The 120,394-nt window shown below is 39.6% G+C and overlaps 2 protein-coding genes across 2 annotated transcripts in view; both read left to right on the top strand.

Annotated features, from left to right (window-relative positions):
- MTDH (metadherin) overlaps positions 1-32,240 on the top strand; it is a 99,249-nt gene extending 67,009 nt beyond the window's left edge. The window contains exons 2-13 of the mRNA XM_029959285.1: positions 5,759-5,863; positions 8,731-8,812; positions 9,263-9,442; positions 10,855-10,923; positions 13,370-13,618; positions 16,263-16,349; positions 18,210-18,308; positions 20,395-20,519; positions 21,070-21,189; positions 23,686-23,805; positions 27,626-27,782; positions 29,372-32,240. Of these exons, the coding sequence (XP_029815145.1) occupies positions 5,759-5,863; positions 8,731-8,812; positions 9,263-9,442; positions 10,855-10,923; positions 13,370-13,618; positions 16,263-16,349; positions 18,210-18,308; positions 20,395-20,519; positions 21,070-21,189; positions 23,686-23,805; positions 27,626-27,782; positions 29,372-29,442 (1,464 nt within the window). The 3' untranslated portion in view covers positions 29,443-32,240. The remainder of the gene's footprint in view (positions 1-5,758; positions 5,864-8,730; positions 8,813-9,262; positions 9,443-10,854; positions 10,924-13,369; positions 13,619-16,262; positions 16,350-18,209; positions 18,309-20,394; positions 20,520-21,069; positions 21,190-23,685; positions 23,806-27,625; positions 27,783-29,371) is intronic.
- Positions 32,241-47,218: 14,978 nt separating this feature from the next.
- On the top strand, positions 47,219-106,451 carry LAPTM4B (lysosomal protein transmembrane 4 beta). Its single transcript, XM_008924048.3, has 7 exons — positions 47,219-47,374; positions 64,071-64,182; positions 70,888-70,961; positions 71,552-71,674; positions 79,606-79,704; positions 87,197-87,292; positions 105,457-106,451. The coding sequence occupies exons 1-7, from the start codon at positions 47,279-47,281 to the stop codon at positions 105,529-105,531; spliced, it is 675 nt and encodes a 224-aa protein (XP_008922296.2). The 5' UTR covers positions 47,219-47,278; the 3' UTR covers positions 105,532-106,451.
- Positions 106,452-120,394: the final 13,943 nt, after the last annotated feature.

Raw genomic sequence — 120,394 nt, 5'->3', positions numbered from 1 at the left:
GTCTGGGTGCCACAGACCTCCCGCCGAGCAATATTTGCCTGTGGAAGGGATGGTGGGGGGTCCTGACTGCTCTGAAGTCGTCTCGTGTAGTCTGGATTACTTGGTTCCGCTGAAAACCTGGAGGAGAAGCGCGCACGCACGGAAATTGCATGTTAATAGTTCTGGGTGATGAGGAAAAGGCTCACTTCTTTTTAGAAGCTTTATATGGGCAACAAAAATTATATGAAAGCGTTATTTATTATTATTATTATGCAGTAAATGCTTGCAGGATTAGGACCCAGTAGTGGAGACCTTAGTATGGCTTACAGTTTCAAGACAGGAGTTGTAGTCTAGGCAGGTAAAGACTAGTGGAAGCAGCATTCGAAGCCTCGTAAATGCTGTGATGATTCAAACTTGAGTAAGCTTATTGCTGTGTATTTTCAATGGAACAAGTTAATGTCAATCATGTGGTGAGCTTGCCTCAGTAGGAATATGTCTGATTTAGTTGTTACAGTAAGGATCATCTCCTTTAATAAGGAAATCTGTGTCTTAGCAGCACCTTAAAAACAGATCATTCCTGTAATTTTTTTTTTAAATCCTCAGTATGTGGTGTGGGAACCTCCCATCTTTGACAGTATGCGTCCACTTCTGAAAAAATTAGTAGAATGCAGAAACTTTCAACAGTCCTTTCAAAGCTTCCAGTTGTCACAGTTTTGGGGCTTGAAGGGATTGCTTCTATAGCTTTTATATTGTTAGGATGTTTGTAATCCTATTTATGTCCAAATGGATTATAGGAATGAAAGTGTAGCAGATGTCCCCTGCCTGTTACAACTGTGTCATATCTTGCTCTATAAAATCTGAATTGTTTCCCTAATGGCCAGAAAAAGGAGAGACAATAGGTTTGTATCTTCATTTGAGTCTGTGGCAGTGTTAAGATTTGAGAAGTTTGGGGATTTTTTTAATGAGAAGCTAAGGCTAAAACATCTTAAAAAAAAAAAAAAAAGAGCCTGCATAGGCCACCAACCTGTCTTTGAACATTGAACTACTGAAGTTGTTTCTGGAAGTTGTAAGAGTCTGAATCTTGAGCATGAAGAGGAAACTCTGTGATTCAGAATCTTTCCAGTGTACTTGGGTCTCCATTTTGGAGAAGGCATGCTAAAGTTGTAATTTTTTTGCCATCTTGAACAGCAGATTTTTCAAGATTTAGTAGATCCATTATACCTTCTTGAAAACAAAGACTAGTCTTAGAAATTATTTAAGTTTTGCTTGTTTTATTTTTTTTAAACTCCACAGCATGAGCTCTTGCAAGTCATCATTGAAGGCACTAATAAGTGCCTCAATAGAAGACAGAGTGAACATGCAGATATTTACTGTTGACTTGACAATGCATTGTAGTGTAGGGCTTCATAAAAGCTAGCTTGTATTAATTTCATATAAAACTTAACTAACTGACTTTTTGGTGAATACAAATAATTGTACTGTTTCAAGCTTGGTTTATACAGGCACAGAATAAAGTTAAGGCAATGTAAAGCAGATCTTTTCATAATCAGAAGAGTAAAGTAGTTTTTGAGCTGTCATTCTATATTGTTAAGATTTTAAAAGTTATTTTTATAGTACTTTTTACTCATTATTTTCATTCAAAGATGAAAAAAATCTCACCTTTCCCCAAAAGAAAATGCACAAACTAAATCATTAACTAAAGTGCAAATAAGTTTATACCAGTGGCAAAGTTTATTAGGCCTGCCTTATTCTCATTTTCCAAGATAAGTTCAGAGGGACCAGTATTAACATGTCGCAATGTTTTCTGATTTTCATGTGAAAAATTCTCAAAATAACATTGGAAATTTAAAGATGCAGCAAAAATTATTACTGATTGTTGCCTGGTCATTTTGATCTTGTGGTTTCGTGGATGCTAATACTGAGGTCTGGGAGGGGAAAAGAGTAAGCCTATTACAAGTAGATTTGCTACAGGACTTGCTATGCAAGGGTCTAGATTTCCATTGCAGGCGTTTCAGAAAGCTTAGAGCAACTGGTCTGTAGCATTAAGAACACACTGCAGATGTCTAATTAAAAGCTGTAGGGTTACTTTAATACAGCATTACTGAGCTCACTGGCAGGTGATGCGTAACACTCATCAGTCAGGTTCAGAAGTGTTCTTCACTGTACCTTTTCTGAGGAAGAGTATTAATAGCTTTCTTTCTTGCATGTGGCTTCATTGAGTTCCAGTATAAGTAGGGTACAACTTACCTCATGTTTTCAATAAAGTAAGTTTAGTTGAATAGCACTGTGTTGACTGGATACAGTAGCAGCTATGAGATTATGTTTATTTACTTGCTATGAGCATGCTGAGAAAAAAATGGAGCTGAAACTGTTAAGCATTCATTATTATAGTTTATGGAGCCAGTTCTAGCTTTCTCCAGCTGCTTGGAGCAAGGTAATATGGTGTCCTTACTTCAGATAGTGCAGTAAAACTGGAGCTGCTTTTTTTTTCCCTTTTTTTTTCTTTTTGTTTTTGTTTTTTTTAAACTCCTGGAAGAGTTTAAGACTCTTTTTCTCCTGTCACGGAGTTCCTTGGTCCCATTAAGATTTTTTTTTTCTTCCTTCCAAAAATCTCTTGAGATTATATTTTGATTCCCTTCTCTTCTGAATAATTTCTGTGCCTCTCTTTCCTGCTTTTTAAACTTTCAGCAGAAAAACGCGAAGCTATTCTTACATGGTTTCTGTACCATCTGCAAAACACCACAGAAACTTGAGAGTAGCCATCTTCTGTGCTCTGCTACAGCTTTAGAAAGCCATTCACACCATCTATTTGTAGATGTGGAAAATACTGAATTGACTATGTACTTCCTACTGTTTGAAGTACACCTGGAGAGTAAATGCTACACGATCTAGTAAAAGCATTTGCATTCATTTGAAAGAATTTCATACTTGGTCTTCTTGAAAGAACTTTCTGGGCTATGACCATTTAATGCTTGTTGCAGTCAGAGATTGTATAAAGACTTATACTTTCAGCTGATACACCCCCTTTGGTTTGTCTGTATGTTAATGATCAAAGGGCACAAGTTGAGCTGTAGGATTCTACAGGGCTCAAAGAGAAAACTGCTTAGTTTCTTTCTGAAGAGAAACTTACAGAAAATATTGGTAATCAGATTCTTTCGTTGGCCAAAGGTATTCTAAGCAGAGATATCTTTATAGTGTGTAACTAAGGGCTTTGGCTGATGCAGCCGTGTAATGCTCAGGCTAAAGCAGTTTCATTGACTGCTATTTGAAGTGTGCAACTGAGTTATCCTTTGCACTGTGCCACGTTTAAAGAATATTTTTCATTTTGACAGTCTCAGCAAAACCTTTTCTACTTTTGGTGTATCTTAACACCCTCAAATGAATTGTGTGAAAAAAGGTTTGTTTAAATATTGGAATTTTAGGGTCATCAGGCAAGAAAAGCATTCAGTAATCAGTGCTGTTGTTGACAGCACTATTTCTGCCTTGTTGCATCATACCTGGAGGCCTTAGGATGAGGGGAAAAAAAGATGGCACAATAAATTGCACAATTTGAATTAATTAATTTTGTCAGTGGATGTTTAATATATTACCCATAAAGTTTTAAATTTTGGGCTGTGGTTGTCTTTTTAAAACAAAACATTTCTGAGTACTATAGAAAAGCTTTTTTCTTTCCCGCTTCTGTTGCTGTCTTTGGTATATCCAAAAATGGTCACATGGATTTTGGTTAAAATTCTATGATTCATCTGTGGGCAGAAAATAAATGTGGAAAGCTTCCACTGAAAAGGAGACTATTCAGGGATACATTTCTCCCTTAGTGTATTGAAGTGCAAGTTTTTAAACATCTTTCTAAAGGTTGTTGTTTATATGATCAGATGATCAGACAGCATTTTGAACAGTCATGGGGATGAATTTTCCAGAGGGTTCTTAAGGGATATGAATTAGTTTATTACTTCAGAGAAACAGCTGAAGCTTTTTTAAATTATTTAAAACTTTTAGCTGTTGAATATTTGGAAGCGATTAAGAAAGTGTTTGGGGTTTTTTTAATTTAAGGTATATATGTAATAGCAAAGAAGCAAAGCAAGGGACAGAATTTAAGAAGTTAGTTGGCTGTAAACTTTCTTGACAAAAGTCCGATACCAGATGCATCAAATCCAATACTTTACCGCTAAACAGAATCTGAAGAAAATAGAGGGGCACAAGAACTGATTTTTGGCAATGAGTTATTTTCAAGATTGAGTATCAGGTCTTTGGTATCCCTCTGAAACTCAGTATTGTGAGCTTTGTTGAGAAGAACTTTTAGGGAGAGTTCTGAGACACAGATTTGTAAAATATGCTTAATTTTCAGAATGCTGAGGGAAATGTACTGCATCTTAGATATGAGAACTCTAGTTTAAAGCTGGTTGTTGCAGGAGAAGAGGGGTTAGGTGACCTGATCTTTCAGTTTCTATTAATAGTTACTTTTAAGAAGTTGGCATGCTTGCTAACTACGGTAAGCAATACTATGTTATGCACTGGTGAAATCATGCCAGTGGTAGTTTGTAAGTGTAATATAACATGGCAAGACTTAAATACCTGTAACAGTTAAACTGAGGATCAGATCTAATATTTGAAGGAATAGGCCACACTAAGTTGTGATATGGCTTTTGTTTTACTTAAATGCAATTACATTTGTGTGATGCAGAGTTAAAATAGCTTTTGTTTTTTTAATTACAAAAAAACCCCTAAAGGTAATATAGCTTGAACTTTATTTTAAAAGAATTGCCAGAATTAAAGTAACTTTGAATTAGTTAGTTATGATTATTTAATTTTCAACCATTAATTTATCTGAGTCATTCTGAATGTGAATCAGTGACATTTGTGTGGACTTTATCAAATACTATTCTTGACAATTGTTTTTTACTCAGTGAACTTAATGGCTGACAGTAGTATAATGTATGCTTATTCTCATCTTTTCTGTGGTTAAGCACAGTAATTTCAGTCATAGCTTTTTGTTAACAGTGAACAACTTTAAAATTATTACGTTTTTGTATGGAGAATATATAGGCTAAGGTGTATGACTCTGCTGCCAAAGGTAGTGGTAAAGACTAATTTAATGATTGTCCAGAGTTTTAACTTTGGATGTTGAATAATACATGCTGATTTTCTTTCCTTTATTATGTGAGGGGAAAATGGTAGACTAATGTAACGCCTATAATCAAATCTGTCTGGAAAGAACAATGGGATGTCGTGCTTAGTCATGCTTCATGTTTGACTTCTAATTTCTGTTCTACTGTGAAGTTTAACTTGTGAAGGAAGTGAGCTGTGAGGGATGTACACAGAAATTGCAGATGTTTGGTTAAAGTAGAAATTACTTTTAAAAATTCAGCCTGCTGCTGAACTGCTACAAAGTGGTAATTGTGTTAATTAGATAATTTATGGCACGTACAACTGTAGCTGTTCTGAATCAGATTTTGGAACAGCTGCAGAGAACTTAAAAAACTGGTAACTTTCAGAAATTTACCTTTTGATATGCAATTCCTGGGTTGAGTAGGAGTGAGATGAAATGAGGAGACCTGTTTCCTTTCTTTTTTCATTTCTGTGTTTGGTAAATATAGAATTGCAGTAAGTATTTTGAGCACCACTCCACATTTCAGACTGCTTTATTCAATAATCTTTATTCAATAATCATACAAGCATTTTCCAGTCAACAAGTAATTGCGTTTCAGTCGTAGTGTAATTTGAGCTTTACATCATCTGCTTTCTTCAGTTTTTTTATTATTTACACTTACTATTTACACAGCCTAATGGACGGTCTTTCCTTGATGTATCTGAAGATGAAGTAACACAAACTGTCCGTAAAGACAATGTAAAGCAACCTGTGGAGGCAGAAAAGAAGAATGAAAAGGTCAGTTCTGGATACAAAATGACAATGTCAAAGTTTAGTGTATGTTATTTCAGTATCTATTAACTCTATTTGTAATTTAAAATCCTGTTAGTTACATGAATGAAGAGGCATATTTCTTACTATGAATAGTGCTAATCCGATTTGGTGTTGAAAAGAGCTAAAGTAGTATTTTCTTAACTTCTGAGATCATATCTTATCATGGAATGTTTGTGAAGCAAAACCCCCTCCTGCCCCCAACTAAACACTGATATCTCTGTTCATCATGTGACAATGATAAGCCTACAGAAATTAAATTTGTGTTTCTTCAATGGCTTCTATGGAGATGCAGCATAATGATAGTATTGTTAAGTGCCTTGTAAATGGTCTACCAATTGGGGGACTACTGTTCAGAGGATTGAGACCATGTGCCTGCTTGTTTCTTTTGCCAGATGTATCCATTAGAGTTCTTAATTTTTGATGACAAATATGGGCTTTGAAGTCTCGTGTGAGCTTTTTATTATGCATATTGAACAGCTACATTAAAAACATCTTTTTAAACATTGATCTGCAGTGTTATCTAGAAGGTAACCATACTAATGACAGTGTTATTTTTTGCACTGTGAGGACTAATATCTTCTTGCCTTATCATGTATGCTATTATTTGTAGGCAACATGGATATACTTGATAGGCCTTTGATGATAATTTTTTTTACTTGGTTCTTTTGATAACATTTTCCATAAAATTTTCCCACTCTCACGGATTTCTGACTTATTTTCTTCAACAACATGCATTTGTTGTAACTCTGCTGAGGTGTATTGGAAAAATAAATGATTGTGCATAAACAGTCAGAAATTAGTGTACTGTGAGGGTGGTGAGGCACTGGGACAGGTTACCCAGAGAAGTTGTGGGTGCCCCATCCCTGGCTCTGTTCAAGGCCAGGTTGGATGGGGCACTGAGCAACCTGGTCTAGTGGAAGGTGTCCCTGTCTATGGCAGGGAGGTTGTAACTGGATGATCTTTGAGGTCCCGTCCAAACCAAGCCTTTCTATGATTATTGTCATTTCTTTAGCTCATTCAGGCTTTAATAAGCGTCCTTGACTGCCCTCTAATAACTTCTTTTGCAGTTAGTATATTGGCTAAAAGACTGTACTCTTTTAGTTTGCTGTGGGACTCAAAGTCTTTTTGGCATTGGCAAATAAAGGACTTTCTGTGAAGTAGGTTTGCCATAAAATTTCATACTGAGTGCCTCTTTCTCTTCCCCATGTTTTGCATATCAGATTGACTTTGTTGGTTTTTTTCCCAAGAATATAACTCAATTTGAACCTGAATGAATAACTGTTTGCAGGTTTTCAAGTCGGCAAGGTGTTTAAATGCTAAACTCAATCTTTGCCTTAAAATTGCAAACATAGTTGTCTGAATTTTAAAATGCAAAGTTGAAGCTGCAACTGCACTAAATCAGTGCCAGTATATGAATGATTTTTCAACCTAATTATGTTTTCACATCACTTTGGGGGACCCTGGGCAAAGCATGATTTACTCAGGAGTAGATTGTTACCCTTCAGTCAAAAGCATACTCAAGAACATTCCTTTAACTACAGGTGACTGTACAGGCATCTAATTATTTGGTAAGGCTTCTCAGGGCATCTGCTACATTTGTAACGTTATAAACCTGCTAAGGTTTTAAGGGGTCCTCTGTATGTGTCTTTGTGTAGTTTGGGATGGATGGTATAAGTCAATGGGTGGGATTAACAATTTATGTACATGTATGTAGATTTATGAATACATATAATCTGTGGCCTGAAGGGCATGGTTGTTTTTTTGTGCCTTGATATATGCTTTCAATGAAAATCACACATCCTTTTTGCTTCTCTGTTTCTTACCTGCTTTGGGGTTGTGAATTTCAGGCACATTTTTTCAGGATAGTCATTTAAGTTGTTCTGCTTTGTGCAGAAAGCTTTGGGTAATGTCTGATCTGTGGCTGTTCATAGAGTTTATAAATCCCTTGACACTCTGAATAGTTTCTTCCCTGCTTTCCATTTAAGTGACTTGCCACATTACAGAGAGGTTTTTTTAGTGTTTAGTGTAAGGGACTGTTATCTGAAAAGTGACTCTGTGCATGAGACTGTAGAATGTTAAAATACCATCTTCCATTCTGTTTGCAAACAGACAACTTTGCTTTGTCTTGAATACTAGAAATAATTAGACCATTAGGAATCAAGAAGAAAAGTTTATTTTTCTATCGTTCTTGCATGGGGTATGGTGCATCTTCAGGACTCAAAAATTTTGGCTGGCCTGCTGAGTTCCTCATGTGCTTTTTGGCTATTGGCCAACACTGTATATTGCTACCTGTTGCACTAAAACTGTTTGCAGAAGTAGTCATATCTGTTCCTATTTGTTTAGCTTAGCTCTTGTATTCAAGAAACCATAATAGATGAAACCTTGGGGCGGGGGGGGGAGAAGTCTTTCATGTATGGGCTCTAAGCACAGCTTATGTTTTGAAATAATTTCCAAGCTGGAATTTTCTTACCTTTTTTTTAAAGGAGTCAATGGCATTATTTATTTCTCCATATGTGACTTTATACTTGCTTCTGCACAAAACAAATTTTGCCAGACTAGGATCTGCCTGCTACACAGCTCATTACTCCTCTGTGATTGTGATGCCACCAGCACAACTTCTTCCACCAGGCTTTGTGCTCTGTAGCATAAGTAATGTTCCACCCACTTGCCATTTCTGTGCTGTGTAAGTCTTTCACAGAGGGTTGTTCCAGAAAATCTGTTTCAAATTTATTCCTGCTTTTTTTGACTGGGGGTGGAGGGGGAGAATTCTCAATCACTATGAAAAGTGACCACTAAATAACTATTAAGATAATGTTTTATTTTTATTCTAGTCAAAGAAAAAAAAGAAATCAAAGGGAGATGCTAAAACGGTTCAGGATACATCTCGTCTAGATGGAAAGGAAGTTGATGAAGGTACTGAACACAAACATACACAACATGCAAACATTTTGGCTTAAATGCTGTTTAAGATTTACTTGTGTTTGATTCGTAAAAAAACATAAGAAACTTTTTTTGTCATAACTCCATAGTCACATACTATATCTGGAAATCTGATCTTTGAATCAACAGAATTTAGTAACTTAAACTGATTTTTTTAAGTTAAACTTATGAAAACTGAGAAGTTGTGAATAATAGGGCCCTCATGTTGCTTATGTTTTGCTCTGTGAAGCAAAGTATTATCACATTGCATCCAGAAAAACTTACCTTTAGCCATTTGTTTGCGTTTTCAAACTAATGTTGAAGCTGACTGCCATGTCTGATTGTTAAACCACCCTCAGACTTCAGCTTGATATGAGACAAGCTAAAGCTCTTCCCTTGCTCTCTCACTTAGTTTTTGATGTTTTCATTTGGATGATGTTTTAGGAGCCTGGGAAACAAAAATCAGTAACAGAGAGAAGCGTCAGCAGCGTAAGCGAGACAAGGTGCTGACCGAGGGTGGCTCAGGAGAATCAAATCTCCAGGGGCTGGAAAATACGGTTAGTGTATCCATTGAACAGCTGATGCCTACACCATCCCTGCCGGTTGGTCTCAGAAAAAATAAAGGTATGATGGTCGATAGGTCTGTGAATCTGTCCTAGAAAGATAACTTTACTTGCATGCTTAAATAGTGACGCTGTTTTAGACATATGATAGGTATATTTGGAGGTGAAGCGCTTGAGGAAGTTTGTCACGCTGTGTAAAAGTACTTTCTTATTGTGCAAAATTTGCCCCTTTTTAGCCGTATTTTTGGGGAGGCTCAAGAGAGAATGTTCCAGATTAAGTGGCTAAGACACTGACCTCCATCCGCACTGGTGCTCTGTCCGTAGCCGCACAGCTGTGCGGGCATATATCCCTGTTCCTTCACTTGTACTCTGCTGACTCTGCCCTTTATGTTTCCTGGAACTTCAAAGGCATCCTCAGCACTGCTGCAGGCAGCACCAGCTCCTTAACTTTTTGAGTGCTTCCTTTCAGAAGAGTTATGCCCATGAAATTCTCTTTAAAGACCATTCACTGCTTAACACGTAGGCGTTTTTTCCAATGTAGATTTAGTAGTACCCTATCCTAAAGCTGTTTATAATGATGAGGCACATCTGGCTGAGATTTAGTAATCAATTGTTATAGCTAAGAATTCAATAGATGTGGCTTCTGCTGTTACAGAAGGTTGCATGGGCTGGTTTAAATCGTGTAGGCACAGGAATTCATATTTGGCTGCAACTGAGAAATTGGTGTTTTAATTAGATGAAACTTGATGTTCTAGCACAATGACAAAAAGACTGAACCTAGCAACTGTCTAGTACCTTGTAACAATTTATTGAAATTTGTATGCCTCACCCTGGTGTTTTATTGACACTTGTTTGCATCTTGACTGAGTGCATAATTCTTGCCCTGAGGACTAGATCAATTGTTTCCTGTTACGTTTGTTTTTTCCCTGTCCATTTACAGAGTTTTAAGAAATGGTAGTTCTAACTGTGTCTCTGCACTGTGGTGAAACATAACTGCTACTTTAACCTCTCTAGCCAGAGTCCTTTATGTATCATGTTCTTATGTATCACCTTGTACCAAACTAATCTGCAAAGAATTCAGCTGTATCTAGTGTTTTCATGGTGAGGTAGAAAGAAATAGTTACAGGTCAGAAATACTTAGAGCCACCCTTATCTTAAAAATTACAGCCTCTGTTTTAGATTTTTGCTCTTCATTCATGAGGAAATTAGCTAAGGTTCTTTGAAATCTGCAGTTACTTGGTTTATGGGCACTAAGTCAGTTTGAGTTCGTTCTATCTGCAAAATAAACACAAATAATAAATTATAATAGAGCATTTTAATTTTATTCTTAAATTTTCTGGAAATGTCTTAATTTACTTGGAGATTAATATGTTTCTTTTCTTAAAATAGTGGATGCTCTTTAAGAAGATTTTTACAGGTGTTGTTGTTTGAAAAATCTTCGTCTAACTTTGTTTCCTCTTACTTCTTAATCAGGTGATGCACTTTCTAATGCACAAATTAGCAGCTCTAAACCTGCAAAGGGGGAGTCATCAATTCCACAAGGTAAAAAGTTTTCATTATTGGGCATCACAAGTAACTAGAGAAGTGTTTTACAGAAGTAGAAAACACCAATTGTTGGTGCAGGACCTTGTGCAGTTACTGACATGGAACTTTATTATACAACTGGCTCTTTTGGCTATGCAAATGTTGTAATAAATGTTATATCTCAAAGTTGCAGTTACTTTTTAATAGGTTGAAAACAGTCTCTGTTACATGTGGAAATAGGATTCGGTATCTAGAATTTTCAGATGGATTACCTATTATACAAATAGTTACTTACAGAACACTAAAGCTCATTTTCAAGCTCCACTGAAAAATTCTCTATGCTAGCTTTTCAAACTTTCTTTTTCATGTTAATGAATTATTTGCTCAAAGAAAAACTTAGTTTAGATAACTGCCAAGAGCTCACAAGTCATGATTATTGCAAAGTTTTCGCTTGTTTCAGATTGTATACACTGGTTACTCAGTTCTTTACCTACTCCTTTGAGATGCATAAATTCATTCATTTTTAAAATTCTTAAATATAAGTATATGTTTATAAATTTACATGACATATGTCATACTCAAAATATTTGGTTATTTTTAGACTGTCATTGACTAGTGAATCTTAGCAGTTTTCTAATAAGAGATACTGCTATACTAATACTTGAAGTGAGTTAGTTTGGCATAATGAAATTAACATAGTTGTTTCTTACACATAGCCAACATTAGCAGTGTTGTTTTAATGAAAAGTAGTTAGTGTAATTAAGAAAGTCAAATGAGTTATTAAAAGCACTCAGATCCAGAAAGTGAATCCCTTTCTGCTCGTTTTTGAGAGCTTTACTTCACATGCAAACTCCCTGTACCATCACACAGAAGGAGCTGGATTCTTCAGAGATACATAATGAGAGGACAGGAGGCAATAATCAAGTTTCAGTAAGAGGAAATTCTGACAGGCCATGGGGAAAACAGCTCTTCATGAGATTTCCCAGAGATGCTTTGAACTATCAGCCTTTATGGTTTCCAGAACTTGAATAATGTGGTATAATTTAGAAGTCAGCTGTGCTTTGAGCAGAAGGTGGAACTAGGTGACTTGGAGAGATCCCTTTCAATCTTAAGTTTTCTGTGATTCTGTAAAAACATGCTGATCATATAGAAGGTAAAGAGTAGTATAATAAACACAGAATAATTAAGCTCCTCCTTCAGGAGCTCAGGTACCCTTTTGCAAGGTTGCAGAAGGGTTTTTCTACCAGCTACAGTTTGGTTTCTGTCTCTTGGTATTTTTGTTGTTGCCTTTCCCCAGGACTTCATATTACCCTCTGATAAAGTTGACTGACAGGAGCAGTGCTAGTGCTATGGAGCAAGGGCAGTGTTTTGGTGTAATTCCAGTGTTTGAAATTAATTTATCTGGGAAAATCTAGGCGTATTTCACCTAATCAATACTTTGTCAGTGAGGCTGCCTTGAATTTGGCATGTTCATGCTGCCTGAGCTATGCTTTCATTTGAGGAATAAAATGTTTGGTCTGTAGTTTTTGTTGGTGGGTGATACTGACTTGTGCATGAGGTATTGGCTGACTGTTTAAGTGTTACACTTGCAATATGCAGGTATTTTTTAACTGTTTGTAAAAGAGTTTTTCTGTTGTTTACACTGCATATATAAAGAGAGAGGGGTTTTGATATACAAAGCCCTTTGAGAAAGGTTTGTGATATATAGGAGGTGAGGCTGTGCGCACTAACCCTTATATTTTATAGGGACATAAATTTAAAAATGTTCTATAATGATCTTTGTCTCATTGTACTGCTGACTTCTCTCAAAGTATACATTAAACTTGCTATGGCTGGTAATTTCTCATCAGGGTAGACAGTTGGAGTCTTGTGGTCTTTTGTCTTAGTGTAACATAAAATATGTTACTTATAAATTATTTTGAGAGTGTTACCATGATTTTTAACTCTAACTGTGGTGGACAGTTATCGACAATATGATAACTATGCTTTTTGTAAATCCTGTGCAGTGTTTGGTAAGTATTTTCTAATACTTGGTAATTTCTTCTACTTCCTGCTTGGAAAACTGCTCTATGCAGTTATGAAACCAAAAATATTCTCCATTTAGTGAATAGGATTTTTCACAAATCATCATCATACTCTAAGAGAAATTACCTGGCCTTTTTTATAATCTAGAGGCACTGATTCACCAATATGCCAGCCCTATAAAGAAAGGGATGAGGAAAGAGAGTGCAGTTGGTGCTGTTTGTTCCTTACTCTTCAAGTTAGTAGACAGATGGTGCATATCATCTGAACTGGAAAATCAACTGAGACAGAGCAGCAGCTCGTCTGTATCCCACTGGTGTAGCAAAGCTGCCGTTCATTTGTCTTTTGTTTTTTTTATCAAGTGAGTGTGCACGTAAGTGATATTTTAATTCTTCATCCATTTCTTATTTTAAATAATGCTTTCATTATTCTTGTATCTAAGTTTCTCCTGGATTGAGTGAAAGCCATACAGTAAATGGAGGAAGCTGGAATGAGAAGTCTGTAAAAATCTCACAGATTGGTGTAGGAGAGGAGAAATGGACATCTGTTCCTTCAACTGCAGCTGGGAAGAGGAAGACTGAGACGTTGGCTTGGGGCCAGGACACTGGAGATGCTAATGGAAATGGAAAGGACTGGGGTGTAGGCCTGGTGGGCAGGCCCTGGAAAGAGCGTTCTTTGTTCACTCCCATTGGTAAGCTGTTCTGAAGAAACTTACTTCCCTTAAGCGTTTTTACATAAATATATTTTTAGTAGTGGATCTCTGAAATATCTTTATGTTTATATATTAAAAAAAATCTTGACATGGTCTAGTGAAATGTAAACTGAACAATTTCTGTTTACTGTAAGTTCTGATGGCTTAGCATCTATGGCTCTGTGTACAGTTAAACTGGGTTTTTTGAGTTTATCTGAGATAAAATTGTTTCTGAGATAAAATTGTGCCATTTTGAAGTGTAAGTTCTTTTAAAGAACGTCTTAAAACCCAGGTCATAAGTCTATTCTGTTGACCCAACATGATCAAATCAACTGTGTTTGGTTTTGACAGGTGTTTGTTTGGGCTTCAGGCATGAAGATTGTTCAACTTCTGTGACATTTAGTATTACACTGTTTTTCTCATTAGAAACTGTTTTCTAGTGTTCAGTACAATTTTCTGCCTTTATCATTTGTGCTGTCCATAGTAATAATGAAGAGATTTTTTGATTTCTCTCTGGGCAGCAATCTCCAACTTATTGGTAAATGCTGTAATATGCCTTCCCACTGTTCAGTCTAAGTAATTCTCATCTCTTCTGGAAAGCAGTGTTCCTTTGAATTCAGCAGTGTTACTTTAGTCTTGTCATGGCTTAATCCCAGCCAACAGCAAAGCCCCACACAGGTGCTTGCTCACTCCCCCACCAGTGGGATGGGGGAGAGAATCAGAAGGGTAAAAGCTGGAAAACTCATGGGTTGAGATAAAGACAATTTAATAGGGAAAGCAAAAGCTTTGCATGCAAGCAAAGCAAGGAAATAATTCTCTACTTCCCATGGGCAGGTGTTCATCCATCTCCAAAATAGCAGGGCCCCATCACACATCACGGGTAGCTGGGAAGACAAATGGCATCAATCCAAATGTCCCTCTCTTCCTCCTTCTGCCCTCTACTTTATATACTGAGCTTGATGCCATATGGTATGGAATATCCCTTTGGCCAGTTGAGGTCAGCTGTCCCAGCTGTGTCTCTTCCCAACTTCTTGTTGGGAAGACAACGCTCAGCCTCTTTGCTGCCAGTGGTACAAGAAGCAGAAAAGGCCTTGGCTCTGTGTAAGCACTTCTCAGCAATGACAAAAACATTACTGTGTTATCAACCCTGTTTTCAGCACAAATCCAAAACTTAGCCCTACCCCAGCCATAACTAGCACAAGATGAGATGTTTTTTTATTTCTCTGGCATATCTTGAAATGGGGTTCCTGAGGCTGGGCCTGATATACCATTGGAAGCTTTACTGTTGCCAAGTGGAAGCAAAGGGCTTTTTTTCATCTTCTAGTTAGTTGTATTCTGCTGTATTTTCTAATAAGGCAGTTCTTGGTTACTGTGAACATCTTTTTGTTGGTTTTGTTACATCATGTTTGACCAGGCTGATTTACTTCTGGTAAAATGACTGATTTTGTGGGTGAGGGGAGAGCAGTGGAAATCTTTCATGGCAACTTGACTAATGCTTTCAACACTGTCTCGCAGCATTGTATCCAAGTTAGGGTGGTTGAAAAACTGGTCAGGCTCAAAGGTAATGGTTATAAGTCCTACTCTCCCTTGAGGCTGTTAACAAGGGGGATATCACAGGGCTGTACTTAAACTTTCCTGTTTATTGTCTTTATGAGTGACCTGGAAGAGGCAACAGAGTGCCATTTATATCAGATTTCCAATTTACACCAAACTTGAGTGGGAACAGGGGAATCAGTTGATACAGTCCAGATCAGGGGTGCCATCCAGAAGGACCTAAACCCAATGGAGTAATGGAACCCAAGGAAGCTCACTGAGGACAAATGTGAAGTGCTGAACCTTGGGTTGGAAGCAATCCTGGCTGGAGACTGACTGTCTGGAGAGAAGCTCTGTGGATAAGGGGTCCTGCAGGACACCAAGCTGGACATGAGTCAGCCATAGGTCCTAGCAGCAAAGGACACCAACAGTATTCTGGAATGTCTTAACACAGGAGTCAGTAGATTAGGGATAGTGATTGTCGACCCTTTGGGCCTGGAATACCTGTCCAGTTTTTAGTGCATCCCCCTCCAGTTAAATAAATGTGATTCAAAATAAAAAAACCACTGGTAGTTTTTATTTAGAATCACGTTATAACCAGGTGTTCCTTTTGACACATTAGTGCCACTGATCATTTCTGCTTATTTTCTGCCTTACATTTAACAGTCAAATATGTGTTAATTTTTAAGCAGTATCTCCTATTTGTCAAAAATTATTCTAAATTTGGTTCTATTCTTTAACATATATATATATATATGTTTTCTCCAAGCTGTGTTTCATCTACATGTGCTTTTCGATAACTTAGTGGTTGTGATAATGGGAAGAATAATAGAATGGCGTTCAAAACACAATCTACTTTTCCTCTGTGAGAAGTTTATATATAGGCTGAAAGGGAAGATGATCTTGAAAAGCTTGAAAATTATTTCAAGCTGTGTGTTCCTGAAGTCCCATCTCTATCAGCACTGATTAATATCCTCAATTGTGTGAAATGTTATCACAGCTGGAATGTCCACTGTTTTTCTGACTTGATTCATAATAAAATAACTAACTTTTTCAACATTGCCAGCAGTGTGTGAAGTTCTTTTAATTTTTTTCTCCCCTTCCTCCACAGCTGCTTGGAATGTGGATGCAAGGATTAATACCTCTGAACAGAATTCTACTTCTTTTTCCTCATTTGGATTAACTCCTGCAGTTTCTGGTATGTATGCCTTTCCAAAGATTTTTCCACTCTTCTACTCCACCGGGTGGATTGTAGTTTGCCAAGTGTTATTAATACACATTTTTCTCATTGTTCTTTGAAAATAGTACTATAAAGAGTAGAAGACGTGTTTTATGAAAGCCTAGAAAGCTTTTTTGTTATGCTGAAATTATGCAATGAAGTAACTGTTTTAAATTGATAATCAGAAGCTAGATCATTAAGAAGGTTGGTACCTAGAGGGGCTTGGAATGAGGTGATCTTTAAGGTCCCTTCCAACACAAATCATTCTGTGATTCTGTGATTTCTTATTTAGCCTTCCTGTTTGTATATTAAGTCTAAATAATGGGCATAAGAGGTTGCGCAGTTTTGCTGTCTCAAGTTAGAGATCTGAAGATTGCTTTCCAGGAAAGCCCATTTACCTCTGATCTCTTAGGACGTTTGTTATTTGATGGTTTTTTGCCCTTCAAGGAACTGAATCAAGGAACAAAATATGTTCCATAGGCAGGATTGTAAGTCTTGAGTCTTTTCTCTGTATGACAGATGGAAAAGCTGAGCTCTAGGGTTTTCTTTTTTGAAGGGTGAAATTGCTGTAGAGTGCAAACCTGCCTTCATAATAAATCTTGTATGTTAAACTACTGACATAAGTGCTACAATGATTTATTGTACAAAAGAGGGATCATATGTCAGGTTTTCTGCTCTTGCCTGCTTACTGCATGAGCTTGGCATGGCTATTTTCTGTTTGGAAGTAGCTGGCCAAGTGCTTATGAACTTAGGCTATGTTTGCTTGTATTCCATGTTAGAGGCTTTTAACTGTTGAACTCAAGCTCAGTGTCCTGAGTCTTAATTGTACAGAGAGTTTTAATTAAAAAAAAATATTTCCAAGCAGCCACTTGAATTCAAGTCGTCTTTAAACTAAAACTTAAAGTTTATTAAATAAAGTAGGATGACAGACTGAGTTGAGATTCATCTGCAATGCCATCATGAAAACTTTGAGAGAAGTGTGAAAACAGCTAATGCTATTCATTGCTATTAAGCAGCAACACTGTAATGTAAAGTGACCACATGGACATATATTTACTTCTTAATTGTGACTGGCTGGCAAAAACAATGAGAACACGTCAATATTTCTGTCATCTGAGGTATCTTTTGCAGAGGTGTGTATAAGAGACCCAGGTCATATTTGAACTGCATTTAAACTTCAGAAGTCTCAGTATACAATATACTAATTTCTCTCATTCTTACAATTAAGGGGTTTTTTTTGGTTTTTTTACTTTTTTATGTAACGGTTTCTGTTTCTTGTTTATTTTTCTTAATAATGTTAGGTGTGTAACACTTTCTGTTATGATGACTGATACTGGCCTTACTGTTGTTTGTCATGCCGCTTTTACATTCCTGAAATCCTTTACTTTAAATGAGAATTGGAATCTTTGTAATGTATAATTTAATTGGTCGACCTGCAGTGTAATTAATGAGGTTTCTTTCTAGTAATCTTTTAAGCTTCTCTCTGTAAGAGTTCCTACTAATACAGGGTAATAATTTTACTACCCACAAAATTTCATTGTGTTTTTCAGTTTGAGGAGACTGCTGAAAGCCTCATAGACTGCTGTCACTCACTCTTCTTATCTCTTTTTCCATATTCTTTTCATGACTTAGTTTTGTCTTCCTTCAGTTTCCTTATTTTCTGAATATACCTCATGTACAAGAGCCTTCTAGTTTTCCTGTCCTGTGCAGTCCTTAGAATCAGAGTGTTTTCTTTGAGGCTTTTGTCTTCCTTTTCTACTTTGATTGGAATTTCGTTCCCCAAGAAAACTTCAAGAAACTTGTTAACTTACAAGTACAATTCTGTTTATTCCCTTTCAGGATCCAACAGTGAATCAGTTTCTCAGACTGGTACTTCTGATTTTCAGTGGGATTTAAGTCATGCTCAACCCCCTGTTGATGATGAATGGTCTGGGTTAAGTATGTTCCTCTAAAATGTTCATTAATAAAATGTTAATTACTGTTAGTTACTTATATTAGCTACTGGTATTGGACAGTTGTGGGTATCTGAGGAAAAACCTGGAATGTTTCACTTTTGTAAAGCTAATTGGCAGTTTGAAGAAAGTAGGAAGAAGTATTTTCACAAATTATGATAGAAAATGGTTAATTTTTAGAAAAATACTTGGCTATTCAAACTCAGAAGTGGGAGAGCTCATGCATTTTAAGGCAGTTCTGGCTTTTGCTAGAAAAATCAGAGGAATAAATTAAAAAAGTCTTACTGCAAATGATGAGAAAAATCTATTGCAAATCTGCAAAACACATATTTAGCAGATTGTATTTGAGTCAGTTTGTTTCTATATATTTGTACCTTACTGAAAAGATTCCTGTATTTAATCTAACTTACTTTCACATTTACCAAACATTAGGAAGTTCTTATGTGTATAGAAAGCATATATAGGATAGAAATCACTGAAATGACTTGGGAATTGTGGTCAAATGGGTGTTAACTCCCTGCTTTCCCTTCCCTCCTTAAGAAAATGTTTACTACATCTCATGAGGGCATTGAGCTGGACAGTTGTTCCAGAAATTTACTACCAGAGCAGCCTTGCATGTTACCTTCTCTCTAAGAACAACTTCCTGTTTAATGACTTCCAAAGTGGAATAGATTGATGCAGTCCTGCATTACACCACTTTTGGCATGATTGCTCTGATACCAGATCATTTTGAAACTTATCTTTTGTGGTTTATCTGGTTTAAGGATAAGGGAAGCACATATCAGTTAATCATTTGAAAGTAATCAGATTTACATTTTATCAAAAGCATAATTCACTCACATTTCTGAGCATGGAGTGTTTAAGGCTATAGCTTCTGTTAATGGAGTAATTTTATCATAGATGTCAACTAATTGAAAGGTACAGTGATAGAAGTGGGTAAATGCAAATTTAGGCCAATGTGATACACAGATACACCTTACTGCTTGATCAGGATCAGGATGAGGAAATTAACTGTTTATAGAAATACTACTTACTTTTATTATTAATCAGAATGGATGTTTTCCTTAAGCAAGTAGTGAGATTGCAGTAGATAAACTGTGAAGTGTTATGTTGGGCAGTAATTGTGTTTTCAAATCAGTAAATTTTAGCATCCAAAGTAGGCATAATTAACATAATATTTTTCTATGAAGGCAAGAGGCACTAACTAATCTTAAGATCTCTTAGTGCATTTTTAGCTTTGTATGTTTTCCAGTAAATTTAATTAGGTTTATTATTGCTTTTCATTTTGACTTGATTTTTAAATGATTAAACTGAATCCTACTGTAGTTGGCAGACTAAGTTTGCCTCTTCTTCAATTTGGTGTAGATGGGGAGTGAGAAATATTTGTGATGTTAATACAAATGTGAAATGAAAATGCAATCTTTTACAAGGTGTTCTGTTTTAAAATTGGCTTGCAGTAACTTTCTACTAAACAGACAGTCTAAGGCTTAGTTCTTCCCTTCAGATATTTCTAATTTTTATATAACTGACCCTTTAAACCTGTCATTCCTGTGTGACAACATAAATATGTTCCATCATAAATGAACAATAACAAAATGGAGTAGGGATGAAAGAGTCTTAGAAAAAATAAGGTTATTAATAAATGTCAGTGCTTCAAGATGACTTGACTAAGATTTACACTTTCAGATATATCACTTGTAAAATAATCTTACCTAGGTAAGATTGATCAGTGTTACAGTTCATCCTAATTTTTTCACAAACTAGGAAGAAGGTTTAACATAGAGAACAACTCTTAAATTTGTTCCTCATCATGTAATTTAGAAAAATATCTCAAAGCAATTGCATCTGGCTAGCTGCTGTGATTAGTCTGTAATCAGACTGCGCTGTAAAATCAGTCGTACTCATTACTTAAAAATGTCCTGCACCTATGTCCTACTTTTTTCAGAAATACAGGAAATTACTATTATATCTTGATTTCAGGAAGTGGGTTTATGCTTAGTTTTGGGTTTGGTTTTTTTTTTCATTTTTAAACTGGAAAAGAGCACCTGTAAAGTAACTTTTAATCTTTATAGATGGACTTTCTTCAGCTGATCCCAGCTCTGATTGGAATGCACCAGCAGAGGAGTGGGGAAATTGGGTAGATGAAGAAAAAGTTGCTTCTGTTCCTCAGCGTGAAGAGAGATCTGATATTCAGAAGGTAAAAGGTGGTATTTTCTCCTTAGCACCAAGACTTTGCCCTTACCACTGCCATTTCTTAAAGTAACTTAGAGGGTGGTGATAAAGGTAATCTCTCATCTCTTTTACACTGATAAGAATAGCACGATTGTGTTTGTTGTGTACACAGAGAAGGAAAATGCTCTATGTTGTTATTAAGAAAAGAGAAGCTGCTCAGCTCCATGTTAAATTTTACTGTCTCATTGTAATTAGAGGGATTACCTTATCAGTATAGACTGAGAGGATTTAGATCTGTTTTCATAAGTACTTCTTAACAGTATTTAATTCTCAATATGAAAAACAGCATTTCCATGCCACCAGTACATGGTGCTCTGTTGCCTTTTCCCTTCCCAACTCCTCTACCTGTATTACCAGATAGCATGTAAAGAATGTGGTCTTCCTAAAATGAACTGAACAGATAAGGCTATTTACACTCGTATATGCAACTAAATTCCTTTAATTTGTGTTTAGTCTATAGAAGGCATGTTTCATTGTCATTTTAAATGCTAAATACCTTCTGTTCCCATACAAAGATTTCAGATAATGAAAGAGAAAAAGCAGAGCCAATTCTTCAGAGTTCTACAAGTGGCAAATCCAAGAAAAAGAAGAAGAAAAAGAAGAAGCAGGGGGAAGAAGCTAACTCTCCTGCACAGGTAAAATCTGGATGGTTTGAAAGGCAGTTGTGAGGAATTCACAGAATTGCCTTGTCTTTGTATATTAGCAAAATATACAAAAATTATTTTGGGGAAATTAATTTCCTTATGGTATTGGATTGTCTACTATTGTTTCTCAAGAATTAAAGTAATTCTTCTTTTACTAGTATTTCCTTAATTTGTTGTATTCGCAGGTCAAATGTGGAATAATTCGTAATTTTGCTAGGTTTAAGAAAAGCGTGAAATGTGGCATCTATTTATCCTGAATTATTTATTTCCTATCAAATCTGGATTCTGTACTGGATGCTTCCAGGAGGAACTACCCTCTGCATGGGAAGCCTTCTCTTCATGTCCTTTCAAAGACAGCTGCCTTGGTGAACATAGCTAGCTAGCAGAATGAAAGAAATTTAAGTTCTCTCTTAAACTTTCAATTCTGTGAGAATATAGTGGTTTTTGTAAGTACTGTTGTAACTTGATTTATCTGAAAGTCTCAATGCCTCAAACTCAATGGGCGGAGCTACTCTGAGTCAGAGTTTAACAAGGAAGAGAATATTTTCAAACTGAGGATGGTTGGAGTTTTCTGTGTTACTTAAATAGCTTTTGAAGATTGCATTGAAACACATTTGTAAAAATAGCGAAAGCAGATTGCACTTCACTTGGCAATTGAATCATGTTTGAATAGATGAAAACAAGTACTTTCCTAATAGGAAAAAGCTTTTAATAGCTCATTATCAGATTACATCCTGCATCTGCTTGTAGTGACAGCCATTCATAGTTTACATTCTTTACAAAATGATCAGTGTTCAGTGAAATCTGACTAGGTGGATTGGAGAGGGGAGAAAGCAAAACTTCAGTCATACTTGCTTTGGATTTGCTTTTATGGTTGTCACGTTTTTCAGTCTGAGATTGTTTTAAAACAATTTTAAAATATTACATTCCTGCTACATAAAATTCTCTTTTCAAGTTGTCTGTTTGGAGGTGGAGCTTGTGTCAGTTTGCAGTGTTTCTTTTGAGGCAAATGTGAGGCAATTTGCAGTGTTTCTTTTGAGACAGATTCAATCTGGGGGAACTAGGACTGCAGCTTTTTTGTAATTGAAATCTGTTCTGGGCTCTACAATGACTCTGAATGTAAGTCAAGATTAATAGGTTATGGTTAACAGGTGTTTGTGGGTATCCTGAATGGATCTTATAGTCAGTGAGGGCATTCTGATTTTGTTTTTTTTTCCATTGCTTGTGAGCTGTCTTTTAAGTGGTATATGTCAAATGGAGTTCTACTGTCCATATTAACATAATCAGATTCACTTGTTCTACGTATTAGTCTCCAACCACTCAATTTTGTTACTTTTTCTTTCAGTCCATCAGTCTATGAAGCCATAAGTTTACAGATGAGAATTTATCTGTACTAAATTTTTATGTAAAATTGAGGGTGTTGCTTGATAGGAGCTGACAGAACTCCCAATACATCACTGAAGTTATCCTTTTTATAAGAGTTTAGTAATTTAACTTGCCAGTCCTACTTCAAACTCACTTAAAATCTGTATATTTATTCTCTGAAAATGGAACACCTTCATTTAAACAGCCTCATCTTTCTCATTGATTTTACTTAAATGTTCACACTCTTTTTTTGACTTCACTGTTTGTCAAAGCAGTGGAAGCTAACTTAGAGCTAGGTATAAGGCAATGTGTTCTTTCCTGTCAAGAAACAACAGACTTAGACTGTGACTGCATTTTTATAAGGTTCCAGTGGAAGTAAGTGAAGGAACAGTGTTTCAAGAGGTACTTCCAGTTTAAAATCAGAGACCTGTGTACTATTTACTTTTTACCACCATGGGATTCTTCTAGTCCTATAAAGAAGTGTAACTACTCTAATTCCACACGTTAAAATGAAAACTTTCCACCATTAGAGTGTTTAAGGAGTAAAAGTCTTGGATACTTTGAACATATTTTCAGTTTTTGTACTGAAGTTTGTTTTACAGGCATCATGGCAAACTAAATTGAGTTGCAAAAATATTAAAGCTTAATAATAGACAACTATGCAGGTTAATATGCAACGTTTACATTTTAAAACTTTCTGTTTGTAACAAAGCACAGAATTGAGAGCAGTCAAGTGTCATTGTGATACTTTTGCAAAGTTTTTAGAGTAAATTCAGTTTAATTTCACATCCTTATAATTTAACAGGAGTGTGAAGTGTAGTTCATTCTCAGATTGGGATTTTTGTTAGTAAACTGTATGAAGAATACTGCTTTCTGGGCTTTATTGAATTCTATGGGTATTTTTTTATTATGTTGTTCTGTAAATTTTGAGTGTTAGCCTAGGCTAATTTTAGCCCACTACTTTAATTTTTGTAATAGATTTTCTTAGTTATGGAAGTTAGTATAGAAGTTATAGAAGCTATAATAAAATTATGGCAACAAAACTCATGCAGGGAAGAAGAGTCAGAACTTGACTGCAAACACAGGCTCTTCTTTTTTCCCCTCCCACACCCCTTTTTGTAGGACACTGAAGAACTGGATAGAGAAGCTGGAGAGGAATTTCAGGAGGATACCTCAAAAGTTCAACCACAGCAGGAAAGAGCTTTTTCTCTGAAGACCATAAGTACTAGTGAACCAGCTAAGGTAGGGATGCAAAATTTGGTTTATGTTACAATTGGATTTGGAAGTGCTGAAGTCCTTTCAAAGATTAATTTGTATGGATAAGGTTACACTAAAAATACTGTTTCAGGCTAAATGCTTACGAATGTAAAGGTAATCGAGAAATTGAATTTCAGATAGATATAATTTATAAGTTTTAAAAAATATATCTGCTCTGAAAAGCAGTATCTTCCAAATCAGTAGTCACTTTCTTGACTGGCAAGTTTTTTTCTTGTTTGAATTATTCAGGCAATAGTTGAAAACTTTGAAATCTGGAAACATAAGAACTAAAAGTTCTGAGCACAAGACTAGTAGGATATTCTACTGTTTTGTTGCAAAAGAATGAAGTGTTATTGACTTGCTATATTCTGACTTAAATGCTATCTAAAACTGATTTTTTGTAGCTGTACTGAGCTTAGTCTTAATGACTGAATAAGAAAAGGTTTTATGTGAACCAATTCACAAACTGTTTGCTTCATCTCACAATTGAAACATAGTCTAGTGAATACAAGTTCTCTTTCAATCTTTCTTCAAATAGCAGCTTTCTCAGATACTGCTACACTACAAACTGTCACATTGTAGGAGATGTAAAGTATTTAATATTTCTAGTGACATTGATTTTGTGTTCCATAAAAAGTGAACAATACTAGTGAGGCAGCAGTTCAGTACCAGAGAGTATATGTCAGAATACTGAGTTTAAGTGCTAAGCATTAGTTTTGTAAGGATAACAAAGTGTTAAGATTCAAATGAAAGTGCTAGAATGAAATCTTTTACGAGAGGATGCAGGTCAACAAAGAAGAAGTACAGAAGTGTGTTGAAAATGTGTCCTGAAAAGTACATTCATTCAGACATACTTAAGGCTCATTAAAAATACCCTACATCCAAGTGGAGTTTTACTACAATTATTTAGTTTAGATCAGTTCAACCTTTATTCAAGGTTAACAACTAGCTACCTATTCTATCTGAGAGTGCATAGCTAGTTTTAGAGGTGGTTTTTTGAAGCTGTATTTGAAAAGATATCTGCCTGTGTGCGCAGGTGCCTTTACTCCTGTTAGTGTCTGTTTTTTTAAAAAAAAACTTAAAAAAAGCAAATACATTGCTTCATTTTAGAAACTTTAGTTGAAAATGTGTAGACAGAAAGCTTGGATTGTGACATCACGGTGGGTTTTTCTGGCATCTAGAGAGAGGCGTACTGGTGCATCCCAAAAGACTATAGCTTTTGCTGTTCGGAAATCTAAACTGATTTGAAATGTATCAGCAGTTAGATTTTATTTTTTCTCACAAGCTGTTGACACTGTCAAAATACAAGCCCAGTTTCAGCAGACTTTCCTCAATTCTTTAGTGTTTATAATCATACCGAAATTCCTAGGTGATTTGGTGATGTAGACCCACACTGTGCTATTTTTGAGGGGCTCGAGAGCTTCTGTTACTCTTGAATCTTAAATTCCATGTGTTCATATATGTGCCTATGTATGTCTGTGCAAGTGGTGACTGAATTAAACTTGGTATGGGGGAAGAGGATAAATGAAACTATTACTAGCATTCTCTGGAACTGGAGTTGATAAAGGACAGCTTGTGAATTGTTGTATCTGACAATGCAGATGGTCTGTCAGTCTTTATCAAATCTCCTTGCCGTCAGATTTGGCTTCATTGTAATTTCACACAGGCAGAGATGCCTTCCAATATTGTTTGACTCAGCTGTTCCAAAATGTTTTAGAAACAATCTGTGATTGATGTGTGAAATGGATGACTTGAGTTTCCAAGGTAGGTAATTTAGTCTTGCTTCAGCAAATGCTCCAAAACATGAGAACCAAATATAAGGGAAAATAAACTGAGTACAAATAAGTTATTATTTAGGATATCCTCATAGACACCAGAAACACCTGAGTGTTGAACATTTCTGTTTCACATCACACTATTTTTCCCATATTATACATTGGGCTTCATTGAAACTTTGCGTTTTATCAGCAGGCATGTTTTAGTTTTAAATGAAGAGATATCTTCGGAAATCCTTCATTTGTAATGCTTCGACAAGTTACTACTTCATTACTAAATCATATTTTTATGCATATAACTATTTATATCTTCAAGTAGACTTCATTCATTGTTACAGGTCTACTTTCTGAACGGATTTGTTAACAGAGAACATCCTAGAAAAGAGTAGTACCCAATTTTTAATGTTTGGTATCACTACCCACTTTTCTGTATCCAAAATTTAGATAGAAATATTTGGAAAAATGTCCAGATAGTGCTGTATGTACCTATATCATTACATTGTCAGTAATACTGCGTGCTGTAATATTCAAGCTGCAACATGTTTGTTAGTCAACCTAGGAGAGCTGAGCCATTAAAATCTTAATTGAGTTTCTTTACCTGCTGGTGGAGTGTGGCTGTCCTAACAAAACTTTGATACCAGTTACCTGAATTGATTACCTTGCATTAGAAACTTTATGTCCTCCTTTTGTTTTAGAATCCACATTTCATTGTGCTAAAGCTCCCTTATTTATGTAGCTGATGATTGCTAACCATTGGGCAACATAAGAATTAGCTAAGCTTGGAACTCCTGTAGGATGGGAGTTCATTTTATCAGCATGGTTGATATATTAAAAAACATTTGAGATTACTAATTTTTCAGTAGATTAAGAGAAATACTGCAATTATAGTTATTAAAAAAACTTGTTTCAGTCTGTGTAAGGGTACAGCAGACTATTCATAAAAGATTAGAGAACTGCTATCCTCTAAATTCATGTGTATGTTTTTTTCAATTAAAGTTGTTTAATTTCTTGCTTAGTGTGATTTGATTAAAAGAAAATTATATCTTTTTGCTCTTTTCTATATTCTGACTGAATTTTTGAGATGCTTGCATTATAGTGATGGAAACAGTACAAACTGGTGACTGTAACATAGGATCTGTGTACATCTGCATCGAGGGCTGGGTGTAGACTTCACTGTTTTGTTGTCAGAGTTCCAGGTCTTGGCCGTTGTGGCACAACTACAGCCATGGCTTCTTAATAACATCCTAAAGTTTGGGGTTTATTGCTTGGCTAAGACACAATTCTAATATGTTCTTTTTTGAAGCCTTTTGCCATTTGTTGACTTGCTGTGGGATCGTACTTTTTATATTCTGACTTTCCTATTGGAATATAAATTTTTTTTTCTGTTTTGCTGTAATTTTAATTACAATAAGTGCTACACACTAAGTTACAGTTATGTCTTGTCTCTGTAGTGGGAACCTTCAAAACCAACTAGATAACTGGAAAATACTGCGAGTATCTTGGCAGTTATTTCTCCAGTAGTTTCCACTGAAATACTTGCAAATATTTGTTATTCTAAAGAAGCATACAGAGTGTTTTGAGCAGCTGATAGGAGTGGCTGCAAATCCTTTTTAAAGTTTGATTTGAGTTTTGAGTTGTGTATTTGGGCCTGTGTAACTTGCCTGTTTGCCTTGCAACCAAATGCATATATGTCACTGTCTTACATCTCTCTTGAATAACTATTCAAGAATCTTTTTTAGGGTCTTGGTGATTTCTAGATTGTTTTCCCTTTTTTTGCATGTGATATATTTTAAGAATTTATTTGTGTGGTTTATCTTTACTTCTATGCAACTAAAAATTTTGGCACTAGATGGCAGTCCTAGTATTATAGCCTCAATTTAAAATTTTGTAGGATTTTAATATTGGCTTAATTTTTCAATGCCATCTTCTCAGCAGCTGCTAAGTATACTGCTAAAATAACACCATGTAAGAGTAATTATTTTATATGACTTAAAAAACTTTTGGAAACTTTTTTTCTGTTTTTCAAATAGTCTGAGGAGGCTCCTTCACTTGCTGTTTCTACTGAGCCATCTGTAATTGTATCAGAGAGCAATTCTGACAAGATCGTTTCCCAAGTGCCACAGATGCTGCAAGAGACAGATGTTTCTAGTCCTAATATTAAGCAAAACAGTGTGCCTCCTCCACAGAGTAAGTATCTCTTGGTGCAATTCCTTTGTCTGAATTCAGGGTGTGCTTTTTCTCCATAGAGCGTGTACAGTCAGAATGCCTTATCCTGGGCTTTGAGTTTTAGAGTGCCATATCGGGTACTTGTGTATCTCATTTATACATCTTACCATGTTTTTAACTTCCTCTGAAGCACCTTGATATATTTGTTTTCATTGTGAGGAAAAACTGGCTTCATATGCTTGAATGACTGAAAATGTCTGTTGGGCTTGTCCAGTCCTTAACAGACATTTGGAGGTACTCATGTACACCATGAGGACTTGAGCTCCATGCTCCGACTGAGGAGTTCTGCCAACACTGTTTCAAAGGCCTGCTTGTGAGCCTTCAGTGGAGAACAGATGGCTGCTGACATAGCAGTTGACAGGATATTTAGCTACCAAAAATTTTGAAAAAATACTAACAATTCAATTTTCAGCCTACTGGGGTTTTTTGACTTCTCAACTTAGCTCATTAGCATCTTTTTCTGTATGCTCCCATGTAATCATATAGGAAAACAGTTGCTTATATTGTAATAGAAAGGTATTGGGTGATGGACTTATTTTTTTGTTGTAGCTTAACAGCACATAGATCAGGCTGAATTGCTGCAGGTATATTGTTTTTTGAAAATATGCTGTGCCCAAAAATGTCAAATGTACCTTCTTGTTGTACGCTGCAAAAGTGCTTCTACCGAAGTACTCACACAGTAATATGGGAAAATTGGAAAGGAAGTCAGGATGTCAAAGGCATTGCTTAAAAAAAAAAAAAGTTGTTTTGAATCAGACTTTTTAATGAAATTAATAAATACTGACAATCCATAATAAGTTCCTGGCTAAGTGTTAAAGTACTAAATGAGTTTTTAATGATTGCAGAATTATGACTTCATAATAATGGTCTCCTTCAACTGCAGTAATTGGCTTCTTGGTTTTCAATACGTGAAACAATGGAATCTTTCAAGTCAATGTGTCAACTGATGCCTTTCTGTTCTGGCTCTAAAATATGAAATCTTTTGTACTGATTCACATCTCAGCAATTGAAAGCACATCTCTTATGTTCAGTATATACACTATTTTACTTGTTTTACCACTCTTGGCAGCCAGCACGTTTTAAGGCAGTCTGTTTTATGAAAAGAATATAGTTTCTTATTGGAACTGCATCTTTGCATAGTTCATTATTTTTAAAAAAACTCTTCTGACATGTCACATATATAGTGACTAAAACCAGTGTAATCTGGTAAAAGTGAGCATTTAATGTCAATTGTGTACATGTACATTATTTTTTAGTTAACCAGAAAATAACAGTGACTCTTTTGTAAATAATACATGTGCAAAATGAATGACTTTTGTTGTGTATCACTCTATGTGTTTGTGGGGTTAAAAAGTAGGTTGAAATTGGCAAATGTTGGTTTAGATGTACTTCAAATTAAACTATTTGGAAGAAGCAGGTGAATAGAACTGCTAGTTGATTGTTCTGAATTACTTCATAATAATATCGTGTGTACTATCCAGGATTATAAAAGTTACAATTCTGTGTAAACATTCCCAGTCCTAACACTATAGTTATGTTTTGTTTTTTAGCGAAGTCTGAAGAAAGCTGGGAATCCCCCAAACAAGTTAAAAAGAAGAAAAAAGCAAGAAGGGAAACGTGAGGTTCCTGAGATGGACATGTGTTGCTGAATATTGTCATGAAGATTATGCTGTTTATGCAATAATTTGTGAACATGTACAGAATTTTATAAAAATTTCAAACACTTTTTAAAAACAGAACTGCTGTGAACACAAACATCTTTAAAAGGAATCAAATGAAAGTAACTTTATGATATAGCAAACAGAACATGCTACATTTGAAAGACATTCTGAAGAGTCTGTTTTTCCAACTTTTGGAGAGAGATCTTAATTAAAAAAAAACTGGTTTTACAACACAGTGCCCTGTTTACAACAGATTATACTCTCATCTACAGCTGCGGATAAAAGATTAATTTCAAGGAAGGGTTTTCTGTAAAAATAATTGTCTGTACAGTAGTGGGTGTTTCTTGCCTCTCTTATGAGTGATGCATTAGAAGCACAGAATGTCAACCATCTGAATTTGTTTCATGCCTAAATCAAAGTGCTTTGATTAAATACATAATCTGCCATATCTTTACAGTAAGTTGGTTAGCAAGTCTGCTAGCTGTTACAGGAATCACAAGTGCAAATCATTAACCATTTGTACAGTGAGACCTTCATGGTTTATTATATGAAGTTAACACAATAAAACTGCTTTGGGTTAAAAGTTTGAGAATGTGATTTGAAACTTGAGTATGGTTCATGAAGTTATTTTTTATAATGTCTACTACCTTACTTGAATTATTGAAGATAACAGTATATTTTTAAGAATGCAGTAATGTGCATAAAATTGGTTTTCTCCTTCATTCCTTACAGTTCTTGGTTGATTCAGAGTCCTATCTAAAACTGTATTCTTTCCACTTTTAAACTCATGGAATGAACTGAAATGAAATGTTTCTTTCCCTTAACACTTGTTAACTTAGCATACCAAATTCTGTTATGTCTCTATTACTAAAAGAAAGCAAAGTTAATTTTTCACTCTCAAATTATTTGGGATTTCAAAGATCTGTTGGAGAACTGGAGTAGCTTCAGACAGCTTTAATTGACATTGTCAAGACCAGTTATCAGGAACACATTTTTTTACTGCCTTAACTTGTAGTACGTAGAATGTGTCTAGACTTCTGGACAGGAGTTAGTGTTTTTATATAAAAAAAAATAAAAAATGATGCAAGTATAGCAGTTGTAAAATAAAGACCATTTCCCGCTTGAAACTGTTAATTGAAATGGCATTTAAGATGTGTTGTCATTTTCAGGTACTGTGTAATGACATGGTATCCAACTGGCAGATGTGTTTGTGTCTGTAGGGCACATGCTCAGCCATGTGCACTGTAAATAGCCTTTACAAATATCTGTTTGATGAGGATGGTAGTTAACATCACCTGGTAAATTCAGTTGAAGAAGAGCCAAGATTTCTTTTCAAATGTTGGCTTCTGATTTTGCGGCACAAACAGAATTATTAACAGCTGTAATGAATGGTACTGATCAACAATCTTGTACTCTTACTGTACTCAACTGCAGTTTGACAGTGTTTCAGGGCAAGAACAGGTAATGCAGCAAGCTGGGTTTGATTGTACTGAAAATGCACCTTGCTAATTGAGAGCTTTCCTGATAAATGGATACTCACTTGCACAGGTATTAACCCCTGTATATCAGGAACATATGACACTCTAAATTCATTTGTTAAAATAAATTGAGCATATTGACAGTATTGATTTATTTACTGGGAGGGAGTAATGCTTGAGAGTGATATCTGTCAAGATTCATGTAAAATAAATTTAGAACTGATACAACTTTTCAAGGAGTATCTTAAGGCAAACATGAAAAATAGGATATTATGAAATCATGCAGCGTCCTTTGCATGTAAATATGATAATTTTACGTGTGGTCTTCATAGTAAAGGTTAAAAGAATACCCTTTGAATTCAGGTTTTTAATGTATGTCTGAAATGTCTGTTTCCAATCTGTATGTTGTGCTACGAGCCTCTTTTGTAGAAAATACAAAGATTTTATGTAATGAAAGAAACTGCCCCCAAGGGCTTTCACTGCATAAATTCTTTTTTCCTCTTGAAGATAAAATTGGTGATATTTCTGGGTTAGTAAGTGCTAGCTCTTGAATAGCTTGTCATTCTGGAAAAAGAAACAAATTAGCTAAAACATAGGAACCCTGCTAATTAACTGCTACTGCTAAGCGGGATCATATAAATACATAGCCTTCCTTCCAAAATATTGTTACCTATTTAGCAGCACCTCTTACTGTTTTCTTAATGTGCAGTTTCAATGTCTTAGAAAGCGAAACTTGCTTTATTTGACATTCATTAAAGAGGTAGTAACTGTATATCATATTGTCTATAAATAGAAACTTGGTTATCTGTGTACTGTCATGTTTCTATGACTAAAGCAGTGGTTAGTCTTAATGATACACTGAATCCAGACTTTGGTACTTGGACAGAGCGAAAAACACCATTTAAAGAAACTTAAAAACTTAAAATTTTTTTTTCTTCTTTTTTTCTTTTTTTTTTTTGAATGCATGGAATGGTTCCATAAATCCAGTATGTTGTTTTTTTCTAAATACTCTGGAATTATTTGTATGTGTAATTTAAACTTGTGATGATGTGTAATTGGATAGTCATGGCATATTTTTATTTCTTTTGTGGGGAGGGAAAGGTGTACAGAATTCATATGTGCTTGTTACAAAGGTAACTGCATTGGTTTGGAGGGGGATGAAAACTGTATTTCTGATGCCCTTTTAGAAGTCTAAAGAAAAAAGTGCAGGAAAAGAGCACTACTTTAATATTTACTAAGAAAGAATGTACATATTAAAAACATTTCAAAATTTATAGAAATACTTCTAGTACTGTTGTGTTGTAACTGAATTGTATCTCATTTGAAGCTGCCCTATTAATAGTTCCTAGCCATGGGATCGTCCTGTGAACAAGGCTTTTGAAAAGTGCAGACAGCAGAGTACATGATTTAAGCAGACTTTCATCTGTTATTAATCATAGTTGTTTTGCTTTTAACTCAACTTGGTTGCCAGTCAAGATTTCAGCTGTTAAAGAAACACAAGTCTCTTGCAGCCACTTGTACATGTAAGTCTCCTTCTGGTGACCATTGAGTACCAGTGAAGAGCAGTTCCAGTTTTTCAAGCCAGTACTGAAAGTTTTCTTCATTGTTCTGCTGTGAATGGAAGGGGGGAAAAAAAACCTAAAACATTAAATTACTTTTTAAAATATTCTGCTAAAAATATTTTACTGTTAAAATTCTGAGTGAATTGCTTCATTTAAGAACATCAGCCAAGTGAATTGGGGGGGCGGGGAAGGACCAGGAAAGGCTGCATGACCGATAGTTCTTAACGTGTAAGTCATGTGGTAACACAATAGATTTTATTTACCACAGGACTAACAGAACTGCTGTTAATTGGGATGGACACTGGGAGCAAAGTGGGACAACTTCTATTTTTTCATGGGTGGAGGGTGGGAGTTATTGTTATCTGTATTTTATATCACGTTATTAATGGTTCACGGGTTGTTCTGTTGAAACTTGGTTGAATTACTAAAATTATCTAGTCTCCATAGTGGGTCCCTTCAGTTGAGGAAACTGTTGAACTTCTGCTGTTTTAAATTTCTGGCTAGTTGTACCAAAGTGAAGGTCTCTGGTGCACTGAAAATCAGTTTCTTTACTGAAACTGTGATGTCTTTAATGTTAGTGTATTTCTGGAAAAGAAAAATGCATTTAAAACTCTTAACATGAAAGTCATGGCTTCAGGGTTTCATACAATTCTCTTAAAGAAAAATGCCTAGGAACATCAGCTCAAAGATGTACATTTTCTGTGTTAATTGTAGCATCAAGTAATCTCTTAACTTGCCTCAGTGTTTTTAATTCAGTCCATGGTAGAAGGTAAGTCATGGATCACTCAGAACCGGATCACCACAATGAACTCAGAAAACGGACTAGTTTGAGATGATTCCTTGTCTTCTACACACACGGTAGTTCCCCTCTTCAACAGGCTCTGACTTATTTCAAATATCTGGTGAAGTATAAACTAAATATGTTGTTACTGGGAGCTGCTCTTTTTTGTTTTTTCAGAGGCCATTCTGACAAAGGCTGCCACAGCTTGTTTTTCATTACTACTATTTCCTTGGCCATCCTTGCCTATGTAGCTAACGAATGAAGTTGTGCCTTGAACTATGTCTGCAAGCAAAGCTCTGAATGGGAGATAACTCCTCTCTGATGTGATTCTGTAACTTGGTTTTGCTCTCAGTCAGCCAGGCTTTAATGTAGCTTTTGAAGAGGCATGTGACTCTGGAGACCAGTGCCTTTCTGACTTGCAGCCAGTTAGCCAAAAGAGTAGGAGCTGTATCAACTGATGGTCTGTCTGCAGATGAGTGGCTGGGTGTATATCCAAGGAGATGTGCAAGGTTTGCTTCTGCTCTGTCTCCAAAGGCAGTGTGAAAGATTGGTAACCTCCCATTTTCACCTGTATGCAGAGGCAGTTACTGAGTGGGGGAAATACCTGCAGCCATGTCTGAAATTCCTGCAGTGAGTTTTCTCAAGAAGGAAGGGATTCCATGAGAAGCTTCCACAGAAGCGAGTGCTAGCAGTTTTTAAGAACACACTTCTGAAAGCACAAAAACAGTTCATCCCCTTTAAAGATAAGGGAAGTAGGTGGAGCAAGAGACCCCCTTGGCTTAACTGAGAGCTTCTGAGTCTGCTCAAAAGCAAAGCATACCAGAGGTGAAGAAGTGGATAAATACCTGTTGAAAACTACATGGACATTGCTAGGGCATGCAGAGATGCAATTAGGAAAGAAAAAGCTCAGCCGATGATGCAGTTAGAAAAGAATAAGCTGAGCTCAAATTGAATTTGGCCAGAGATGTCAAAAACTACAAGAAAGGGTTCTTCAGGTACAGAAGTGACAGGCAGAAGGAAAATACCATCCTGCTGATGAACAAGAGAGGTGAATTAGTCACTAACGATGCAGAAAAGGCAGAGGTTCTCAACGCTTCCTTCACTTCTGTCTTCACCAGCACTGCTGGGCCACTGGCCTTGGGAAGAAAAATCCGAACTGAGGCAAACACAGATCCACTACTGTCAGTGAAGAAGGAGAGAGTATGTGAGCTATTTCAGGATCTTGACCCCTATGAATCAATGGGACACCTGCCTGAAGGTGTCAAGAGAACTGGCTGATACCATTGCAAGGCTGCTCTCCAAAGGCTTTGAGAAGTTGTGGAGTTGGAGGGATGTCCCAGAGAACTGGAAGAAGAAGAATAATGTTACTGCCATCTCCAAGAAGGATTTAAATGAGGATTCAGGAAATTACAGGCCCATCAGTCTTGCTTCGATCCCTGGGAAAATTGTGGAATAAATCCTCCTGAGGGCTATCATATGAAGCATGGGACTGGGAAAAGCCAGCACAGATTCATCAAGGGCAAATCATGCTTGACAAACCTGATGATCCTTTGCAACAAAGTAATTGGCTTGCTTGATGTGGGGTGAGTGGTGGGCATTGTCTACCTGGATTTCTCCAAGGCTTTCAGTACAGTTTCCCACAGCTTGCTCCTGGAGAAAGGGATGGGCTACGGTCTGGACAAGTGGCCTGTTGTGTGGTGGTGGGGAACTGGCTGACAGGCAGCACCCAGAGGTTGTTGGTAAAGAGCTTATTTTCAAACCAGCAACTTGTCATGAGTGGGGTCCCCCGGGGATTGATGTTGGACCCAGCGCTGTTTGATATCATCATAAGTGATCTGGAAGATGGGCTCAAGCGTACCTCGATAAGTTTCCCAATGATACCACCTGAGTGGGAAGGGAGAGCCACCCTGCAAGAAGACCTGGATAGACTGGAAAAATGGGCTAACAAGAACCTAGTGAAGTTCAACAAGTGTAAGGTCTTGCACCTGGGAAAACATAACCCAGGCGTGCAGCACAGGCTGCACTCTACCCAGTTGGGAGCAGCTCTGTGGAAAGGGACCTGAGAATCCAGGTGGACAATAAGATCAATATCAGTGAACAGTGTGCTGCTGTGGCAAAGAAAGCCAACAGGATGCTGGGCTGCATCCACAAGGGCATCACCAGTAGAGATCAAAAAGTCATTATCCCACACTGCTCAGGCCACACCTGGAATACCATGTTCAGTTTTGGTGCCCACTACGCAGAAGAGATATGGACAGGCTGGAGAAAGTCTAGAGAAGAGCAACAAAGATGAAACAGGACTGGGAAGCCTGTCACTGGAGGAAAGTCTGAGAGAACTGAGTTTGTTCAGCATTAAGAAGGTTTAGGGGAGACCTTATCACCACAATCCAGTATTAAAAGGGTGGATGTGGAGAAGATGAAAAGTCCCTATTTACAAGGAGTTATGTGGAAAAGACAAGGGATAATGGATACAAGTTAATCCTGGGGAGGTTCTAATTGGACACATAAGGAGAAGTTTTCACAATGAGAACAATCAATCATTGGAATAATCTCCTCAGGGAAGTTATGGATTCCCCAACATTGGACACTTTAGAGATTTTGTTGAACAGGGTACTTGACCATCTTGTCTAGACAGTGCTTTTTCCAAGAAAGGTTGGATCAGATGATCCTTGAAGTCCCTTCCAATCTGGTATTCTATGATCTCTGGTTACTAGAAAGGAGGCGACATCTTTCCAAATGGGATAGAGAGAATGTTACGATTTATGAAAAGCTACAGATTCTAGGTTAAGAGTTAAATCACCCTGATTTAAAGTTATCTTATTTATAGCTTCAACTAACTAAATAATATGAAGTGGAAAATTAGTAAGTTTGCTAATGAAAAGCTATTCCCTATAGGAATTTCTTATTTGTATACATTGTGATTAGGTATTTCCTCAAACTTTTTTCATTTAAAAAATACTCAGAGGTGCTCAGGCTGTCTAGTTCACTGTCCCTTCTTCTGAGCCTCCTTACCTTTTCTGTCGTTTGATCTGCACACATACAACTCCTGAAAAGCTCCCAAATGTGGCTGCACCAATGTCAACTGCTCTTTCCTTCTGCTTCCCTAGGAAGAGAAGGGCTGCCTGAAATAGGTGGTACTTCCTGTATCCATAATAATCCATACCTTGGGAGCTGAGGTATTTCAGTTGTCTAGCACATGCCAGAACTCTTGTTTTCTCTGTTCTTAGTTCACTTTAGTTACTCATCTTGCTCATTCAAAGCTGACTGGCAAGGTAACCTCTTCCTGACTGTAAGCTTGAAGTATCCCAACATGAGATTGTAATTGGCAAAACTGTTTTTGCAGCCAGGAGGTTTTCCTTGGAGCTTCCCTTCCAGATCTTTATTCAATCTTAGGTAACTCTGTGGAACTCTCATCCAGAAAGCTGGAAGATTGTATGTGTTCCTCATATAGACACACCTGTTTTACCAGGTAACCTAGTGATGAGTCCTCCTCTGTGCCCAGTGAGTTTGGAGCTGTAGGTTGTGCATTAACTGAGGGACTGTGAAATCTCTAGAAGATCTCAGACTAAGCATAAAAAACTGGGTTTGCATTTGAATGAGGTGGGATTTTGTTTTTAAGAAAAAAAAAAATGGAATCACCAAATAACATGAAGCTGGCCAGTTGTGCTTCCGTATTGTCTGAGTGCAGAAAAATTGTGAACAGAAACAGACTACTGTAAAATTCTACATGACTGCTATCTGTCTCTCCATAAGTGGGAAAGTCTATGGCCTGTGTAGAGTAGTTAATATTGGTGTTACATTAAGTATGAGACTCTCACAGTTGTCTTTAACAGGTGAGAGTCCACCTTCATGGTTACCATCTGTCAGCATCACGCCTAGCTGATTATTTTTAAAACACTTAAAAATCTTAATCATAGTGGAAATTTTAAATATTTTCTTTCATTTTGCTGAACTTTTCTGCAGTTTTCATGGACAGAGGCTCAAATAGCTGTCTTCTCTGAACACGTAATTATTTAATTAAAAAAAAAAAGAGAAACCTGTCTTTTTAATAAAAAAAAGTGATGTTACTCAGATTTGACCTGGGTATTGAACACTTTTGAACAGTAATACTAGTACTAAAAAGTATTTAAGTGCTTTTCTGGAGTGCGCTCAGCACTTGATAGAATTGAGCGGGCAAATCAATACTGTGCTATTTTATATTCATATGCTACAGAGAGGCAGTTCAAAGTCATCCAAGTCATGCTGTTAACCGTGGAACTCCTTTGTGATGTCTTAGGAACATTTCTTTTTCTGCAAGTCCTTAGTAGGCATGCAGAACAGCAGGTTTAGTGATTGGTTTTGTAATTATTAAAACACTTTAACTTGTACTGCCTTGAATATAAAAAATACTTTGTAGAGATGCATGATTGAAGGTTCCAAAGCCTGGTGACTGAGAGGGGCAGGTTTTACATACCCAAAGATTGCCATGTGTTTTGGATTTCTGCAATCACATCATGCAAATACTAGACTATGGTCAAACTTGGTCAGAAGTCATGTGTTTCACATCAGAAAATAACTTTTGCCTGATCACTTTGAGGCAGAACATGTTGTGCAGCAAAAGGTCAACATGTGGAAGCAGGATCACAAGTCCTTCACTTTCCCAGCCTGGTTGATTCTGTGATCATGCTGGAACACATTTTCTTATGTGAAGATTTAATGTAGTGTAAATGTCTCTTGAGAGGACCACACAGTGGTGCACCACACATCTTTCAGAGTGTTTTACTTCTGCTTTGTGTTGCTGCTGCATGGAGGACATAATAGTTTGAGGCTTTAAACTCTTTAGACTTAATAATTCCAAATATTTCTTGAGCAGTCCACCTCACAGGAGGTGTTTTGACAAGTTTAACTGAGGGAAGAATTCCTGACTGCAAATTTTGTTCTTTTTTTTTAAATTGTAAATCAGTGGCTCAGCCCCGCTCCAAATGAAGTGAGCTATCATCAGGGTATTCTGTCAGGGCTTTAAGGATGTCTCCATCAGCATGGTAAAACTCTCAGTGAGGGGTGCTATCTTATGAATATGAAGCTATCCCGAGTGGCAGTTCAGTGGTTTAAAGGCTCATATATAGCAAATAGCAAAGGGGAAGGGGAAAAATACACAGATTTGCATTTTCAAAGTATGCTTGGGTTTGGAGAATGTCATGTTGGTGATTTTTATGTTAAAAATGAAAAGGAAGTAGATACTGAGAAGCCGAGCAAACAGTGATAGGTACTTCACTACAGGAATGTGCAACAAGGAAGCTGCAGGATGCACAGGAATGGCATTGAACTGTTACACACCTACCAGCTTGCCCCACTGAGTTTGACTTAATTTCAGAGCACTGTCAGAATCACTTTAAACATTGCTGAATGAGATGCTGAGTTAGAAGAAGATAGAAGGTACTGCTCTCCAAAGTGACAAATTTGTGTCATTCTGGTCTGCAGAGATGGGGTTTCCAAATGCTAAGACTAAGCCACTTGTGTTCCAAAGGTTTGTAAATAGGTTTTTGACACTAAATGAGTTGCAATGGAGATGAGGAGTTAGAATTGTGTCGTATTGCAATCATAGTTTCTCTGTGCCTTTACTAGTCCATTGCTGAATACCAGTGTGAGCTGGGACATCTCTGCAATGTTGGCTCAGTCAGGATTTCCCAAAGTTGCTTCAGGCTATAATCAAACATGTTCAGATGTGCATGCCTATAAAATGCTTTACAGCAATATACATTGATAACCTATATGGGGACACACAGCAGAAAGCAGTGTGATTGTGGGACATGCTTTTGAAGTGATGTATATATTGCACTTGGGGATCAGTTGTCAAATAATGCTATTTCAGTAGAATTATACTGGTATTTATTATGTGATTTGCTATACAAAGCAGAGGATGAAAAATTAGATATATGACTTAAATTATCAATGTTACTTCTGTCATGAGGGATCTTAGGAGGACATTTTGGAGAAGACTGTGATGAAGAGAAGCTGAGCATATCGTTGGTTTCTACAATGAGAAGAATGTTAGCAGCCTTGATCTTTTTTTCTTTAGAAGAGACAATATAAAATATGCAATATTAGAAAGCTTCAGTCTCACTACCCTGCACATACACCTGGCACTGGTGGCTACATCTTACGTAGCTTTAAATCTAAATTTCCTAGCTACGTTTCCTAATACATACAGAAGATTTATAAACTGGAATGAACAATCCAATTAAACTTTCTGCACCATCAGCACTGTACAGAAGTGTTTCCCTTGCTCTTGAAGTAGCAAAAAACCAATATGTGCTGTATCTCTGCACTTCATGAAGGACACACCATGGACCTGTAATTACATATAGTGTATATAAAAGGTGTTATATTGCATGTACAGTACTTGCATTTTGCCTCTGCGTGGGCTGCAGAAAAAGGCAGGTATTGGCTAACTGTGTTTGAATTGCTATTGTGTGCTCAGCAAATCAATCATCAAGGGAATTCAGGACAGACAGCTGAAGGGGACAAACAGTTGACATTTTCACAGTGTAAAGCCACCATCTCCTATGGCACATTCTGCAGGCTTGGCTAGCAGCAAGTGATCTCCATTGGGAACTCCATAATAAGTAGTAGACAGATAAATGAGCAGAGGATGTGACATTATGAGAAAGTTAAGTGCTTTTTTTAGCATAGAAAAAAATACATGTGAGACTGGAAGTTTCTGTAAAGTTCCATGGCAAGCCTCTGCCTGTGGTGAACACTGGTGAGAAGAACTGGATGGCATGCCCTGGAGTTTGCTAAAGAGTCCAGCAGACTTGGAAGAGAGCAGGAAAAGAGGGATAACTCCACAGATATTCAAAGCAATGAGGATGATACTATTCAGTTGCTTTAAAGGTGGTGACAGTTCAGTGCTCAGTTTTTTGGTGCATTTGGCTTAAAGTGCAACTGGGGGAAAGTCTAAGCAGGCCCACAGGTAAAGTGTGAGTTACTGCTTGAAACCTGACTGGCACCTAAAAATACAAAACTGGGAAGTGTTTCTTGTGTAAGTTACAGACAATAAAAAATTAGTTATGGAAGATGTGTTGTTTTAATTCTTATTTACTTAAAATAGTATGGGTTCTCTATAGAACAGAAGAAGATGATTTATTACTGGACTGAGATTGTCAATAGAAGACAACGATGCCTAAAAGAAAATTCAGGGAGAAAAAACTCTGAGGCAAATTAGTTTTGAAGGTGAGATAAGGAAAGGGTTTTTAATTTGTGCCTAGGCATAAGATTACAAGATGTGCACGTGCCCCCCGTGTCTCAGAGGTTACAATTTATAATACTGCCTGTCCAATCCGAGGTTTTCCCACCCTGTGGCTTTTGCCCTGATCCACACCCCATCCCACCCCCTGGGAATTGGGGCTGGGGGTTTTTTGGGATGCTCTCTTCATCGACCATCATCTTCTTCAGAGCACAAAGGGTATACGGTTACCCATAGTTTGACTGTACACTGCGGTTTAGGCCAAGGTACAAGTGTTCTCTAAACAAAATAGAGACAAGAGACTAAACATTTTCTAAGGGAATTCAGGGGATAATTGATATGGGGAGCATGGAATGGGGTAATAGGGTTGGGGAATGTGTATAGTTACTATGCTAAGGGTAAGGGAATAAAGGCTGCTGCTTCTAAATCTACTTCTACTATATAACTACTTCTAAAGCTCATAAAAATTAGGAAAATCAAAAAAATAGATGGACCTTAAGGCATCAACAAAATGATCATGACTTCTACTAGGTATAAGCAAAAAAATAATCCAAACAAATTTGTAAACAGAACATGCTTGATGATCAAAACTATCTCCTTTACCAAAAGAAAAAACAGTAAGCTTTTACAAGAAGGGGAAAAAAACCATAATCACATAGTGAAAAAGGGGATAAAATCTGGCAACTTTCCCAGTGTTGAGCCATAGTCAATTGAATCCATAAATTAAACATTAACTAATCTAACTAATGGAACTAAAAGGAAATAAATGTTATTTGATGTATATTAGCTTTTCTTAGAAGGTTTGCCTTTCCTATCAATCAAAGACCTGTGACCTCTCTGACCGCAAACTCAACAGAATACTAAAACCTGTTACTGAAATTTCCTTTGCTCAAGCAACCTGGCAGGCAGAGAGACTGCTGGCAACATAACAACCAATTTATCCAACAACCCTGTCTCATCCTCATATGCTGTAATTTATGTTCTATAATTGGCTACAGATTATGGATAAAATGTCCCAGTCAGTTTAATACTGTATCCAGCATAAGCATTCAGGCCAAAAGACAAAAAAAACCTTCAAGCATGACCTTCCACTGGGTTGGCATAGTAAAAGGTCAAGTGTAAATCTCGGGATGTTTTAATTTGCGTAGTGAAGAGGAATGGGGGGTACAATCCCAATACTGTGTCCCTTGACTGAATAAATGCTGTTATGCCTGCAGTTTTAAAGGCTTTTACAAAACTGTCTAGATCCCTACGTTACTGAGAGAAACAGTAAACATACTTAAAGGACTGGAAGCATTGTCAGTTGAGCAGAGAATTAATTTATCAAAAAGACTTGGAGAAGAGTTTGTGTAGAGTAGAAATTACTAGGATATGAGGTGCTAAAGGGCTCATTAGCCTGATGGAGGAAGAGATGATGAATTTTACTCTGATAGAGGACACCTGCACTTATCAGTTTGGTTGATAACAGTTTCAATCAGTGGTGGTGTCTCCACTTAGTATCTTCAGGTACTCTGAGCCAGCAGGGTGCAGGAAGCCAGAGTTCTTCTATCCCCCTTGGTGTAAATTGGGGTACAAGGTTTAGCTGGGAGAACTAAAGTGATTACAAAAATTCGCAGAGTTCTCAAGGCAAAAGGAGACAAAATTGCTGTTCTTTATTACTGGGTACTGGCACAGCAAGGCTCTACCTACAGTGTTACATATGTTCTGCAAGGCAAAACCTGAGCCTCTGGCAACTCTGTGCCAAAGTGCCTAAGAAAGAACAGCATGGGCAAGGGAGAGGAGAAAGGCAGTGTACACAGAAGACCCAGATAGTTTTGGAAGCAGGCATTCTGTGCTGCAGAAGATAAGCCTCTGAGGAGACTGCAGCCTGTGGAAAGCACACTGGATCTCAAGATGGGCTTCCAGTACATATTACCAAACTGCAAATCTACTGCCAAGCAAATAATTAGATAATTGCCTAACCTATTTTTGAGGTTTCTAATTAATGTAGCACAGATCATTTCTTCTCACCCAAAACGTTAAAATTAATCTGTGAGGCTGGCGTGAATGAGAAGGCCAGGAGAAAAAAGAGCTGGATCTCAGTGTACTGCAGAACTCACCAGGCTTCTTGAGTCCTATAACTTCACAGCAAAATTGAGAGGCTTTCAAGTCAGAAAAGGGGAAAGGAAGGATGCACTAAAGCAAGGTTTTCCTTGGAGAACATTTAAGCTCTTGGCAGGGCAACATATCATAATTTTAATGATAGGGTTTTTATAACCTGCAACTTTAAAACAGAATTAAGAAGCTGTGGCCCAAGGAAGCTAGAGTTGCAAACGCACTTTACCATCAGGAAAGAAAATGTGTAAGTATATCAGTTTTCTAAGATATTAGAATCACTATCTTCTATGAGGCAAATTGTGACAAAATATCCCAGTAATGAGCTAAAAGGTCCAGGCATTTCTCTCAACAATTTTTAGAAGCAAAAAAATAAAAGAAAGACAAAACAAAACCAACAACCAACTAACTGTTTGTTGTCCATTATTTGGTATTGAAACATGAGAATTTGACTAGCTCTGTGCAAGCGGTTGCACACCAAACTCTGTCATTGTGATGGCTTTCTTACAGGCTTCTGAAACGTATTCTGAGTTGTAACATGCTGGAGAGAAAATACTATTCTCACTCTGATCTTTTTTATACAAACCAGTAGAATGAATGGCCTCTTGAACCCAAACTGAATTGTGCCAGCAGTCCTATTTGATTGTATGTTGGCCAGTCTTTGTGGCAGAGAGATAGTGTCAGACTTTTATTTGGAGGCTTATGTTTTTTAGAAAGCACAGGTGTTTTTTAAACTTAGTCGTATTAAAGATTTCATACCTGAATCATTTGCAGCCATCATGAAACACAAGCTCTGGAGCAAGCTGAACAAAAGCTTAGACTTTTAAAATGACTCCTTACTACAATCACAGTCAGTTTCCCAGTGCTGTCACCTCCCTGTGCCCAAGGACAATATCCAGACCTTGTTTTCTGGACAATGTTTTACCCTTTTCTTATCTTGTCTTATCCTGGCCAAATACAAAACGAGTAACGTCTCTGCTCCCTCTGGAGCACGTGGCTAATCCCACAAGCAGAAGATGGGATTCCCTTGAGCTGCCTTTTTGTTTATGTGCTGTAGGCAATGCTGGGCAACAGTGTAATTGAATTATTCAAGGCCAGTTGAACTATGCTGCACCATTTCTGTGGACTGTGAGTACAGACAGAAGGTGGGAACGAGAGGCAAATTCTAAGCCAACTGTTCTCTTCCAGCAATCTTGTTCAGATGAGTATTAAAAAAGTTGGGAAGAACCAGTAACCAATTTTAGTGAGCACTAGAAAGCACAAGAAACTGCCAAATGTATCAGAGCATCCTCTGGCAGGAGGAAGAAGTTGTCCCTGGAGTGAGAAGGTTACGGGGAACACATGGAGGAGTACAGAGCAGAAACAGGACATATGCTGGACATATAAAAATATAGAATATTTTTAACAGCTCGAAGCACAGAGAATGAAGAAAATGAAGAATGGCAATGAAGAAAAGTTGGGTTGGGTCCCTCCCCAGTTAGCTAGTGTAGCTCTCAGTGTGTGCTATGGGGAACCAGTGGCTGTCTGAAATGAGTTTAGTGATTACAGCTCTTCTGTGGTAAGGAGGGGCAGGTGGGAGCCATGAGTCTGCATTTCTCTTCTGGATACATCCTACAGCCTTCACGCTGATCAGTGGCTAAGCAAGGGTGTGTGCAGTGTTTAATTTCAGAGTTGAATGTTCCCTTGGAAAAATTTCTTACCATACCATGGATTCCACTGGAAAGATTATCTACTTTTAGCACAACTAAAACAAGTGCTTGTAAGTAGGCTGTTGATTCACTTGATTTTATATCATTTTTCCAAGCAAGGCAATGATACTGGTCCTGTTCAAGTTTTGATGTATAAAGCTGACAATCTGGAGTGCCTCTTGTACCTCTAGGAACCTTGACAAAACTCAGGTGTCATCCAGTTCAGAAGTCCCCATTGCATCTTGAATGATCTTTCACCATCTGGGTGTAAGATCAGGTATGCTGGACTCACAGCCATCTCAGTAAGAAGTGTTTGTCATTTCTCGTTTTATAAGGCAAAGTGAATGGCATGGTGGCTTTACCTATGGAGACTGTGGTTATGGGTCAGTAAGTGTGGCAATACTCAGCCTCTGAAGCCTCCCCGCAACCAAAACCTCACCAAGTAAACCAAGTGCAGTTGGTTATAAATCAAGAGTGTGATGTGAAGCCTAATGTTTCCTGATTTTTCTCATCAGGCTTTTTGAATGGAAATTAATAATTATACAGGAAACTGCTCTGAAGTGATTAGTGTTCATCTGCTCATTCTTCATTCCTTTTTCTTCTGAGAATAAGGAGATCAAAGCCACTGATGGGAAACCATGAGCAAAAGCAGACATGAAGTTCATTTCTCCTTACAGAGATGAGCATTGTGGTGCGAGATGTTACAACCAGTGACTGTCTCCAGGGCCTGGAGTTTCTGCTGCCTGTCTGCTAAAGGCCAGATTGTTGTGCCCATCCCAGTCTGAGGGATGCAGCTGCTGCTTTCCCTTTTGCAGGCACAGGACCTCAACAGGAACAGTTGCACAGATGGCCAGAGACAAGGTGCTGCCTTCATCCCTGCCTCCTACATGTAGGACTCGCAGAAGACCCAAGTACAGACCAGCTGGTAGAGCTTGGTGCTTACAAGCGAATAACCCACCTCCCCAGCAGCCAGCCCCGGGCATCAGGCTGTGACCCATGGTCCGCTCCAGCTGCTGGCACTGAGCCCCTCATTCACCGTCAGGAGCCGGCACTTGCTCCTTACAGGCCCCACACATGCTGTGTGGAGAGTGGAGACTACACAGAGAGACACTTAAAGCTTCCATAAGAAGACAGGGTGAGCAAGCAGAGGGCTCTGTCAGACTTTACACATGACTGAACTCCGTTATACGTCTTTCTGTCTGATCTTCCTCCTTCCTGATCCCCTTCCTCTAATTATTCCTTTCAAAGTTTTGTCTACTTGTCTGGCCCTTATCAGTTACAAACTCCAGGTGACCCCATCCAAAGTTTCTTATGGAGCTCTTCAGTGGCCCATCAATCAGTAACCCGAGACTTTTGGGTTTTGGCATTTTCTCCCCTGTCCCTTGTCCACCAGCTTTGCAACTGTGGGTCCTTGTTTATCACATCCCTCTTTATTTATTGCCCCCTTTGTTTTGAAAAGGTCAGGTCCTCAGTCAGATAACTTTCACAAAGCAGATGCTCTTACCTTCCATGCACACTTAAAAGGCATACATACAAGAGTTTCGTCTCTAACTTGCCTACTTTCTGGTATTAAAGGCCAAGGTCTCTCAAGGTTACCAGAGACACAGTCCAGACCTCATTGTTTAGGATTTTCCTTTGGTCCCTCTGTTTTGTCAATATAAATGATTCATTTTACTACAACTTTAGTTTTATTTTTGAATATGAATCTTGCAAATACAATATTTGGCTTATACATATAATCCAGTCAAAATTATAAATTCAATGTCTTCATGCAAAATAAATCCCTGCCAAACTCCTGAAAGTTTTCTAAGGACAAACTAAGAACAGAGGCTGTGTAAAGTTCCTACTTAAAACATTTTTAATTTAATTTACTATAGTGGCTTTACAAGTAGGGATAAGGCATAGTTAGAAACATTCCTCCTTGCCAAGTTAGCTTTTATCTTGAAGTTCCTGTTCTGTGCAGATGTATGTATGATATAATGAAAAGCCCCAAAGCAACCATATAGAGAAGCATTGGAGTACTTTCCAGTGTTATATTTTGATGATAAATTGTGGGATTTGGTAGAAAGCCAAGTCGGATGGCAGTAAATAAATTATGCTGAGGGTCAGGGTAGACATACAGACCTCCTGGTAGAAAATTCTTTGTTATTTCCTCCAGAGGATGATACAAGTCTCAAATAATAAAATACGAAAAAGTCAGCTGCTTGGTAGGAAGTTTAGCTCAAACCTGCATCAGTCCTCAAATACACAGCAGTGGGTCCTTCCAGTGCTGCTTTCCCCACGCCCCGTCAGGGCATTAACTAGAGGTAGCGGCAATGAGGTTGTGTTACCTCGTGTGTCAGTTAAACGAGGCAATTCCAGCCTTCTTAATAGCAGCTTTGGGAGTGGATTAGGAGCGCACTGTGAAGAAACTGAATGTTCATTGCTCCCAGATTTGGGGAAAATTCAAAGCATTCCATGATCTCCTCCGATATGGCCTTTCTTTAGAAAGTGAAACGGAGTTTATTTCTGCAGCTGTGCCAGTCAAGAATTGCGAGACGAGCTTAAGGACCGAGACGAGCCTTTGCCAAGGAAGCGGCGACCCGAGTTCGCCCTCACCGGGCTCATTCCAAAGGAGGTGCGCCCGGGAGGGGAGAGGAGCGGCGGGAGGGCCCCCAGGAGGGTGGCACCTGCCCAACACCCGGCGCAGGCCGCGGCCAGGCTGCCAGCTCGCGGAATTCCCTGGACTTCGTGTTCTGAAAGCCCCCCGTGCTTCGGATTCTCCAGCGGGAAGACGGGGATTTTCCAGCGGGGGCCTTGTCCAGGTCCCCACCGGGTGTCCGAACACTCCGCCGCGGCCTGCCGGGGCCGTGCCGCGTTCTGGTCCCGCCCGCCGGGAGGGGCGGCCCCGGCTCGGCCCGGCCCGGCGCCTCCGCGGAGCGCGCGGCCCAGAGGCGCGGAGCGGCGCGGACTCCGAGGAGCTGCGGAGATGCTGAGCTCGCCCTGGGCGCGCTTCTACTCCAACAGCTGCTGCCTCTGCTGCCATGTCCGCACCGGCACCATCATCCTCGGCGTCTGGTACCTGGTAAGCGCCCCCGGCTCTCCCCGTCCCGCAGGGGTGGCCCCCACTCCGGGCGCTCGGCACCGGCTGCAGGGGCGGTCTGAGCGGGTACTCCGTGAAGGGCGATGCCCATCGCAGCAGCCCAGGCGGTTTTTGGAGGGAGTCATGTTGTTACAGCAGCGAAATGCGCAGGCAGCTCCGGCGCTTCCCGCCGCTGAGCCCCGGCTCGTCCTTCCGCGGGGCACAGCCTGGGATCTCGGCTCCGCCTAAACTGGGACATGAAGCATGTGCGTGTTTAGGGGTCAGCGGAGCGGGGGCAGGAGATACAGTGCACGGGCAGGCTCGACTGGATCTCAAGGAGAAAGCTGTTTAGGGGATGAAAATGTGGTGACTGAAGACCTCTGGAGGGAGGGGTGCTCCCCAGACTTCGGGGCGGTGTGTCTCATGCCGGGCAGGCTGCAGCACAGAGGCCCAGCCGGTGCGTGAGCTCCAGCAGGGCTGCACGGACCGCACCTCACAGAAAATCCTGTGTTTTCATCTCTGGTCGCTGCTTCGTGAGGCAGTCAGGTGTTCTCGTCAGTGCTGTCCCTTGTTTGGCAGGTAATCATTTATCAGTGGTGGTTTTGGTCTGCCTGGCAGAGACCTGAAACCTTCCAGGCAGCTGTTCTCAGGTACTAGAAAGACATCTTTCCTCTGCCAGGGTTATAGGACATGAGTGAGGAATTGACCCTGGAGGCTCCAGGGTTACCATCGGTAACCAGAGGCTGTTTGACACCCCGTTGCTCAGTCGGGGAAAAGACTCAGTGGGTTGGAGGCAAATTAAGCCCTCAATTCCTCCTCCCCTGTGTTTGACAGTTGTTTCTCCATCCCTTGGGTAGCAGTGCAGGAAAAGCAGCTTTCCCAGAGCTGGCCCTGCCGTAGTTACAGGATTTGCAGAATAAAAAGAGCTGGCTCGTCGCTGTAGATAACGTAGATGCACTTCTCAGCCTGCTCAGTCTCTTGGTGTGAGGAACTGGTCTCTGTCAGATGGCAAGGCTGTGCAGAGCTGTTTGCCAAGCATCATTTTCCAAATGATTGCAGACAGAAGCAGATTAGACCCAGGCTTATTTGCTCACTACAGAAATTCCCTGCAGAAGCAAATGAAAAACGCAGGGCTGGCCTCCCTTGTAGGACAGCTCATTACATAAATTCAACCAGTGTAATAAAAAAGCTGGGTTGACATTTATGTCCTAGAAGTCATATAAAATGGTCTGTGTCCTGTAAAATACATATTTCACCACTGAGAAAATGATGCATTAGTTGAATATTCCTTGTTCCTGGTTTAATAAAATATAATTAATTGCAATGTCCACAGCCTGTAGTATCTGCAATACTGACAGTATTATAAAAGATGCCTCTCTTTGACTGGCTGCAGTGAAGTTTCAGTAAGTTTTAGTATGACCTGAAAGCTTCTGAACGTTTCTTTGAAGTGGCTTGTTATTTCTTTCTGCCTTCAGCTGAATGAAGCCTTTTCATGTTGGCTCCACAAAGATAGGGATATAGGTATTTTAGCTGTTCAGACCTAAAGATATTTGAGGAAGAGGGAAGTGCATCACCTCTGATACAAAGAAAAACCTGACAGCCATTTAGACTCTGTTACCTAATGTGTTATTAACATTTAAATAGTAGTGCCCCAACTTCACATAGATTTTGCAGTAAAATATTGTTTTTAAATTTTCTTTTCTGATGGGTAGCATTTCCTGATTTACACGTCTTCTTGCTTTGCTTCTTTTGCTTTCATAAATTTTTCAGGGCAGATTTCTGAATTACTTCAAAACGATAATGTGTCAAGGTGCACATTTCTGTGCTTTCTCCCCTACTGCAAATATTTAGATTTCTAAATGTAACCATTAAGAATAGAGATTTAGATGCATGTTTATAATAAATACTAAACCTTTTGATAGCTTACAAAGTTAGGAAACAATAAGGAAGGGGTAGCTCCTTGAATAAATGGACTCGGTTGAAAGGTCTGGTTGATAAAGTCATACTCAAAAAAAATAGTTTTGTCTCAGAAGAACAATTATGATTTGGCACTATGTGCTATTGAGGGTTTACACAAAAATAGATGTCCTGGTGGCATTTTTTTCTCTGCATGCGTTTTGGATGGTTTCATTACTTCAAACTGTTGCCCGTAACAAAGACACAAACCAACAGAGTGCCGGTTTATGCCGTGCTTTATTCGGGGCCCCGGGAACCTGAGGACTAGCGTCCCAAGTCAGGATTCCAAAGACTTCCATTCTCAGTTCAGCTTTTATACACAAACAAGTTTACGTGCAGTTTCCACAGGAAAACAGTTACATTCAGTTACAAACAAGCTCATAGCAGTTTCTACAACAAAACAGTTACATTCAGTTACAAACAAGCTCATGCTTCATACTGATAACAATTGATAATCATCTACTCTAATCATAAATCTGCTTAAGTTGTCTTACCCCTAGAAACTGATTACCAGACCCTTACCACATCCAAGGTAACAAATCATTATATACATGCTTGACTAAATCCTTTGATTATTGTTGCCACTCTTCAGCACAGTCCATGCTCACAAACAAGGTTGCTAACTTACTACTTTGGAGTATTGCTTTCTGGGCCTACTCTCCTACTAAGCCTTAGCCATTCTACTACTAAATTCGAATTATTCTGCAACAAAACCACACATGAGCTATGAGCATTACCTCAACTTAAGTTCAAACAAAAATACTTCTGATTTTTTGCCACATCAGCCTGTATTCTGTATATGGTTTGCCATTATGCTTTACAGAAAATTACTTTAGGAGAAAACATTCCTCTAGAGATGGAATAATTTTCTTGTTGCTTTTCCAAATCTCACTACCTGTGAAGTGTAAGTTTCATTAATTCTATGACCATGAATGCAATGATTCAGTAGTAGAGGCACCTGAAAGAGGAAAAAACAGTAGCTTAAAAGTTTTGGCAGGCTTTTAAAATAGCATTTTCACATATTGAGCTGGTTTTGTGTTAGAATAATTTCAGAAGGCAGAATGTCATACCTGAAAAATGTGGAAAAAATAGTGAATTTCTCTAAGATGATGCTTTAGGTCTTTAGTTTTGATGTTTTAATTGAATGCTTCGGATCCTACAAATAGTGGAGAGAGTGGGAGCTGAGTGCAGGTGGAGTCATCAGTGCTACTGTTGAGAGCTCTTTCCACATAGGTAGGAACACTGCTTTTCCAACACAGGCAGAGCAGACATGGGCACTTACAGTGGTCTCATAAAGTATCAATAGCTGGGAAATAAATATTTAACTTTGCTCTATTTAGAACATAATAGATCTCAGAATGCTAATGTTTCTGTAGCTATTGTGTTTCAGTAGTGTCTTCCTGGTAGCGCCATCGGTACTGCATCTAGAGCAATATAACACAGCATTGAGTGGTATTGCAGTATAGCATACAGAATGCAATATACAGTCTGTCACAGAGCACTGAGATACTTCAGTGTAAAAAGTAACTTGTAAAGTTTGGAGCAGCCAGGGAAAATTTCCTGAAAAGAATATCTAATCGGGTTGCAGAAAAAACTGCGCCTCAGGAACTAGTGTGCTGCCTTGGGGAGAAAAGCTTAACAGGAGGTGCTGCAATGTTAAATACAAACGTTATGATGAAGATTTAAATGGCAGTAATATGACTGGCTGGGGGCTGATATTTATTTCAAACCTGAGGACCAGTTTGGTTCAGCTGGTTATTAATCTTTGGGGTTTCATCCCACTGTAATGGACTTTACACTTCTCTGTATCGTAACATAAAACCAGAGGTCACAATAATAACACAGAAATGTTTTGGGGTGCAGAAGTCTTAAAACTGTCGTATTTAAAAAAAAAAAAAGGAAATGAGAAAGTCGCTTCTGACAGCTTACTTTTGTCCCAGACAGCTGTATCACCGTGCTGATCAGGGCAGTGACAGTGCTGAAATGAGTTCTGATCTCCCCTGGAATCCAGGGGAAATCTGGCATTTCAGTCTGTTCCAAGTGGCCCAGTAAGTGCTGGTGACTCAGAGTAACACCCCATTCGGTGACAGCGTTTATAAACATTGCATGTCTTCTTCCTGAGGAAATGGATTCCACTTCCCTTGTCTAAAACACAAAGAAGAAGCAATGTCAGATGTGCCGACAGAGTCATGGAAGGATTTCCCACTCTCCTGGCAGTGGGGTTTCTGCAAACCCCAAGGATCCACCAACATCATCTGGGATAACAGGAATTATTTCTGATTGACTTGGGTGGGGAGAAGATGACATTGTAAGGTATCAGTCCAAGAAAATAAACATTTAAAAGAAGGAGCTTTCATTTTTGAGCTCAGTGTGCCCAGTGCCTCCTGCTACCTGCCTCCCTGCAGCAGTGCCCTGGACACAGGCTGCTCCTCCCGGTGGTCCCACAGTCCCCCTGGGAACCCCAGGTGCCATTGCCACGCCTGGGGAGCTGAGCCCTCCCTCTGCACTCCCTGAGGCCCTGACAGTGAGAGGCTAAAAATAAAAGCTGGCGGAAGCCTGAGAACCTTTTATAACCACAAGTTATCGAGCTGTGTGTCTCTCACTGAAGGATGTGCACTAAGAACATAAATAGAGTGAGCTGAAGTTTTTAGCCAGGGTGGCTTCAATATTTGAGCTGCTACTTGTGGAAAGCTCAGCATGAATTGCTGGTTGTGACATTTCAGTTCTGTATTTTTCTGAATATACTGTTGTATATTCAGCGTGTGTAATTTCTGTCTGTATCCCAGTCATTTTTTAATAAAAGGATTGAATTCTAATGGATGAAAAAATGTACTGGTAGTGGCTTCCTTATATTGTAAAGCAAAAGAGCACAGCTTGCTATGGTCTCATTGATCTACAGGTTGAACATCCTGCCAAGATCAGTAGTGTGCACTTGATCTGATGTCAAAAGGAGAATGAAGGTATATATTTTGTGACTGGGCCACATTTATTTCCTGGCCCTTTTAAAGCCTCATGAAAACAGCATGTATGGCAGCGTGCTTAAATACCAGTTAGAAGATTTCAGTAATCTTGGCTTACTTGGCAGGGGGTAGAGATCAGCAGTGGCTGCTCATGTAAACAAAATATACCTACACTGGGATCCTTGCAAGCTGCTTTGTCTGCACTCCTGCAACCTTTACACTGTAGGAGACTACTCACTCAGCAAGGAGTTTTAAGTAAGGGTCCCTTGAACAGAGTGTAAGGCCCTTCCAGGCAAAATAAAGGAATTCTACGAAAAGATGAAGTTCTTAATTATTTTCAAACCTATGAGAATCGGGGGATTGTAAGAACTGAAAAAAGAACTGAAGTTGTGAAAAGGGCAAAATTGCACCATTAGAAAGCCTGGTATGTTATCCCAACGCCTGGTTGTGGGAATTTTCATGAATACAAGTAAGAGGCCTTGTGTTTTACTTAGAAAATTAGCTTGCTTTGTTTTTATATGGAAGGAAATGGGCTAAAAATAAAGGATTTCCAGCTTTATCTCTGTATGAAGGGTCACAGTAGCCAGCTCACTGAAGGCTCAGTTCCTTCATGTCAGCCCGGGATGTCGCTTCCCTTGTCCCAGTGTGATATAGCTGGAGTGTTGGGTCAGATTATCCTGCAGGCAGCGCTGCCTTTACTGCTTCCAGGAACAGTCCAGTACTGGTGACACTGGGAAAGAAGCCTAGCGGAATAGGACCTGTTGTGGGTTCACCAGGTAATTGCCCCTCCATGGCCCAGTCCTGGGCTGTACATTGAGAGGGAAGACCTGGATGGTACCAAGGACATGGCTAATTCTCAACCCTTGGTAGGAGATGTAGCATCAGCAGCATGTGAGATTTCTCCACTGGCGGGTGAAGGGGTCATGATATAATCTGAAATGACATGAGATTCCCCATTCTTCTAGTAGAAATTATTTAAGTGACTAAATATTTGTGCCCCGAGTACCATGTCTATAAAATGATCATTAGTTTTTCTGTTGTCTGTACTTCCCTTCATAAGATGAAAGCTGAAATAATGAAAAAAATAATAACATTCCCAGGTAACTCATTAGTCTTCCTGTGCACATGCTTGCTCTTGAGGAGAATGGGAACTTGGAATTCATTATGAATAAAGAAAAATATGAATGTTACTTTCAAAAGCTTCCCTGATGATTGATGTATATGTTGAATATTCAACTGAGACTGGAGGCAGAGGAGATTCAGGGTATATGCTCTTGGACTGGATTGCATCCATTTCATTTTCTTCTTCAAGACCAGTGGGAAATAAATGACTGATTCTGCACACAAATATCTGTCAGGCCTTGTATGGTATTTTCTTAAGAAACAGAAACCACATGTATGCATTTAAGGTGTGTTAGAGCAAAGAATAAAGACCAATACTGCTCATTAGCATGAACAAAATGATCTTATCTGAAAGACCTTCTCAATAACCACGTTCTAATTGTAACTTTTCTAGAGAGGCAGTATTAAATAATGTAACAGTTAATAGCTTCAGGAATGGCATCCTTAAAGAACTCCCTGCTATGCACAAACCCACCTTGGTTTCTCTGGTGCAGGACCTTTCTCCAAATCCTGCTTCAGGCCCTCTTCAGATGAATTACAATAAAAGAACATATGGGAGGAATTTAAATTGCACAATCAATAAGATAGCTTGTGAACAGCCTAATCACTTGTCTCTGAGTGACAGAACCCATCCATGAACAGGCCAGAAAGATTATCTGAAAAAAGGATGGATTAATTGGTACATTATATCCCAAGTTACCTGTGTTTTCTGTTCTGAGTGAAAATAGCCAGGTTTATGTGTTTGCTGTGTTGCAGAGAGGAGTAGAAGCAGCATTTTATTAGTCCTCCCCAGGATCTATCATACATCAGTATGTTTATTAGTGGTTTTGTGGTAAAAACTTTTTAAGTCACCGAAGGCGTAAAATTTCTTGGAAGTGTCTTTTGGGCAGTCCATGCATTTACTGAACATTAGTCTGTAACACAACACAAGGATTTATGAAAACGTCTTTAAACTCTAATCCCCTAACACTGGCAGTTTTTCTTGTATCCCCAAATACCACAGTAGGATATTTCACAGAGTATGTGAATCATTGCAATGATGGCTGATAATCTGCATCAGTTGTCACAAGATGACACAATTGTCTCATCTAATCAATACAGTTATCAATTCAGAAATTGCAAGCCCTTGTAAAATACCCCTTTTTTCTTATTAAGACCTTCAATTGGATAATATATTCACTGGGATTACAAGTAACAGTTGTCTCCCTCCAGTGAGAAAACAGATGGCTGGTTGTAAGAGGAGCAAAGTTTACATAAATGCTTGTTGAAGGAAAGAATCCTATTAGGAGTCTGGCATGCTATAATTACATTTGGGCTTTTATACAAAAATCATGAATATATTTATAGAAAGGAGAGGAGTTTTTACGTTAATCAAGTAAAATGTGTTTAGAAGTTCTGTTGAAGGTTAATATGTATCTCCTAGTGAGCCAGAGGAGAACACATTAAGCTTCATAAACTGATCGCTGATTAGACTGACGTCAGTGAAAATGCAATTAGTCTTATATATTTCTGGACGTACGGAATGGATTTTGCAAAATAGCCAGGAACTAATTTCCTTGGCTGTTTTCTTTTTCTGTGGTATTATTGTGAGGTTTATGCTTTGACTGGAAGTTTGAAGTGGTCAAGACTTGAAAACGTGCGGGGGAGTTTCTGTCCTGTTCTCCAGCAGGGCTGGAGGTTTAAAGCTCCAAATTTCCACATGGCAGAATAAGATTCTAAAACCCACACTTGTTGCTCAAGGCATACGAGAATGCTCCTGGTCAATCTGAGGTGATTCTGCCAGGGAGGCATTATTGAAGGAATAATATGGATTTGAGCCTAGTGCACTGTTCCTGGACCTCCTGTGGGTCAGCTCTCTTTCAGATGTCTGCAATCAGCTCTGACTACTGTCATCCTAGTACCTAGCCTTGGAAGAGCTTTTTAGAGTGCAGTGACTGTTTTTCTTTTCAGTGTTGGCATGTGCTGAGCAAGATCTTGTTCTATCTGGAGATATATTAAGCTACTTAAAAAAGACAGGACAAATGCTTTTGGCAGAAACACAGGCTTGTGGGAGATTTTCGCCTTGCAGAGGTGCATTTCTCAACAGTGAAACAGCTGTGCCCAGACAGACTGGATGCATGTGATCATGTTCTTTACTATTTCAATAATTGTCTGTACTGTATCATCCTTCGAATTCTTCCTTGCATAACTAAATCCCTGCCTTGGGTTGCAGAGTGATTCAAGGATGCAGTCAGTCACTTGCATGGCTTTTGTAGATATTGCCTGTGGTGGATACACAGGAATGATTGATTGAAGATTCATTGTGTTTTGGTGCTTTGTTTGGTTTTTTTTCAATTAATTGGGCATGTGGGACTTGCTGTCAGAAGCTGAGGCACAGTCCTCCTACCAGTGCAGTGACACGTGCAAAGAGGCTAGAGGTGGGTCTGAGCACAGACTGTTGTGAGCACAGTGTTGTGAATCTGAGCACAGTGTTGTGGGCTGCTGTGGGTGAGACACACCAGCCACTGGCCAGGGCCAGGTGCCTTGAGCTGTGTGTCCTGGCCTGTCCTCTGCCACAAGTTCACACAAAGGTCTAAGTCCGTGGGAGCTGCCACAGCTCACATCACAGCCACACTTTAGCAGATCTGCCCTCAACCTTTCACAGTCACCTGCAAGACTCAAACATGTGTTTTTGGAAGTCAAGTACAAATGCAGAAACCAAACAAATCCCAACTGGCCAGTTGAACAACCTTTTTTCTAGCAAGGTATTATTGCATACCACCTATTTGCCAGCTCTCCACCACATCCTGAACCAAGTGACCTTTAGGAGAAATGGTGAGTTGGTCTGGCAATGATATAATTTGAACATGGGTATATGATTATATTTCCCCATAAATATTTCCCTGGAGGTCTTGCTGGGCAGAAGACCTCAGCAATAATTTTCAGGACTTTGCTGAGATAGAGGTTCAACTTTCTTTAAATACAATGTAAAAGTAACACTGAATCCACTAATTAATTTGCATAAAAATATCCTATTTCCTTAAACCAAGAAAGGACTAAGATTAAGTACATAACAAATTAAACTCTATCTCTAGGAAGGCAGAAACCAGTAGTGTCCATTCTGCACAATCTGTCCATCTATTTTTTTTAAATAAATTTAAGCATTACCATATTTCATCAATAACAGACAGCTTGTGCTTTGGGATTTAAGACTGTTGAAAGGCTGGCAGTAGGCAATACTTGAGTTCTTTGTATGGAAGACTGCTGGTAAGTTATGCTGGACTTCCTATATCAATTAAATCAGCATAGCCTTTAAAGTTCAGTGTTTAGTGTTCAAGCAATCGAAGTAGAAATTATGAATAAAGTCTGATTGAAATATTTTATGCAGCTCTCTATTATATGCTCTCTATAATATGCACTTTGTAATATGCTAGTCTGAGCCTGCATGGATGATTCTTTGATTTCTCATGCGTAATATAGAAAAACAGCAACAAGAATTGCAGACTCTACCCTGTCTTCTCCAGACTAAACAACATAAAAACCTTATCACTACTTCTGACCTGACTAATGCTCTCCCTATTGCAGTGCAGTTGGGAAGGGAGAAAGAACAACTTGTGCAGGGACAACATTTTCTTTTATTCTCCTATTATTTTAAGGTTGGGCAATGACCTGAAGCAGGAAGGTTTGTATTTTGTTTTTAAAATGTTTTGTAAGCACTTGCATTTCCTGAATAAATAGCTCATCTTTTTCTGTATTCCTGCAACCTTTTGCCTTCAGTAATAATGTCTGATAATGAATTTCACTGGTTAAAGGGGTCAAGGATCCCCTGTTAACCCAAGTTTAAGTAGCCATCTTTCGATTTCTCTTCAGGCTGTTTTGTTTCATTAGATGACTGTGGCTGGGTTTCCTACCTTGGACCACATATTAACTTTTGCATCGCTAAGATACCAGTAGCTTGTCCCCCAGCACTGGGAAGTTGAAACATTTTCATATAGCATGAGGTAGGTTTACACAGCACAAAAAAGAGAGAGGTGTCTACTCTGACAGCCAGGGTTCTCCTGCTGCTCCATTCCTGGAGTTCAGGCTGGTGACTGAGGTGTGCTCTGATGTAGCTCCTGTGCCCTGAGGGGGAAAGTGAGTGCCATGACACTTGTAAAGAAACTTGTGCATATGGAGGGACCCCATTCCTTTGTTCATTGTTTGCCTGCTCTCCACAGTGGTCAGCTCTAAAACCTTTATTGCTAAAATTTCTTCCTTGTTTCTTCTTTAGTCAGAATTCAGGAAAAAAAAAAACCACCAACAAAAAACCCAGCAAACACAAAACTTTGCTTAGTGAGCAGAGAGAGAAATCACATAGCAAAATCTGCCTATACAGGGCAATGGTTCATAAACCTTAACTCATCATCATTGCTAACAGAAGTTCGGGAAAGGCACCCCAGATAGTGCAAATATACCTTGAGGTATGGAGTTAAACCCTAAACTTGATATTTTTTTTTAACCTTTGTAGAGTTCTTGTGTGCTCTTGATGAACAAAAGTGTTCTTGCTTTTATTAGTATCTTTTATGCTAAAAGAAAAAAAAAATCAAGAACAATGCAAAGAACATGCCATGTGAGAAGGAAAAGGTAGGTGGGGAGAAATAAAGATGTTGAGGTACTTAAATAGACATTTTACATACATTCTTACTTTTTCTAATAGTAATACTGACTTCAAATATCCAAATACTAGAAAATATTCTTCTGTTAAGTTTCAAAGAGCAAAAATAGTTTAAGACTGGTTTTGTTTCTATAGGTTCTATAGAAAACAAGTACCTAGAATCATAAAATTGCCTTCAGTTTTTTGAAGAAAGATAGAGGGTATGGGAGTTCTGCTTGAGATTTTCTTCAGTTTTATTAAAAACAATTGGGATTTCTTACTAGTAGAATTAGTGTCCTTGGTGATTTGCTTCAATAGTATCTCCGTAGAGGACAACAAAGTAAACCCTGCCAGTTTTGTGGGTATTAAAAATATGCTAGAATTGTGTGTGCCAATTCAAAACCTGGCCAAGGTTTAGGAACCTTGGTCAGTGACATCCAGAGGTGGCTCACTGTTCAAAGACATTGGAGAAAGCTACTGTTATTTGCTGCTCAGTCACAACCATTTTTGTCAGAAACATCATCTCCTCTTTCATCTGGTAGCTCATATTGTGTCAGGCATGGGTCTACAGAGGAAACTACAGTGATGTTTTCCGTAACTAGCTGCCCCTATCAATCACACTATTACAATTCACTAATACAGGTTACAGGAAGTTGAAGGATAGCTCAGAATTTTTTCCTTAAATCTATTTTTTTTTAGTATTTCTAGATCATAAAAATTTATCTTAATTTATCATAAAAGTTTATCTTTGCAGTTTTCTATTTTTCTCCTCTTTTCTAAAAGTATAATATTTTTTATACCTACATATTACTAGGGTGCTCACTGTCTGTAAACCAGCTCTCTGGAACCATAGAGGGATGCAGGCAGGGAGTTAGTTCTCCACCAGTACAGAGATTTAAGAGATATGCTTAAGTGGATCTCTCTTGAGTTCAGTGAAGCTGAAAACAGACACAGAATTACAACAGTATTTACATCTTGCACCACATAGAGAACATTCAGACTGCTACATGCATGGATTCAGTTATAAATTGAACCCTCATAGAAGTAAAGCTAGAGGATTTTCCTTCCTTTTTCCCATAAATATGGGGTCTCTCTTCATTGCATTAGGAAGTCTTAGGACGACTGTAGTAGAATATTTGTAGAGGGGACTCTGTGAACTTGAATAGAAACATGGCTGTATTTTTAATGCAGTTTAATATTTCCTCTTCTAAACTCCTTTACCAGAGCAATTTTATTTCCACTCTTGACTGTAAGCTGGAGAAAGACAGGGAGAAATTAAGCTGTTGTAACTCCAGGCAATTCTTTTGGTGATTACAGGCATCCATGTACGTTGCACTTCTCTGTCTGCTTGAGTTAGGAATCGAGTAGTTCTATGTCAATGGCATGCTCTTAGAAGCTGCTGGAACTAATTTCATTTCACATAAGCTGGGATAGATACCATGCAGCTGCACTTCTGTGAAGGTTCTAAAATTATAGTGATACTCATTTTCTCATCACTTTTTGATGCAGTGGTTCCAGACACCTTCCAGGTCCTCACAATTCCCTGCTGTCTCTGGAACAAATTGCATGGAGAAGAAGGCCTCTCACTGGTTTGTGGTAGAGGTCTGAAATTTTAGTGCATTATATAGTTTCTGAATGCTAGATGCTGTCTGTGGAAGACATGAGGTTGCTTGCTTGCATCTTAAACACTGCACATTCTTTCCAGCAGAACTGCCTCACATCGTGCATAAGCTGCTGGTTCTTTATCACAGTGCAGATGGAAGCAGCAGCAGTGGCTGGCAGTGCTGGTCCCAGCCTCTGCATGTGCTGCCTTTCTCCCTCATGTCTGAATGCACCGTTTCTCACACAATTGGTGCTGTCTAAAATATCTTCTGCTCAAGTCTGAAATTATGTTTTGTAAGCCCAGAGCAGGAAATCCAATTAATGTTCCAATATTTGGACTACCTATCTCCTACTTAATATTTCCTCTTTCCCCATTTATGTTATACATTTTGGGATCTCTACAAAGCAGAGTTGGTTTCTTCCTCTTCCTCAATGAGAAGGTGGATGTATTTCTGACTACCAGAGAAGTAGGATCTTGGGATTTTTTTTAATTATTATTTTATTTCTATATCAGGATAAGAGTATTTCTTGGGTATTTCTAGGACGTTCCATGAGATCTCTGTCCAGTCTTGTTACAGCAGTCTGAGCACCATCCTGCAGGGACAGAGCCCAGGAGCAGAACTGGGGGCTGAGGCTGATCAAGGGGTCCACCAATAGCCCCAATAGGGAAGGTGATGAACCAGGGAGGCCAACCCGGAGCAAAAGGGGCTGAGACCAGGAACACAGCTGGAGACAAGCTGCAATATGCATTTACAGGGTCCGTCCAGGAAGTGTGGCTGGAGACTGGCACTCCTGTGGTGTCACTGGGACAGGGACTGATGACCCAAGGCTGAGCTGGATGGGGTTTTGGGTCATCAGCAGGGGTGTGGGGAGGCCCAAAGTAGGGCTGTGTAGGGCCAGTAAGGCCTGTTAGTGCCCCTGGGGCTCCTCTTCTGTAACCCTGGGTAGCACTATGGCCACAACCAGCCATAGGACATAGTGGTCACAGTTCTGACTTGATAGTGCAAAGTCTTGTATTTCATTCTTAGCACTGAACACCACCCTCTTGCATGTTCATGAACGTGTTTCTGTTTCTCCATCCATAAAAGGAGGTCAATGTGGCTCTTTGGGAAGGTATAGGGCTTAGCTCCTTACTGAAAATTTGCATAATGAAAATGCTTTCTAGGCATTACTAATTGATTGTTACACTATTTGTTGCTGAAGGAATGTAAAACATCTTGAAGGAAATCTTGGCCCCACAGAGAGAGCAGAAAAATCTTCTTTGCTTTTCCTAGAATGGAGATTTCAGCTTGCATACCAACTGCATTTATCAACAGGGAATCATTCTTTATGCTCTTGTCCTTGATTATGTGTCCTTGGAAAATGTTACATCAGTAAGTTTTTAGGCACGCTGAATTTATGCGCTAAAGCATTTTTCAAAATTCAACGGTCACATCACTTTCAAAACAAAAGGAAAACCCTAATGAACACAATACACCCAACTGTGCACACATTTCTGGGAGAAAGAGGGTGAGCAAACAAACACATGGTGTATTTCGCTTGCACTGCTGATAGCACAGCTGGATGATGCTCAGAGACCATTATGAGGATCTCAGGAGAACAACCTGATAGAACAGAAAAGTGATGCACTAAAGAGCATTAGAGAGATTCCTACTGACTGCAGCAGACTTCAGATCAGGCAAACACAATCTGTCTTATACAGGGATTTAAAGGCAGTGCTGACAAACACATAATCTGAATATGGACATATGCATAAGGAGAAAGTAGAGTGCCTAGGTCAGTATTTTATGACTCTTCCTGACTATATCTCTATGAAAAAACCTATATGCCTTTAATATAGCAACATTCTATACATTTTATAGTCTTGATTGCTTGGTTGAGTACTCTTCTTAGGTAGTATTTTTGTTACCGGCCTACGTCCTCTAGGCTTTCACAAAGGAGTATAAAGCAAGAACTGGATTGCAATGTAGAGTTATACGTAATGTTAAAAACTAGTAGGATTTATAGAATGTAACTTTGGATGTTGATAGCCATCTGATGTCTTCAAAGCCAAGACGAGACTGTCCATGGCTACAGCATTCCCAACACAAAACTATTAAGCTGTTCTATGTAAAAATGCAGAAATGAAGATCTCAAACCCCCTTCAGACACTCTCTTCTGCTGTCTGATTGTTCTTGTTGTTCAGCAAGATGCTGAACTTAATTTCCTAACTGAAATTCCCATTTGCTGTCATTTAAGTCGGTTACTTTACTTATCTCCCACTGGATCTGGAGGAATGTCTATTGCCTCCTTCTTTTCTCCACCTTTCTGCACATATAAAAGACTGAGAGCATCTCTCTCTACCTTTTCCTTGCTAAGCAACCCAAGTTTTTTCCCTGTCAGTCTGACTTTCCAGATGCCTGATTGCCCTCTGTTCTGTTGCAGGATCCTCCCCAGGGTTTTTCTTTGTGTGTTTTAAAGGGCTTTGAATTGGACCCTTTCTGCAGGAGGGCGAGTTGGAGGTGGCTTGTGCATCTACTACTCAGGTTTCTGCAGTACTGCCCACCACCATGTAACCACAAGATGAGCTTGTGGGATGCCACTGAGTCACGCTCGGTTCATTCACTGTCATTCCCAGACTCAGACAGTTCCTTTCTGAGGAACTGTCACCTACTCGATTATTTTCAGTGACAAATGTGATGCTCTCTGCTTGTTGGTATGGAATTGGGCTCTGTTGTCTGAATTCTGCTCTAGTTGGTCAAAATCGTTTTAATCTTATCTCCTGAAGTGCTTACAGTTTGGCATTGTCTGCAAATTAGAGAAAAGTACAAGTCACAAGTGACTTGAAATACCAAGTTTTTCGATGATACTGGAAAATCCTAATCAATATATCTTCTGTGCTGGCTATGCCTCCTTGACAACTGTTCTTTCAGTACAGCTGTCCAGCTGGATGTGCACTCATCTTCCTGCGTGTTCAACCAAACCAGGTTTTCCATGCTCCTTTATGAGAATCTCATAATGTCAAAAGGTGTGGTAAGATGCAAAGAGATGATATCCTAGTGCTTTTGCCCTGTCCATGAGGCCCTCTTAGGCTGTCAGAGAAGGAAAATAAGATTAATTACTTACAGTTTGTCCTTGACAAGCCCATTGTGATTGTTGCTTATGACTGTACAAATTTGAAGTGCTAATGGGGAGACTGTTTGATTGTCTGTTCTTGGGTTTATTTTGTTTTTAAGTCTCACAGTCTAGCTAGAAATTCATTATGTAGCCTTCCTGCTTTAAAAAGGCATAAACAGTGCTTGCTCTTTCCTTGTCTTGGAACTCAGTCTATTCTCAACAGTTTTTCAAAGACTGCTAACAGATCCAGTATCAGCTAAACTTGATGGAATTTCCCTACCGAAAAGCTTTTATCTTACCCAAGAAATTCTCTAGCCTGTTATGTCTTACAATAGCCTCTGTTCCTACACCTTTTTGTTGCTGTTAATAATCTGTGATCAGGTAGGGATGACTTCAAAGTGAGAACCAAAGCAACAAAAATCCACCTTTTCCAGCATATTTCATTATGAGCTTTCTTCTCGCCATTTTCTTGTTCACCAGTTATCTTCCTAGTTCTTTAGTATAAGCTTTTAGCCTGACTGTATTATGTCATGCTGAACAATCTTCTTTTCTGCAATTAGCCCTCTTTACTTCGAAGTGATATGAGCATTTTGTTCAGATTTGTTTTAAAATACGGCTCTTGGCTACCTCTCCGATCTGCTCATAACTGATACTTGACAATCCGCTTCTACTGAATCACTTGGTACTTATTCTTGGTGTTTAATTCACTAATTTCATGTCATAACCAAGGCCTTGGTGGATGTGAATATCTCTCTGTGCCATATGACACAGGAATATGAGCATCAGACACTGGGCTCCCATTGCCACGTCCTTCTGTCCCCCCAGGCCTCCTCATTTAACAGCTCACATAAATCAGCTCATCACTCATGGACTCTTAAAATACAGTCTTTTCCAGAATTCAGCTCCTCTTTGATCATCTAACAATTTAACAGGGCCTGTCCCCAATTCCAGCTCTGCCATGCTAATACTCCTTAACTACAGCACCCATTTGTAATATTCTGAAAATGACTAGTTTCAATTGATTTTAGTTTTTGCAGGAGAGCAAAATGGTGGTGCTAACATGTTTTATAGTCTGAGAGAACAGCAGAAACTTTTCTGATGGGATAGAGTTGGAATGAAAAGAGGTAATGCACATTTTGTTTCATTTTCATGCTTCCACTTGGGGAGGAAATAGGTCCTGCTTACACCAATCTAGAGAAACTAATTGTAGTGTTAATTAAATACTACAATTGTACAGTTGGAAAACATTCTCTGTCATAGTTGGCATGGACTATGGTGGATAAGTACTGACCAGAGGTGTTTCATGGATTACTTTCACAGCCTGACCCTTTTCTGTTTTTCGTCTCTGTAGATTATCAATTCGGTGGTCTTGTTGATTCTGCTGAGTGCCCTGACTGATCCTGACCAGTACCACCTAACCAGTGCTGAATTAGGGGGTGAATTTGAATTTATGGATGATGCCAGTAAGTACAAACTGCCTGAATACTCCAGCACTTATATAATTGTCCTATTGTTTCAATAATTACTGTCATTTTAATTATTGCTTCACCTCGGTATCTTACAGATGCAGTTTTATTGTGAAGGGTGTGTTCATGGCACAGTTCAAACTGGTTTCCTAGCTGTAACTTTATCTGCCACCTGTTAGTAATCAATCCCTCTGCTCTGCTGTGTCCTGGCTTGTCAGGGGCAGAGCCAGCTCTTGGCATGGAAATGTATCCCTGAGCATGATGCTGAAAACCCAAGAGGGATTTTACAAAACATGAGGAGATATGGAGTCTCTGCACCTCTCAGCACCGTGTCCCATTGTGCCTGACATGCATCAGAACCAATACTGCTATTTATAGAATTGTCTGAGTGCGTTCATTCATGTTGTATGTATATATGCACCCCCCCGTAGGCACATGGCATGACTTGCACAAACCTGTTCTAATAGATACAAGCATAAATGCCAACTGTATAGTCATAGCCATATTAGCAATAACACAGGGCACCTCATTCTCTCACCAAAAGGCATCACAGAAAATCTCCAATACACTTTCAGGAAAGGGTGAGACAGGCCATTTGTCTCCTGCAAAACCTCCTGTCCTTTGCAAATGTTTCTTTCTTCCATGACTGTTTCAAATTATTTGGTAATGTTTGTTGATTTAACTGTTTAATTTATATCTAGAAAAGTTTTCCCTCAAAGTGATTTTGATAAAAATGTCTGTTTATTTTTGTTTCTGCTAACAAAATGATTACATTCAACATTTCTCCTGGTAATCTGGAACAAAGTCTATTGCTAGTCATACTGGTGTCTTTGTGCTCTGAATCCCACTCATCCACAGCAAAAGGCTCTAAGTCCTTTCCTCATTCCTAATAAAAATGCCAGTAGGAGAAACAATAGCCCCACATGTAAGAAAAATATTGCCCTATGGTGTCAGAGCTGCTGGGTATCATTTAAGGAATGCTTATTTCCACAAGGTCTTTAATGCAAATATACCCTGAGGGTCTACATTAAATTAATGATAAGGGGTGATTGCTCTTTTATTGTGTCTTCAATGAAAAACCACCTACAACTTCTGACTAAAAATCTTTTTATATAACTGGATTTAAGAAAGTAAGGACCACAGTAGATACAGATGGGCTCCTAGCTGATTCTGACATATTAAAACTGACTGCCTTGTCCTAATTCTCAGAGATTAACCTTGGTAATGACTGTCTGTCAGTGTGGTTTTATATAGCCGACATCAGAGGCCTGCCAGTGCCCAAGGCTTTAAAATTGTAATTCTGTTTTGTAATGCAGTAGCTGTCAGATCAAGTACATTGGGGATTTCCATCTACACTTGAAAATTGTATTTTCTGTATATTTTTATCAAGGCTTCTGAAGTGAACACAGCAAGTCTGTAAAAGGATGGCTTGTGGGCCAAGCGACCTCATTTCCATTTGGTAAAAGGAACATTTCACAGGCAGTTAAATTACGAATGAACATTTGAATTAATGTCTCCTTTTATTCTTTGACTCCCTCCAGTTTAATGCCTTACTGAGTAAAGGCAGCTGAATCAAGCTACTGGCTTTTATAGTTACTGGAAATAGCTGGCAGGAGATAATTTCTTTCTTCTTTTCTTTAAGTATGACTATATTTGTTCAAATATGAAGAAATGTTTTATTATGAGATAAATCATTAGACAAACTTCCACGTACTTCTCTTTTCCTACTTTTATTTGCCTTTTTTTGAAGAAATGTTTGTCAGGTTAACTGCATGTGCTGAAACCATGTGTATGAAATACAAAAAGATGCATAATTTTTTTATCCCAAAGAAGGTCCCAAAGTTGTTGTCTTCTGTTGACAAGTATTTTTGTTTGTGTCTGGTTTATGGAGAATTTTCAATTTTCTGTGCCAGCAGTGGGAAAAATTCCTGCCACCTGCAAAGCCACAGCCAGCCTTCTGCAAACTGCTTGAAAATGCCAGTGCATCATCAGTTCTGCAAAGGACTGCTCAGCCTTGATTTCAGGATAAAGTGTGGTTCCCAGGGCGTTACCAGAGGCTCCAAGATGCCTTTTTGATTAGACAGAGAAAGGATTTACCTGAACACTTAGAAAAAGCTCTAGGCTATTGCTTTTCCCTTGTATTCTAGAAAAGGAAACAAAAGAGAAAAAAGTCTGCCAAGACTTACCATGTGGCAGATGGAGGTACTGGAAAGACACCAGTGTGTGTGGTTTGGCTGGCTCTCCAAGATGTACATCTGGGAGCTGGGCAAAATGCTGGGCTTCCTTGTGTACTGGATATTCAGCTGGGCCCATTTAGACTCATCTTTCTTATTATTATTTCCTTAGGCCTGAGGGAGTCTATGAACTAGAAGCTGGACTAGAAAAAATTAGAAACATGTGAGCTGCTCAGTGTAATACTGCTGCTGTTAAAGACTAATAATCTCTGAGCAGGAGATGGAAAAGCCCTATAATTAATTTTGACTTCCCAGGAGGATTCACCTGAGCCTTCTGCTCAGCTTCTTCAGACACACAGACCATCATCCTGAAATGTCAACAGCCCAAGCCAGCAGTGGGTGTTGCTTGGTTTTACTTACTGCCTTCATAGTGTCAGAGATGTGTGTGATACTTCATAAGCCATGTGACAACAAGGACTGAAATCCTCTGTGTGCCCTACAGAAACTGAGAGGAACTTTGATACAAGTGTCAGCAACTCAGGCCAAAATCTACCTGTGTCCCTGCCCTTGGGCAGGCAGATGAGACAAGCAGAGATCTCAGGGCAGGACAGGATAATATGATGATCTCTCTGCCTAATATGACATGCACCCAGGACTTAAAAAGATTAATTCAAATAGAAAAATTTTAATAAACCTACAGACAACAGCCTTAGACTTCTGCTGGGGAGATAAATGGAAGTAGTAGAGTAGGTACGTTCCTGCCCCGGTCCATCAACATCACCCATGTAGTATGAGCCCCATGTTACAGGGAAGGGGGGAAGAAAACTAGATTCCCTCCCAGCTTAGCATATTTGGAGCAGTATCTTCCCCCCAGACATATCCTCTGGAGGAAAAATGTGCTGGGCTCAAAGGTGCAGAAAACTCTTTCCTTCTCATTGGCCTTCTTCCGTTACCGGAGAGAAAATGCCACTGCTGCGTGGGTTGTGACCCAGGAGGCTGCACAGCAGCTGGCAGCAGTGGCACCCAGCTTGCACAAGCAGCCTGGAGGAGAGAGCAAGGCAGTAATCCTTAGCTGGCAGCAAGGAGGCTGTTGGATAAATAAGGCTGGGAGAGTGGGTGAAACTGCCTGAGGATCACAGGCTGCTGGTCAGCAGCTTTCTGGCCCCTGCTGTCAGAGCTGTGAGCCAGTGATTAACTTCAGGGCTGGGGCAGGTGATGAGCTGAAGTATTTGAGGTCTTTAACACACCACACAAGTCCTGGCTCGGGAACTGGCCTCACTGGCTGTCCTCCCTGTCCCTGCAGCACCCGCCATCAGCCTCCTTTGCAAGAGGAGAGGGGAAGGCAAGGATATAATTTTGAGATGGATTTGAGGGAGCTCCAGATGCAGCTTGCCATGCAAATGAGCACCCCATGACAGAAGCTCTCCCTAGCCCCCACAGCATCTTCTCCCCAAAGCGACGGGAAGGTAGAATCTCACTGCTCTGTATAAGAAAAAAAATTACAATCAACTGATTTCTTTAAACTCAAGGAGAAAACTCAAAAAGCCATCTAAGGCAATAGGCTGTATAACCCCTTCAGTGGTCCAAGTACAGCCCTTCTAGCCATGAATGTCATGGAAAGCACAGCATGGCTGGGGAAAAAAATCACACACCCTTGTTAGTTTCTCATTTAATGTGCTACATATCTAGTTTCATTCTGATTAATTGAAGCTGACACAGCTCAAAAAAACCAATGAAGCCTTAAATGAGAAAGAACTAGCTTGAGCCAACTAGGACTTGGCATGGTGGAGCACAGCTAGGGAGACACTGCAGACAGGGAGCATGAGTGTGTCAGACAAGCTTCAATGTCAAGTTCATCACAGTTTGCTAGGCTCTGGCTCTGAACCAGTTCTGCCGTGGTCACCAGCAAAGTGAAGCCTGTGACTGCTGCATCTGCTGCAAGTGACAATGACAGCAGCTTCCCCTTGGATACAGGTGGTTGGGATTAAGAGCAGACAGAATAAATACGTAAGCAGTGCCTCCAAACTGATGGTCAGAATAAAAGTATTGAGTCCAAGAGACTCTTTTACAAGAGGTTAGGGGCTACAGGCAGCCATTTCCACTTCTCTCCTTTTCTTTCATTACCTCAATTGTACCTGGTCTATTAAAAAAAAATTTGATTTCACAGGATGTATGTGGGCAGCCAGAGTAAATGGCCACACAGCTAGAAGTGTCTGAAGAAGCTGCAGTACCTTTTATTAGTAGAGGTTTATTTTGCATCTTGCTCTTGAGGCCAGAATTCAGATCACCTCTAACAGGCACATCACAGCCTTTACAGCTCCTAAAAGGCTAGAGACTGGTCAAAGCAGTGCAGCTCAGACACCTGCACTGGATGTCTGGTTTCTCCACACAATCTAAGAGGAGAAGGAGGTGCATCTGAAGAGCCATTTGGGATGCACTGAGATGTCATTCCCTCCTGAATTACGAGCAGGGGGCCCAGCTGCCTCCCAATGGCCTTTCATAGCACCCACAAGCTGAGCTGCAGAAAGCCACTGTGAAGGAAGCAGTGAGCACCAGGGTGCAGGTAAACTCAGTGCTGAGTGCTTGCCCCTCTCCTGGGTGAGACCTGCTTATTTGGACAATAAGACAAAGATTCAAGCATTTGCACTGTGAGTAAGGACATCTACACTCCAGGGCCTCATCAGACTTGAGACTACAGTGCTTCTCCAAGTGTCAGGAAAGGACACTTTATCCACTAAATTTAATCCATTAAATTAGGAAGTACTCTGCAATAGGACTTCTGTTGTGTTTGAATCCCTATGCAATCACAAGGACAAAATTTGGGGGCAAGAGGAGAGAACAAGACTCCTGAAACCCATGACATATTCTCTGGAAAAGAAGAGGCCTGGGTTCTGAAATCCTTAATCCTGCCATTGGTAGGTACAGTGCCCAGAGAATATAAGCACCATCTGGAGATGCCTTCACCAGCCAGCAACAGTCTCTTCTTGCTCATTTTTCCACCAGCTTCACGAGTCTCAGGTACCTCTCTGCGTCAAGGGCCAGCATAAATCTGGATCAGTGTCGTCAGAGCTCTGCACTAGGGCAAGATTTGTTTTCCCTTAGTCATGGGAGGATCAAGGACTAGGTCCTTTGTCTTCTACATGGATGATCATACTGGTAGGCTGGAAATAATGACAATAAGATTTAGGGTCTGTCCTTCCTCTTCAGCCGTGCCCCGGGTGAACCTGTGCTGCTACCTTGGTGGTGGTAGGTGAGACCTGTCCACAGCTACCAGGTCAGGACCTTTCAGGTACTTTGATGAAGGCTTCAAGGCACCTCTCCAGAACCTGATTTTGCTGCAGTTGCAGGGAGTTGGAGGGAACTGGCCCATACTATGGTATGCTCCTTATCATTGTGGTGGAGTTAGATGTCGTGGCAACTCTGTGCTGAAGTGAAGTAATCTTTACACTTTGAATGCATCCAAAGTCAGGGTAGTGAACAGCCTGAACACTGTCATGTATTTGTGTGTCTCAGGTCCTCCAAGCACCTCATCAAGGCAGGTAGTTTAAATGTACCTGGTGACAGCAAAGTGAACAGGAGGTACCTCAGAGATACCAACAGAGGCAGAATCTCTTAAGTCATGTCCTTTGTACTTTATGTCCTCTCTCCTCTTTGTGCACTGGCTTAGCCTTGGAAAGGTAGGCACAATGTACCATTGCATTCCCAAACTCTATAATGAGTCGGGTTCAGAAATTCACTTCTGATAACCTGACAATGACCTGTAATGATATCGGGGGAAGTGCATATGAAAAGACCAAGCATATGTAATTTTTTCCCCTGGGATCTCCTTCGAGCTGTCCATGGCTTAGGAACTTCTTAAATCTAAGGAAAAGTTAATTGAAAGCTGGACAGCAATGAAAGAAAAAGATAGGAGTCATGTAATTACTCCAACCAAAATCTTAAAGAGTATTTTCCATCCTTTACTGCTTCACCTTCCCTTACAGTTACACATCTTCGTTAATAAATACATCTCTGTAGTATTCTTGGTTGAAATGAAAATTTTCAAGATGTAATTTCTGCTCTAAGATGCCTTTACCTGCCAGTTTTTCTCCTTTTCCAGAAGAGAGATATGTGAGCAGTGGTATACAGCAGCTGTTGGTGCAGAAACAATCTGTAGTGCAGAAAAGCAGAGACTCTCTGACTACAGATGTCATCATGACCAGCAAATATTCTTCTTGTCAAGACTGCTCCTGAGTTTTGAAAATCCTCAGAAAAATTAGACCATTCATATCCACAGCCTCACAGAGGCTGCAGTGGCTTGCACAATATAAGGCTGCAGGCTTGCAGAAGCGCTGTCTGTGCTTCTCCTGTTTAGGAGGTTCCCCTTGAAAGCTAAAGATTTCCTCCAGCAATGGCTGAATGATGCACCTGACCCCATCTCCACCCATTTCTCACCCTGCCCTTTGAGATGCTCTGCAAAAGGTAGATGACAAAATAACTGAACCAAGTTCTGAAATTATCTGCAGTAATTTTGATGTCTCTTTTCCAGATATGTGCATTGCCACTGCAATTTCTCTTCTTATGATTCTCATCTGTGCAATGGCTACATATGGCGCATATAAGGTAATTATATTTGCTGAAGACATGAATCAAGTGAACTACACAACTCCATAGAAACAAAATTAATAAAAATGCTTTCTAACAATTGCTTCTTTAGTTGTTTAGCTGAAAACTGAGAGGGGGGAAAAAGGAGAAGTAGAAGAGACAGCAGAACTGATTGCTTAGATCAGTGGTACCCCAGGGCCCCCTGCTGCAGGCAGCAGAACTGCCCAGTTGTATTGACTGTCTGCAGTTTCAAATAAGCTCTGGGCAAATGGTGAATTCAGAGAACTGAATCTTGTACCTATCAAAGTTAAGGGAATTTTTTCCCATTCACCTTCCAAGCCTGTGGTTTGTCCCAACATTAATCCTATTAATTAGGAGGGAAAAGTATCATGTGGTTTCTGAATATCCTAGTATAATGAGTTGTGGGAGTTGCACTGCAGTCCAGCAGCCAAACTGCCTTGGCCAACCCTTTAGGCTGAATGTCATATTTCTTTTAGCTGATTTAATACTGCATAATGTCAAATATTCCTTAGATTTTAGTGTAGAAAAACATACATCCTTCTATTTTAACTTGTGGCTGATGAGTTTCTAATTTATTTCCTTTTTAGCAACATGCAGCTTGGATCATCCCTTTCTTCTGTTATCAGATCTTTGACTTTGCTCTCAACACGTTGGTTGCCATCAGTGTACTCATCTATCCCAGCACAATTCAGGACTACCTCCATCAGCTGGTAAATCATTTGATGTTCACAAGCCTCTGGGGTTTTGGGGGGGAAAAAAACTGTCTGCTTGTTCTGTATTTCTGGCCTGTTAACTTCCCATGCAGTCCTTGAGAAATTCTCTCAGTCCTTGCCAGTCTGAATTTGACATCTTTGCAAGGTTACATTGCTAGCTTACTACAATTACTTATTGTAATATTTGAGCAAAGTTCTAGAGTTTTGTAATGTCATGGAAGCTCTCAGCATCATTTCATTTAGAATGAGACTCATGTTACAAGATGTAGATAATAGGTAATTGGTTTTGCATTCAGAGTTATTGTGTTCCTATCCAGTGCCTTATCTTTGGTGCTATTTCAAGAATGTTTTGTTGCTCCTTTTAATTTATTTGGTAGCTTTAACACATTTCATTAGGCAAGAGTTTGATTGAGTGTATATTTGGTTTTACTAGAAAATATTTCGGATTCTGTCTTAGGCTCCCTTCTTGCCATGGTCTGCTTTGACCAAACATCCATAGCCAGTATTGCATAAGTGTACGAGATATGATTGCAACACCCTGAAGCAAAGAGGAGACCACCAGCCTCTGTCTCATCACAGAACCACGTGCTACGTCCAGCAGGGTTCATGTGGAGTTGCAGAGCTCTGGAGAAGCCAGTGTTGCAACTGTCTCTGAAAATCTGCCTTGAGAACCCAAATACAGATTAGCTTGGCTGTGAACTTTGTTGTGTGGATGGAAAGCTAGCTTGGCCAGTATAAATAACAGGTAATGAGAAACAGCAGGCAGATAAGTAGCCACACAAATCTTCAGGAAGAGTAAACGTGTCTGTTATCCTTCTTATTTAACACCTACCTGCATTCACAGCTGATGGTACACTTAAAGAGAAGCTGAGGAATAAATCAAAGGGTTCTCAGAAGTACGAGTGGAAAAGAGCAGATTGCGGTCATAGTTTAGTGAGTGATTAAGCTGGCATTGCCACTGCTGAAGCCCTCCTGCCCATCCTTTACCTAGTCCCTCACTGCTGCATCAGGGCCAGCCCTGCCCTTGTGGCAGCACAAACATCTGTGTGGCTGCAGGAACTCTCCCCCACTTCCCAGAACATGAGTCATAACCAGGTTTCACTCGGTCACTGTACAGGACCGTGAGGGGGGCAGGAGCAGGCTGGGAGCTGTGCACTTAAAAGCCTCTGCTCTTCTGCTGAAAATCTGGTGCTGCATCTGGAGCTGGCTCACTATAGAAGGGCAAAGAGCAGCTGATTCTCTGAAAGTGTCTGCTAAAACACCACTGTATTTCCTGCAGATAAAAAAATAACAGGCCTTTCTGTATCAGAAATAGAAGGAGCAGGCCTTGGAAGGGATTGGGTATGGTGCAGCAGAGCACTCTGTGATCTGTATTGCTGGTCTGGAGTGTTAAAATCTCTGGTTGCACACATCTTTGTCTTGCTGTTGTAAATCATTTTCTGTACTGATAATGAAATGCTGCAGGACTTCAGGACCGCTAAACTGTCAGTGCTCAAAAGGACAAGGGGGATTTCCAGGATAATTATAGGCTGATTAGCCTGACATTGCTACCAAGCAGAATAATGACAGAAGGGCTGGGGCTGAGAGAAGAGTCAATTGATAAAGAATTAGACCAGAGGAAAATGATTAATGACTGCCAGCACAGTTTCATGGAAAATCAGTCCTGCAGGCAAACTCATTTTCCTTCGCTGACAAGATTACTGACTTCATCAATAAAGATAGGCAGGGACATAATGGACTTTCATGAGATGTTTGACTTTGCAGCATGATGCTCAGAGCAACAGTGAAGCACTAGATCAATAGCGGATGTATCACATGGATTAGGAGAGGTTAGCTGGCAGACTGCAAGGGGTCGTGGTCAAGCCAGCCATCTGCCAGTGAGTTTCTATTTTGGGCAGAGGAAGGTGTCCAGGAATCAGCAGTAGATTTCATGCTCATCCCAACTTCCATTAATAATGTTAGTACCCAAAAGGCCCTTCATAAAGGCTAATGTCAGCCTTGAGAGCTTCTGCAGGCTCGTTGTCTAGAGGGATCAAGTTCTTTGGTGGGAGGTTGTGAGCAGGAGTCTAATCTGGCTATTCTGTGTCATCCTCTGAAAGACCCTACCCTGCATTGCCCAGAGTGGGCTCATCTCTGCATTTCCCAGCGGCAGTACTTGTGGCTTTCCCCAGCATATTCTTCTAATAAACACTTCAAATAAAACGCATGGCTGACACAGTGAGCTAGACTGACTGAGAACCTGAGTTCAGCCATTAATGTGTGCCACATAGATGAATGCAAAGAAATGTAAAAGCATGAAGAATATAGATGAGCGTACAGTATGACAACTGTGCCTGGGATGCAGTGACCCTGTAAGCAGCCTAGGGAACTAAGTGCCAAAACTACAGCCTCCAAGTGGTTTTGCTGTTTGCAAAAGTTGCTGTTGGGGTTTGTGAACAGGAAAAAAAGAGCAATTAATAGTAATGGAGAGGAGACTTCCCTTCTCATCTGGTGACATAGATTTTCTGTCTATTTATGGAGTCTGGTTGTGAAAAACAATGCTTAAAAGTCAGAGAACATGCAGGAAAGTTCCTCAAAAAACTATATAAAATCTGGATATATTTGTAGTATCATGAGACAATCAGCTTTTCCTACTTCATTTACTGAGAAAGGAGACCAAGAGGTAGTGCCACTGGAGTTTTTATATGCAAAATAATGAGGTATTAAAAGGCTGTTTAAATTAGATGTGAGGCATAATGAGCAGCTAGCAGCTAAAAGCTAGTCCAAGTTAAATTCATTTAGAAAGAGGGATTAGTTTGTATTTTATCATTCATATTGGAGATTAGTGATGTGGAAAAACTACCAAAGACCTGTGATGAATTTTTGTGCAGTTAATGTCACCCGTTCAACAATGTTTTGAAGCTGTTATGCATCTGCTTTGAAGCTGATTACATCTCCTATGTCTTAGCTGTGATCCTGAGCACAAATGACTCAACAGGAGCCCCTTGTACCCTTCCTTGGAAGGGCTACGTTGGTTGGCAAAGGTTATTACATTTGGTTCAGAGTAAATACACTCAGTCTGAGTGGGCAAAAACAAAGGGGAGAGGTGAAGATCCCACTGTTACCAGATACTCAGACACACGATGGAACTAAATGCAAGCTTGTCAAATTTTCAGTAATAATGCCATCAATGCAGTGCTAGTGCTGAAATACAGAACTTGTTTCCCTACCTTTGAATAATACTCATGGTGGACAGGTTTGTCATCTCAAACACTGTGTTTAGAGCAAGACCTGTGGTTAATACCCTTGACCTTGTAGGTGAGACCTGAGTCATCCAGTTGGGTGTAATCCTTCCTGGTGATTTATAAATAAGCCCTAGAGTCGTCTTGCCCCTTGCCCCCTTTGCAGTGGTCTGCCAGGATAGGCAGGAAGCAAGGGTTGTATTTCTTCCTGGTATTCTTACAGTTTCTGTTGCTCTAAAACTGCTTTGTATTTGGGGAATGATATTTTAGGGGGCACAACTCCATAAGGGAAATGAAAAATCCCAATCGTTCTTCAAATCCATTATTGAATATTTGGATGAAGGTGTGCATTAGGTAATGGAATACATTTGGCAGTCTCAGAGGAACATTTCTTCTTGCTCTAAAGGTGAAACCCCTGTGTCTTTAACCATTTCTACTTCCCTTCACTAGTATATGGGGTCATTATCTGTTTACTGTGGTTCACATCTGCGAGATTGCAGTCTGTCAGTGATGAGTTACAAGCTACTGTGAAACCCTCCATGTACTTTTAGCAAGATGATTAGCACATAATCAATAAGCTGGGCAGCGCCCTAGCTGAAAATGTTGCAATTGTGTTCACAGGGTGTTTGGTAACATCAGCCTACACTGATTTCTTCTTTCAGAGGAACAGGTGTCTTTGGAAACTTTTTGTTGCCTTTTGGTACCCAGTTGCACACAGGTGTACCACTGAATTTCTGTAGATAGCAAGAGCATCTCAGCATAAAGGGTCATGTAAAATAAGTAAATGTTACAAATCTTGCATTTTATGTGCTTTATGATGATTGCGTGATAAAAGTTATGAAGAATTATGTTGGACATCTTGGTCATTATCATTGTCACTTGAAAACCAAAACCTTTCACATACAGCGAATCCAACATATGCAAAAAAAATCATTTTGGTTCTTGGAACAGTAGAGGTCTAAAGCAGTTTGACCTAAAGCACATTTCTTTCCTTTAACCCCACTAAATCTTTGATATATGGGCTTTTTAAAGCCTTCAAATGAAACACTTCATCTTCTGTCATCTTATAACAGTATATGAAATGGATTGAAGCAGAGGTGCAGAACAGGCTAGCTTGCAACTGTGTTATGAAAACTTTTTTTTTTTTATTAAAGTACAGGACTATGACAGTTCATCTAAACAAAATTTCAAATTATATTAAATAGCTTTACTGTGGGACTCCCTGCAATGCTGCTGCCTAACAATTCATGTGGTATCAGTCATGCTTTTAAATCCTAGGGGAAACATCTAGAGAACAGGAAAGAGATTAAACCTAAAGAAATTTTTCCTATAAACTAAAGCTTAAAAAAGAAATATCCTTTCTGACATTTTTAATGCCATTTTATAATTCCAAGGAAGTAGTACTAACTTCATAGCAGAGCTTTAAAAATTCTCCTGACACATTACTGTTTTCTTTCAATTTTGTAAGATCCTGATACTTGGAGGATTGCAACTTGGGACAAGAATCCACACCATATTTTAAAGTGGATTTTTTATGGTCCAGGAGGAAGGAAGACGTGAAAGGTTATGCAAGGAGGCTGAGGGAATGAAAAATGGCTTTAGCCTTTTTCATTTTATTCTTCTTGCACATTTGTACAATATCAATACAGTAGAAATGTACTTTCTATGCAAGTTTTAGATTCTTTTTAAGTGTGTAATAGAACTTTGATATATATAAGCAGTAATTTTTTAAAATTAGAAGTGTACCAGGTATATTATTATGCATACAACCCTCTCCATGTCCGCAACAAGGTTATAAATGACAATTTAGTTATGACTTTAGCAGGCCAGTTCAACACTACTGTAAGTACATTTTGTTTGTATAGCAAATTTCATCATGTTGTGCTGCAAAATCACTCCTGTATTTCCAGTGACAGACTTGATTTTTCCCACCCAGATGTATTTCAGTCTCAGCTTCATCAAACCTTGCACAACATTTGACACTGATCTTTTCCTAGAAGTTGCAGCACTGAGCCCAGTATCTGAAACCTTTCTAGCAGCAGGATTTCAACTACTGTTCTCCCCACAGGAAAGCAAACCCCCAGCACAGGAGCAGAATTTCTTGTCCCCCCTCATGTACCCGTATCAGCATTTAAGCTTATCACTGCAGTGGAGGGCAATGGGTCTTTGATTTATCTGAACCGCTGTTGGTACAAGTTTTCCATGTTAATGAGATTTTGGGAATGGCTGATGCTCTGGGAGGACCTCAAGGGCTGCCTTATGGCACCACTTCTAGGGTGATCCCTGAACCAGGTGAGCCTGGAGCCAATCAAGATGCTTCCTACCACCTTTCCTGCTTCTTTGCCAAAAGCTGCAGGTTTTATAAATCTGTTTTCCTTCAGCACTGAAGGGGTTTGTAGTTGTGAGTTAAGATCAGACTGCTCATAGACTGGCCCAACCCAGTTAGCAAATAAAGACAAAAGGGAGTTTCTTCCATTCTGACCCCTGGGCTATTCATAGAAACCCTGAAAGCCTTGTCTCCCAAATGGAAAGCCTGAAAGCTCCAGGAGGGACCAGCTTCAGTTTTCACACCCTGCACCAGAATCTCCCAGGTGGGGAGATGGGTAGGGGTGACTACCACATGGGCACAGCACCCACCACCTCGCTGGGGCTTGCTTACACCTCGCATCTCTTCGGATAGAGACCCAGAAAGCTAAGCCTGAAGGGGACAAACTACAGAATTTGTTCCTCATATGCTGTCCTGGCTTTGCTGAATTACTGGGTTTTTTCATCTGAAACAATGACACTGATATAAGGGAGTGCCAGGCATTGCTCAGCAGCATGTCCTTCTCCCAGACTTGACCAGGGTTCATGGCTCTAGCAGATGTTCCTGCTTTTCAATGTAGTGGAAACTTTCTTTGTCGTTTTTCTGCTCTCCTCTTGCCCCCATGCAAATCCCATTTGTGTTGATGTCTGGAAACAGGCCAATAGATTATGGCCAAGACACCAGAATGCAGTCATCCAGTCTTCAGGTGGTGACTGTTTCCCAAAAATCATTGTGTAGGAAGACCAAAGTCCTACTGGGAATTTTTTATTATATTCACAAACTAGTTTGACTAGTTTTTTAATGGTAGGTCAATACTGAAAAAATCATTTGGGGGCAGTTTTACTGTAACTGTCCTTGACTGACTGGACTTTCTAACTTTCTAACTTCCTTTCGTGGCCTCCCTCTTGCAAGCAGGAGGGGAGGTTGGGGCATTGTTTTTTGGCATATACTCTTGCTTTCTTGGTCTCTGAGTGACTGCCTTCACTATATTTAGGATAACTTTCTATGGGAAAAAAGAAGCAGCAACTTACTGAATTATAGCAAGCTAGTGTCCTACAAAAGCTAGTGTCCTCAACAAAGAAGATAATGTGATAAAAACTTCAGCCATGAAATTCAGTACAGGAACAGAAACATTGCTGTCAAGAAGCGGAAAATGTGCTTATGTAACGTTTATCTGCAAACTGTTACAGCTGCTGTTGATGTTAACCACTCTGAACAGTTCATGGAAGCGCTAAATAAAGAGCTATTCTCAGTAGCAGCTGTCCAAAAAAAAAGATAATTTCCTGATGCACTGGGCTGAGTGCTGGCATAAGGGTTATTAAGGGGTTACTCTGGATTTACACCATCATTGCCAAGAATACAGTTATAGCTTGGTCTAGTTAATTGTCCTGACAAGGATGCAGAGCTGGCCTGGTTAAGTAATTAGACCTGTAAGGGAAAAGGGGGTCGTGTGTGGAAGGAACTATTGCATTCAGTTATAATGAGCTACTGTTGCAGTGGAGCTATCTATTGTGGAGAAACTCTGTCTGTGAACAATGGTTTATTCTAACTGAAACGGGAACTTGTGCCTTGCAGTATTTCAAAACTATTTGGAACATTAATTTTAAAGGGTGCATTTTCTTTAAGCAATAAATACAGTAAAACATTTTTATAGACTGTTTTTCAGCCAATGATCCTAAAGTGTTTCACAACTGTAAATCAGTAGAGCGTGTGCTAAACAAGAAGATTAATTTTGTCACCTCCATTTCATGTATAAGGTAGCAGAAGGACCTGGAGCACATTTCAATTTGAAATCATGATGTGGCTCCCCTGGAGGACCTGGGCCTTCATGGGACATGCACTCAGATAGCAGTATTAACAAGTACTCCTGGAGAAGTAGTCCAAATTTAGCCAAAATAAAATGGAAAAGAATAAACTCAATGTGTTTTGAAATGTCTTCAAATATTTAGGTGAAAGGATTATTCTGTCCAGTTTTTCCTGCTTTGACTTTGTGGAAGGAGCTGCCATTGGTCTTTGGCAACCAGTGCCATTATAATGGTTACTCAGTAAGTACAGGACTTGCCTGCTGTTTCCCAAGATGGCAGGTTTCCTGCTGCAAAGCTCCCAGTCCTTTGCTTGTTTGTGTCAGATGCAAACCCAGTGAGCACTGAGGAAAAGAGAGCCCACACCACATCCAAAGCAAAAAGCAAATCCCTCAGACCTCCAGGGAACCTTTGACAGCTGAGTCTTCACAATGCCTGTTCCAGCCAAACTTATTGAAACTAGTTGTTGGTGCAGAGCTCCTGATTTAGTAGATCATAGAAAGCTTTGTAAGTTGTTAATTATAGAGTACACTAATTGAATGGCTCTTAAATGACTTGTGAGATTAACTCACAGTGTTTTGCTTATTTTTGCTTATGCAGCCCAACAATTTTCCCTACAAGGAAGAGATTATGTCTGTGAACCCTACATGTCTGGTTGTGATTATCCTCCTTTTCATAAGTATCATTCTGGCTTTTAAGGTAAGTGCATTACTGTGTACAAAGTCTAATTCTGGTCATGGGTAGAATGTCCCTTACTGGGAGGTCTGTCTTTAGAAACATCCAGGGACCTACAGCCCAGGCAGCCTGACAGGTATACAAAACAGTGATAGACATCATGGAAGAAAAGCAGAAAATCTTATACAAGAACATACAGGCCACAATAGGGAAGTGTGATGCTTGTAGGAGGAACTCACGACTTGTAAATCCTTTGAAGGAGTGGGTCATCCAGTGGACAAGGGAGAACTTGTTGATACAGGCTTCTTGGTTTTTCAAAAGGTGTTTGGCAGAATCTCTCATCAAAGGTTTTAAAAAGCACCCTTAGATATGGAGGGAGAAGAGGAAAGGTCATCTCAGACTGTAGCTAGAAAATAGAGAATAAGGACAAATTATCAGTCTTTCCAACATTGAGACCCATGCCACTTGGTACATTCATTAAAGATCTGGGAAGGGGAAGGAAATCTAACAACAACATTGTTTTTGCAATGTCATTCAAAATAGAGAAAACAATCACCCAGGAAATCTTTGCAGAAGGATCTCATGGCATGGAGTGACTACATAATGAAATGGCAGAGAAACTCAGTGGTGTCAAATTCTAAGTAGTGGGCACAGAGGAAGCACACTCTTGTTTCACAGACACTGCAGCAGAGTCTGAAGTAAGCATGACCACCTGAAAAAGGGGTCTTGTAGCAGTAATAGATAGACCTGTGAAAGTATTGGCTTACTGCTTATTTCTGGTCAAACAAGTAAATCAAATGCTAAGAGTATTAAGAAAGGAATAGAAAACCCAAAAATATAAATTGTTTAATTTCTTTGCCAGTTTTGATGCTTACCATCTCTGGAAGCAAGCATTCCCTTCTGGTGCCCTATCTCAGAAAATATTTTGTAGAGCAGGTAAATAATTCCAAGGAATCCCTCCTGGGAGGAACAACGTAAAGAACTGTCAGACCAGGCAGCAGAAGGGCACAGGGAGTGAGGATTTATTTGCTGTTAGCAAACCTTGGGTGAGAGGGCTGGAGGTGGCAGGTACCAGGAGAAGGGGAGATGTAACATCACTCAGTGGAGCTGGAAAGGGCCCATGTGAAACCACCACGCCCGGGCTCATGGTCCAGCACGGTCGGCCCCCTCTGGCAGGGTGGGTCAGAAGTCCCAAAGGAGCTCAGAATAAGATCAGACAAATCAATGTAGAAAAAGTAACCACCTGTGGCTCCAAGTTAGTGCCCTGAGCCTTGGACCTCTTGTAAAGCATGCCTGTGTGTTTGCCCTCTTCTTGCACCCTTCTGCAAGTTTCTCACGGCACAGTGCTACCATTCTTGTATTTCTCTTATGGGATTTTATTTCAGAATAGTCTTGCTCTTTCTCTGCAGAGCAATTAAGTATTAAATTAGAGAAATTCCAAAAAGTCACAGTGACACCAGGGATGTTGGTTCCAGACAACACATTTGACAACATGAGCAGGGGAAGTTATTGTGGCAAAAGAGATAAATAAGGTTATTGAAGCTACTTCAAAATTGGGGGAAAAAAACAATAGATAGGGTATATTAAGGTGCTCTTGGAAGTAATACTCACTTTTCTTCTGTGATTTAGCAATACAATTTAGTCTTCTGGCCTTATATGTTCACAGCCATACATTGATTTTATTTGCACATTTAAGAAATATGTAATTAAAAGTTTATTACATTAAGCTTATAAAAAATAGGCAACTAAAATTGGCATGGTAAAAATATTTACTACAGAGAAAAGACATGTAAGAAATTAATTGTGCAAAAGTCTCATTTGGTTTTATAGCGGCTAACACGTGTTTTTTCCAAGAGTATATGTGGCTCATATAATGCTCATTCTAGCAACATATTATCATATAAATTAGTCACAAAAAATATGACTCACACAGAAACACATGCTAAATTCCAGTTAGCATTTTCATTTGAATTTTTTATGTTTCCAGAAGAGCTGTTATGCAGATTTATGGAATCTGCTCCATGAAAAGAAAACTGGACACACACAGATGCTTCACAGTTTATCACTGATAGACTTAGCAGATGGTACCACGTTTATGTACTGAAAAGGTACTGTGCATAAAAAATATGCCTGAGCTCCCTCTCCCTCTGGAGTTCAACTAGAAACAGGGAGAGGAACCAAAACATTGTGACCTAGGAAAAGCTACAGTAGAGAAAGCTGCATTCAGCTGGTGGGAAATATGAACCAGAATCACATAATTCCTCAGAAACATTTGGCACTATGACTCTTTTGTTTTCGATGAAGCTACGTGCACAGGAAAGCTTTACTGAGCAGAAGGCAAGATTATGCAGTGTTAGATGTTAGGTTTGTGTTTTGCAGTCATGAGATTGTGAAAAGGGAAGGGGACAAGAGACGGTGGTAAGAAAGTGAGCCAGCTAACCACATACAAGCATTTATCTTTTTAGTGGTTAGGATTTACTTGGATCTGAAGCAGTTAATGGATATTTCAGGCAGTTTCACATGGAATCCTTTTCAGAGTAGAACAAAATGTGTTATTCCATTTGTGGTATTCCATGTGTTTCTAGTCTTTGTCTAGAAACTGAACCAGAGTTGCATGCCACAAAACATAGGTGTTTCCTATTTGGCCAGGGAAGGACATCCAGCAGCACAAATGTATTTTATGTATGTATGCAGGACTTCAAATGGCACATAGCCAACACAGTGGCTTTTGAATCACGCCCTCCTCTGCAGCTGGTTTGGAGAGCATGGCCTCGGTTTCCTCTGGCCAGACCCAGCTGCTGAGACAGAATGGTTGAGGTTTCAATCTCCCTACCATGGGGAAGCCTCCCAGGCCCAAATGAGCTGAGGTGAGCACAGACACAACCGAATAAACCTTTCCCCCAGGCTTCCTTGAGCACTCTGCAGCTTCAGAGCATGGCCTTTTCTTTTGTTCTCTGGCCTTTCTCTTTCTGAAAAGTAGATAGGAAGAGGTAGTTGCCAGTGGGGCAGCCAAAAGGTATTCTAGTTCAGTGAGACAGGCTGGTCTTCAGCAAACTCAGTATTAACCCTGGTCCCCATAATATGCCTATAAGATACACATACAAGGTGTTGAGCCTGGAGATGAGACCACTCTGCATGTCCTGGTGTCCTCAGCAGACAGGAAAGGGTATATGGAATGAAGTTCTGTGCTCTCCCTGAGAGATCTGGTATCTCAGCCCGGGGGGATGCCTTCTGGCAGGGGGAACCCTGACCCGCAACACATCGCCCCGGTGTCTGCTGCCTTCCTGTGATCATGGGACCCTGAACACAGCCCCCACTCTCAGGAACAGCCAACAAGGAGCCATGAGGTTGCCATCTGTTCCAAAAAAGCCTAGGACTGGTCCCAGCACTGGGATTGCTGGTGGCAGGGTAGTTATGGGAGAAGCATTTCTAAAGTAGGGGTCATTTGCTTTAAATTGCATAAACCCAGTATGTGTGACTGTTAGGGTACAGGTGATGTACTAGCCCCTATAAGGTGCCGTTTCAAGTGTTGCAGGCCAATGGTTTGTTTTGGTATCATTAATTCTTTCCAATTACAGCACTTCTTTGCTGTTCTAAGCAGTGGTTCTTGCACAGGTTTTTTATACTCACAAGATACACATTCTAGTGTGCTGAGAAGATGAATTTAATTCCAATTTCATCAGAACATCAACCCATTGTTTCTCCTTCTCTAGTACCAACATGGGAAATACATGTGATCAACTAGTCTGCCATTAGCATCCCTCTGAAATCTTCATATAAATTTCATTTTGTGTATAAATCTTTATCTCATTTTCACCAATTACTGAAGCCCATCCCAGCTCTGTAAATAGAAAATTCAAAGCAGCTGTGGAATAAAATGGGATGCAGTGCAGGCATCTCCTAACCCGAGGGGCCTGTGTTGGGTCTGTGGCATTCACCCTGCACTTGCTGCCAGTGAGGGGGCTGCCCAGAGGGCTTCTGTGACCCAGATCAGCACAGACTTTTCCTTGCTGTGTTACAAGAAACAGCACAATATAGCAACCTCTTAATTTCCACAGAGATGATGGTCAGTCAGCTGGTCCATCATGTGTCTGATGAGCAGAAGCCTGCAGTACATTACTGTTGTTGTGCTGCTTGAGTGTGTGTTCAACAGCAAGAGGCAGGATTACAAAGTTTTGTGGGTTTCAGTTCCATAGGGGCTCAAGTAATTTTCTACCATGCAAAGGGGAAGACTGAAAGCTGGTAGAAGTAGGTGCAGTGCCTCTTCCCACATTCAGCCCTTCTTGTGCACCTATCCTTTCACGTGGTGGCTACTTGGGGCTGCCTCCCCAAAAGGTGTCTGTCAGCAGCCTGTGCTGGAGTACCACTAAGGGTGGATTAGGCTGAGGGATTGAAGGCCTTTTATGCAGTGCCAATTTCAAACGTGAACGTTGGTCTCCTGAGGTAAAAGTCGATATATTTATATACTGAGTGGCCAGCCACGCATTTAAAGCAGTATTTGAAACCTTAGCCAGGTTTTTCAGGAGAGAATATTGGTAACTGAATCAGGAATCCCATTTAACAGCGCAGCAGCATTGGTAGAAAACAATTAGTAGGAACAAGTTTAAATAAGGTTACAGGTTGAAGAAAACAGGTTTCCATGACTCACGATTCACAGGCCAGCAGCACATGTCCAAAGCACTTGGACAAGGACATGCTCTGAACTGCTGCCACTCTCAACCATATGTGGGTCAGTGTCTCGTGGCCAATTACTTGGTGTATGCTGGCTGATGACCTCTTTAATTCAAAGGCTGAAACAAACCTCACCCACTGAGAAACAGCCCATGCACATAGGAGCAGGGCTGATTAGAGCTAGGGTTTGGAGCTGGGAGAGCTGTAGAGGTTAATTGTGGGGTTAAATGTGTTTTATTCACTGCACGTAATAGAATGGGAGCGTTCGAAAATGACTCTCCCACTAGCTTCTCCCAGATAGGATTGTATTATCTGCAACAGGGCTTCCCTCAGTTTGGATTTTGACAGGAGGATAGAAATAGGTTTGCAAATAGGTAGGCTTAATATAAAGGGTTTCTTATAAAGAGAGGTTGTGTCCCCACAGAAGTATACTATATTCAGACTCTGTTCTGTATTGGCTCTTACACTGTTCTCAGCCTATAGTATCTGAGCATTGAAAGCTACTGAACTATTTTATTACCACTTATAATTAACAATGACATTTTACTTAAATCTGGAAAAGATCCAGTTCTTCATGTACGTGCCTTTACTTGTTTCAGTAGTTTGGGGCAGGTTTGCATAGCCCACAGCTCGGGCTGTAGAGCCTGTCTAATATTCCTTTGGGACTTAGCTCACTCCAGAAGCCTTTTGCTCCCCCAGTTTGGTGGTCAAAAACATTGTCAAAGTCTGCAACACCTCTAAGTCATCCAGGGTCTGTAAGATGCTGTAAAAAAAGAGGTAGCACATTTACCAGATTTTAGCCAGCTCCACCCTGGTGGAAAAAACTCTTCCTGATCTGCAAGCAAGCCATCAGTGAGTCATGTGGCATCCTGAAAAACACAGCTCATGTGTGTCAGTTGTGGATATGGAGGAAGTACAAGGCTCAAAGGGATAAGAGGCTTTTGGAAGATCATCAGCGCAAGTTGAGTCACAAAATTATGACTCACTCAGTGAGAGACACGTGCAAATGGAGTCAACACGGGCAGTTTAATTTGGACATGCTAGTTTAGTGAAAGAATTTCTGTGCAGAACCTACTAAGTGAAAATACAAGTTGGGCACTATCAAAACACATAGTTCTCCTTATCACTGTCATGTGTAATCACACGGGAAGCACAAAGCTCCAGAGGAGACTGCTTAGTCCCACCAGCCTTGTAGTAACATGCTGCGGATCTGACTCCTGCTCCTGCACGCCTTTCTGCCTTCTGTCTTCCTTCCAGTCACTTTGCTCATCTCTGCTGCCCAAACTGGACCATTTCATGCTAGTGAAGGAGATGATGGATGTGAGCACTTTGCCCAACCAGTTAAAAAAAAAAGGTGGAGACAACAGCAGCCCTACCCAGAGCATAGTGAGCTCCAAGAACAAAAGCAGTGAAGTTGTGTGATCTTGCAGTAGGTTTATTGCTGCAAAACCAGTTTTTTTTGCTTTACACTGAAAAAAATATTTATAATAATGTTTAAAATGTCAGAAATCATTTCAGATGTCAATGAAAACTTTTACATGGGCAATTTTCTCTAGTCAGGCAAGAATAGCAAGACTCCAGACCATTCCAGTAACATGGAATACATAGATTTAATGTCAGATTAAGTGAAACAGAGTATTGAAATAATGCAGGTGATATATACTATAATCACACAGTCAATGTCCAGGCTTGCCTCTCACAGGACAAGGAAGCTTTCCTGTAATTTCATGATTCTTCAGTCCCCAGCATGCTTGAGCTCTTTTTGCTGGGGTTTGCTTCCACTTTCTAAAGCTACTAAATCCCAGTTGATGATATTTAAACATTCTTACCGTGGATTAATCCAAAAATGGTTTATGTTTACTTTTTGTTACTGTCTCTGAGACATTCTATGTCTGTAGCACCTTCTTTTTTTGGTCACAGTCTAACCCGTGCCTTCATTATATGTTGTAAAACTCACCTCTGCAGATGTGCAGTATCCCATGCACAGTAACGAGGTGTCTGACTGAACTCATCCCTCTCTGTATCTCTATAGAGAGGTCTAAAAAAGAAAGTCAGCATATGTGACCTGCTCATTTAGGTAAAATGGAGGTTATATACACAAAATTATGTTATTTTAGCCATATTCAGGCACAAATAAACTGTTTCTTTTCAAAACATAGTCTGCATTAAGTATGCTGTAATATTAAACATCTGGAATAGCAGATGTCATTCAGATAGGTCTAGATTGCAGTATATCTGCCTAGATGGAGTGGCTTGTAGTGCAACACAAGTATCCACAATCACAGAACCATATAATCACAGAATGGTTTGGATTGGAAGGGAACTTTTAGTTTTTCTAGTCCAACTCCCCCTTGTCATGAACAGAGACTGCCTCATCCAACTTGACCTTGAACAATTCCAGGGATGGAGCATCCACAGTTTCTCTGGGCAAGCTGTCCCAGTGTCTCACCAGTCTCACTGTAAAAACTTTCTTCCTTATGTCCTATCTAAATCTATCCTCTTTCAGTTTTAAACCATTGCCTCTTGTCCTGTCACTATAGGCCTTGGTAAAATGACTTTTCTCATCTTTCTTATAAGCTCCCTTTATATATTGAAAGGCCATAGTAAGGTCTCCCCAGTGTCTTCTCTTCCCAAGACCGAAGAAGTCCAATTCTATCAGTATAAGGAGCAGTGCTGAATTACTCACAGAGCCCCTCCACATTCTCATAGTCACTGCAACCAGAAAAGTGAGTGTCCCATGCTTCTACCAAGCTGATATTTATATTTATAAAGAATGGAAATGCTTTAAGAGAAGAAGTCTATGGTTTATTTTTTGCACAGAATAATAAATCTCTTTTCTTTGCAGGGTTACTTGATAAGCTGTGTGTGGAACTGCTACCGATACATTAATGGCAGAAACAACTCAGATGTGTTGGTGTACATTACCACCAACGACACTGCGGTAAGGATGTTACATCGCAAACATCTGTCTAATGTTATGCATTTAATGGCTTTATTTTTTATTAATTTCTGACTCTTTTGTTAAGCACCTTAATTCCTTTAAGAGTCCTCATCTATTGGTGATGTTTGGACTTGAGATTCAACAGACTGGCGTGAAATGGTTGCAAATCACATCTATTGTTAAAATACCAAGTTTATTTTATGCACATAATCTGTTAAAGAATCTGCGTTAATCATAAACTACAGTTTATCTTATGGCCCCAGGAACGACCCTCAGGTCTGATCTCTCCAGCTATGTGATGATCTGGACAGTGGGGGGAATGATTAGGATTCAAGATCTGCACCTGCTGTGAAACTTGGATTTATCTGTAGAAACTGTGATTTAGGATGCTCAACAGCTGGTGTAGTGCTTTACAAACTCACAGAGAGGAGCTAAAAGGCAACAAAAGTTCAATGATTTATTTCCCAGCACATGATGGGGTTTGTTTGGTGAGGAGACAGAACGAAACAAAGATTGATGGGAGAGAAATTAATAAACAGATTTTAATCTCAAAGAATGGAAGGTATCAGTTCACTTTACAGTAGTTTAGTGCTGACATTCCTATGTGCAGGACATGACTGATAAGCAATGTCTTGCTTTTTGCAGAAGGCACTGAGGGAATACAGGAAGAAAGGTCTCTAGAAAAGAGCCAGTTCTGTTTGCAGTGGTATCACCATGGAGCCACTCAGTTCCACCCAAGCTACACTCTGACGGCACTGTGCCAGATCAGTCCCCAGGCTGACTCCACTGGCTCATGGAAAAAGGGTCTTTACATCACTTACATAACAGAATGAGAGCAACATGAACTTGATCCTTTGGATCATCTGGGTAAAATCTCAGGATTGCCTTCCTCAGGTTTTTCTATTTGTGGGTGGTCTCCACAAACAAATATTAGACCATCAACTGTAAACCATTGGAATGAGTGATTCCTGTGCAGCCGCAAGGACTTAGAAAACTATCACTGCTTTTACATGAAAGTTGTAACTCCTGCATAGTTATTTGTCTTCAATACCTGAAGCTTTAAGAAAAACATAAGAAGTTTTACAGACCATGATCAGAGCTGGCAACCAGGACATTTAAGTATAAAAATACAGTTTATTGAAAGCTAAGATGTATTATTACTTTATTTACTGGAATCTACTTTGTGTAAAAAGAGGAGTTTTATGTGCAATAATTTTGATAGCTCTTTATTTCAGCCTGTGGGTAGTTGTAACTCAGCTTCCAACATTGTTCACTCTACAACCCACGGAACTGGCAGGCTTGATAGTGGGAGAGTGTCTGCTGGATTATCTGGGAAACTACACTTACTTTTTAAAAGTTACATTAAAACCATCTGCTTCACTGCTGCCTTTATAAAGCAAAAGACTGGTTTTTAGACATGCCTGGTTGCCAAGACTCTTCTCATTACTTTTGTATTTAGTAATTACCAAAGTGCTCTGAGCTGCCTCCTCATCTTTAAAGCACTTGTGAGTGTTTCTGTGAGGAAAGGAAGCCCTTTTATCCTTTTCACAGATGACATATTGTTGCACTGAGTGTTTAATTTAATTTTGCTTATCTGGATCTTACAAGACAGCTACGCAGGTTCTGAGAAAGGCTGTACATTCCTATTTAGTGCCTTGACCATTGGACTCCTCTTCCTTCCCCAATATTTACATCTCCTTAATTTGAAAAAGGTCAGAATCCGTTGCTTTCAGGTATGATGCATCTTTCTCAGTTCAATCAGATGATATTAGATCAGGTCCTGTAGAAAGAGCTGTTTGGGAATTTATCAGCTAACCAAGAATATCACCCAAAACCTCTCGTTTGTGAGTACAGAAAGACTCAGGAGCAATGCTGCTGGGAAGAGTTTCCCAGGTCCAGCCAGGGAGGCGGGAGGAGAGTCATTAACAGCCTGGGTTTTGAATTATTTATTGGGGGTGGAGACAAGCTTTATTCAAACGCATGTCTGACTGCTTCTTTCTAGTCAGGATGAGCTCCTTCATCCCTAGGTGACACAGTCTGTGTCCATCTCTTGCACATCCTTCCCTGACAAGCTCCATGGACACGCACCAACACAGTGCACTTAGTGATGTGATGGAGGAGCTGATGTGCTCCTGAGCAGCCTCTTTCTTTCTTCTGCTCTTTGCTGAGCTTCAGCGAGGAACAACAGTATGTAGGGGTAATCCTCATCCTTCTCCACTGTGAATCAGAAGATTTTCTTCCCTTCCTTCACCCCCCAAAATCACAGACTCAACAAGATTTTTTTTGTCTACATTGAGAAACAGCAACAAAAACCTCTCTTCATGTGACTGTAAAAAAGTAAGCTCAATACAATTGGATAAAAAATGGTTTCAAAATGAAGAGTGGAAGAGTAAGACTTTGAAAGTTGAGTGCCAAGAACCTTTGAGAGTTTAGGACTCATGAGGAAACCTTATGAAAATTTGAAATGTTGTGATAGGTCACTGCTGTCTGTTGAAATGTATAATATTCTACCAACACTGAAGTCTACTTCTGTATTAAAATGATTTTTTTTTTAATGAATTCTGGGAAACTTCTTTCAGCAGGGCTTCTTCATGCCAACATGCCCTTAAATCATAAACTACAGGTTTCTTTAAAAATGTGAGTCAATCTCTGCCCTCTTCTTTGAAATAAGTATGTTATTTGTAGAATCAAACCTGCTAACTGAATTCCAACAGGTCATATCTGCAGGGTATGCTCTCATCTTCAGGGATATTTTTTATATATATTTATCAGCATCATTAGCTAAAAGAATCTGTACAAATGCAAGTGAAAATCTAAGTTTAAATATGAGACTGGGCATAATTGCTGCAACCCAAAGTAAAAGTTTTAAATGTCATAGAATCACAGAATGGTTTGGATTGGAAGGGGCTTCAAGATCATTTAGTTCCAACCCCCCACCATGGGCAGGGACACCTTCCAGTAGACCAGGTTGCTCCAAGCCTCATTCAACCTGGCCTTTAACACTTCTAGGGATGGAGTGTCGACAGGTTGTCTAGGCAGCCTGTGCCAGTGCCTCACCACCCTCACAGTAAAGAATTTCTTTCTGATGTCTGTAATCTAAACCTGCCCTCCTTCAATTTAAAGCCATTCCCCTTTGTCCTGTCATTAGATGCTCTTGCGAAAAGTCCCTCTCTGCTTTCTTGTAGACCCTATTTAGATACTGGACTGTGCTATAAGGTCTCCCTGGAGCCTTTGCTTCTCCAAGTTGACACAGTAGAGGTGTTCCAGCCCTCTGGTCATCTTTGTGGCCCTCCTCTAGACTTGCTTCAACAGATCCATGTCCTTCATATGTTGGAAGCCCCAGTGCTGGATGCTTCTTTGTTTATAGAAGGAATTTGTCTTAAAATTCATCATTCCATATATACATATATATATATATATATGTATATATATACACACATACACACATAATAGTCTGAATTGCTTGGTGCTATGTGTTTGCTCTGGTGTTCCCAGCACAAAAATTTCCAGTTAGTTCTCCCCAGTCAAACTGGTTCTTATAAATATAATGCTCATAGATCTGAACTGTAACTAACCTGTATGAGATAATCTGATTTTTGTCACTCAGTGTAAGTGGTTTAAGCCATCCTTTTTGCAATTGTGCCATCTGGAACTTACAGACGTCCTTCCACGGCGGACTGTGAACAGGATTTTCCTGCTGCCCCTGTTAGGTGAGAGGTCCTCCTTCTGTGACCTTTGATCAAAGTTTGACACCACATGAATGTACATGGCTTGGCTCCATGGACAGATTGTTATGGCATGGGGGAAACAGCTGGGGCTGGGCAGGGGAATGACCTGACCCCAGATGGGAATATGGATCTCCCTGCTCTAAGTGTTTTCCCAATACTTCTCTCCCCCAGTTTATGGAGGTATCTGTAGGAGATTTTGGCATGGCAGTAATGTGGCTCCCCTGCAGTGAACCATAGTAACCTGAGGATTGTTTTTCCACTTTCCCAACCTGGGATTGCTTTTTCCTGCTAGCTACTCAAATGCACCATGGATGAAGATTAATTTTCCACACCAATTTAAACTGTCACAGCAGTGCCATGGAAATGTTCATCCAATGTGGAAAAATTGCCAGTGTACAGGTGCAAAAGATAACCCAAAGTAAGACATTTGTTCTCCAGAGCAGTAGCAGTTCTGTTGTGCTCTTAGACAGCCAGGGGATTTCATTCTGTTTATTTTTAACTCTCACTGAAGCCAATCAATGGAAGTTTCATCTCCAGTCATGCTGCCAGTGGGGATAAAACGTAAAGCCGTAAATCTTTCTTCAAAGTGGGATTTAGATCTTTATGTGCTTTATAAAATCGTTTCAATAGATCTTACCTAACATACATTTATACACAATGGTTAATAAGTTGCTTTTTTAAAAAATGCAGATATATTCCCTCTGTGGACATGACCTCAGCTAAGCAGCCTGTAATTAAACAGTCAACACTTTTGTTTACTTTCCCTTTCTCAAAGCAATTGGAGACTTATTTGAGAAGTGCAGAGTTATATCTTTCATTTCTGATGGATGATTCCTTTGAGCAGAGGAAGAATATTCTTCAGTAAGGTTGGAAGAGCCATTCTTTGTGTTATTCTACATGTGTGGAAGGTAATTTATTTGGCTATGGACGGAGGGAAGGACCCTTAGACTCATGCCATTTAAACAGACTGAAGCATGAGACGGAGCCCAGAGACCAACAAACCATACACAGGAGCTCTTATTTTTCATAAGTGCTTTGAGACCTGTGATTTCGAACTACAGAGCCAGTTTGGGGATACATGTTTGAGTAGAAGACAACTTGGAGGAAAATCTTACTTTAAAGATATTTTCCACAAAAATCCTACAGACTTGTCAGTGTTCACCAGGCAGCAGGTTTTGTGTGGCAGTCTGTATGCATAACATTGTTACTGGGCCACTAGATCACAAACATCTTTTTGCAGTGAATAGTAACCATGAAGGTACTTTAAAATCAGCCACCACCACAACTGAATAGCCCTCCTGGCTCACCCTCCAAGTCCTTCTCAGGGCCTCCAGGTGAGTCCAAGCAGAGGACCCCTGACCTTCCCTAGTGGAAAACTGTCTGATAAAGCCCACAAGAGGAAAAGCATGTAAAACAGGAGACAGAGAAGAGGAAGAAGAATCGGGGGCAATAAAAAAAAGGGATGCAAGTAGAACTATGCAGTGCTTTAAATAAAGGGAGTGATTAGTTAGTAACCACATGCAATAGTCTACATGAGACCCAGGACTGTGGTTTAAATGCTGGATCTGTTTTTCTGGAGAATTGCACTTGTAAACATTCCTGGAGTAATGACTTCAGTGAGTGAATCTTCAGAGGGCTCAAGCTTCATGTAGAGGCCACCATTCACATCTTGATAGTGTGCATGTGCAACATGTGCACTTCTTCCTCATTCGTTTGACTCTGAATTGCAAAAAAGTATCATGGCAGTCTGTGTCTGCCAACAAACAGCTATTCAGCTATTCAGCTAGCATTTCAACTTCTACTTGCAGAGAAGTTACATCCCTAGTCAGCTGGCCTTTAATCTTAGCAACGAGATTGTTCCTTCTTATTTCTTCTTTTTCTTTTTTTAACTTTCCATCTTATCATCTATACTCAGCTCTTTCTTCCACTGTTTCCTTGTCTATGGAAGATTTTTTTTTTTTTTTAAGTTCAACCTACCCTGTGGTCTGAATTGCTTCATGCTGCCTGTTTGCTCTGTTCCTTATTGCTATTGGCTAATTACATTTCTTGCTATAGGTCTCACCTATTACTAGGTAGCTACTAGTCAAAAGCCAGCTCTACTGCTTGGAACAGGCTATTAACAGGGTCAGTTTCAATCAAATATCTTCTGAAGTTTAAAAATAAAATTTCCAAAACATTTTCACATGTCATTACAGTAATTAAATTTACTTGCGAGTTAAATCACAAAATCAAAATATACATGGTTATCTATTTTCCCCACTACATTTTTATTTTAAATACAAGAATTGTATTTGTTTGCAGCCCACATACTGGAACTTTTCTAATACATGACAATTCGTTAGAGATTTGCAATAGAAATAGGCAAATCTGTTCTCAGTGTTCATAATTAGATTAAAAAGAAGACATGAAATGGGGATATGTACTTTAAATCTTCTAGATATTTTTGGATTCACTAATGGTGTGTGTTGCAATGCAGGAGAAAACAGTGGTTATAAATTAACAGTATTTCTTTCTTTAGTGCTTTTTTTCCTGACAGGGTTGATCCATTACCATCTGACAGCTGATGTTTTTCGGGCATCAAAACATAAGTCAAAGTCTTCAGTGTAATTCCAAGGATACATATCAGTGCGGTAAAAGTCAATGACAACTTAAATCCCAGTTGCCAAGAATATATGGGTGTTAAGCTGAGCTGTGTGTGAATTTTCCAGGTCAAGCTCAAGTCATAGTTACACTGTGCAACAACAGATGGGGGAGGTGAGAATTCGCTCAGGCAGGTGTTGCTCAAACAGTGAAAGGCAGCAGGGTGTGAGAGGCAGAGTCCCAGCAGCAGTTAGCTGTGTCGTGGCTTTATAGCCACAGAGTTGGCCTGCATTGGAAGCCCTGCCCTGCTGCAGAGCTGCTCCCCCAGGGGTGGTCCTGCTGCAGCTCCGGCACTACCTCATCTGGTGTCTCTTCATCGCATCCTCTTGCACAGCACAGCCCTGGCCTTTGCCAAGCAGAGGAGCAATTCCTCACACATCCGAGTCCCTCCCACCCCAAGCCTCTCTGCTGAAGCTTTTGCAGCCCCAAAACCGTGCAGATGCCAAAGGACCATCAGCCATCAGCTGGACAGGCAGGAGCAGCAGCAGCTGGTGGCTCAGCGGGTGGCTGTGTTCTCTCAGAGGAGCACCCAGCTGCCCCCGTTTGGCTGAGGGTGTGACAATAATTGAGAGGTCCATCTTTCTGTAGTTATTAATGGCTTTTGGTGACCTGTGGACTTTCAGTCTGATTTCAATTCACTTTAGTGGCTCCCTTAGAGCAGTTATGCTCTTCCCAAGAATCCCTTGGGACTCTTTATGGACACAGGACTGTCCACTGCGGTCTGTTCCAAACTGCACAGCACTTGTGGTTTTGGTCCTCTGTCTTAATAGCAGTGGAGAAAGCGAGGTCTGCTTTAAATTAACTCCGTGACAGACACTCGGCTTTAGAAAGAACAAGGTTGAGTGGGTATTCATCTACCAAATTTAGGAGATAGGCAAAAGTTTGTGGGAGTTTCTGGATGATAGGTGCTTTACAGATGTGATCTATTCACATTAATAGCTTTTTTAATAAATACAGACAGAAGCCTTTCCAGCAATGTCTGTAATGCAAGCGTGGCTGTGATAACCACACTTTTAGGAGGTGACAAGTCCTGTTAAACAATTTAGCTGTTTCATGTGACCTATTCCCAGGTTTCTGTCTTGTTAACTCTTGAGTGGGATACACAGTGTAATCATAAGAGGAGATAAGGTTAAAAAGAGATGCAGTTTAGCAATTAAAAAGTCCATCAAAAGAGGAGTGCTCTGTCACGGTTTCTGCACTCAAGACACCACACCAACCATTTGTTACACAGAATAAAAGTATACTTCAATGTCTTCAGTACTGGTGACCTGCAGACAAGTATACCCTAGAAAGCATGTGCTCATCCAGAAAATGCTTATTTTTAAAAAAATTAAGGAACAATGGAAAAAATAAATATGTTTTGCCTATACAAAATCATGAGGTGCAACTAAAGATGCAGCAGTACAAGGCTGACCAAGATGTAGGAAATACTTCTGTGGCCTGAGGTGGACTGTCCCTCCATGCCTTTGAGTGGAGAGAGTAATTACATCATTATTCTAGATGACTATTATGAGGTTGTATATGATGGAAAAAGACAATAGCTTCCTGAATCCAATTTTCTTCCCATGAAAGGGTAATCACAATCTGTTCCTAAATGTTGCTGTGTCCTAGTTATATATAGATTTATTCTTCTATCTGGAGTGCTGAAAACATTGTGCTGCTTCATTACAGAAATTCATAAACTTGTGTAAAGTTTCTTAAATAGTGTCTTGGAGAGCTGGTGGCTTGGAATAAACAAGCAGTTTTGTCAAATAAAAACAAGCCAGCTCTAACTGCACAGATGATTTTGCAGCATTGAGCCCTACTTCTTTGCTGAATGGAGCTATAAATTATCTCTGATCTATTCTGCTTACAGTTACTCCGTCTGTAATCGTTCTAGTGTGGTTTCTAAAGGAAATGCATACATATAAACATGAAAATACTTCCTGTACATGTTGAGAGGAAGATTTCTTGGGATTTATTTGACAGATAACATATAATGAAATCCTTAAATAGTAATTAACTAGCACACTTTGGACAGATTTTTCAAGCAAAAACATGCAAATGAAACCAGAACAGCATCTGTGCATAAAGCAAAGTCAAACATTTTTCATTTCAAATTAAATATGTTTTGGGCTCAGATATGAAGCTTTGGCTTTGGGCCTATACCCAGGGCTTTTTTTATCTGGGACAAGGGAAGGAGAAAAAGAAAGAAAGATGGGAACTGTATTTTTTAAAACATTGCTCTCTGACTTCATCAGAAACAGTTGCTTTGACTGGACTCATTTGAGCAGAGCATCCGTTTACATTGTAAACAGCCACCTCTGAAGCAGATATTTATAAGCAGTTATTTATAAGAATTGCTTCTAAAGGGCAGTTGATCTCATCTGGAAGAGTGTCTAACCCAGGTCAGGTGGCTGAAAGTGCCTGTTGCTTCCCTGAGCATGAAGGAAGATTCATGCAAATGTAGGTCAGCTCCTTCTCCGGCATCCTTCTGACTGAAATGCTTCTCCACATGCCTGATCTTGGAGCTCTCTCTTCAGCCTGCACTGGAAACTGTCAAGTGAGTTTCTTGGTAGGAAGAAAGTAACTGTGGACTGCACTGCAGGGGAGCAAGGATCCTTAGTGGGATGAAGGAGGGCAGAACAAGAGAGAACATGATAGAAGTCTTTAAAGTCATGAGTGGCAGAGGATGTAAAGGAGGAACAACTGCTCACTGACTTAACAAAAGAACTAGGGGATATTCAATGAAATATCTATTGGCAGGTTTCATAGCAAACCAAGGAAGGTATTTCTTCATTTAACATCTAGATGAGCTGTAGAACTGCTTGCCACAGGACACTGTGGTGCTAGAAGTCAGCATGGGTTCAAAAACAGGCTAGAAAAATCAGTGGAAGAAAAATTCCTATAATGAACAGTAATTCAGCAAGTCCTTGATGTTCAAATTTCCAACAGTCTAGAGAATATTCTGGGCAAGTTGTAACTATATGTGCTTGCACTGCTCTTTCTTAATTTCTTCCATCGTTCTGTCTTGCACCTGTGTTTCTTTATCATCCATCACTAATTACTGTGACCTGGATGGAACTTTTATCTGATCCAGGAGAGCTGTCCCTACATGCAAGTGCTAAACTGCAACATGATGAAAGCTAATCCCTACTTCTGTCTCCAGTGCTTGTCTTGTATGTAACATCTGACTGCGTCTTACCACAGAATTATTATTATTCCTCACTGCTGGAAAAAAGCTCCCGGTTCTCCTGTCAGTCTTTCCATACAGTCAGTATAAAGTGTCGATTCATGTTGAGTGGTTAAAGAGAAAACTGAAGTCTGCGTGGATTTAGGTTTAATACTTCCCGTTTCTCCCGCTGGGGCAGCCTCACCTCGAGTTCTCTGTGCAGTTTTGGGCACCACAATATAAAAGAGATATAAAGCTATTAGAGAGCATCCAAAGTGGGGCTGTGAAGATGGTGAAGGGCCTAGAGGGAAAGCTGTATAAGGAGAAGCTGAAGTCACTTGGTCTGTTCAGCCTGTAGAAAAGGAGACTGAGAGGAGACCTCATTGCAGTTACAACTTCCTTGGGAGGGGAAGAGGAGGGGCTTCTCTGTGGTGACCAGTGACAGGACCCGAGGGAATGGCCTGAAGTTGTGTCAGGGAAGGTTTAGGCTGGATATTAAGAAAAGGTTCTTCACCCAAAGGGTGGTTGGGCACTGGAACAGGCTCCCCAGGGAAGTGGTCATAGCACCAAGGCTGCCAGAGTTCAGGAAGAGTTTGGACAACACTCTCAGGCACATGGTGTGACTCTTGGGGCTGTCCTGTGCAAGGCCAGGAGTTGGGCTTTGATGGTACTTGTGGGTTCCTTCCAACTCAGTATATTCTATATTTTATGAACTCTTGAGACCCCATTATAGAAAAAGCACATTTCTTCAGACACTCTTCATAAATGCTACTTCTTCTCTCCTTACATAGAGAAATATTAGAAACTTTTGAAGATCTGCCTCAATAAAATCAGTATATATAGTAACTTCCAATAAATTTTGTACAGGAGATAAAACAAGTGCTACATTAATAAGCTTATTTTGACTTAATACTTAAATTTTTTTAAATTTTATTTGAAATTTATTTGAAATGACCTTTCAAATAAAATACAAAATTGCTTATATAATCAGTGATATTTACATATAGTCCAGAGCTAACTGTCCTACAAATTACTAAAGGAAATAGCTGCCACTTGGTGCCTCAAATCTCCAAAATGGAACTTGAATTGAGAAGATCTGTAGTTCAGAAATTTTTAAGCAAAAAATACACCTTAATTTTTACATTTTCCTTTGTAATCTCAGACTTCCCAGAAGGAAACCACATTGCCAAATTTGACAAGAAAACATTGCCAAGAGGGAATGATTCTCATCCTTCCCTGCATACAGAGTGAAGCAATCAGCTGGCTGTAGCTATGTATGCACACAGACATCTTCTGTTTTCCCCAGGTGATCCTCATAACATTTGCGTGGTCCAGAGCAGTTGGGACTGTCGTGAACCAGACAGGTGGTCGTGGGCAGCCTTCTCTCCAGAGCTGTTTGTAGGCTGGCTGCTTCCTTCACTGCAGCTGAACGTGGTTTAGGTTGTGGTTACTGGCTCCTCAAAGCACCGCAGCTGTGGGAGGAAATTCCACTCCTCTTGGCTGGGTGAATGACAGGACAGCAGGGACTTAAACACTAAATTAATCAATGTGATGGTATACCCTGTTTAACCCTCTCCAAACTGCACAGTGGTATCAGATTGGTACAAGTCGATGGTTGGTCATGGCTGGAATCACAGAGATGAAATGAACCCAGAGCAGACAACTGGTGGAACCAAGCATGTGCAGCTTATAACCTCGTCTTTCAGTTCAATTGTCTCTGAACCTGATGAATTGGTCTTGTTCTGCATAGAGGAGAAAACTTATCCTGAACTAGGAAAGGCATGTGGTGACTGTATTTCAGCCTGCAGCTGTGTCAGTGTTTGTCCCATCACCAAGCCAGGGGCCACACATTGGACAGAGGCTGCCAGAAAAGGAAATACTTGTGGTTCAGGCCTTTTAAATGGCTCAGCACTGGCTCCAGCATACACTCCCCATCTGCCTACCACTGTTCACCTTGTAGTTACTCTCCCTCCTGTTTTAAGTAAACAAAGAGTAAGGCCTGAGCCCTGAGCCCACCGACTCTTTATATGTGAGCTGTGTGGAAGAAAAGGCTTCTTTTGCCCTCTCCTCTTTTCCTCCCCACATATTCGCATGGGCCTTCCCTAACATTTGGGTGTCTAAAATGTAAAGGTCACTTCTCCAGAATGATGTGCAGTGCATACAGGCTGTGGTGAAGAGCTTGGGGTAAACACTTCCAGGCATAGGCTGAAATTTCTGTAAATATATATTTGTTTTGTAAGTATTTCCACTATTAAGCACCCATCTCGTACAGTCATATGCTAGTGTTATCAAAGAGAGTTTTAACTATGTCTTAAGTTTTCCAGTCTCTTTTAAGATGCTTCAAATAATAGGCCTGTTTTACAAATGGGAAATCCTTCTAAGGCAAGGTCAAATGATTTGTCAGAACTCCAAAGGGCAGCAACAGGACCAGGATTAAACTGAAGTAGTAATGACCCCAATTCCACACAACTGCTTATTGTCACCTGTCCCTGTCAGCTCTGTGATGTAATGTGGAGTCCTTCAGCATAAAGGGCTGGAGTTTTTACTGAAAAGCTGCATTTTGAGAAAATATCCTGAATGCTTCCTAAAACTATCAGTTCTCTCCGTAGACATTTTTGATCTATAGCTTTTTGGCATTATCAGGTGCATCTCAGCTCTAGAAGGTGTTGGAGAAAAGTATGTTAGAGCTGTGTCTGACAATGTTTGTTTCTCATAAGACATCAGCAAGGTTTTTTGTAATGGGAACTCACAGATGTTTCATATAGCAGACAAACAAAATGCTCAAACAAACAAAATGTTCAAACTCAAAGCCGTTTTGTGGCAACTCTACCGTTCCACCCAGTGAAGAATATAAATGAATATGGGAAAAAGTGATCCAAACCTTTTTGAAGACACAGAAAGATTTCTGTTGAGTTCATTTCTCTGAGTTTTGGGTGAGACCCTTAAAAATGCAGAAATAATCAAGTAATGGAATATTTAAATTTACTCATACAGAACCAAGAACATTTTCTCCTCTAGAAAGAGATCATCTAAGAGCTTGAGTTCAAACAAGAATCACTGCAGCAATATGAGAAATCTTGTACATATGCTGAATAATTTTTTTTCCTATAAGTTCAAGTAAATGTGAAATCAGCAAAGTGATTATTGAAATTATGCAACATACCTCCCCCAAAAAACAAACAAGAGAACATGTTTAAAACAAGATTTAATTACAAACTGTTTAATATACAAATATTTGCCTATGTTTCTTTTTAGAGATATTTCTAAACAGTGCCTTTAAAAACTTATTCTCCAAAACCAGATTAACCAGGATGTAAAAAATATGAAATGACATATGCTTATGTTACGTGAATATGTTACAGCCATTGGCAAACTTGTTTGGTGATTATTTTATTCAGAGAAGGTCATCCCGTATCATGTGCTTTGTAATAGAGACATGTTTATGTAATACAATTATCCAAACCACTCAGATGACACTAGCTAAGTCAGGAACAGGATTTCTTATGGGTCAATTATGGATTATTTCTGCATATTATACAAGATTGCTCATCACAAAATGTTTAAATGGTATTGGAAACGAAGCCCAGCACCCAGGACTCCCTGTTCCACTTGAGCATGGTGCTACATAGCCACAGTTTCTCCTATTTTCTTTCTTTCCCTGCAGATTCTTGTATGCTTGGCTTTACTGTGCAGCAGGAGGATAAAAAATTGTCCCTGGAAACTAATTAAAACTTTATGTCTGGAGCATTCACATGGCAGATTGGAGCTGTGGGTTTCACCCCTCTTGGTTTGGGATCCCCTAGAGCTCTGGTCACAGTCTTTGTGCAATGCTTTTGTCACCAGACAACTGTACAAATAGAGTGCATAATGTCATATTAAAGGATGTTGTTAAAATGGTACATGGTTCTTAAACACAATTAATGCAATTATAGGGCTTGTGAAAGAAGTCAGGAGCTTCTGTCCTTTGGATTTTAGGCATCCTATAGGACTGAAGCCTGCAACTATCTAATCTTCCAGACTTGCTTGCTGGTCTACTGATAAAAAGCCAGAATGTCTTCACATGGGGATCACTGAGTTCCAAAAAAATGTGGGTCCTTCATACTTACTTTTTATAGTAACTTGTGGGTGACAATCTCAAACACTCTGCAAACATTAATCCCAGAGCATTCAGGGAACTAACATACATTTTTCTCAATTCACAACAAAGAAACAAGGAAATGCTCAAATGTTATGCCTAGGAAGCAAAATGTGTCAGTTGTCCCAGTGGATATTCTGCCTTGAGGATACCATGTACCTAAAATATGCATATATTTTTTGTACTTTGTGAATTAGTTTAGACTGCATGCATTATAATGAGATTTGTAGATAAGACTGAATAGTGAGTTTCTGTCTATTTTTCTAATTTCTGAATTCACTCTTTGGCTCAGTGACTGGCTTCCATTTTATGTGTCTGGAGAGCATAATGTACTGCCTGAATAACTATGCTGTTTTATTTCCAAGGCTCCTATCTGCTTCGATTAGCCATGCTGAAATTTAAAATTAACAAAAGAGAAGGGTAAACTATTCTGATCCAGATTTTCATCTCAGCTACTTTGGTATAAATTCAGTGATTAAAATTCTAATGAAATTATCTTTTCTTCGAGATTTTTGTAAACTGTTGGGCATTTTAACAGTAAACAGATAAAAGCTGAGATAATGCAGGTTTTATTATATTCCTCTCTTTTGCCAAAATAGATTTAATTGAGAAAAGATGGAAAAATTATCAAGGGAAAGTAAGAGCCTGAAACTCTGGGTTTTTTAAAAAAATAATTAAAAGGTAGTCTTACAGAGGCAGAGTTGTGGGATTTATAATTACAGAGTGCTTGAAGAGTTATTCAGTCTGTCATGGAAACTGAAAGTTGATTATTTAGACTTAGAGTTGACAGATGATTAAGTAACAGTAACAAAACCACAGGCTGAAAGTAAAGCAGTTAAATTAGTTTGAAGGGCTTTTACTATACTGATGACGTGAGATATTTGATGTCCAAGCTGGTGCCGTGTATTCCACAGACTCCAAGTGTTTTCTTCCACTTCTTGTCTGTCACATTTATTCATCTTAAGCTATGTTTAACATTCTGTCCATATTTTCTTTGTTTAGCTCAAATACTGCTGGGCAAAGGTAGTAATTTTGAATTCTGCTCATTATACACTGATTATTTTTTATCACTGTTCTGTCCATGTTAGGGAATGATATTTAAATATTGAAGCACAAAAATGTGTAGGGAGTAAGCCTTGTAAAGTTGTCACTGACAGAACTGTTCAGACAAATAACTTTTGCCAGCAGTAAGTGACCCCAAACTTTACAGACATTTGGCAAATACTTTTTACCCTTCTAGTGTAGATATTTTCTTGTGAAACTTCTGAACCCTTTTAGCAGTATCCCCAGTTCGTACCCCACATTCTTTGAATATTTTTATAGAAATCCATATGCCTTAGGATTTAGCCAGTGATTTCTCCAAAAGGATTCCTGTAGGTATTGTTACGACTGGTCTCTGATGAGGGGTAACTGAGGTTCCTTTTGATAAATCCCTTGGGGTGAATTAGAGTGGGATGATACTCAATGACCAGTGTATATGAGAGGCAGATTTATTTTTAAACAATTTAATTGCAGCAGAAAGGAGGTATGTGTCCCTTTTGGTTCTTCTCTATAAAAGTATAAAAATACCACGAAGAAAATATATAAGGAAAAGAAAGAAAGAGAGGGAAAGGATAAGAGCAGATAGTGGCAAGGAAAGATATAACCATCCATGAATCCAGGAATGAGACTTAAATGTTGTGCTTTGTATGTCTGTGGTTGGAGTAATGGTCACAGTCTTGATCTGTTGGGGGTGGGGGCCTGGAAAACAAAAAGTTCTTCAGACTACATACATTCAAGTTAGCCTGGAAATGCCTAAATCGCTCACCGGGGAGGGGATTCTTCATGTCTAATACAACACTGAGGAGCACACGCAGTTTTCTCATGAGAGTTCCCAAAGACTTGGGGGATGCTTTGGGATCCTTGGTGGTCCAGTGCCCCCCCTAGGGATATGACCACTGTTTGACCCTGCTTTCGTACTTGCGCTGTATGTTGTGTGGTCATCATGGACCTGAACAGAAAAATTGTCTCCAGAAAGGTGCTGCCCTCCTTTCACACAGCCCCCCTTTCCCCGCAAGTCCTGTTAGAATTTGCCCGCTTGACTGGTCATCAGTGTTTGAGGCACAGCAGTGCATTAACTCCTTACTGTCCAGGCTTCTACAGGTATTCCTATCTTCCATCACGTCTTTTTGAACTGTTGGTAAGTGAGAAATTGTCTTCTGAGAGTCCTTGGGGCCATTGACCCATGTATGAGTTTTGGGTCTGTAGAGTGAAGAAGAGTGCTCATCTCCCAAGAGGCAAAAGCCTCACCAGGAGTCTGTTCTCTTGGACAAATTTTGTTTCATAAGGAGTGAAAGGAATGGAGAAGATCACTCATATCAGTAATCCTCCGGGCCAGGAGACCTACTGCAAATGATAGTAAGCTCAATGATCGAGTAATAATAGTGATGCAACCACAGCAGTCTTAGGACACATTGATCTAAAAGAGGATCAGAGCATGGAGAGAGGTATTGTCCTTTATTTGTCAGCCCATCTTTATCAGCTGAAAGATGGACAGCTCTTTGGATTGCATCTGCTGTCATTTCTTATCACACCTGATGAAACAGACTCTGAACCTAAAAGGAATGAACCGCAGGTTGGGGCTTAGCATCAAAAGAGTGCAGTGAAACAGCTAAATCTTCACAAAGTGAACTTGATTCATTTTCAGAGTAATCTGTAGGTAATATTTAATTACTAATTATATTGTATTGTAACAAACTAATGGACATGTTTCAGTATTTTTGAGAAAATTGTGCTTTTTTTAGTAACATGCGGATTTTATTAGAAACCCTATTATTAAACTTATGATCAGTACTAGGGAGAGGATTTCAGTTGTAGTGCTTTTTACAGTTTATATGCTTTAGCACTGTGATTTACTGAGGTTGGTTGCAAAATACATTTATGATTTTTATCACAATATTTATTTGAAATTCTGTGTGCTGTCCTAATTTCACTGGATAAGTAGTCTGCCATAAGCTGCCTGCACCCTTTAAAGGTGACATAATTTATTAAACGCTTTACAAATACAAGGCTTTTTAGATTATGTAGTGCATAAAATATTGCATTTACAAGCTCAAACATATGGTATTAATGAGGAATGATGGCTCTTACAATTTCCTTTTCTAAATAATGAAACTTTTTTGATTAAAGGCTGAAGATGCCAAGGCAGCCATTCTGTAATCTAACAAACGTGCACAGATGTACTCGAACACATGAGTAAACTCATATGAGTAGAGTCTGAATCATCCTTGGAACTATTCCATAAAAGCCTGATCCAAAGTCTATTTAAATCTATAGAAAGATTCCTACTGATTTTGTATGTTGTGGTTGAAGTCTAAAAGGGATGACTATGAATGTTTCTTTGCAGAAGGCAGGTTATCAACGTCTGTAAGAACTGGTGAAATCCTGTCATGGCAAAACTTCCATTGGCTTTATTGAGATCAGGATTTTCCCTGTGTGTATTTAGACAATCAGCTTTACGTGCTCTTTAATGACCAAGAAGCGATGCTGATAAATTTGGAAATTCCATCATGAATAATTGATCTGCAGCTGCATAAAGTATCTCCTACAGTGCACTTCAGTGGTATTCTTGTACAGTATTGAGATACTTTAGGGAATGTACACTCATTCTTCTTTCAGACATCTGTTTTATCTACAGTCCTTGCTGGGATTCACAGACCAAGTGCTCCTTTCCTTTTCACATGCAAGCTAATTAATGCCAGTGTCGGTGCCATTAAAAATTGCACAGTAACTAAACATGCTTGCCTAAGCAAGTATAAATCTTGGTTCAAATCTATTCTCTGCCCTGAACTTGCATCTCCCATGTCCTAGGAAGCAGCCTGGACTCCAGTGAATGGGGATGATCTATGATTAAAGCTGTCCTAATTGCTATCAGATGTTTAAGTATTCCCTGAAATACTTTTGGGAGTGTAGATCTTCCTTCTCGTGGCTGAGTACTCCAGAAGCACAAAACTGGAGATTTATCTAGACATTGGGTAATTTGTTCTCCATTTACTTTCTTTCTCCCCACTCCAAAATAATTATTAGCTATTCCAGAGAGGGCTCAGAAAGAGAGGTTTTTGGGTCTTTTCTCTCTCTGGCTAAGCAGTTTGAGCACTCCTCCAGGATACAAGGTTTAGCACTCTTGACAGAGGAGAGCTGCAGCACAAGCAGCTACTATCACTGCCAGATTGAACAAATTCAGGTACCAGCAGTGAATGGCTGAAATCAAGCTGTCACTGGGGTTAATAAGAAATGAGAAGAAATCCTGTTCTCATGATAAAAACAAGCATACAAATTGAAAAGGACGAACTTCAAGCTAATATTGTTTCGTTTCCCAACTATTCTGCTCCTACTTAATATTTTACTCTTTTGGGGTGTTTGTTTGTTTGGTGGCAGGGGTAGGAACAAGGCCATAAGGGTTTTCTTTTCTATAAATTTTGTCATCTGACTTCTGTTTTAAAAATATAAACTTTTTTTTCCTTTCCTGCAGGTCCTGTTGCCACCATATGATGATCCTGTGAATGGAGCTGCTAAAGATCCACCACCACCTTATGTGTCAGCATAAGTGAGAGTGCTGTGTCCCTAGGGAGTATAGCTTTACTTCTCAGACATTGGAGCAATAGTTTGATAATTTCACTTCCAGGATATAACCTCTGTGGGTTATACACTGCTGTTTTGCTGACATATTGAAACCTAAATTGTATGATTATTATTCTGTAGATAGTTTTAATAACTTACTGCAACTACAGTAGTGTTTCAGAAACTAGTGAACTGGTTTCAGAACAATTCTGGGTAGCGCTAAGGTTACAGTAGTCACTGAATAGCTTTTTCCACCATGTCTGACATGCAGTGCTAGAGAACATAGAACTTTGCATTCTCAATCAGAGTCAGAGTGTAACTTTATTTTTTTTATTTGAAAAACTTCCAAAGCATTACAAATGTGTTTCTCAGATGCCCACTTTCACCTTCAGAATACAGACCAAGTCCAAAAAAGCAACATTCCAGTTCATTCCTGTTTTACAAGAATTTATGAAGTTACTATGCTGTGAAGGATGATGATTGCAAGAAGGATGAGTCTTAATCACTATTCTCATCAACCTGGCTAATGGGAAACAAATTTAATTGGGAAGGATAAGTATGGGAAATGGAGGTAGAGAAAGTGCTCTGTGGTGTGTAACAAGCCAGAACCTGTGGTCTACATGGACTCACTTTGTACCAGCCTGTAACCATTCTGATTTTCAGAAAAAAAGAGTTCTTAGCAAATTCTGATAACTTTCTTTTCCTGCCTACTCACCTTTTTCCTCTCCACTAACTTCACAAAGAGCACTTTGAGGTCACAAAATCCCTGCCTTTAAAATCACATGGTTAGGTGACAAAGCTGTGACTTTTGCACTCAATATGCAAATTTTTCCCCATTGGAATGTGCCTGTAAATATTGCAATGTTCTGCTGAGTGTAAATTAAATTATGCAGATTCTAAGATAAATGTTCCTAATGTGTGGGGAACTTATGCATGTAACTTCCTGGAGCATTAGCAGATACGTTTTACATGTTTATCATATACATCAGTGTGGGGATTTTAGATCTCTTTTATGACTGAACTGGTTTGTGCTGAGAATCTTTGTCGTGGGACTCATCCATCCATGAGTGCTTTTGTGAGGTATTTATTTCTTCTCCAGAGAAGTGCCTCCTGCACATGTAACTTTTTGTTGCTGATGAAGGTTCTACTTTTAATTGAAAAGGAAAAGGGAGTATAATGTGTGTCTCTACCTCTCATTGTTTCCCGCTGTGTTGTCTCCTCTGCATTTGGGGCGATTGAACAGGTTGAAGCTAAAATGATGCCATTGCACAACGCGCCAGGTAAAGGGCAGTGCAGAGCTGAGCCACAATTTGGAGGGGCACCAGAAGACACCGAGGTGCCATCTCTCCTGTGGCTGGGCTGGCACACAAGTCTACGCCCTTCCTAAGGAGGACACCCATTTTAACCCTCAGTGCATTGACTCCATTCTGCAGACTGAAGAAATATAGAACTTTTCCTGCCTTTTTCTGGAAAAGAATTTTCCAGGAGAACACAGGACTGACAACTTCTTTTTACAGAGATTGCAGCTATGACCTGTTTTTGCAGAAGCCAGGGAAGGAAAGGACAGACTCTTTCTGCCTGTCTCTTCCCATCCCTGGGAAAAGGCAGGTCCCCATCTCCTTCTTGGAATTTTAGTTCAGGGTTCATCTACTCTGAGATCAAACTAAGCAATGCATTTGAATGAACCAGTCCTGAAGTCCCTCCACTGATCTTTATCACAGTCCTATTTTTTTCTTCTGAATAACTCCATGTACTCTCTTTACAGATATCTTTGGGAATTAATCTGAATTTGGGGGTTGGGCTGGCTGGCTGGGCTTCTGAGCTTCATTTTCTTTCATTCTTGACAGATTTGTGAAGGATTTCAAACAGTCATCTGTTTGAGAAAAGCTGGTTGTAAATACATTGCATCTGTGTATACAAACTTCTCTACAATAAAAGGGTGTTTCCTCAAGACTATGGAAATAATTTTTGATGGTCTTCCAAACACAAACATACACAAAATCCTGTCCAATCAATCTGTCATGGCAGGATTTTCTCTGTAGAGGACCTAAGCAACAGTTTTTCAGTCCACTCACCAGTCCGTTCACCAGCTTTCCCTCTATATTGTATAAATGAAGAAAAGGACAGTAAATTCCGTAATTTATTGCACAGTAAGACCAAGAGATAATTCAAGGTGTTAGTTCATTGTCCAGAACTGCAGGCAGTTTTCTAGATCTGCGTGTGATACAGAACAGGGCTAAACTGAGCTATGCCGAAAGCTGAGACTTCTTTTTCTCCACATCATAATAGGGATAATGTTTTGCTAATTCACATGAATTTGCTTTAGACTTCAGCTTGTCTTAATAAAGCATCAAGACTTCTTCACACACCCCATACGTGCATAAGTGCAAGTACAACTTGTCCTGCCAGGACTCCTCTTGGATTTTGTCCAATATGAGTTAAAGAAGGCAGGACGGTTATGGTATCAAAACCATGGCATTCTTGCAGACACGGTAAATAACTGGGTAGGAGGTAACAGATAATGTAATATAAGTTCAGTTCTGGTGATGTATCAGAGGATTCCCTTGAGAGATGAATTCCCCCATTCCCAAAGAAAAAAGAGATTCTGTGGGTTACGTGAAGAGACACGAACTCCAGCTGAAGGTTTTTTATCCTCAGATGTTGAATTCATTCTCCACTTCCATGTCTAATCCTGAGGAACTCACACCACAGCTTTTTTATAATTCATTTTTAATAGTCATCTGTGACACAGAAACCCATTAAAAACTTGGCTTCTTAAGTTTCTGTGCTTTGGGAACTGCTTGCTCCTAACTGCTTTTTCCAATATTCCTTGCATTTTTTTCCTTTCTCCCAGATATTAGGAGCATGTGCTTACTGGAGTTCTCTCCTGTTTTCAAATCTGAAACTCTAATATAGCTGTTTTATTAATAATTTTTAGTAATTTAGGATTGGAAAGAAAATATTTTCAGGGAATGTTGGAACATCGTAAATATGGGGCCAAAACCAGCAAGCAGGAATCTAATAGTATTGAATTTGATAGTATCAGAAATATAAGTAGGTCTTTTGTGGAAACCTCTTTTAAAAAACAAAAATCTGTTACAAGACATTGGAGGCTTCACAAATCCTACACATGCTAAGGCACAAAGGCCATTTCACTCATCTGTGCCTGATTCTTTTATTCCCGATTAAACAATGTGGTTTCCCTTCATTGTACACTCATCTATACATCGTATTGGAGAAAGCGAAGAGGAATTTGTAGTGGCGACCCAACAGTGTGGCACTCATGCTTGTAAGTACATTAAATTTTCTAGAACAATTATTAACAACCATTATTTTAGGTGTTAAGACTGTCTGTACTTTGGGAAAACATCTGGTTGGTAAAAACAATCCAGACTTGATATGTTAGCAAAGGCCATGTCAGATCAATTTACAGCCAGAGAAAAGCTTGGCAAGGAAGCAGAGGAAATGATAACTGGTCAACAAGTTCCAAACAGATTCCAAATACTGTGCTTTCATAATAGGGCATTCCTCACTGCTACTCTGTTGGCCAAAGTGTAGCAGCTAGGGACACCATGGACAATTTTGACAGATTTTTGCTAGTATCAGCAAGGCTGCACACTGATGCTTGGAATGTGCAAGATGGAAGATATGGCTACTGCTAAGGACAGAATGGAAAGAGGAGCAGCAACAGGAACAGAACATAGGAGGGCAACGTTCGTGTACGTCCTTTAAGCAGCACAGAGATGCCATTGCATTGACGGGTTCACTGCTACAATATTGGTTGGCTTATGTGCTCTTTCATTTTCCTCTGCTATGGTCTGGAGGAAATATAATTGTGCCTGTAACCTGTTATATTAGCTGTTAGACCAGCTCTGTTTCACAGTTTATCACTGGAGTGGATGATGCCTTGGTGTTACTTGTTGTAAGGCAAAGACATCTACAGATTTGTATTTCTAAACCAAAAGAAGTATTGATTAAATTCCTGCCAAACTATCTAGTTAGATAGAAGACTCCAAGCTGCTCCTCTGGGGCTAAGTTACATCTTTAAAGACTGCTCTTCATAGATGTTCTCTCCATAGAGGCTGCTCTCTTTAGATGCTGCTTCCCTGGACCCAGGTTATATCCTTCCCATTCATCTACCTCTATTAGCTGCAGAAACTGCAATCGGATACCACAAAAAAGCATTTCTTGCAAAATTTCAGTACCTGTTGCTTCAGAGATGTTCCAGCAATATCTCAGTTCCCAGCTCTGAGAAATCCAAAACAGCAGCCATAGCTATCTAAAGGGAGGCTTGGCTCTGATAATTCAGGATTAGCATTCTTTCAGAGAAAGACTCTGGTATTTGTAGATGATGTCTCCACACCCATGGGTTTGACCCAGAATGGTTTTGCAGCGTCGCCAGTTTTTCAACTAAATAGCTCAGCAGGGTGTGGAAGACAGATCTGTGACCTTCTGCCTGCAGCCTGCATCTACCTACAGCAGAAGAGGATACTCTAGCAATGGGAGTGAAAGCCTCATTGTCACCCAGCCAGTAAATATGAAGTTATTTCAAAGCAAAAAAGCAGTTCTACGACTACACCCTAGACAATGAATTACAACAGTAGTTTATTTTAATGAAGCACTTCTGTGAAATTCAATGCAGTAAATTAGTTTTTTTTCTTTCTTGCAGATTATTCAAACCTTTCAGGCAGGAGAGTTTTTGGAAAGTAATTAAATGTTTGTACTTTGTAGCCAGAGCTGGACTTAACTAATTGGTTTGAGCGGAGGACACAGGGTCACTCATAAAGCTGAATAAACATCAAGGAGATGAATCAGGGCTGCAGCAGGGCTGGCTACCTGGCTTACATGAGATGTTTGCTAGCCAGCAGAGACAGAGACGCTGTGAAGCTACTCAGAGAGAGGGAGCTGCAGCTCAGCAGATTCTCTGCAGGCATTTCAGAGTACTTCTGTTTGCTCTTTGAGGTCAACATGACCAGCAACGGCAGAGATGAGCCACACACAGTTTTTTAGCCCAGAACCTGGGTTCCATTACAATACTTAAGTGCATCCTGCTAATAATTTTAACAGGCTTCTGTTTTAATATAAACTTTGCCCAGGTATCTAAATATTTCTGGTTTTTGAAGGGGTTTATACTTATTTTTTTCAGATTCCATCTTTTCCATGTAATATTGAAACTGTTTCCTTCTCCAATGCTCCCCATTGAGGTCCCTTCATGAGAGCAGGGGCAAGCATGCAATTAGAGACAGAGGTCTGACATGGGTAGACTTTTAGCATCAAATCTGAGAACATTCAGTGCCAGGATGGGCAAGGTGTTCTTCAAAATACAGATATCATTCTAATAAGAGTACACAAAAAGGTCTCATATGGAGAAAAAGTTACTGGACAGACAACTACCTTTCAGTTATGTTTTGTGTATGACCAGTACACCAGATTAAGACCAATAGATAAACAATAAATTAGTAGGACACTCTGGGAGATGGATACTATTTATATGAATGTGATCATTCTTGGCAGTATCAGATGCACTCGCCTGGGGCAGCAAAGGCAGTGAAAGTAAAGGAACAAAGGCAACAGCTGGCAGTTAGTTACAAATACTTATATTTTGTGAGTTTATAAAGTCTTTTCCCCATCAAATCATTAGAAAAATTGAATGAGTTTCATGTCCCTCATTGCATTAGAGACAAGGATGAAATTAGCTATATCAGTTGCACAGGCCAGCTTAAATTTCCTGCTATTGTGAGATCCTGCTGCTTTGCTTCTCATAAGGAAAAAGCAACTATAGAAGTTCAAAATGCTTTTAAAGAACCAGACTATTTGATACAGTAGTTTTGGGGATTTATTTATCAAAAAATACTGAAGTTTGCTTATTTTTAATGTTTATGTTTCCCTTTTAAATACAAATATTTACTCAAGGTGTATGTGGGACATGTTCATCTCCGGATCTTGCTGGTTTCTGTTTCAAATATATTTTTTCTTTGTGGTTTTTTATCATCTCCCAAATCTTGGTTCGCGAAGCCTAGCCATGATGATTTATCATCTGAATTGTCAGGGGGAAAAAAGCCCAAAGCACAACATAGTACATCGCTATCTTTGGCTGCTTTTACCTCTCTTTGCAATTCAGTTTTTCAGCCTGGTTAAAAAGTTCTGACACAGTAGTTTGAACAAATAAAATTCAAATAAAGGTAATGTGTCATTACCCTGAACAGACACTGTAAACACTCCAGGGGCCTTGAAAAGTAGACCCCCTGTGAAAAAGAGAAGCTCAGAAAAACTCCTCTGTAACTGTTGCACTCTTGTTAGCACCAAGCAATAGAAGACATGTGGTTCCACAATTGCCACTGTGCAGCTGTGGAGCAGCAACATTTAGATGTGAGCTGCCTTATCTGTGGCCCTTTACAAGAGGCTGAACCAGCAGCACAGTCCCAGTGGAGCCAGGACCAGTTCATTTTACATGAGCAGCCAGAGGATGAGCTACAAAAGAGATGTCTGAGAAAAGAAGGGAGGTAAATGTTTGAGGAAATACAGCTTTGTCTCAGGGGTTCTGAGACCAGGTAGGGTCACAAGCTGTGAAAGTTTCAAGATGTGATCCCTGATTGTGTTTGAGATGTCTACATACACCTAACATATGATATCTTTTTTGGCCATGAGCTAGGTCCCTAGGTAGCTCACATTCCTTCTGCTAGTTCCTTTTTCAATTATAAATTTCCTCTGTGGCAGTGCTTTTCTGAAATGCAGACAAATTAGGTCTACTGCATTTCCTTTTCCTAAACAAAAAAAACCCAAAACAAACCCAGGTTAGATGAGCAAAACTTCATGCTGAGAAACTAACCCTACATTTATCACCTGTTCATGTTTTGCAACATCTTTAATTATTTTTTGTTTCAATGTTTGTTCTGAAGTCTTTACTACTACTTGGATCAGAATAGAAGCTGAGGTGGAATTTGTACAAATCATGATGGTCTAAGTTATTTATTTCTTTTCAATTTGGTATGATACCTGTGCTGGGATGGAAATTGTCTTCTCCTCTTGATGGGAATGTGTTTTGAGGTTCATGTCTCCCTTGACTGTAGTTCTTGCAGCTCTTGCTTATTATCCTGCCTTTGTCTGTATTGACTGTAATAAAATATTTAGAGATAGCAAAAATATTAGCACTGGTTAGACAAGCAGAAGCAAGACAGGTTTCTCAAAGGCCTAGACAGACATTTTGTTACTTTCTGTTGCAAACAAGAAAAATTGAGATCTAATTAAAGAAAAAATTTTGAAATAAATACATTAAAATGGTTGTTAGAGCAATAAAAATTTTATGGTTTTTATCAGTGGAGGAATTCAGCTTTTGATTTATTGACATGCAAGGTTTGAAGTGCTTATAAACAAGACCATAATGTTGTTGTACTACTAAGTGTCTTTATTAGTCTGCAGAGAAATCAAGCCATAATTTTTAAATCACTTTAAAAGTTTGTATCTGACAGCCTTGTGATTGGAACTGTGGAATGTATACATAATACTAATCCAATACTAACCTATAGGTTTTATAAACCACACTGTACTGTAATTAATCAAGCAGAGTTTGCAATGCATATGGAAATTGGAGTCTATCAGTTGAAGCACCAGTCTTAATTATATAATTAGAAGAGACGGCCCTTCCTGGGCCCAGTGCTCACTGAAATGAAAGTGTCCATTGACTCCTGGAGTGCTGGATCAGCAGGTACTTGGTATCTTAAAAAAAGTGGAATGCAGGTTCCTTATAGTTACAGTGGGTTTTTCAGATTTCCTACAGTAGCTTGAAAGTAAAGCTATATCAATCTTTTCTTTCTCTACTTTTTTTCGCAAAAAAAGACAGGACACTTTTTTTTTTTTTTGCTAAGATGTCTGTTGTGGTTCAAACTACTGTCATGTAAAGCAGGTATGTTACAGTTGGTCAGTAGTTGTCAATTACCTTATGATTCTCCATTTTTATCACATAAAATCACTTAAATAAAAGATAAGGATATAGGGTTCAAGGCTAAATCTAATCTTTTTTCCTGAAGAAGTGAATAGATAATATGCTCTATCTCATCATACCCCTAAAAACATTATCCTTTTGCTACATCCACAAGAACGTTCTACTTAAGAAGTGATCTTTTTTCTTTGCTGTTTTGAGTGTCTCTTCCTGTAGCTAGCCACCTGCTTGACACTTACGTGATCCTAATTTGTACATGGTACATTATATAGCCTCAAAAAAGAAATTAAGAGACAGATATTTTGAAAACACATACTGTTTTCTTACATGAATCCTTTGTAATCAGCTGCCACTTTCCGTAATTCCAGGAACATGTTGCTGGTTAAAAGCAAATTCAGTAAAGACCCAAACAAAGATGTAATCACAAAGTGTTTATTTCTCACTGGTGGTAAAAAGGGCCATCCTCAGTGTTAGTGATGGACTGATGATACATGAATTGCATGGTTCTGTTCACAGTTCACTATTTGTGAACTTCATCATATACATATAAAACCAGGGGAACTGAAACAGAATGAAGGGTTTGAAGGACTTTGTAAAGAGCTTGCACTTTTTTCCCACACTCCCCTGTTGATTTTGCTGTGTTTCATTTCCAGATTTTTGAGGATTAGTCTTGACTGGTTTTGTACCTAATTCTAAGAATCACTTCATATTCTCAAGGCATGTCAAAAAGGCAAATAACTCACTGGTGTGCATGGCTGGACATACAGGCTCAGATCAGCCCTTCTTGCCCTGCTGTCTCTGTACCATTGCAGACTTCCATCTTTCTGGTTGCCATGGATAGCAGCTGAAGTCACCCTCAATGGCTCAGAGAAATGGACAGAATGCAAACATTTTGATTGTTGAGGCCCAGATATTGCAATTAACAAAGTTCTTCCTACCAAAATTCTCTTGGAAACCCCATTTGACTTTTTAAAATGTTTCAGAAGAAGAAAATGAGAACTCTCACAGTGGGTACCTGAAAAGCAAGCATTTGCCTTATATATAGGTTACATCTTTTCTTCATTTTCCTCAGAACTGTGTGGCAACTTATGATTACCATCCAGACTGGGTAATGTTTACTAGTGAAAAAAATTTAATATATGATATATGATATCATCAGGGGCAGGACTCAATGAAGTTATATGCTGTTGATAAAATACATACTGAATTCATCTGCAGACAGCACTCACCTACTTTAACTAGCTGAAAAATTTTCCTGGGTTTGCCACTCTACCAAGTAGATTAACAGGCTTTACTTTTGCTGTAACTTTGAACATATGATCAGTAAAATTGCATTTTCAGCTTTTCCCTTGGTGACTTAAGCTATACCATGCTAAAATTCAACTCTCTCTCCTTCAGAATCCAAGACAATATTTTCTTACTCAGGTTTTGGGACAAAATTGAGTTCAAGTACACAAGGAGCCCAACTCAGATCTTACAACATGATCCAGAAAGCTTGCAAAACGCTTGCTCTAAATCAGACCTTGCTCAAGGAAAAATATTCTAAATGTAGTAATGTGCTTGAATTTTCACGTGTCTGTATCTTAAGTGAAATAGCAAGGTTCTTCATTAATCTTATGTAATATCTGTGTTATGCTCAAAATAGGCACCCAAATATCATCTGAACTACAACTTTAGCAGAATTTAGGCAATCTGGCTCTTGACCCAATGGTGTTCATACAAAACTGTGTAGATCAAAGATTAAAAAAAAATAAAATTACATCAACATTTAAAATTTAGTGTTTCAGATGCCAAGCAACCAAATGGTAGCCACCCCAGTCAGATCCCTGGGTGCTTTTGTGATATCATTTGCAGCACAAATACCTGCCTGATCTGTCACTGCTGTGGCTCCTGACATTTCCTCTTTAATGAAATTAGGTGATGATTGCTACTTTAAAAAGAAGCAGATTGTCTTGTAGCAGGTATCAACAAGAATGCAGTACCTAAACACATAAGCTGGTCTGTATTTAAAAGAAAAAGTTAATACAAAAAGTATAATTAATGAAACTTGCCTGGCTCTGGAAATCCCAGATGAAATATGTTCCATTAAAAGGCTATTATGATAATGTTTTAATATGCATTATATGTGTAATATATATTATATATATAATATTAATATACATAATATATTTATACATATATATGTATATATACAAAAACCTTTGATGTTCATTAAATGTTGCATACATCTTTTCTTTTGGCCGTGGTACAGCTATGATGCTGCCCTCCAGTTAAGTCTGACTGATGAACCATCTTGAGGAGATAATTGGAGGCACCAAACACTGCACTGAATTTAGATTTAAAGGAGATTACTCATGGCCTTCAAACTAAATGCATGTTTAGAGGTTTTGGTGGTTTCTTAAAAAAATCATAGACTTAAAAAATATTTGACTCCTGAAAGTTTGACTCTGCAGTACCTAGGTTTGTAGCGATTGCCCCAGTAAAACTTGGTGCATAAGGAAGTATAGATGTTAATTCCCTTTGTTGCAACACCTAGAAGACAAAAAGTCTAGTTCTTGCTGCCAGGGCTGTGCAGAGGACCGTGGGAGCCAATAAAGGGTGGCAATCTGTCTGGCTCTCTGCACATCCTTGTGCTGGTCACCCCGTTCTTGCTCTCAGGCACACTTCAAGGACAGATGCTCCAAGCCTCTGTGCAAACAGCAGGTAGCAACAGCCAAGCCATGCCTGCACCTCAGACTGTCCTGGCACTGGGACTGCCACTTCTGCCTTTTGTGAGGAGCAGATTTCTGCCGGTTTGTGTTGGGTGTGTTGTAAGAACACACAGAGGAACTCAGGAGGCTGAACGGCTGCAGGGGGCTTGGGCATGAGGTGGGCACCAGCCTGCTCAGCCCTGTCCAAACTGGTGGTGCCTTTCTCCGTATCAGATCCCTCTGAGGCCCAGGCAGGAAGTGAATGCCAAGCTCCACATATTGGAGAAAACTTGTTCCGCAGTGCAGAAGTGTAGGCACCAAGAGGGCAGTGAAACTGAGCAAGCTGAAGATTGGGCAACTGTTGAACATGCTGTCTAGGCATCGGTTTTGGAATTAGGCACAAGTTCTTTTTTGGGCCTTCTACATAACAAAAGATAAAGAATAACCCCACATTGATTAATTTCTGAATTAATTTATGGATTGCCTTACAACAGTCTTTTATTACTCAAAAAAATTGCCAAGGAGAAAAAAAATCCCTCACGAAATGTTATCAAATATAAAGGATGGAGATGTAGAAAAACTAGCCTGTTTCTCATCTGATTTTTCTGTCTGCAGCTTTCTATCATTAAGTGCTGTTACACTTCTGTCGGCTGCATTGAAGACATCTTTTACTGAGGTTTTGTGCCTCATATATATACTTATGGTGCCCTTAAGTCACCTCCTTAATCTGAGTTATTAAAGGCATTTCTTGAGTTTTTCACTTGATGGCATATTTTCCAGTTCTCTAATGGGTCTTAGCTCTTTGCTATCCCAGTCCAAGCTTTTCTAAACATTCTGCTTGAATTATTCACAGCTTTAAGGTGTAGCCAAAAAGAATATGCTTTCTTTAATGTAGTGGATGAAGAATTTAGAGCACTATGGAGTAAAAAAAACTTATCCTTGCAGAATTTCTCTTGAAACACACTCACTGAGTATTCTTTGCTTACATACAGCTGAGATGTATCATGTGTTTCACAATCTATTTCATATGTGCAATGCTGTTACTATACCATTATAGTTCCCTAGTCAAAATATTGTGTTATATCAGTGCCTGAGAAATGTCCAAGTGTATAATGTTTACACTTGACGCCATATTGATCTACTTCATAGCCCATTTAAAAAAAAGAAAAAAGAATATTTTGACAAAATCTGTTTCCCCCAGCAGACGTGTGTTCTACTATCAGTTTTGTGAGTAATGCACTGAATGACAGTATTATGGAAAAATTTAGGTGGGAAGTGACCTAAAAAAAATCCCCACTGATGGTGTTCAGCATCTCTAGGTTCAGCATCATAGTCTCATATGATGAATCTTCTGTTATACCTGAAGTAAAAAAACCTTAACTTGGAAACTCTCCAAAACATGCTTACTATCACTGGTGGTGGCTGTATTTGCCAGTGTTTTGGCTCTTCACCAGATCACTGTGCTTTTAAAGACTGAAGAGGAAGAAAATTTTGAAAAATAAGTTGTAGTGAAAGGACAAAGGATGAAAGGCTTCTTGAAAATACTACTAGATATTAAAAATAATTTAATATGTACCTATTAACGTGAAAAAAAGAGTCCTCCATCCAAATGTAAGATGTTATTTCACAGAAGAAGGCATCAAAGCAAAACTGCAGTAAAAGAAAAAGTATGAGATGCCGAAGAGATCTGTCGTAACCTTGGTATGGTTTGTAGCTGAATTAAACATGGTTAGGTAGTGAAAGGATACTTCTAATACTGCTACTGAATCCAACCCAAAGGAAACCTAAAAGAAAGAAAAATCAATTATCTTCTTTATTATCTATGATAAGTATAATCAAGAATGCTAGTTAGAAACTGAAAAAATGGAAGAACTAGAAGAGATGAAATACCATATTAAAAATCACAGAATCATCAACGTTGGAAGAGACCCTCAAGATCATATATTAGAAAGGATTTATCCACTGGCAAACAGGTGAAGCTGCAGATATAAACTGAACACAAAGATGCCCATCGACCATCAACGGTACTGTGACTACCGAAAATGATAATGACATCCTTGACCACATCAGAAGTACTTTCAATAAATAGAAATGATCTGGAGAGAGCTTGGATGGCATATTGAGTTCAGTTCTGCCACACACACCCAAAGGAACCAGCTCAGCACATACACAGCAAGAACTTGCTTGTTGAGTAAAACAAGAGTGAAAGCTGAAAGAGAAAATTATTGTTGTTACTAAATGCACTGGGGAGGCAAGCCTGGGAGAACAAAATAAGTTGTTTAGGTTGAGAGACAATGTTGGTACCAGGAAACAAGTATAAAATGGCCATAAATACATTTAGACTGGAAATTAGTAAGAAGTGTCTAACTACCGGGGAGGTCTGAAAACAGTCCTTTAACAGCAGAAGGAAAATCAATTCACTGCTTTACTAAAACACCTGCTTATGAGATGAAACGTAGTTTCTCAAATATGATTTTTACATTATGTGGTTGCCTGTGATAACTTGAGAGCAGCCTACATCACTGGGAGTTTCTTCCAGACTGAGAGCAATCCTTCCAGGCACTAAGAGAAGCCAAGAAAAGAAAGAGAGGACTCAAAGCCTGAGGTATCCAGTTAGCAATCTTCAAGTTTAATAATTGCCTGCAAAGCACAGTTTGATAGAAGCCTCCAGTTTTTTCTTACTATACATCTTCTAACCTTCCTCTGTCCATCCTCCTAAATGTTGACAGACTGAACAATGTCTCTCCTGAATCGAAAAGAAGTCGCACTGTGGGAGTGGAGGAAGAGGCTCGTCATTTGAGAAAGGACAAGTGGCAAAGAGACTGAGACTCTGTAAGGTGGGGAATACATAGTCCTTTGGTATGGTATTAAATAAATACCAAAGTTGATTATTAAAGTCAAATAAAATTCCCCCCATCTTCTATGCTGTCTCTTATAAAAAAAAAAATAGATGCCTTGTGCTGACTCACTGCTATCATACCTCTTCTTTTGATCTCCAGCTGGGATACCTTCCATGTGTTCAACCTGCCAAGAGCTGCAGACTGCATGGCCTCTGGGAAGAGCTAGTGTTGGGATCTCTTATGTGTAAGTTGGAGCTGAAGCCACTAGAATGCCTCTGGGCACTCACATGATCTTCTTACCACAACACTTTCTTCTCCTGTCTTTTGTCTTCCTCTGGCAACTCAGCTGATGCCTCAAGCCACAGCACAGTGAAATGAAAGTACAGATTCTGTATTTTAAGATGACAGAGCATTAATTAGGACCGTGTTTGGGGCCTCATTCTATGCTACATTACAAGGATGAAGCAGAATGGGTGAATTGTTCTGCACTTGGCTCTGCTGGGTTTGCTACAATGTCTACCAATGCTCATCTGCATTTTTAATTTTTCCCTTTTCTCAAGAAAAGGTTCAGGAGCCAGTGCTCAGAATTAAAGATGACGTGAATCTGTCCCCTTTCAGTTTGAGATTTTCTTGTTATCTACATATTTTTAGGGATTAGATTTTGTACACCCACCTCACAGACAATTAATTGTGCCTTACAAAACTTACACAAATTTGCTCTGTTGATAGCCAGAATTGCTCACTATCCCAGCAACTCTGAGGGGGACAGATCTCCTCTCTTGAATCCATCTGGTATGGGATGCACTGCAATTGCCATGGCTTGGTGATTTATCCCTTTCCTGTTGGACAGTGACAGTGAGTCCGGCTCACCTCTGCCGTTTGCATGGCTTTCACTGTTTTGTTTTGTTGTTGTTTTTTTTTTTTCCAGGAAACAATTGCTTGGGAACAAAGCAGGAAATTTATTTTTTCTTTTTCACATATAATAGTACCTTAAGTGTTTATATAAACCACACACTCAGCTTTTTCCTGGACTAATGACTGTGCCGCTGCTGTGACAGCTGATGGCCCCTGCTACTCGGCCCATTTATTTCACACCTCTCTCAGCGTTTTCCTCGACGGCGGCTCCCACCGGCTCGCCGCGGTGGCAGACACCGTATGATTCACCAGGGACTGTTTGCCTTGGCCCGTGGGTCCTCTGCGCGGGGAATGGGATTTCCATTCTCCGGCGTTTCCCTTGGTCGGCTTCCCTGGAAGGTAGCGCGGGCCCGGCCTTGGGAGCACGGCGCTGGCCAGGGAAGGATGCGCTGGCCAAAATCGCACCGCTTTCCTCTAGCAGGGACCCCACGGCCCCGCTGCGGGAAAGCCCCCTCGGCGGCGGCA

Source organism: Manacus vitellinus, unplaced genomic scaffold (assembly GCF_001715985.3).
Source record: "Manacus vitellinus isolate BGI_N305 unplaced genomic scaffold, ASM171598v3 scaffold_1_pilon, whole genome shotgun sequence".
NCBI classification, from domain to species: domain Eukaryota; kingdom Metazoa; phylum Chordata; class Aves; order Passeriformes; family Pipridae; genus Manacus; species Manacus vitellinus.
This window is presented reverse-complemented; position numbering and strand designations above follow the sequence as displayed.

What these genes read in the sequence shown, in the direction of transcription:
- LAPTM4B (XM_008924048.3), top strand. Translation starts at nt 47,279, where the DNA reads ATGCTGAGCTCGCCCTGGGCGCGCTTCTACTCCAACAGCTGCTGCCTC. An exon ending in AGGACTACCTCCATCAGCTG is followed by an intron (nt 71,675 to 79,605) that starts GTAAATCATTTG and finishes TTGCTTATGCAG; the next exon opens with CCCAACAATTTTCCCTACAA. An exon ending in TTACCACCAACGACACTGCG is followed by an intron (nt 87,293 to 105,456) that starts GTAAGGATGTTA and finishes CCTTTCCTGCAG; the next exon opens with GTCCTGTTGCCACCATATGA.